This window comes from Syzygium oleosum, unplaced genomic scaffold (genome assembly GCF_021117445.2).
Source record: "Syzygium oleosum isolate NSW1041296 unplaced genomic scaffold, Sole_v2.1 Sole_v2.15, whole genome shotgun sequence".
Classification (NCBI taxonomy): Eukaryota; Viridiplantae; Streptophyta; class Magnoliopsida; order Myrtales; family Myrtaceae; genus Syzygium; species Syzygium oleosum.
The window spans coordinates 3,511,435-3,652,630 of NW_026607499.1; the positions used below are offsets into that span (position 1 = coordinate 3,511,435).

General features: G+C 40.8%; 13 protein-coding genes, 2 long non-coding RNA genes, 1 other non-coding gene and 2 pseudogenes across 20 annotated transcripts; 5 read left to right on the forward strand and 13 right to left on the reverse strand.

Moving 5' to 3' along the window:
• Positions 1–3,972: 3,972 nt before the first annotated feature.
• On the forward strand, positions 3,973–5,504 carry LOC115678172 (AT-hook motif nuclear-localized protein 23). The gene has a single exon (XM_030601500.2). It carries the CDS (start codon positions 4,350–4,352, stop codon positions 5,220–5,222), a length of 873 nt encoding a protein of 290 aa, XP_030457360.1. The 5' UTR covers positions 3,973–4,349; the 3' UTR covers positions 5,223–5,504.
• An 8,009-nt stretch (positions 5,505–13,513) lies between these two features.
• LOC115678111 (auxin-responsive protein SAUR77-like) lies at positions 13,514–14,180 on the reverse strand. Its single transcript, XM_030601417.2, has one exon. It carries the CDS (start codon positions 14,112–14,114, stop codon positions 13,743–13,745), a length of 372 nt encoding a protein of 123 aa, XP_030457277.1. The 5' UTR covers positions 14,115–14,180; the 3' UTR covers positions 13,514–13,742.
• Positions 14,181–19,570: 5,390 nt separating this feature from the next.
• On the reverse strand, positions 19,571–21,472 carry LOC115678110 (protein LOL1). The gene is made up of 5 exons (XM_056318464.1): positions 21,406–21,472; positions 20,693–20,806; positions 20,448–20,561; positions 20,177–20,286; positions 19,571–19,958 (listed from the first exon to the last, which is right to left on the reverse strand). Exons 1-5 carry the CDS (start codon positions 21,470–21,472, stop codon positions 19,920–19,922), a joined length of 444 nt encoding a protein of 147 aa, XP_056174439.1. The 3' UTR covers positions 19,571–19,919.
• Positions 21,473–29,442: 7,970 nt separating this feature from the next.
• On the reverse strand, positions 29,443–31,817 carry LOC115678108 (plant intracellular Ras-group-related LRR protein 5-like). Of its 2 annotated transcripts, none has more exons than XM_030601414.2 (3): positions 31,186–31,817; positions 29,960–30,876; positions 29,443–29,867 (listed from the first exon to the last, which is right to left on the reverse strand). In XM_030601414.2, the coding sequence occupies exons 1-3, from the start codon at positions 31,724–31,726 to the stop codon at positions 29,715–29,717; spliced, it is 1,611 nt and encodes a 536-aa protein (XP_030457274.1). In that variant the 5' UTR covers positions 31,727–31,817; the 3' UTR covers positions 29,443–29,714. The 2 variants fall into 2 exon arrangements, with proteins under 2 accessions (XP_030457274.1, XP_030457275.1); XM_030601415.2 differs by having other exon boundaries at positions 31,192–31,812.
• Positions 31,818–36,507: 4,690 nt separating this feature from the next.
• LOC130140027 (MND1-interacting protein 1) lies at positions 36,508–41,591 on the forward strand. Its single transcript, XM_056318226.1, has 2 exons — positions 36,508–38,350; positions 40,801–41,591. Exons 1-2 carry the CDS (start codon positions 36,605–36,607, stop codon positions 41,314–41,316), a joined length of 2,262 nt encoding a protein of 753 aa, XP_056174201.1. The 5' UTR covers positions 36,508–36,604; the 3' UTR covers positions 41,317–41,591.
• Positions 41,592–42,522: 931 nt separating this feature from the next.
• LOC130140029 (uncharacterized) lies at positions 42,523–43,799 on the forward strand. 3 transcript variants are annotated; one of them, XR_008818025.1, is made up of 3 exons: positions 42,523–42,908; positions 42,988–43,577; positions 43,741–43,799. XR_008818025.1 is itself a non-coding variant. In XM_056318228.1 (2 exons), the coding sequence occupies exons 1-2, from the start codon at positions 42,734–42,736 to the stop codon at positions 43,509–43,511; spliced, it is 699 nt and encodes a 232-aa protein (XP_056174203.1). In that variant the 5' UTR covers positions 42,538–42,733; the 3' UTR covers positions 43,512–43,799. The 3 variants fall into 3 exon arrangements, 2 of the variants coding, with proteins under 2 accessions (XP_056174203.1, XP_056174204.1); XM_056318228.1 differs by having other exon boundaries at positions 42,538–42,908; positions 42,988–43,799; XM_056318229.1 differs by having other exon boundaries at positions 42,590–42,908; positions 42,991–43,799.
• Positions 43,800–44,869: 1,070 nt separating this feature from the next.
• LOC130140028 (NAC domain-containing protein 71-like) lies at positions 44,870–47,904 on the reverse strand. Its single transcript, XM_056318227.1, has 6 exons — positions 47,750–47,904; positions 47,141–47,314; positions 46,291–46,568; positions 45,843–46,127; positions 45,452–45,689; positions 44,870–45,368 (listed from the first exon to the last, which is right to left on the reverse strand). The coding sequence occupies exons 2-6, from the start codon at positions 47,295–47,297 to the stop codon at positions 45,256–45,258; spliced, it is 1,071 nt and encodes a 356-aa protein (XP_056174202.1). The 5' UTR covers positions 47,298–47,314; positions 47,750–47,904; the 3' UTR covers positions 44,870–45,255.
• Positions 47,905–54,958: 7,054 nt separating this feature from the next.
• LOC130140108 (U6atac minor spliceosomal RNA) lies at positions 54,959–55,088 on the forward strand. Its single transcript, XR_008818107.1, has one exon. It is a non-coding gene; the product is annotated as a U6atac minor spliceosomal RNA (small nuclear RNA).
• Positions 55,089–55,655: 567 nt separating this feature from the next.
• LOC130140053 (protein phosphatase 2C 29) lies at positions 55,656–61,416 on the reverse strand. The gene is made up of 4 exons (XM_056318402.1): positions 59,494–61,416; positions 57,263–57,376; positions 56,517–56,781; positions 55,656–56,092 (listed from the first exon to the last, which is right to left on the reverse strand). The coding sequence occupies exons 1-4, from the start codon at positions 61,360–61,362 to the stop codon at positions 55,968–55,970; spliced, it is 2,373 nt and encodes a 790-aa protein (XP_056174377.1). The 5' UTR covers positions 61,363–61,416; the 3' UTR covers positions 55,656–55,967.
• An 8,792-nt stretch (positions 61,417–70,208) lies between these two features.
• Positions 70,209–73,736, reverse strand: LOC130140007 (uncharacterized). Of its 2 annotated transcripts, none has more exons than XM_056318173.1 (7): positions 73,390–73,736; positions 72,226–72,358; positions 71,933–72,018; positions 71,748–71,823; positions 71,561–71,670; positions 71,105–71,169; positions 70,209–70,649 (listed from the first exon to the last, which is right to left on the reverse strand). In XM_056318173.1, the coding sequence occupies exons 1-7, from the start codon at positions 73,492–73,494 to the stop codon at positions 70,556–70,558; spliced, it is 669 nt and encodes a 222-aa protein (XP_056174148.1). In that variant the 5' UTR covers positions 73,495–73,736; the 3' UTR covers positions 70,209–70,555. The 2 variants fall into 2 exon arrangements, with proteins under 2 accessions (XP_056174148.1, XP_056174147.1); XM_056318172.1 differs by having other exon boundaries at positions 71,748–71,826; positions 73,390–73,717.
• A 715-nt stretch (positions 73,737–74,451) lies between these two features.
• Positions 74,452–76,341, forward strand: LOC130140009 (glycine cleavage system H protein, mitochondrial-like). The gene is made up of 4 exons (XM_056318179.1): positions 74,452–74,631; positions 74,810–74,898; positions 75,710–75,880; positions 76,079–76,341. Exons 1-4 carry the CDS (start codon positions 74,529–74,531, stop codon positions 76,205–76,207), a joined length of 492 nt encoding a protein of 163 aa, XP_056174154.1. The 5' UTR covers positions 74,452–74,528; the 3' UTR covers positions 76,208–76,341.
• Positions 76,342–76,625: 284 nt separating this feature from the next.
• LOC130140011 (uncharacterized) lies at positions 76,626–77,384 on the reverse strand. The gene is made up of 2 exons (XR_008818012.1): positions 77,285–77,384; positions 76,626–77,053 (listed from the first exon to the last, which is right to left on the reverse strand). It is a non-coding gene; the product is annotated as an uncharacterized LOC130140011 (long non-coding RNA).
• Positions 77,385–83,804: 6,420 nt separating this feature from the next.
• LOC130140010 (uncharacterized) lies at positions 83,805–84,637 on the reverse strand. The gene is made up of 4 exons (XR_008818011.1): positions 84,390–84,637; positions 84,147–84,225; positions 83,965–84,071; positions 83,805–83,826 (listed from the first exon to the last, which is right to left on the reverse strand). It is a non-coding gene; the product is annotated as an uncharacterized LOC130140010 (long non-coding RNA).
• Positions 84,638–84,709: 72 nt separating this feature from the next.
• LOC115667200 (ent-kaurenoic acid oxidase 2-like) lies at positions 84,710–86,779 on the reverse strand. Its single transcript, XM_056318433.1, has 5 exons — positions 86,697–86,779; positions 86,021–86,179; positions 85,370–85,712; positions 84,811–85,074; positions 84,710–84,724 (listed from the first exon to the last, which is right to left on the reverse strand). Exons 1-5 carry the CDS (start codon positions 86,777–86,779, stop codon positions 84,710–84,712), a joined length of 864 nt encoding a protein of 287 aa, XP_056174408.1.
• A 1,478-nt stretch (positions 86,780–88,257) lies between these two features.
• LOC130140069 (ent-kaurenoic acid oxidase 2-like) lies at positions 88,258–88,864 on the reverse strand (annotated as a pseudogene).
• A 7,820-nt stretch (positions 88,865–96,684) lies between these two features.
• Positions 96,685–97,806, reverse strand: LOC115665146 (ent-kaurenoic acid oxidase-like). Its single transcript, XM_056318434.1, has 3 exons — positions 97,568–97,806; positions 96,787–97,137; positions 96,685–96,721 (listed from the first exon to the last, which is right to left on the reverse strand). The coding sequence occupies exons 1-3, from the start codon at positions 97,804–97,806 to the stop codon at positions 96,685–96,687; spliced, it is 627 nt and encodes a 208-aa protein (XP_056174409.1).
• A 16,852-nt stretch (positions 97,807–114,658) lies between these two features.
• LOC115689237 (ent-kaurenoic acid oxidase 2-like) lies at positions 114,659–118,421 on the reverse strand. The gene is made up of 8 exons (XM_030615231.2): positions 118,245–118,421; positions 117,572–118,052; positions 117,212–117,478; positions 116,779–116,868; positions 116,336–116,417; positions 116,129–116,235; positions 115,540–115,664; positions 114,659–115,412 (listed from the first exon to the last, which is right to left on the reverse strand). Exons 1-8 carry the CDS (start codon positions 118,334–118,336, stop codon positions 115,319–115,321), a joined length of 1,338 nt encoding a protein of 445 aa, XP_030471091.2. The 5' UTR covers positions 118,337–118,421; the 3' UTR covers positions 114,659–115,318.
• A 4,297-nt stretch (positions 118,422–122,718) lies between these two features.
• Positions 122,719–127,722, reverse strand: LOC115689280 (ent-kaurenoic acid oxidase 2-like; annotated as a pseudogene).
• Between the last annotated feature and the right edge of the window lie 13,474 nt (positions 127,723–141,196).

Here is a 141,196-nt window from a genome sequence, read left to right on the forward strand (position 1 = left end):
GTATTAAAGAAATCTTGGTTCCCATTAATTACTTAAGTAACCGGCCGCAATACGAGGGGGAGAAAATAGTAAAATTTGTCAAAAAAAAATTATTTGAAGAATCTAAAATGTGGTCAGGCCAAGAACGGAATATATTAATAAAGTAAACTAATGAATCATTAATAAAGTACAATTTCAGTTAGACTGCCCCGTGTTATATAGTTTCGCTATAAAGATTGCTTTCTTCTATTCGAAGGCGCTATTAATCCACAAAATACGATCTTACGCACTCGAGATGGTGACATCATAAACAACGTAAAATAGTATTTATTAACCTTGTAGTCATCTTTAATTATTTTTTTTTCTTTGCAGCATCGTTATGTATAACACGAATCTGTCTAGATATAAAAGAACATCTGTGTCGACCTCGAAAAAAAATGTCACAAAAAAAAATTAAGACAAACCCTAATCCAATGAGAAAGATGCATCAATCTAGGATTCTTCGGAGCACGTGGTTGCTGGAAAGAAGTTCCCTATTAATGCCTAATTTATAGGCTTTTATGGGAGTGCTATTATAATTAAAGACCGGACCCTAAGTCATATCTTACTTTAAGATTCATAGATAGAAGCAACGACCATTATATAAAAAGGTCTTTCTATGCAATCTCCCACTGGGATAAATTATCAATCCATTGGTCGACTCTCAAAAGGCAGGTTTAAATAAACTTATATGAGTTATTCATTTAATCTTTAATGTGAAAAAAAAATGATCACGATAGTTACATATAATATCATTCGGCCAATTCAAATATCATTATATATATATATATATATATATATATATATATATATATATATAGACACACACACACACATACACACACAAAGCTCAGCCACGAGCCACGGAGGCTCGTTACCTACTAAAAGCAAGATTAATTTAACCCATTGGACAATTTGATTTGGTCAATGTGGGCTAGCACTGATACGAAAATAAACATTACATCACACCTTATTTTATACGTTGCCCATCAAATGAAAAACTAAGATTTGATTAAACAAAGGGCAAGTTGATCAAGCTAAGTAGCAGATGGCCGTCCAGGGTGGAGGAGAAATACAAGGGCGACGGTGGCGTGGATCCCACCCGCCTCACCACCTTCTTCCCACCTGCCAACTCAGACTTTCTTCTTCTTTTTTTCTTTTTTTTTCATAATTTTTTTTGGTCGTCGGAGAAAACAGATTGGCCTACGTGAATCACGATGAAGATGATCCGACGAGCAAGATCACGCTAATTATATCATTAAGGATCCGTTTATTTCACAAAAAATGAATGATTTGGAAATCATTTTTCTTAAAAACAATCGCTTGAATAATCACTTTCATTAACTGAAGCTACACAAGAAATCATTTTTTTAAATTATTTTTTAAATTATTTATTTCTCACGAAATAAATCTATACAACACTAGCAGCACGTAACTTATGTGCGTACAATGATCGAAAAGAAAAAGGGAAAACAAATCGACATGAATAAAGAAAGAAAGAGAATTCGAAGATTAAAAATAATTCTTGGCAAGTCTCACCAAAACCCAGAACCGGTCAACCTCGCTAAAGCACATCTTAAAGTCCACACAAAACCTTTGAAGGGGGCATCAATCATGCAACCCCATCCACACATATGTTCCCCCCTCCCTTTATCCAAGGGTTTATTTACTCCCGAGGCCAATATTATATGATTCGATTCTATATATATAGTCTCGAAAGAATATATAAAACGAAAAAAGGTCTCATGTCATGAGCTCCCCAAGCTTTGCTGAGGGCACGCGCACTCTTCAGGTTGGAGAAAAGGAAAGAAGAAGAAGAATTGAAAGTCCATTCCAAAACTTCTCGTTTGTCTTTCGAAAACGAGCGGAGGAGAAGATTGAAATTCTTGGTCTACACCTAGAGGTGCCGATCCTCTTCCTAGATAGGGAACAGAAAATATTGCACGACTGTGAAGATGTGTGTGTGGAATGTGGCATGAGGGAGTGGCGATGGGATCGGTTTTCGTTTGTGTGGGGTAAAGTGACATCTTCAATTTATTCGATAGAGGACACTCGAGGAGACAAGTAATTGAAGGTCTAGATTCAATTACAATATTGGGGAAAAAAACCCTCAATTATCGAAGGACCTAATATACTTTTTCAGAGAATTCTCATCCAATGCAATCGAATTTGGAGAAAACTCTCTCTCTCTCTCTCTCTCTCTCTCTCTCTCTCTCATCTATGATGGCCGATCTCATCACTTTTGCGACTCCAACTGATGTCACTTGTCCTAAGGGTTTATATTATATTTATATACATGTGATCTCCCTCCATCGGAATGGGCTTCCAAAAATGATATCAAGGCTTGATTTTGTCCCGCTTGGACCACCCAAAACCAGACCGAACCGGCCTAGAACTAGCAATTCCTGTGAGGACTGGTTTGGTTCCCGGTTCCAAGTGCGGAATTGCTCACCCAAACCGGACCGGTACAGACACACACACACACACACACACACACACACACACATATATATATATATATATATATTTTCAATTTCAGCCCATGCCCTTTACTCATAGTCGCCAGTCCTTTAAAAAGAAAGACCCTATTCAGGCTTCACACGGCTGTTGCACACTCTACCTCCTCACGTAGGCTCTCTACTCTAACCCTCTCGCCTTATTTCGCTCTTGGTCCATTGATCACCGCAAAGGCCTTCTTCTTCTTCTTCTTCTTCTTGTCTTCGATCTCAATTCCTGGAGTCAATTTGCACCATCAAGATGGCATCAACCGTGATGTCTCTCAGTCCCGACTCTCCTGCTTCTGCACAATCAATCACAAGTTCTTTGCTTTGACCTTCCGAAACCATCGATCGAAGGTACCGGCCGTGGAATTGTATCAATTGAGTTTTGGTTGGCATTGCCGCATTGCGTTGTCGCTTGTTTACTCGAGAGATGCGTCAAAAGTTAATAAGCAAATACGGGTCATGATGTTCTTAACATTCTAATGTACGGCTGTGATTATAGTGAGTAGGGTTTTTTTTGTCTCTTAGCAAATAGAGAGTAGATCCGGGATACTCACCCGGGAACCGGACTGGACCGGCGATCCGGTTTTTGGGTGGGTCCACAGAACTAGTGGGCAGTTCTTGGTTATTATTTGTAAAACCGGTCTTTAGTGAGCGATTCCTGGTTTTACCCTGGAAACAATTATCCTTAATATGAAGAAATGAATTTAGAAGATTTCTTACTCTAATTTACAGTCAATCATTTTTAAACTTTAAGCTAGTAAAATTTTCAATACCACACAATTAAAAAGAATTAGCATATAACTAATTTTAATTTGCGTATGGTAACTCACAACGAGCTTGTCATATAAATTTTTAGCTGCAAAAGTATTCTCAACTTTAGTAATAAACATGAAAATTTGACCTGTCCCGGAACTAGAAAACGCAGACACAACACAATAAAGCACATATGAACGTGCGGCAGTCAAATTTGGCATTTGGAAGGAGGCATAGTTTGACCAATCTGTGAGTGCAAATCGAAAATATGTTTGTCTACACATCAACTTTTTCATCTAACTTCCAATTAAAACACATTTTATTCAAGGCTAATAGTATATCTTTAGTTCCACGATGGTTTGACTCGGTAACAAATGATTTTTACATGTAAACGCTACTCTTTCTTTCCATCCACCTTTAAAGTCTTCATCTTTAGTCATGATTTTATTCACCCCGAAATAAAATGTCAAGATTTATTTTCTTCTTTTTTAATCTCTCACGCGCTACCAACGAGAGTGTGTTCGTCATCTAGTGCATGCTCTTCTTCTCTTAAAATAATATTACGAAAGCTAACGCCACTTGTAATTTTTTTATTGTGTATATCTCAACTTTTGGGCAGTGTATGAGAAATGACTCTTTCTTGAAGAACCTCTCTCTCTCTCTCTCTCTCTCTCTCTCTCTCTCTCTCTCTCTCTCTCTCTCTCTCTCTCTCTCTCTCCATCGTCTCTCTCACCTCTTCTACCCTTTTCCTTCATCTGCACTCTATCCTCCTCCTCCATCTTCTTCTTCTTCTTCATCTTAACTCTCCTTCCTGTCCTCTTCTTTCTTTTGACATAGCTGTTTCATATCTGTTCTGGCTTTTATATACTCAATCTGTGTTGCAGTACTCAAATCAGTCTCTCTTTCTCTCCTCAGTCACTTTCCTTTTCTCTTTACTTTATGTAATTATATCCCACTTCCCTCACAATAAAATACCCAGAAGTGATTTTTTAAGGGAAAATTTTCTTATATTAAAAGTTTTTAATAGTCTTTCTTGCTCCTTGTTTTCTGTTGTTTTTCCCTGTTGATGTGGGCATGGCCGGTTTGGATTTAGGCACTGCTTCTCGATTCAACATCCACCAGCAGCTTCAGAGACCCGATTTACACCTCCATAGCCAACAATCTGAATCAGACGATCACGAGGCGATCAGCAACAACCACAACCATCAATTCTCCGGCGGCGACCATCATGACGAGGTGGGGCACCAAACCCTAGAGCTTGGTGGGGTCAGCACCGGCCATGGCGTCGGCGACATCGTGGCCCGGCGGCCCCGTGGCCGCCCCCCTGGATCCAAGAACAAGCCGAAGCCGCCCGTGATCATAACCCGGGAGAGTGCCAACAGCCTCAGGGCCCACATTCTCGAGGTTGGGAACGGGTGCGACGTCTTTGACTGCATCGCTACCTACGCGCGGCGGAGGCAGCGAGGAATCTGCGTGCTGAGCGGGACTGGCACGGTCACCAACGTGAGCCTGCGGCAGCCAGCGGCAGCCGGATCCGTTGTGACGCTCCATGGGCGGTTCGAGATTCTGTCACTGTCTGGCTCCTTCTTGCCCCCACCAGCTCCACCCGGGGCCACAAGCTTGACAATCTTTCTGGCGGGGGGGCAAGGCCAAGTCGTGGGGGGGAGCGTCGTCGGCGAGCTCATCGCTGCCGGGCCAGTCATCGTGATCGCAGCATCCTTTACCAATGTTGCCTACGAGAGATTACCGCTAGAAGAGGAGGAGCAGATCCAGATGCAGGCGGCAGCAGCGGCCGCAAGTGGTGGACACAACCCGTTCCCGGATCCATCTTCAGGCCTTCCGTTCTTCAATTTGCCACTCGGTAACATGGCCAACAATAATAGCAACACTGTTCAGCTCCCAGTTGACGGGTGGAGTGGAAATTCAGGTCCTCGTCCTCCATTTTGAGAAAAATAGAAGAAAGAAAGATGCGGTGGATTGAAGCCGCAGTGTGATCATCGATTGGGAAAGAGCCACTGTAATATCCAAGGTCAGAAAAAAAGTTTATAGATTTGTTAGTGCCATAATCATGGTTTGACGTTCTGATTCTGTTGATCTTTCTAGCTTCTCCTGTTTGTAACTTCTTGAATTTGGTTCCTTTTGGGTTCTGAAAATAGTCTTTCTTCTCGATTACTATGTCGAAGTGCAAACTCCTTCCCGAGAAATGGTTTGAGAATTAATTCAACTCTACTAATGATGTGTTTTGGTAGTTTTATTGACTGTATTTGGAAACTTTTTAGTTGCATAAAAATGTCAACCTTTGTTTCTATACTAAACAATAAACGTCTAGCTAGGTCAATCTCCTGCTCATGTATCAAATGCCCTTAATTATTGTCCGAATCTAGTTAACTCATTGAATTTTCATTTTCGGGGCATGTCACTATTCTGGCTGTGCATTGATTTCAGCAACACAATAAATACAACACAGAAAAACATAATCTAGAGGGAGGAGGCTCGCTCAAAGGATTAAAGAACTGCTAGCATCTGGTTAAACTGTCATTTTAACTGTCTCGATGATTTTCGATGAGATGTGAAATAAAAACTATTAGCCCCACACAAGATTTGTGAATAAGTGACTGTATGATAATGAGCAAGAAACGTCCGTCTTTCTGCTAAACAGAATGTGTTGAACTCATAATTTATTAGATACTTTTTATGAATGTCAGCCAAGTATCATAAGTAAATTGCTCTCTGTTATTCAATCATTTGATAACCAGAGTCATATTTTGATAAATGGCGATGATAGAACTGGGTATGTGATTTTTCGAGATTGAGCAATAATAATCTTGTTCTCCATCTGAAACTGCCAACTTGGTCAGCTTATTAATCATTTGGCAGTGCTAGAAGATATCTAAAAGGTAATTATATATTTCATTTTACCTCTAACTTAGAAAAGTGCAAGAGTTAACATTACTGAATTCTCTAGGTAATATTAACTGAGTTTCGTGGTATTATTCTTGGGATTATCTGTACATTCATGTGATCTCTTGGAAAAGAGACAGCTCGGGTGCTTAATTACCTTGCCTTTCATCTTTTTCTCGTGGCTTCAAAACCAGGCTCGACATGGCTTAGATAGCATAGGAACATGATATGATTTTCCTTGGGTGATCTTCGGATTGGATAGTTGTACAAATCTCGGTTTCAATCATTGCTGAAGGATGTTTTCTGAAACCCGGATATTTTTTGATGATTTGTTTTGAATAAGAATTTCATTCCTTTGGAATTCACCTACAAAAACATACGACCCCCACCTTTTCTTTGTTAAAAAACAGCTTATTGTCTCCTTCATTGATCTTCTTTAATGGAAAATCCATAAACAACGTTGTATGCATATTGAGTTATTTGGACAAATGTCTCGTGGGTATAGGCGCACAAAGCACAGCACGATTCGCCATTCGTCTTCCTTAATTTTTGGCTTTTTTTATTAGGTCCATTACAGGTGTAAAAGAAACAACTTATACATTCGCTGTCGGATTATTTATACATGAAAGAACTCGGCTACAAAACTAACTCCAAGCGCGCATCTCACCCATCCAACTGTAAATTATAAGTTTTTCGGTACACTAACGGTTGATCTAACAATAATCGCTGCCTTTTATGTGAAAATAAGCAATATTATTTAGTCTCTCTAGGTTATTGGTTTGATCTCTTTTGCCTTCTTTGGTGGTGATTGTAGCAGAAATTCAGGACAAAATGAATGACCCAGAGTTAGTTAATTATGTCTCAACTCACTCTACTAAACCATTTATTTCGTGCAGTGTGATTGGTTTTATCCATCCTTTACTGACTTTTCTCCTTCAAACAAAATAAAAAAACGCGGCTTCGCCGGCAAATTCATGTGTATTTTGTAATTGGTAAGCTTTTAAACTCTACGCAAACTCCTCCAGGTTCAGTAGTTCAAAGAAAAGGGCATGTACCCCATTCTTTAACAAAAGAAATCAATGAAAGAGATCAGTCTTAACTGCTTTCTTTACCTTTAGATAATCACATTAGTTTAGTTAGTGCAGCAAATTGTCCAAAAGGCAGCTAATTCCCACCATATCCATCATATCCTATTCACGATCCACCTTCTCTATCCTTTTGTGAATGAGGTCATTAGGTTCATTAATTTTTTTAGGGTTTCTACATACATTTTCCACAGGAAGTGCACTTAAATATTGTTAGCACTTGTGTAGTGTACTCAAAAGTCTTTATTCTCCACTTCTTGGATTGCTGCTGAGTTGCTTAATATATGGTCGATTGTACATCAAATGTTCGCTTCAAATTACAGATTAATGAAAGGATAATTAGTGCTTATCTCATAAGGAATGAGTTTGATTCCTTAATGATCTGCAGAAGATGCTCCCCCACAAATAATTCTCCCTCAAGTGATTTTCAACCTAGACACCTTTTTTTGTCGAAAAAAAATTGTATTCATTGCTCAAAAAGATACATGAGAACTTCCATAGCAAAGCATATCGAAATAGAGCAAAGCTCGGAATACTACAAAACAAAGTCAAATCCAAAAACAAGGAGGATCAACAGAACTTCAGCAGGGTTAAGCATACACTCATTCCATAAGAACGAATCCGTCAAGCAAAATAGTCGGCGGCCGATTACTGGATCTCATATTATCGTCGGTGATGAACACATGCCGGAAGTTCCTTCTCTAATGACTACGTCATTGCTAGTTGGAGGTGCTCGCCTAGGTTTGACTTCCTCTACACCATTGCCGTATTGAGATAACCAAAACAGGTTAAGCAAATACAGATCTAACATTTGGAAGAGTAAATCTTCGTAGTTCAACGAGACGCTACAGCTCCTGCAATTACCATTGATACTGGAGGCAAAGGACCTGTAGACAAACAAAGCATAGGGGTATCGAATCACAGAAAACATTATTAAACTCCCAGATTGAAATCGGGAGAGGATAGCTCATAGATCTAAAATTAGATCGGGAGAGCTCAAACTCTCAAATCAAGAACTAGACCGGGAGAAGAGAGCTCTCGGATTTAGATCGGGAGAGAAAAAAAATAAGAAAAGAACAAGAAAACTCAAACAAAATCAACAAGAGAGGGAGAGAAGGGTAAGACTAGCTCAAACCCTCCCCCATGACTAAAGATTGAAAAAGATGATGGAGAGAGAAGAGAGAAGGATAGAAAAGACTTTTCGGCTACTAAGCTATGAACCCTAGACACCTTTAACTTTACATTTTTGGACACAATCCATTTACATGATCAATATGAAGGGTTGCAAGAGTTATTAATCGCCATGAATGAATTAAGCCGGTCATATGTGTCCCTAAATAGACTTCGTGTAGACACAAACGTTTCATGTGTTTAAGCGTTAATGTTGATTAGGCTTGGTGTAACTGCAAGACTATATTCTTAGAGGGTGAATCGATTAGCATCATCGCCAATCAGCTGCTAAACAAAAGATTTAGATTTGCTTCGGTAATTACCATTTCTTATTGATACTAGACCTTCATGAAATTCTTCAAAAGCTGAAGCTAGGTCAAAGAAGAGAACCTGTACATCAGTACTTTAACTAGACCTTTCTGGTTATATTATACTTTCGATGTTAATTTTAATTTCGGCTAGATCAAGGATAACGGGTTGTAACATGGGAGGAAGCAAACAAAATGTTCTTGGAACCCTAGAGAGGTTGATAGCTGCCCCGGCCTAGATGAAATAGAGCATGCTGCACAATATAAAAGTCTGATTTACATATGAGATGACCGGCTAGTCTCACGAGAATAAACATGTTTGGCCTTTTGCTATGGAAGATAATCAACGAGTGATAACTCTCGAGTTTTACTAAGAGCTTCTTTAATTAGAATAGTATTTGTATATATGCAATTTGCGGTAATCAAATCAATAGCTTGAATCTTCGAGGATTTGTTTATGGTAATGTGGACAGTGCGGCAGTGATTGTGGTCAAGGCAACTACAATGATAACGGCAACATATATGGGGTATGGGGTTAATTAATTATTATTAACTTTCTTCTTTAAGCAGATCTTTTCTCCCCCTAATCTTAGCAAATCCTTATTAGTTTAATGAAGCTAACAGCTTTACCATAAACCGGACATTCATAGCCAACATTACCTGTAAGAAAAATATTTAAAAGTAATCTAGTTGTTGCCTAAATGAAATTTTTTTGTCCGGTTAAACTGGTTTACATGATAACAATAATCACATTATGATCTCTTTAATCTTGTGTGGTCTGACAGGGAATTATATAGAAAACCTAAGTATCATTAAAGTAACTTGGTGAAGTAAATATTGACAATGCTATCATCGTAATAGTTTTTGAAGAATAAAAAGTATATTTTACACCACTATGAATTCAAGTTAATAAGGAAAAGGACATTAAAAGTGTCATAACTTTCGTACGATACTCATTTTTGTGCCAAAACTTTTCCCAAAGGATCACTTGAGTGTCAAATAAAAAAAAAACGATCACTTAAGTGTTTCCGTCAACAAATTCAAGCCAAAAGTCCCACATGACTATTTTATTTAATTTTTTAGTATGGCGTGGCTTATTAAAAAAAAATTAAAATTCAACATGGACAAAAGACAAGACCAATTGGCACTTTGACTAATTTGAGTTCATTTGAGGTGAACTACAGAAGTTGAGCAAGGATTGACGCCTCTCTCTTTCTAATCGACATGGCCGACACCATCGATTCCTCTTCCCAGGACAATGAAGCTCTCCCACCTTCCGTTGATTCGCTTTCTCCAGCCTCTTGCAGGCTACACGTCTTTCTTCTTCCATCGAACAATTTCATGGCATTTTGGGTTCTCCTTCTCCTGACGAATGTGGGTGTGATTAAGAATGATCGATTTCAAGATGAATAGGTTGCAGACCTGGAACCTACCCTATTAGAAACTGTTGGGAGCGAGCAGCAGAAGCCCGATACATTCACCTGGGGAAATTGCCAAGAGAGAGCTCAAGTACGAACCGGTCAACATATCCAGTTGGACCTACATTCACTCAAAAGTTTAAGTCAATGAGTTATGGGCCAACTAGAATATATTAACTGCTCAACATCACATCAATTATCCGATGTAGGACTTCTCTAACACAACTCACACGTGTATCTTAACAATCTCCCCCTCACGTATGAGCTCAGTGTTAGATTTGCTCAACATCACATCAATTATCCGATGTGGGACTTCTCTAACACAACTCACACGTGTATCTCAACAATCTCCCCCTTATGTATGGGCTCAGTGTTAGATTTGTTCCCCCTTAATTTAGGTATTATTCTACATCAATTTATCTAAAGCTGAATCTCCAAGTCATTGCAATGCACCCGCAATTATGCACAACAACCATCATCAACTGCTAACTTGGGATTGCATCGCCCATGGTCTCTATCGCGTCACCAGACCAACTGTCCATAGTCATTTCTCGCCAAACCAACTGTGATGGCAATTTCCACCCGAAACAAGCGTTGATAATGAGATTTCTTTCTTGAAATATTCACCAAACACCAAACAAGCGTTGATAATGAGATTTCTTTCTTGAAATATTCACCAAATACTAGAACAGATTGGAGGCCCACCAATCAACCATTGGCTCTGATATCATTTGTTGGTAGCGCGCAGCAGAAATCCAATACCTTCACCTAGGGAGATCGCCAAGAGGGAGCTCAAGTACGAGCATGTCAACATATCCAGTTGGACCCACATTCACTCAAAAGCTTAAATCAATGAGTTATGGGCTAACTAAGATATATTAACTGCTCAACACCACATCAATTATTCGATGTGGGACTTCTCTAACACAACTCACACGTGTATCTCAACATAAACGGTTCCCAGTTTTTGGAACTTGGAATCTATTATGTTTACCATGGAACCTACCTTGTTTTTTCAGTCTGATTCCAAGGCCCACTCGAGAACCTTTTTTTTTTATTCCTTTTTGTTTTTCTTTTATGTAAGTCCAAACTACCATGCCAATAATATCTAAAAAAAATTAATGGGCAATTAATACGAAAAATTATATATTAACAAAATATTAAAAATTTTGTAAAAGGAAATGATTCCTCAACTCATAAGAGGAAATCTCTAACCGAAATCGTAGGTGATATTTTTGAATTTTGTATTGATCAACCATTTTTAAAATTTAATTAACCATTTAAATTTACATAAATGAGTATCTAATTTTTGTAATTTTTCATTCTTGCTAATGAGCCCTACTTATTTTTGTTTATTTTTATTAGTTCTATTAATATATTCATTAAATTTAAGAAATTTTATTTTTAATGTAATTACGGATATTTTTGCTTGATTTTAATATTTTGGTTAATTTATTTATTTCCGTTTTCCTTCTTTTTTCATATTTACAGAAATCAAAGGTACAAAATAGAATTTCTTAAAAAAATGGAATGAAAACAACACCATTGCCGTATAGGTAGATCTCATTGTGAAAGACCTATTACTAGATAATTCATGGGTAGAGCACTTTTGCCCCCTTAACTATCATGTGCATTGTACATGCTCCAGAAAATATGACGGATGATTAACTATTATAACATAATGAAAGTTTAAGTAGATAATGTATAACATTTGAATTCGACCCAAAAAATGTATAACATTTGAAATTTTATGGGCAAACATATATTACCCCCAAAGTAGAGGGAGTTTTGTATAATTTTCCCTAATTATCATCAACTCTTTGAACGTTGTGGTTTGTGGGAAAAACGAAGAAAAAGTAAGACACCATTTGGCACATCTCCACAAGCACCTACCAAAATTTGTTTCTCTGTTAACACCCGAACATGAGTTTTGATTTGTCCAAATGTAGAGAAAACTTTGTTCATATCCATAAAATTCGGATTGATTTGACCTTTGAGTGGATCACCAAAAATTTGTGAACAAGTGGTTGATCAGACTGAATATGTACCCCCTTCATTAACCGCAACCGTCAATTCTCCAGCCTCGACCCCGACCACAGGCTGCCCCACCAAACCCTAGAGATCGGCACGATCAATCCCAGCCGATGGCACAGGCCTACAGCTCCGAAAACAAGCCGAAGCCGCTGGTGATCGTGACCTGGAGAGCGCCAACAGCCTCAATACCCCAACTCTCAAGGTCGGGAATGGGAGCGCATCTTTGACTGCTTCGCAAATACGCGCGGGGCGCGTGCTTAGCATGACCGGTACTATCACTGACGTGAGCCTGCTGCAGCCAGCAGCAGCTAGATCTATGGTCGGTTCTTGAGATTCCGCCGCTGCCCGTTGCATTCTTGCCGCTTCCGGCTCCACGGCGGGCAAGGCCAAGTCGTGGGAGGGAGCTTGGTTGGTGAGCTACCCGCAGCTGGGCCAGCCATCGTGATCTCAAGGTCTTCAACCAATGTTGCTTACAAAAGATGCGCAACACGTTTCCGAATGTGTCTCCGGGGCTTCCGTGCAATTGTAACGTGGCCAGCACTAACGATGTCCAGCTTTCCAGTTGATGGATGGAACTCGTCCTCCATTTTTGAATATCTTGTGGGTGATTGAAGCCGAATCGCAATCCTTTTTTATAGACGGATTTTGGAATCTCAAAGGTTAGAAAGAAGTTCATAGATTTGTTAGCACCACCTGATCTCGGTTTGACTTTCTGATCAATCTGTTGATCTCTTTTAGCTTCTCCTTTGTTTGTTTGCTTCTTGGACTCGGTTCCTTTCATGGGGCTGTGATGTGGAAGTGCCAACTCCTTAAAGAGAAAATGGTTTGAGAACGAAACATGCAACTCCATTTCTTGATCCTGATTTGGTGTTTTCTTGATCACATTAGACAACCTAGCCTGTCATTCCATCACATAAAACTTACCCTTTTGGGTTCCAAGCACAAAAAATTCATAGATTATTTACATATTTTGGTGACAAATCTTCAGCCCCTTTTATTCTTTCTTTTGTGAGACCCCATTCTTTCGGTTCTCGGCCCAGCCTATGTTTCTTCAAAACCTCAATCCAGGTGGGTTTTCATTATCTTGGGCCGGAAATAAAGCCCATCGCATGACAAAACAGAGGCCCAGGACATAAAACCCGGAAAAAAAAATTAAGGAATAAATGCATTAAAAATCTTAAAACTTGTCACCAAAGTACAATTGAATCATAAAACTTTCAAAAACTACAATCAAGTTTTAAAACTTGTTAAATTGATCCAATCAAATCCTTCCATTGATTATATTTTTTAAAATTAATTAAAAGATGGAAAAGGAAAATGAATGGATGGAAGAACATGAAGTAAAATTCAAGCATAAACAGTTAAAAGAGAAAGGAGACCAGAAATCCTGTAGCTCCCAAAGAACACGATGCTATTGTATTCGATGTTTAGGTATGGAGCGCGCAGAACGCATTTATCAAAAGAAAATCTACAACCTTCAAACCTATATGTATATTTCTCCCCTCTTCTTCTTCTTCTTCTTTTTTAATTTTTTTTTATGGATGTGTCTCTCTAAAAATCTTGAGCATAGAAGTCAAGGATGTCCTTGAGATTCAGCTGGAACAAACAAGTGGAATCATTGTGCATCAACCACAACATGTGCTCGAACAAGATGGAGTCCACATCCACCAGAACCACCCTCTTCTCCTTCCTCGTCCCCCTCTTCCTCGCCGAATTGATCAAGACCTGAAAAGGGTTCTCTTCCAGCACGAAAGGGTCCACCAAGAACTCCCTCCTCTCCTTCCCCACCACCACCGTCACCGCTGCCGGCCGCTCCGCCGGCTCGCCGTCGCCGAGCGCCTCCTCCGAGAGCGGTCGGTAGCCCAACCTCGAACCCGCGGACCGCCTCCTCAGCATCGAGACCGGCAAGACCAAGCAATCCATGGGGAGAGAGCAGCTCCAGGATATTAGGAGATTATGCTTAGAGTCACAAGATGTTTGGGAGAGAGAGAGAGAAAGAGAAGTTGAGAGAGAGAGATGAAATGGGCAGCAAAACGGCTAGTGAGAGAGAGCATATATGTAAAGGCGAGGAAGAAGAAGAGGGGGAGAAGAGCGTTGCTGGGTTTCCATTAATGATTTGGGTCGCTTTCACGAGAGTGCGCGCAGGCCATAAAGAGCCGTTGGGAGTGTGGAATTTAGCACGAATTGAATTGCCGACTTTAGCTTAGGACATGAAGGCGCTTTCAATATTCAATTACTATTAAAGTATAAGTGACATCGAATGCTCAACCTAAATATAGAACTTGTGATCGGCCATGTTCACGATGCTATTGATGATCCCAAACTCCACGCGATTATAAAAGAGGATTTTGTTGAACTCCCTCTTCATTGTCATGTTCTCAAAACCCGTCGTGTTAGCGGCTTTCGTCAATTTTTCACCCCAACACATGCACGCACGCACGCACGCAATGCTTTTTTCATGGGGTGCAATACTAACATAAAGAGGGATGATTACCAAAAACAAGTCATAAATTTATTGTAACGACGTTAATTTAGTGCTAAAATTTTCAATTTGATCAATTTAGTGCTCTACATTTTCATAATTTGTTAAAGTAGTTCTTCTAGCCAATTTTGACAGATAATTGCTGATGTGGACGCTAGCCGTTCTACACGGCATCGCCGGAGCTAACGTAGATAATTTTTGCAAATTTTTTTTTTTTCAATTTTTTCTTTTCATTTTTTCTTTCTTTAAAATTTTGAAACAAATGCAAAAAATTGTTCACGTTAGTACCGGTTATGCCACATAAGATGGCCAGCATCCATGTCAGCGGTTGCATGCCAAAATTGGCCGAAACGACTACATTGACAAATCGTCAAAAAAGCAAATTAAAAAGTTTAAGACCGAATTGGCATACATACAATAGTTTTAGAAATTTTTTTTTTTTTGTAATTTTCTCAATGTGAAGATTACATGAAAGCTCTCTCGTGGTCCACCATCCGCTGCATCCTATCATCCCAGGCTTTTGACGATTAATAAACGTGGGTTGGCACGTACATATAACACAGCTCAACATCATATGATGGACAACGAACCACCAAAAAACGATATTAGGTAATCAAAACAATGGCTGCGCTTGACCTAACCACACGTCTTCTCTTCGTCCTCTCCTCAACCCTCAAGACGCGGTTTGGCGCAAGTTGTAATGGTTAGGTGCCTCGTCGGCGTTGCATTGACAAATTCACATTCACCATGCAAATCAACTGAACCCCCAATTCGCATGCGCACTCTTCAAAGCTCTCTTGAGGCTTTAGCGACACGATCCGATCTGAGGAGGGCAAGGAATGGTCGTTGGGGCCTAAGGGCCCGGACAAGAAGCGGCTACTCATAGGTGTGTGTGTGTGTGTGTGTGAAAACTAGAATTAAAATAGGGAGGCACTTTTGTTAGTGGTCTGCCCTAAGAATCAATCAAGGTTGATACTCTAATATTAGTTGTGGATTAGGTTGTATCGGAAAACCGATCTTCACTATACTTAGGTAGTCATAATGTCTTGCTAGAGACCGCTTATGACTTGTGGGCCAAAAGGGTTTTGAGCACACTGCTAACGTTTAGTGAACTTACAGGGTCGCACACAATCGCGAACGGACTTCATATTTTCTGTGCGCTTTGATCTACTTAAGAAGTAGATATTTATTCTCCTATTTATCTATGCGGTCGTGCGCGTTATGAGATAACGTTACATGTACGATTGGAAGTGGATAGTTTGGGCGGGCCCAAATAGCCCGGCCCATTAGGGTTTCCTATAAGGTTATATATATATAGTGAGAGAGTCTTACGTATCTATGCCTCCGTGCCTCCAAGGAATGGGAAAACCCTAGAGAGAGTGTCTCCAAGAGAAACCCTAAGATAGAGAATCGTTCTCGATTCGGCATTCGAGAAAAAGGAACTTCAAGATCTTTCGCTAGTCGTTGGAGAATTCCGTTCTTGTGTGTGGATACCGATAGAGGCGCAACACTTGGGGCGCTAATCCCGACACAATCGGTTGCCGATTTATCTTTGATATGCAAAAGGTACGCTTCGAAATTCCCTTTCGATTTCAATATACACATGGATCCTGTCTAGGGTTCTATATTCCACTGCGTTGTTTTTCGTTGATGAACCCTACAACTTTTTGACGTAATGGCAATTGTTTAGCTTTGGATATCCAAAGTCAAGCATGCTCAGATAAGAGCACTCCTAGAATGGATAACCTGTTAGGAACCAATGAACAAATCGTGAGACTCGATATGGAACAAGTTAAAAAAGACAATACCCCAATGAGTTAATCTAGGCGTCACAATATGGTATTAGAGCAGGATCCCCTCCAGTAGGTATGTGATTTGGGGACGAACCACGCTAAAGCTAGTGGGCCTATAACGACTGTGTGTGTGTGTGTGTGAAAATTGGAGTAACCTGTACGCTAAAGGACAAAATCGTGGGACTGGATAGGGAATGGGTCAAAGCGGACAATACCTCAGTGAGTTAATCCAGGGCGTCACATTTAAGGTTTCAAAACCTTGTCAAATCACCTCATGATCTTTCCCTTTGTTTAATTAGCTTGAAGAGCACTTGGCGAGCCCTTATTATCGGACACATGTGGCGATCATGCTAATTAGCTCAACGTTAATGACTCTAGTCGGTGCCCTGGTTAGTGGGCACGAAAGAGAAAAAGCAAAGACGCCATTGGGCACATCTTCAGGAAACACCCACCCAGCTTTGTCTGTGAAAACACGCCGAGTCAGATAGGGTCCCTTGCGTAGAGGAAATCTTGTTCGTGTTCACAAAGTGGAGATTGATCATTTGATCTTTAATCAGACTGAAAATTACCGCTAGCAAACCCATTTTTGGAACAAGACTGAACGTGACTACTTGTGCAAGGCAGACTTCTCCTAACTCAATCTTGACTATCTGCACATGAACCTTAATTTCCGCTCATCGTTTTACGTTCTGCGATTGATCTGTTTACGTTTTTTGGTCTCTTTTTTCTTCTGTTTTTTTGGTTCTCGAGTTTGGTTGCGCGATTTGCGTGCATGTGGACTGGACTTTATGGACAAGAAAAGGATTATACTAGAGTTATTCGCATCTAACTGTTGCTTATTAACTTGAAATGATGTTGGGTTGGTAGCAATTCAACATCATATCAAGAAAGGCCCAATACGTTGGAACTGTCAAGGGTTGGGCCTAGAAACATTCTCATGAAGCCGCTTGCGTGTCCCGGTCACCATCATCCACTACGACAAACCTGTTAACGACAATGCGAACGAAATTGGCGGCAGACGAAAGGACAGAGAACGAGCCGAGTCAAGCATGCCTTGAGCTTTCGACGGAAGAAATGACGATGCATCTCCTCGGCCATGATGCACCTGGCCCTCTGCAGCTTCTTCTTGAGCCTGTCAGCAAGCTTCACATCTAGCAGCTCGTTGCTCGCCTAGGCACCAATGGAGGCCCCAAAGGCGGCGAATGGATGAGTCGAGCACGAGTGTGCACTACGGTAACGACTGCTTCTCGCTCGATGTGCGCGCGACGTGCGTGGCAACAACGTCCTGTAGCTCCTTCACCTGCTCCACTGCCCGCCGCACCTTGCTCCTCCATCCGCCTCTCAGCCTCCTCCGCCCCCTTCGGCGGCGGCATCCCGTGTCTCCTCGACGAGAGAGAGAGACGGAGAGATTCAAAGGATGAACAAGTTCAACAACAAAAACAGAAGACAAGCGTGCAACTTCGTTCTTGGGAATGAGAGTCGTGCGATGTCGTTTTTTCGAAGGCCAGCCATGTCGACTCGTTGTTCAAGATATCCATGTGGACTGATTTTTAATAATAAAAAATGCCAACTCATATTAAAGTTTTTATTATAAAAGTCATGTAATATTTTTTTACCAGAATTTCTCGCCGGATACATTTAAGTGATTGTTTTTTCTCCAATTTGGCACTTACATGAACCAGGGAAAACTTTTTACACTAAAGTGAGCGCCGTACGAAACTTTAGCACTTTCAGTCTCCTTATACCCATTTTAGTCTTGAAGAAACCAGTGGCGATTTTTAGCCGTATGAGTAAATTTGAAATTAGAATGAAAGTTATGAAAAAATTCACAGCAGAATTGGGTACGGGCCTAAATTTGAGGATTTTTCCAGGGGAATTAGCCCATGAAAAGTGAGGAAACAGAAAGCACCTCACTTTAGGTATTATTTATGATCAAAACTACATTAAGCTAATTAGTGGCGGATGATAAATTTTTTCTTCTTTTTTTTTTGTTTGGAAAATCAATTCTTTTCCGTGGGGGGTCTTATGTCAACCGGATCAGTGGACATATAAAGAAAGCCCGATTGTAATTATCCACATCAAACGCTTTTAAAGACGACGAACGAAGATGAAACATCATGAGGAGCAAGAGATGATCGATAGAGCAATGTTTGTATTGAATTCAGCCGATCATCTATACAAATCTTCCGATTTCTCGAGCCGTATGAGAAGAAAAGCTTCGTGTGCATTTCTAGGGAGGTTTTAATCTATCTACGTCTATCCCGACAAGCCGTTTATCGAGCCGTAACAATTGACGTTCGACTCCAAAGAGAATTGCGTTTTTTTAAAATCAGATTGTATTCGTATCTCTTCAAAAAACTGAATTAATGGTCGGCAATCATGGCAGACGAAGTGTGTGTAGAGTACCTTATCCAAGGCATCACCTCCACGTATAAGTAAACATCTTTCCATCACAAATCATATTGTTACTAAACACAAGGGAAAATAACACAAATGATCTCAACTTTTATCCTATGTGCAACCCAATGTGCAATATCGTCTCTAAACTTTTAATTTGTTCAATATGATCCATGAAAATATTTAATTAAGTCCCTGAACTAGATAATTAGGGACTAAGATTAAATCCAGGAATATAATTATTCATTTCTAATCGTACGAAATAGATGGGAAAGTCGACATCATTTTGGTCTTCCAAGACCCCCAAAAGTTGCTCACCTGGTAACATATGCTTTTAAGTTTTCTGCATCCAGCCATATAGTTCAAACATCAAATTAATCAATGTCGTTGACATTAACCATGCTTTGTCAAGTGGGTTTAAGGCCGTGATCCTCGCTCAAACACGTTACCATCTAAGAAAGAGAGGCTCTGGCGTAATCACTATCCGATGAGACTCGGTTCCAAATCCACAAATTGAGCCGATAAAAAGTGCTTTTTGCTCTTTTCTGCTGTTGGGAATGCGGATCCATTAATTCAGACAGGTTTTATCATGTTAACTTCGTCTTTTCATTTTGAAAATGAGCACCTAATCTTGTCCTGGTTGGTAGTTGAATATCTGCTGAATTTCAAAAGGATAATACTGGGTGAGGATAAGGTTGTATCCCGTGTGCATGAAGACATGTTTAATGCCATGTTAAAGTAAATAGATTGGAAAATGAAGTTTTTCTCCTTTTTTCCTCTCCTTATCCAAATGCATTGACAGCTGAAGAGAAGAGTCTCTGTCATTACAAGTACTAGTACTCATACGGCCAAACCTGTCGGTAGCCGAAAAACTGCTTATTCATTGAAAGGTCACGCGACGGGGAAAAAAGATTTAAAGTCTATACAAGTTAAACTAGTAGGGATTTTCTCTGCTTGCGTTGATGGTGACGATGTGTGGTCGCAGCGGCAGTAGAATAATAGAAGTGTTCTAACCATGAGTTGTGAGGCCTGTGACTGGTAGGTTTATTGCTAATTCTAGCTGTTGAACTTCTGTTCCGGTGTGCTTGTCGAAGCCTGCAACAACCAAGAAAAAACCCGAGTTTACCTTTGTGCAACAGAGGATATCCAGTGCTTGACTCGTAGATATTTCTCGCCTCATATACATCTAAAAACTAGGAATTGACAAGGTACAGCAAAGTCCAATGGGAAATGCAGAAATGGGGGCTGATAATTACTGGGTATCTTGAAGGATAGACACCAAAGAAATGAGGAGAAGAAAATGAGAGACTCACACCAACTGATGTGACAAAATTGCAGACAGCGCATTTGACCGACCGTGCTCCGTATTGATACATCAGGAGCATCCTGCAGTTCCCGCAGTTGACGTGTGCCACCTGGTTTGCTGTTGCAATACCCATTTGATGTAAGATCAGACCCTCAATGAGCGTTACGGATCAAATGAGCATTTTGAACATTCCGTTTCAACAGATTGGACAATCAAAGTGCAACAACAAGGGGAACTTAACATGCGACGACATTTAAAATTCATAGATGATCCAATACCCTCCAAGGCAAGGTTGACGGTGTGACAACAGGAGCACTGTACGCTTGTCGCTCCTCGGATGTACATGAGTAAGGTGTGGCAGCCTCCGCATACCAACTGGGCCATTTCGGTGCCTATCATGACTCGCACATGAACAGACTTTGTTATGCCAGACTTCCAATTGCTTCGCATAGTTGAGAGGATTAATTAATTTGACCAAAGTATATAATTTGTGAACTTTAGAGCAGCTAGCCGAGAAAGGTACCTGGAGGAGGAACTGCAGTGACCGCATTGCAAACTGCACAGCAAATGGAGGTCGCTCCTGCCGGATAAAGCAAGAGATTCCTACACCCAGAACAGACAAGCTGGCTTTGTGTACCTGACCACCAACAAAGTGCATTTTAGATTTTAGAAATTCGGATCGGCATTAATATGTCATTGAAAGAGTAAGTGCCTCCAGAAACAAACAGTGCCTGTAACGATATATGGTTAAGCAAAAAGGTAGACTTTTCGGATGATCAGAAAGAGACTAGCGAGTGATCAGTCCTGAATTTTTGAAAGTGAAGCTGGAGGTTTCTTGCAGCAGTTTACAGATTTTCTATTGAAAAACAAAATGAAATTTCGACAATCTTCCTCAGCTAATTGCTTATCCTCAACCTCTGTCTTGTTCTCCCAAACTCTGCAAATCTAGTTATCCTGCATTTAGCAATAGATTCATTGTCCTTCCAATGCCAAGACAAAATCATCTGCTTAGTTTTGGACCATTATCATAGAATCTTCAATAATTCATGCGACAAGCGAAGTGAACAGGACAAGAACATACACAGACTGCTTCAGTGCCACTCTAATTGGCCTTTTAGCAATTTTAACTCTTCTATATTAAGAGGCCATCGTCTAAACTCCATTTCTTAAAAACCATTGAAGGGCATACTTAGAGTCTACCCGAGATCGAAAAAGGAGCTAAGAATCAGAAGGTACCATTCACAGGCGGAGGAGTATATGGTGTCGTTGGAGGAGTTGGATACGGAGCGAGAGGAACCGGCATTGTATCAACCCTGCAGAGTAGGGATTGCCTTCTTCGAAGCTCTCAAAATTCTGCAATCTCAAACTCAGAGTATGCTTCTCTCTCTCCCATCACACCTGTATCTGGCAGACAATATATATATAGCAAGTCACGATGCATTAGTAGAGACACGGTTTTCACCAAGGAAAAATGGAAAGAAACTTGTAGAAAGCAAAGGAAACAGAGCGACAGAAACTCAAGAAGATATCAGATCACTTGACAGAGAACAGATTTTTTTACTACCAACTGAAATAGTAAGCTTCGATTACTGCCCAAACTTGTGGGCCATTTTCTAGAGGGATGGATTCGATTGCATTTAAGTGTGTCGCGCACCTCAGATTAATAGATGCTTCAAAAAGCCAAAGCCAAGGAAAATTCAGTGACCATCATGAAGTGGGGGCAGGGACATACCTCTCCAGGTTGCTGGTGAAGTGGAGAGAGAGAGAGAGGAGGAGGGAGAGGGAAGGGGTGGGGTCAATGAATGGAAGATGAGAGTGAGAAAATTGGTGTTAAAAAAGAGCCAATTTTGACTCTCTTGTATGGCCTCGGGTTGTCCAAACATCCTCAAACACCCGACTAATCTTATTAGCTAACATTCTTTGATCCCGCCCCGACCGTGTTATTATCAAGGCACGAGGACCCCGAGAAAGGCCTTAAGAACCTGTGGCCGCCACGCTTCGTAAGGCGCCGCTATTCTACGTGGGTCTTTTAAAACTTAACTGCCTTCCCTTATCAGGTTCTTTTCTTTTCTTTTCCAATGTGCAACCAAGCTTTTTGAACTCCTAGCTCCTCTGCTCTGGTAGAAGTGGTAAATTAACTCACCCATCTCCCTCTGTTGGTGGAATATCAAGATCAACCCCTTTCCAAGAACCTCTGGGCCCCCGCAAACAACCCCCACCCCTCCCTCTCGCTGTTATGGCTCCCTTTGGCTTCCTACAGTTGATGCATGTGAGCGATGCCATTGGCCACACGCTCCTCTCCCCTCGGACGTCGAAGGGTCCCGACCCAGCCCACGTCGCGCGACGGACCGATCTCGCCCGTCCGTAGTATCCATCTCCGTGCTGTCTGCAACTGGATTGAGATGGCCAGTAGCTTTTTAGTTGGCGGTGGTCCTGCGTTATTCTCCTTATCTATTGTCAAATTTCGCGTTTTGCCTTAAAGATGATTGCGAACCGAGATATTCTCCGGGTGTCACGCGTCGCCGAAAGAACCGAGGCGAAAATCGGAAAGTTTAGTATGAGGATTCTTCTTGGGACAATGATTGCTTCGCCGTAAGTTTCATGCGTTAACAAGGGGTCGCAGCGACAAGACCCGCAAAATATGTACATGGTAAGAGAACATGTTCAGAATATTAGAAGATGGAAAGTTTTAAGCTTTGCTAGCTTCCAGTTCAATTGATTCCTCGACTCTTTGTGCTTTGGCAGCTACCTTAAAAGAAAAATGCCAGGCTCAAACGCAGTACATGGTTCCCTCAGTAAAGACTAGTACATCCATGTTTTTCACGATTGACATTTCCTTGCCCTGAGGTGACTGCTCCAGAGAGTCCTTTCCACAGTGGCAATGGGTGACAATGGGTGAAATTTAAGAGTGAATGGCTTTCCAATGCTCGTCCCGCTCTAACGACATACTTGGACTCACCCGACACGATCTTTTGACGGAATAGTCGGAGCCAAATTGCACACTTTCATTCGACCTTAGTTGCCTTCTGCAAATGCAACACTTGATTATAAAGGTTTACGGTAATAAGGCGGACACTGGTCGAGATTAGCAGCGACAATTCGCTCTTCCGCATATCCAAAGGATAAGGTGAATCCATAGACCATTAGATTAAACAGTTGTGGCAGAGGGCAGTCCATTGCTATGTATCACTCTCAAGGATCCTGAAAGGATCTTCACTGTCTTCGGTCATGCTTTTTGCATTACCAATTCGGTTGCCATATTCGACACCGAATAAAATATTCGTACGCGCGTGGAGAACAGTACCAGCATAATTTAAACTGTTCCTCGCGAAATTCTCAGATGCCGTGCAATTAAAAAAACAGCAATATAAATGTGTGTTCAAATATTCGCGCACGCAGGCAGGCATGAGATGAGCAATATTTGTATGAATGTATCTGTGAAGAGTGCGTTTGAACATAAGGCTAGAATGCAGGGAGAAATTTAAATATGAGGAAAAAAACATAAATGAAATGAATGAAGAGACAGAAAGAAAAAGGAAAAAAAGAGGCTAGAAAATAAGCAGAGAGGGACAAGAGGGATCTAATAATGAAAAAAGTCCAAGGATGGGCAGTGCGGCCTTTATGAGTTAAAGAAACACTACAGAAACCTCCATTAACAGGTCCATAGATAAGGATGCAAAGGGACCACAGGTCCTTTACTTTTCTTGGCTGTTTTTCCGCGTTCTAACTTTGATCCCAACCGGATATTCCACCTATTGTTCTAGAAATGTCCAAGCATTCCTCCCCCCATATTGAGTTATAGGGAGACGCGTGCCATGACTGTGATTACCAGATTCAAGCACCCTTTAACCAATCCAAATGCATTCCCATAACATCCGTGCCGAAAAATGTCTCGTAATGGTAACTGAGGAGTGCGTTTCCATGAAAAAACACTAGGAAAAGAGCATTCTGGGTCAGGCATCCGAGATGCCGGCTATACTTACCTTGAGTCCGCATTTCGGCATTTTTTGCACCACTGATACAAAATTGCCTTTCCAGACAAAACAAACTGTTTCTGTGGCTCTTAGCAATGACTACCCGGTTGTTAACAGGCATTAATCAGTGGTATAGACAAGAGGATACGAAAGTCAAGTGGATAAGTTTAGGTTTAGATGGGAAGCCTAACCTTACCAGTCGGGCGGCACTTATGATTCGAGCAGCATCAGCATTTGTAACGTGTGACTTTCCAACCCATCTAATCTGGTTATCCAAACGCACCTCCTCTTGGATACACGTTACACACCACTTCTCTTGCTGACACTGGAATGATATCAGCAGGTGTTTTGGAGGAAGATCACCATCATGCACTTAAAAGGGTCTATTAATGCAACCTTATCAATCAACCAACTTGGCTTGTTACGCAAAATATAAGACAAGATTATGGTTTTGGAGTGTACCTTAAACCAGATGCCGGTTTGAGAAACAACCAAAATCTGCACATCATTTTAAAAGATGACAAGGACCTGCATCTCCTAGTCAAACATTAGCTTTTATCTCCGTAGACTCAATGCAAAGAAAACCCATATATCCTCAGCACCAACTCGAGGTGATTCAACATTAGGCATATTCCCAAATTGAAAATAACATCTCAGTAGCAGCATAAACCAGTATCCGTTTGCTTGAACAATAATGAAGGAACGCCTCTTTCAACAGACAAATTAAAACGATTTCGGAAATCACTTCCTCTTGTCCAGATATGCAGTGCCATTCCATCAGATGCAGACATATCATATTGTGGGAATCCCTAGATACCTTGCAAATCCAAAAGTAGCAACTCAATTTCCAGCCACAATTTGCTAGGTTCATAATAACAAAGTAACGTGGAGAAGAAACTCATGGTCAGAGCCAACTATCACGCCCACTTTTTAAGCATTTCCGAGCAGTCGCAAAGAGTGCATCTCTAGATGGTTTTCACCACCAAATGAAATTCAAAATAAAAAAATTTACCGATCAATTCTTTTCGCCTTTAATTAACATGGTGTTCGGGTCGAAAGGAACTTAAGGCCAGCATTTCAAAATCCGAAATATTTGCTCCTTAAGAACTCTAATGACATTAGAAAATGCTTAAGTTGTGTGCAGAGAGAAGTATTGCAACGGCTGAGAACTCAAGCTGCGACCCGCAATTGTTAACACTAGTTCAAATATTGGGAGAGTGGAAACTTTTCCATCCATACTGACAACATGTGCAGGGGAAGATAGTGCATAGTGCCTCAATTTTTTCCGCTCAGTTATCACCATGTTGAAATTGAATTATGTCAGTACACGCGGTTTCTGGCTCCATCATAAACCACGGATATTAGCAGTCTTTCTCGCTAGAGAGAATGTTACCACTCGGATACTTGCAAAAACATTCTGCTTCCTCCATGAATCTCCGATTCCATTTGCATTCAGATACCATTCTTATGCTATCACGTTCAATCAAAGAATTCGGCGCCAACAGCTTAGGATTGATATTTTTCAACGCCCCGACCTCCTTAAGCACCAACATTGTCCCTGGGAGAGCCTCCTCAATGTAGTCAGAAGGCCAATGCATATTTGTCTCCGATGTTACTCTTTCCTTCATTCTTCACCTCCAGCTAGGACATTGTCTCTACATTTTCAATCTCCATATCAACACGTTTCAAGCATTCGAAAATTCCATGTGAGGTACAGGCTTCATCATCTGCATTGGCTGAGTCATTCCTGCCTTTTCGTACAGTTTCCGAATTCATGCATTTAATAGACTTCTATCATGCTCTTTACCTGTCAAAAGATCAGTCTAAGCCATTTCTAACTTCTCTTGTTTTGTTCCCATTCACTCGTCTAAAATGATGCCTTCAGATCTAACATGAATTAGAATGCCGCGATGGTTTGTGAAGTTCTCACTGCACAAAATCGGAACTTACCATAATTTCAATTGATATCACAAGAAAACCACGGAAACAAATTCTGACCAAGGCATGGTTTATCTCAGACAGCAGGACAAAAAACCACTCCAAATAAAGGTAGCTGCCATTATTTGTGAAACTCTATGTCTCTCATCTGCAAAATGATATCTACATGAATTGTTCCAACTCCACTGGCTTACTCAAGTCGCCATTACATAGCCATGCAGCTCGGTAGTCAAAGCTCAAGCACTGTTTCCATGAATAACAAATCCTAGCGGTTGCTCAAGAAAAACAAGAAAATAAGACGATAACGTGTCTCATTGTCAAGGAATCATTGCTTCACTCATTGCAAAAAATGCTACAAAGCTGCATATAACAAAAGATGGATCACTCAAATTACTTCTTTAGGCAGATTCTTGTCATGTTCAGTGACACCCAAGAGGCTATGCCTCCAACTCGGCGGCCTATGGCATAGTTCTTCGTGGCTCTGCATCATGATATTCATCAAAAGATGGCCGCACTGCATTCTCCAATTGCAAGAAAAGTTCGACCCGTAATTCTCACACGCAAACCCAGATCGAAACTGACTGCAGTTCCCACCAAAAACTTCAAACCCGAAAATCGCTTTGAAAAGAAAGAGGGAAAACTGAAGCTTTAGAAGACGATCCAATTCAAGTCACGGAATAACCCAACCTACGTTAGCATAGATGAATAGTACTTTGTCCAAGATTTCTATGGATCGTTTGGAAGAGCTATTTGATCTAAATTAATGAAAATGACACCGACATCGATCTTCAACAGCTAGGTGATCCTACTGACAGACATCAACCAGCAGCTCATTGCACCTGGGCCAACCAAAAAAGACCCTGCAACTAAGTTTGTACGATGAAACAGCAATCGTACGAGGAGCAAAATTCAGAGCTTCAGAGCTTCAGAGCTTCTAAACGTCGCGGAGAGGTTGTGCTTGGGCTGGGCTTTTGCTTGTAATCCATCCACTGCGGTCTTGATTTTTTCATTCTTTTTGTTTTCGGATTAAAAAACGTGACACAAATAATCTCTGAACTTTCAATTTGTTCAACGTTATCCATGCACTTTTGGGGTATATGTTCAACCTAATCATTGAACGATATAAAATGTTCAATATTGTCCATAATCCATGGGCTAAGCTGAACATACATCAAAAGTCCAAAGACCACATTGAACAAATTGAAAGTTCAGTAACTACATTACAAATTATTCTAAAGTTCAGAGACCACATTAAATAAATTAAAAGTTCATGGATCATATCGCATATTGGCCACAATTCGAAGACCATTTGTGTCATTATCCCTTTCGGATTTGCCAAATGATATGTGAATTGTCTTAATTTCATCACCCACTTTCATTGAATATCTCGATTAGGTAAATAAATTTAAAAAAATTTATTCATAAATGCATTGCTTATTATTATTCAGGCACGGAAATCGTAAATGTCGATCTCTTGGGTACATCGAGTCGTCAATGACCATGTTAACACCTACTATCTTGCGATAATATTACCGTTTGATTCTCATTCCAACGAAATTATCTTTCATCATATCGGTCGGATTCATATTTCTGGACGATTTAAGTCCCCATCTGTACTTCTTATTCGAAGATATAGGTGGACACAAGACATACAATACTAGTAGACACAAGACATACAATACTTCCAAGGGTTAATACCACAAAAAAATCTCAACCGGTACACCTGCGATAAATTTACCCCAAACTAAATTATTTGATCACCAAAAGCAACTCAAATTGGTACACCTGTGATAAATTTACCCTACATTTTTTTTGGTCAAATTACCCTCCAATAGTTTCCGTTAAATTTTATTGTCAAATTACTAAGTTGGATGACACGTGGCAATTGACGGATGTATTAGTTTAGGATTTTATCATTCTTTTATCACAGGTGCACCAGTTTGTGATCTTTTGTGGTATTAATCCAATTTAACGGAAACTAACGGAGGGTAAATTTGTCATAGATGTGCGAGTTTGGGGTTTTTAGTTGTCAAAAAATTAGTTTTGAATAAATTTTTCACAGGTTTACCAATTTGAGATTTTTTATGGTCAAAAAATTAGTTTAGAGTAAATTTATTATAAGTGTATTAAATTGGAGTTTTTCGTGGTATTAATCCTACTTCCAATTATCATCCACACTTTTCGTTCACAAATACTAATATTCATATTAATACTATCGGCATTGTCCATCTCCATTACAAGAATGCTATAAAACGGGTTTTTCGTTCTTTGCGATTCAAGGTCAAACGATAAATTTTTCTTGTGATAAATTTTTCACATGTAATAGATTTTTCTTCTTGCGCACGCATCGCGTCTTCATAAATACTAATACCATCATAAAGATAACAAGCATTTTACATGTCCATTCAAAAAAAACTACTAAACAAGGATGTTCTAAACGGTTTTCCCTTCTTCGTGGCTCCACCCTAAATAGTTTATCTTTCCTAGTCATTAAAATTAGTAAATTAATCTTCGAGACGTCGTTCTCTTCTTTAAATTAGTGTTTGATTACTAAGGTGCTCGCATCTAGTGGAGACTAATTACGAAGAATTAGGAACACGTCCTAACCAATGTTCCGAGATGCGCACGAAGCGTGTGCTTGTCCCGAATATCCCAACGTAGGTCCACTCCATATCCAAAGCTAGAAACCATCAACGAATTTGAGCCCATTGGTTTGGGGAATTCAATAGCTGGATTTTAGGAGATTATCAGCAAGAAAAATCTAGTCAGCCCGTCTTTAAATAATCCCGCAAATGTCGCTGCCCAAAACCATATATTATAATGGAAATGCCGAGTCTTCTTCTCATGAAGATTATGCTAAGAGTTTTCTTGCTTTGCTCTCATCTGGGTTCGGTTCGGTTCAGCAGATAGCACTTCCCCAGTTGAAGCTGGAGAGTAGCCCTTGTTGAGGGGAAAGCTGGTGATCCCATGAATATACAATTACATGCAAGACAAGCGGAGTTGGAACATAATCCAACATTAGGTGTTGGAAGAATCGCGATGCCGAGATATTATATTAATATCTCGGCGACTACGACTCTCCTAGGGAGTAAAGGAGTAAAGAGCGGCAAAGAATCACTTGCATATCGTATACCTTGTAACGGAGACATCGTCTACCGAGCTAATGCTTATCGGTTGGATTAGGATAAGGATTTATGTGCTAATGGACGGTGGACACTGTTGTTTTGCAGCTTAGGAAAAGAGCTGCGTGGGTGATTTTTTATGCATCTGTCGACTCCGAGCTACATCTAGTTGAAGTGATTTGTGGGCTGATTGATACATACCGTTTGCATCTGTCAAAGGCATATAAAGATCAAAGGAATCAACATCAAGCCGTTAAAATTGACTATGTTCGAGAAGAAAATTCTTCCCTTTACACGAGCCCAAATGCGTAAGAACAGCACACGCATTGTTCATGTTCATGAGCATAAGTTACACATTGAACTGTGATATGTACAGAATTTCGATATCAGAAACTGATATCGACCAAAAATTTACACACAACAGAATGCTTGAATGAATAGACAGAGAGACAAGGATCATATATGTGTTCGTTCCGACATACACACGGGACAGGTTGTGAAACAGTTGAGCTCAGGCTAGGTCCTTCTCTGTGGAAGTCTGACTAGGCGAAGCACCCGAGCAGAACCAGAACCGGAACCAGAACCACTTTCTCTTCTTCTTCTTTGTCGGTTCGGACTTGGAATCTCTCTTAGCCACGTGATCAGCCATGTATTGCACGACCGCCTGATGAACAGGATTGAGAAAGACGAGAATTAACCAAATGCCCATCTAATAAAGAACCTAAAGAGTTGCACTATGTAGTAATGAAGCAGTACCTGAGCACCGAGTCTGGCTATTTCTCTTGGAGGCAATTCAAGAGGAGTCTCGGCGGCTCTTAGAACTCTCAGCCTTGACAAGAACCTGAAAGAATCCGGCAGTTCTCTTATCTGATTGTTGCTTATGTCAAGTTCTTCAAGCATCTCCAGATTTCCGATCGATCTCGGTAGGGATCTCAGATCGGCAAAGTTGTTCCCGACATTTAACTTCTCAAGGCTCACGGCAAAAGACAAGGTCTCAGGCACGGACTCGAGTTCATTGAAGCTGACATCCAGTTCTCTTAAGTTGGAAAGATTGCTCGTAGTTGTAGGCAACCCTTTGATTCGATTGTAATGCAAAGTGAGAACCTCCAAGGATTCGATCTTCCCGATTGCCTCTGGCAGGGCCTTGAGCTGGTTGAAGTCTAGCCTTAGCTCGATGAGAGACGAACAAGAGCCGATTGTGTAAGGAAGCTCCTCAAGCTCATTGGTTTCCACATTTAGTTTCTGTAAAGAAACCAGATTACCTAAGGAATCGGGCAATCGGGTCAGCTCATTCGAGCTCAGATTGAGATTGACAAGACTAGACAAATTTCCAAAGGAAGCGGGCAAGGATCGCAATCTGTTGGCTTGGAGATCAAGATCTTGGATATTGATTAGCTCGCCAAATGATTCAGGAAGATTGATGAGCTGGTTGGAGTGAATGGATAGCTTTGTCAAGGCCCTCAGGTCGCCGATGGAGGACGGAAGAGCCATGATTCGGTTTTCTGATATGTCCAACTCGGTGACTTCAGATAATTTCCCGAGTGACATGGGAAGCCACTCGATTTGATCCATCAACTTCCCCTTGAGATCGAGGGCTTTGGCTCCCTTTTTTGCAGAGTTTTCAATGAGGGCAGCAACCTTCATTAGGCTCAATTTCTCAGAATCTCCCTCAGCTGTAAGATGCAAGTTTAGATGTTTCAGTCTTCAAACATCGATGCTAAACAACATATGAACGGAAAAATATGATCTTTCACAAATGACAAATTACAATCGAGATTCAATAATTATTCACTGCTGCAAGATCCTAGGTATTGATGAAAGTGTGAAAATTGGGACTCAAGTTAGAATTTCTGCTTTTCCTGCTTTTTCCCCTGAAGTTCAGTCGCTTTTGCCAGAAATCACATCAAGAACACTCAAAACCAGCATGAACTGAAAAGAAAAGGCAAAACCCAGATGAGTAAAGCTAAGGGAGACGGACTGACTCGAACCTTTAGAGATCGTTGCTTTTGTGGAAGCGCTCTTCACCAACTGCCTCAAACTCTCCTTCTCTGTCGCATCATCAACCTCGCTGCACACAAAATTCTGCTCCACAGCCTCGCTCTCTCTCACAATTCTCTCAACTGGATCCTCAAACCTCACGTTTCTACGGTCACCGTCATCCCCAGAGACCAGCTCAGACGCTCTCTGGATAAGCTCGTCAAACTTCTGAAACATCCTGTCCGCGTCAATCAGGTACAGAGCCTCCTTCTTCTGCTCATGGCCCTGGAACAAGAGCATGGCCCTTTTCACCTCCTTCAAGACGGAGCAGACCTCCGCGGGGACGTCCTTGGGAGGCTCTTGCCTCGAGATCTCCTCCAGCTTCGCCTTCTCTTCGGAGTCCACGGCCGCGAGCACGGACGAGGCCGCTTCAACTTCCTCGACGGTGGGTCTAGGAGGGAGCGATCTGTAGATTCTGGTGATCTCATCGATGGAGGCCACGAGAGCAGGCGGTGGTGGAGGGTCTTGCTTCGTCAAGACAGCCATTGGAGAAGCAAGGGACCTGGTTTTGATGGGAGCTTTTCCAGGTTATGGCATTTGAGAGACTCAGGAAATGTGCCTTCTTATAGAAGTGATTTGGCAGAGACTCTTTTGTTGCCAACCTCTCCCTCCTTTTTTTCTATTTCATTTGTTTCATTTATCCCTAATTTTATATAAATTTGGAAAAGGAGAAAAGAAGAAAGCAAAATCAAGGGTGTTTAGTCAAGGGAGACGATTATGCCGATGCACATGATTACCAACACGTTGATAAGGTTAGGGATAATGATACGAATAATTTTTTTTAACTTTGGTTCAATGTGCAATGTCGTCTATGAACTTTTAATTTGTTCAATATGATCCATGAACTTTTGGTATATATTCAATGTATTCCCTGAACTAAGTGAAAATATTCAAGGTAGTCCCTGAAAACGAATTAATGGAATGACTACATTTAACTTTTTCAAATTGTTCAGGGACTAAATTGAGCATGTATCAAAATTTAAGGATGACATTGAACAAATTAAAAGTTGAGAGACTGCATTGCACATTGGGTCAAAGTTCATTAACAACATTGAACAAATTAAAAAAAACAGCTTATTACTGTAGTTCCATTGGCATACATCATCGTGTGCAAGTCAAGAAATGTGAAGGAAAATGCTTGCTTTGCATCCTATAATTTCTTTTCCAAAAGCCAAAAAATGAAGAACATCAAGGTTAAATGAAACTCCATGTAACATTTGCTTAATTAAAAAGACTGGCATGTTTGTTGAATGAATATACCTACACATTACGAATAGGGTGAGCAATCGGACCAACTTTTAGAATTATAAATGTAGCAGAAGACTGAAGATCCTGATTATTTATGGATAAACAAAATTATATATAATCAAAATTGAGGGTGAAAACATGAAAAAATCTATACTAATCTCCAGCCATTGATGAAATCAAAAACCTGGTACACAGAGCTTTGACAATAGTCAATAGGTACCAATTCAACTCGGAAATTGAACCGTCTCATCTAACAGGTTCCAAGTCGGTTTCCGGTAACAGCTGGCCGGATTGTCGATTAGAAACTATTTGGGAACCCGCCAAACAGGCCGGTTCCATGATTGAATTAGTTTAGAATCTGTCTCATACACCTTTTTTTATCAAAATTAAAAATCTATAGACTCATAGGAATAAGATAATATACCAATTATGTGATTTTTACAAACCAAACCCGATTCTCGGGTGGAATCGGAAACCGACTAGTCCAAGTTCAAGCTAGTTTCGAATATAATCGGTTCAATCCCCTTTCCAACTTTTCGAAACCAGGACTAATAGGATAAGATTTAAGTTTTTCACTGTGGAACCGATCACCCATTCATCAATCAAAAGATATAGATTTGGAATGATTTAGCTTTGTGGATTCTTTAAAGGATCATATACTATTATTATTTGTTAGAGAAAAACGCAAGTGATTTTGGTGAGAAGAGGATTGGTCTTCAAAATTGCATAGGGTTGTCTTCAGTTTGTTCATGCATTCTCAAATTTTTATTTTTTATTTTTTGAAATGGTCAATAATACGAAAAGTCACTTATTCCGCTAAAATCAAGACTCTAGAAGGAAGGATAAGATAAGATTCATAAAATATTTCACAGGCAGATGTTATATTTGTGACAATAACACATTTTTTCCTTTACCCTTTTGGAGAAAAAGGAAAATTCCAAGAAAACGTTATTTTCCGCATGCAAACAATTGAGATAAAATCACTTCACATCACGTCATGGCGATATCGAAAATTAGGACGAATATTCAGTAGTCAATCAAAACAGTGGAAAGGGACACAGAGATTGTTAGTATCATAATAAGGAAAAGAAAGTTCAAATTTTTAACTTGTAAGCTTGGAGCTCAGAATTATGACGTCACTGATGAGAGTAGCATAACTGCCGGTTCTCAGCAGTGACGTCAGAAGAAAGGATGATAGAAAGAAGGATGAATTTTTGGCACTCTTCCAATGACGACCAAAAGGGGTCAATGTTTGATTAAATAATGAATTGATTAATCCTATACATATGCTTATTGGTCTCTTGTCCCATGAGGGAATTGTTCTAGGAAGTGTCCTTAGTCATTTTCGACCTTGGTAGAGGAGTCATAAAAGCTTGATTTTTTTTTTTTTCATAATTTGGTATTTGCCAAGAGATTTCTGTTGAATACTTACCCGGAATCAACAAGAGAGAGATCACCCGAAAACAAAGATACCCGAGCAATGAGATATCGTCTCCCGAAGTTTTGCCCTCTTACCAATTCACGGATCAAGTGAGACCCTAGCTGAAGTTAGTTGAGAGCACCCGAACAAAAATTGTTCACGGTTGATGTTATGTTGAATTGAGCCTGCACCAAAAGTATAGTACAATTATAGATTTGTTCTATAACACGAATAAGAACGATGTGGAAAATAGATTTGATAAACTTATTGTATATTTTGATGTGTATGGAAGAAGAATACATGAGCCTATTCATTGGTTTTATTAGATGACTATCTAAGATAACATACCAATTAAGATATACACAATCAAAGGGAGATATACACGCATTCTTGAGAAATACGGAAAATCAGCCGAAATATCATAATTATCTCTAGCTCTAACATACAAAATATTTTACAAAAAATTTCAACTATTTATAACAAAAAAGATTGAGACGAGATCAAGGGTTAATTGCAAAGTTATTACTATTATTACTATATACCCGCCTCGGGGAAGTGATGCCGGAGGGTGGAAGCCGAGGGCTCTTGAGCAAATGCAAAGGCCGGCTTCCCCTTGTTTGATGGCGGGGTGAGTGGTGCCACCATCGTCACCACCAAGTAAGGGGCAATCGATCCTCGTGTGATGATTGCAAGCATCGTTCGGCTCTCACTCGATGACAGCGCGTGACGACACTAACAATATTATTGAAATGAGAGTCTCTGCACTCATTCAGATATACATAAAAAGAAGAAGAAGAAGATAAATTTGGCCTCACTCATGCTCACTACGAAGATTGCTTTCCCTCATCTGACGGTGGGGTAGACGGTGCCACCATCGTCGCCGCCAACTGGGAGGCGACCGGCCCTCGTGCACCAGTTGCAACTGTCATTTAGCTCTCATTTAGCGGCAACAAGTAGTGATGCAAGCAATATCATTGAAACGAGGGCTGTTTACCTCGTTCAAGAGACTTGATTGTACTTTAAAAAAAAAAACAAAAAACAGTTTTTGGACTCTTCAATTTTGACAATTTTACTAGGGTTGGGGATTGAAAGCATACTTAACCACGCATTAATTAAGACAATGTTAAAAAAATCACCTACTTAATCTATCAAACTGTAACAATGACAATAATCTAAGTTATTAATGTATATGCCATTCTTTTTATCCTCGTGATTTATTGACAAAATGAGAAACTACTGATTTTTGGTAAGCCAGAAAGATCTGCTTATATTTTTATGACGAATAAATGCACAGCATATATATATATTTTTATTTATTTCATTGTATATGGTAACATAATCGAGCCCCCTTTGATTATATCCATTTTTTTCATGCCACTTCTTCTCTTAAGCAAATTTTATTGTCAACCATCTTCCTTTATAGTTTTGGGGGAAAATTCCATATAAAAGCGTGAAATACCTCACGTTCTCAAATAAAGGTCTGAGGTGAATATTATCTCAAATAAAGGTTATGAGTGACATTATTTTCTCAAATAAGCGCTTGAAGTGGCCATATCAATCATTAAGAAGAACTTGACCTTGCAAGCTGAATGACATTTTCATCCTTTAATTTTTTGAATTTTTTTTCCTTTTCTTCTTTTTTTTTTCTTATTATGCTTTTTTCCTTTTTTTATTTTTCTTTTTTCTCTTTTTTCCTCTCCCCTCCGCAAGCCATCGCCAAGCCTCGTCGATAGTTGATGAAGTTCGCTAGACTTAGGTGAGGGTCGCCCTGGGCTGAGCCGACAAGGATCGCCCTCACCTAGGCTAGCGAGAGCAACCCTCACCCTCGCTTGGCCTCACCGGTGCAACCCTCGCCTGGGCTGGTGAGGATCGCCCTCGCTAGATAGGGGGAGGGTCGCCCTCACCCGTCCAATTGAGGGTGGTCCTCACCAGAGGCCGACGGAGAGAATAGGAAATAAAAAAGAAAAGAAAAGAAAAATAAAAATTTTAAAAGAATATATAATTTTTTGACTAAAATACCCCTTATCAGAATAGTCACATGTTGGTCGGCCAGCCAAAAGCCCTTGTTTGAGATAATTCGGCCACTTCAGACCCTTATTGAAGACGATTTGGCCATTTCATACCCTTATTTGGAATTTTCCCTAATTTTGGTATGCTATAGGAAAAATTTTACTAGGCTCATTCCTAAAGTTAATAAATGATTTAATTTTCACCTACCGTCCTCAAATTTTAGCCCAATGTGTAATGTGATATTTAAACTCTTAATTTATCCAATGTGACCCCTAAAATTTACTCAAATGTGCAACGTGGTTACTGAACTTTTAATTTGTTCAATGCGGTCCATGAATTTTTGGTACATATTTAAGTTAGCCCCCAAACCAATATGAAAATGTTCACAAATCGGGCCAAAGTTTAGGGACGATTGTGTCATTTTCCCTTTCGAAAAAAGGATATTTGAAAAAAACGAAGTACAATTTTTTTCCCTAATTTATTTTCTCATGAAAATAAGAAGGTCGAAATTCTTTTGTCGAGGAAAAAGAAAATCGAAATAAAAGATTTCGTTTCCCTTTTCTACTTTCTAATCTCCTTCTCCTCCTCCTCCTCCTCCTCCTCCAGCCTACATAAAAAGCTCATCGTCGCCTTCATCGCAGAGAAGGAAGGAAGCACGCCCGCACGCCGCCGCAGCTCCGCCACACATGACCGGCACTGCGAGGGAGAAGCACATCCGAGCGAATCGGCGATCGCATTCCCGATCGTCGAAGCCGGACATGGACCACTCCGGCCGCCCCCACCCCCCGCCGCCGTTGCCGCCGCCGCCGACGACGATGACGATCGTCCCCGATCCCGCCCCCGAATCGGGCCCCGGCGCCTCCGATCCGCCGCGATCCCCCGCCCCGAGCCCGGCCCCGCCGCCCCCGGAGCGAAGCCCCATCCCCGGCCCCGATTGCTGCGGCCCCGTCCCCGACGACAGCAGCGCCTGGGGCTACTGCACCGAGGAGCAGCTGGAGGAGCTGCTGCGGAAGCACGTGCAGTTCTACTACAACGAGGCCCTCGCCAAGCTCTGCGCGCTCGGCTACGGCGAGGACGTGGCCCTCGGCGCGGTGCTCCGGAACGGGCATTGCTACGGCGGCATGGACATGCTGACCAACATCCTGCACAACACGCTGGCTTATCTGAACAGCGGCGGCTCCGAGAACGGGGGCGCTGCTGGTGGTGGCGGGGACGGTGCTGGCTCGGGCGAATCCGAGCTGGGTTTCTCGGATTTGAAGCAGCTGGAGGAGTACTCGCTCGCGGGGATGGTGTGCTTGCTGCAGCAGGTGAGGTCGAATTTGAGCAGGGGAGATGCTATGTGGTGTCTCCTCATGAGCGACCTCCACGTGGGTCGCGCCAGTACCATCGAAATCCCGGTGGTTCAATCGCCGAGTGAGGGATTGGGTCCGGTTGGTGATAAGAGCAATGCTGAGAGCGGCGCTAATGACACCGCTGCTTGCGTTCCGGCTCCCGTGTTGGGTAGGTTTCTTGGTGGTTTAGGATTTAGTAATGGCGGAAACGATTACGTGGAGGCTGTGAATGGCTTGGGAGATATAGGAGGAATGACAATGCAAAAGGATATCGAGTGTCCGAAAAGGTTTAACCTTTCGCCATCGATGAAATCTTTGCTGAAGAGGAACGTTGCAATGTTTGCAGCAGGTTTCAGGGCAAATGCGAAGAATTTGAGGGAACAAACTCCTTTCTCGCAAAATGGATCGCCTAGTGGAGTTGCCTCGGTTGCGTCACGGGAGAAAGCTGCGGTAGAGAAGAATGCGGAGTCGAGGAACACGAAGAACCAAGATGATCTCCATGCCATGATGCACAAATTCCTTGACATGGATATTGGCGCAAACGTTGATGAGAATCCAGAGGTTGCCGAAGAAGAGCGGAAGGACGAGATAATTTTGTCTATGCTTCGTGATATCAAGGATCTCGAGAAGCAAGTGAAGGAGAGGAAGGAGTGGGCACAGCAGAAGGCAATGCAAGCAGCTAGAAAGCTTAGTAGTGACATGACAGAGCTCAAATTGCTGAGGATGGAAATGGATGAGACTCAAAGATTGAAGAAAGGGAAACAGACTCTAGAAGAAACTACTATGAAGAGACTATCAGATATGGAGAATGCTTTAAGGAACGCAAGTGGTCAAGTGGACCGAGCTAATGCGGCTGTGAGGCGGCTCGAGACTGAAAATGCTGAAATCAGAGCTGAAATGGAGGCTTCCAAGTTGAGTGCATCGGAGTCAGTGTCATCCTGTCTTGAGGTGGCTAAGAGAGAAAAGAGGTCCTTGAAGAAGCTTTTGGCTTGGGAGAAGCAGAAGACGAAGATGCAGGAGGACATCACCGAGGAGAAACGGAAAATCTCGGACCTGCAACAGCAGTTGGTTCAAATTAATCAGGCTTCAGAAGAAGCAGAGGTGAGTTAAATGCTCGAGTTTACTTCCGACATTCCTGCAAGTGCAGGTCCTGGATGGTAAAGACCGGTAATCTACTTTGGCCCGTGTTTCATTGCCCAGTTTGCTATGCATTCCATATGTTTGCCAAGGTTGTTAGGTCACTATAAGTTTTCCCTATTCGGGACTCAACATTTCCAGATGTGGCCTGAGATGTTTAAATTGGTCCTGTATATTAAACTCCTAGTTACAAGTAAAAGCTAATTATCTATGATATCGCGGTTTGAAATGTTCATTACCAATTAGGGACAGCTTCAATGCATATGGTTTAATTAACGTTAAAAATGTTTCGGCAACAAACCAGTTTTGATCGTTGCTCATATGTGTGTGCACGTGCATGGCAATCATTGCATTGCATTCCCTATAAATTCGTATAGCTAATCATTCATAATCAGGATGCATTCATCTTCTTTTGGCAAGTGGCATAATACTTCATGGATGCATCTTGGATACTGTAGTGCTCTGGTTCTGTTTAGCATTATAGTCAGCTTGTTCTGGTTAGTGTTTGAAAAAAATATATCTACTTCCAAGTGAGCAATCTGAATACATACCCTAGCTAAAAAGTTACTTAACTCGCAGGGCGATACTGTTTTGCCTTAAAGGCTTTTTTATGATACATAGAGCTTCACAAACGGAAAAATGTCAATAGTAGTACAGATTAGCATGAGCCATGAGGAAGAGAGTATAAAAGTCCGGCAGATAAGTCGTATGCCGTGGAAGGAGGGAGGGGGGGGGGGGGTGTTGGGGTTGTCGGGGAGGAAGGTAAAATGGGTTTCCAAACAGACAATCTTGAAGAGACATTCTTGTTCTGGAAATTATAGACGACCTTGTTTGATGCAATTAGGTTTACTTCAGTATGAATTTCTTGTTTGGCATCTGAAATTCCTGAAGAGGCAATTGCTTATTGTGTTTCATTTATTTGGCAACTCAATTTTTTCTGATTATTGGAAATTTATTATGTTTTGCAATTGATGATTGATTGTTACTTCTTTTGTTGCTGATGCTGGTTTTTTATGCCCTTTTACATTTAGTAGATGCTTAATTTGCTTTTATTCGTTATATTTATTACTAAATACCACGCTTTTTTATTGCATCTAGAGACTTTAATTTATTATTTTGTGGCTCTTCTCATTTGGCTGTCTTCATTTGTTTGCTCCTGTAGTTATAACTTGATTTTGTCGGTGAATATCTATTACTTATCTTGACAAGAATCTTTTGAAAACTATCGAAAGGTTATGCTTGCATTGCCCTTATCTATGTATGGGCAAGACCTTAGACTTGTCCGCTCAAAGATCTGAATCAATTATGAGGGTGACATAACATTGCTGTTAAAACTGGACTGGAACAGTTTGTTCGACCAGCTGGACTGGAAGGTGGTTGTTAGTCTGGCACCCTTGAACCCCTTGAACTGGATTAACCAAAGACTGCGTCATGCCAGTTTGACCCTGGCAAATTGGAGTGGGTTGACTATTGTTGTAGAGTGGTGATATATGTACTGGTTTGGAGCAAAGGTGTGTTAATAGTTTTAGGATCGGAAGCTGGGAAAGTGGAGTCCAGCCCATTTTGTGTCCATTGGAGCTCTATTGAAATGCTGAGGTGATTAAGGGGCATGCCCGCCAAATTGAAGCCTGGATAATGAGAGGCTGGCTGGTGTCCGTGCTGGACTAATTATATGTGCTATGTCAGATAAAGATATAGGTCTAAGAAGCCACCGCAAGTTGACTCACTAGCAGTTGAAGCAATTGAGCAGTGGAACTCCATCCGGCCACTTCACGCATCCTTTCATGAGACTGGTTCTGAAACATTCTCGTAAACATTTTCCATGTCATGAATAACATCATGGCTGATATAAACCTTCAGAATGTTCGATACATCTGCCATTGCTGCACATTCATCATGAGAGTGCTGTCTTAAATTTGATTATCTTCATTGACATCCAGGCATATTGATGGTGAGTTGCGGTTGATTGTACGTCTAGTTTTGCAGAATGTGCTTTTGGTATATTTGGTTTTATCAAAACGAGCATTCACTCTCAGAGGTGTTATAGAAAATCTCTGAGCTAATTATACGTGGATTTTTTACGCATTTACGTTAGCTATCTTGTTGCTAGCTTAATGTGTTATACTTCTTGATTATATTGGCAGAGAATATTACACTTCAAAAAGCCCTTTCTATCAAGTTAGTTCTCGTACGCAGGAGGGTCGATATTCACATAACTTTGCTTTTCATAAAGTGACTAGAATTATTTTTTCACTTTGTTTTTGTTTTTATTTTGCTTTTTGCAAGTGCAGATTATTTACCCATAAGGTCCTTTAACTGTTGATTTGTTGCTTGCAATTCCAGTCAGTATTATTTATCTTGAATTTCTGTACAATCTCTGACTGCAAAAGCTAAGAACTCCAATGTTGTTGCAGGTTAAGTGGAAGCAGGCAAAGAAAGAGAAAGAGCTTGCCCAGGCACAAGTGGAGGAGGAGCAGCGATTGAAAGAAGCAGCTGAGGCAAGCAGCAAAAGGAGGCTTGAATCTTTGCGCTTGAAGATAGAGATAGACTTCCAACGTCAAAAGGATGATATTAAAAGACTTGAACAGGAGCTTTCGCGCCTGAAAATGTCTGCATCCGCCCAATCCGCAGATGCACATCATGGATCGCATGCTTCCCCTGCGGCGAAGTCTGAGGGGGGGAAACCAGAAGGAGAAGCAATCGCCAGGCTGCTTCATCAATTGGAACTGGAAGACTCGCCTGAGGTCAATAGAGATAGACAATGCATACTGTGCATGAAGGACGAGGTCTCAGTTGTTTTCTTGCCATGTGCCCACCAAGTTATCTGTGCCAATTGCAGTGATAGTTACTGGGGGAAGGGCAAAACCACTTGCCCTTGCTGCCGTGTCCCGATTGAGCAGAAAATCCATGTCTTTGGGGCAAGTTCATAGTTCAAAAAGAGAAGTCAGCTTGAATTGCTCTATTTATTATTGGACAGCCGGTTTCTTCTTACTATTTTTATTGAATTCTGGTTTAGGTGATGCTGCAAGTGCATCCCATTAGAAGGATGTAGATAAATAAAAAGGACATTTGTCTGAGCTTCCGACTCGGACTCGATAACAAATGCTTGCGACTTTGAAAGGCATGGCATTCTGGCTGCTATGAGAGATGCCAGCTAGGCAGTACATCCTATCTGCATGATATCATACGCAATGTTCGTCTGCTATTTTATGTGTCACTTTCAATAACAAATACATGCCAGATGGGTTTTGTGTAAGATGGAAGTATTGAACTGTTACTGACTTAAGCTTGACATGAGCATTGTTTTAATGTCATTTCCAATAGAAGTTTGTGCAGGTCATCCTGCCTTGCCTGTGTACCGGAAATTCCCGAAAGGGATTTCTTTCGTCAGTATTCCCTTTTGACTTTTAGTTTTTGTTGAAAAAGCTCCAGGTGAAGGAGCTTCTTGTTTTATACTTTAGGAGATTTTGGATTACACAGTGGTTAATGCAATCCAATTTTGCAAAAGAGGTCCCCCCCGGAACTGTTATTCTATTTTGAATGCTTGAAGCCAACTTTCCTTATAAATAATTGTCGTGTCTTAAGCACAATGCTATATGTGCTGTGCATGTTTTTTTGGCACGTATGCGTACCTTATCCCTTCTAGTCCTGAGCAAAGCGAGGACAAATTGTATAGTTGAACTAACCTCTACTTCCAACCATTCTCATTCTGATGTGCCTATGCATGTTGTTTTATTCTTCTAGAAAAGAATTTGATTGATCAGGGACACAATTCTTAAGGAAATCACTGGGCACTTAAAAGTGTAAAAGATCTTTCCATCTGGGAGATAATGACAAAAGTTAAGAAACTATCATATCAAGTGAGTAGTCCAGAACCGCAGGATACAAAATGTCGTGCGCGCCAAAGTGGGTTTCCGTACGCTTTGTTTGATTCTTAGATTGATGGAGCAGATCAATCTGAAATCAAAGTCGAGCTCCCTGCAGCTTTTGAATCAAGAGGAAGCAGTCCGAAGACCGTGGTGATGGCTCCAGAAATTAATGGCAAATCCATAAATTTCTACTAAATCGTCTGTACTACTAGAATCATTGGCCATTTACCATTTTCATGTTACTGACGTACATAAAATTAGTTCGCGATTAGTTTGAAATTAGTTATGCGTGAGCTCATGGGAATTTAAAGAACCATTCTTTCTAGCAGCAGCCAATAGGAAAGCGGCAGGTGTCTTCGGATATGTAGAGAGAAAGGTCAAAAAGGAGATAAGGCAGGTGTGGCTTGAGTGATTCCAGGGAGCATGCTAGTGAACCAGCTCGGTGGGTAATGTAGTAGCAGACAATCATCGTCAGCAGATGGCTTGCTGTTTCACCAATTCTTCTTTTCTAGCGTGGAATAATGGAAGCACGAGGTGCTTCTTTGATTGGAATATAGGAAGAAACAACAAAGAGAATAAGCCTCAGCCCAAGTACCATGATGATGTTGATCTTCCTTTTTCATCATCACTTGTAAAGAAAACATTCTTGAAAGGTACTCTCTCTCTCTCTCTCTCGATCGACAGTATTTGACAAGAAACGATAAGTGGCTGATCTTCTCAGATGAAATTTAGCAGGGAGGGAGCTCAAGTGCTGTTACAAGGCCACAGTGGATGGGTTCAGTGCCACGGATTTCCACAACTGCTGTGACTTCAAGGGACCATGTGTCATCATTGGCTACACAAACAAGGCCTTCAAGTTTGGTGCATTCAACCCTGAAGGCTACAGGAGCACGGATGATTACTACGATACGTTCGACGCGTTCCTCTTCTACTGGACAGAAGACAAGAAGATTGATCCTGTTATTTTGCCCAAAGTTGGGGGTAGCGGTGCAGCTCTCTTTGATTATGCTCGGGGTGGTCCCCAGTTCGGGGCCGACGGGCTCCTCATCGGGCCACCACTGGCACCAGTTATGGGTGGATTCGCGGGCCCAGATACTAACTCGGGCGTGGGTGACCTGAGACAAGCTAAGTCCAGGTTGGGACTTTCATACGCAAAAAGGGAAGACGGAAAAGAGTCTATTTTCGGCGATGAGTCCCGGGCTACTGTAGCGGAAGTGCAAGTGTTTTGCAGTCCTCAAATTGCAAGCTTGTACTAAATTGAACGGACAGATAGACAACAGCAAAAGATTCTACCAAACAAAAGGCCGTGATGCCAAGACCAGGTATTCTTTCTTTATGTGACACAAATACATGTAGAGACGTAATCAATTTGAGAGACCTAACTAGGAGAATCTGGAATTATTATTTGTCCATTACTTGATGCTCCACTTTGCTTCTCTTCTTAAAGTAACTTATTGTATCATCTTTACATGAATGTTAAATAAGGCATGAGGCGGTGGGGAATACTCCGAAAGCTTCGGCCGAAGGATGGATCATAGTTTAAATGTGTTTTTCTGAGTATCTGGTAATATTCGGTGACTCCATTGTCTGCCCTTCCCACCGGCCACAAGGACATGCAAGTTGGAGTATAAAGTTATTCTTACTTTGTGATCTTTAGCATCAGAAAAGGAGAGGGTGCCTAGCTGCTTGTAAAAAAGACCCTACTTGAATTTCTCATTTACTTGGGTGTCTGAGCAAGAAGCACGGCTCAAAATAGAAGATATATTGATAGCAACTTTCTCATGTGCTATTCAATATAGGCAGGCTTGAAGCCTCAAGCATGCCTTGCCACACAGAGTTGAAAAAAATTTCCAGATTGACATGTTTTATGGCAAATAGTCCCAATTACAGGACAAACTACTCTGCTTCTATAACTAAACCGGGATAGTGCAAGCCCTTCATGGAACGCATGCTTCAGAAATCTCGTGTTCTTACTCTTGCTCAGCGGTTAACATTACACGGTGTTCGTCTCGTTGCAGTTTGGCATTCTAATGGAGCTGATTCATGTTATGGAAGGTTTTGTCAATTCCACCTGATTAACCTATTCAAAGCAAAAAAGTTTTTATTCATACCATGCGTCTGCAAGTAGCTTTAGTCTGCATAAAGACAAAAACGGAAAAAAGAAAAGGCTTTAGTCTATTGTATCTAGAGTTCCCAACTGAGAACTTGCCTTGGTACTGTTGGGGTCATGAAGTATCTCGTTTTGAGATTTTACAAGCATTCTGACTGGTAAGAGTATGGTCTGTATTAGGGAACTGAAGTTCAGATGTGAACAAATCAAGTGTCAACGGGATTTTGATTATTCAAGCAAAATCTAAATATGACTAATTGGAGATAAATCATAAGAAGCTAGGGGAAATGAGAATTGCACAAGTATGCTTCCCCTGCTGCACCAGTAAAGCGCTAAAGGCTGTGCAACCATAAACCTAATGAATGCCATAACATATTATGGCTTGCCAGACGTTAAAGACTTCCTTGTTCACTTCCTAAGCAATCCACAGCTCTCACACAAATGTCATAGTATTCCAGTACCAAAGAAACAGCATACAGAAAAGTTTCCCCCACTTGAAGCACCTTCGCCTCAATGCACAGTACGAGCTTCAATATCACAACGGTGAGAAGCTTTCATGGGATAAGCTTACACGAGAGCGAAATAATCAAGATGGGAAGTCCTACTTGTAGCTAAACCATCTCCCGGTGTAACTGATAAAAGTCATTATCACCAGGGGGTGTATTACATTACTTAACTCTTAAGATAAAAAAGGACAACTAAACCATTTGGTATACCAAACCGACTCCAAGCTGCCTACGGACCATAAAACCTTCCGTCACATATGCAAAGAACGCCCCGTCCTTTGTCGCGCTCCAAGAACCAACATTAAAAGGCGTCTTCTTGGATACCACACTTCAGATACTACTAGAAAGTAATAATAACGTAACTAGTTGCTGCAAAGCAAATGACTACATCACGATCGTCATGTTGTCTTCCTGCATCCACAGATTCCCAAAGTCTCCTGAGCCGCCATCGCCACTTGCTTGCCTGCAAATTGGAGATTGTTCCCAAGTTCCATATCCTGCAATAAAAAATAATAATAATCATCAATCGATTTTTTCTATCCAAGATGTTCTGATATCTGGGTGGATGTATGGTTATGACCTTCATATGAGATCTCTTCATATTGGCAAAACCTGGCATAGTTCTCGTGCCCCGAGTAAGGCGACATGCAGCTAATTTGGCCGAGTTCCTCTGCAAGTTCGACTTCCCCAATAAAATCCGAGTATGCCAAATAGGACGCGGTCTCTTTGTTATTGGTCAAATGCCAGGAAGCCACAGAACTAGGAACCTCATGCTGAGGGAAGTACTGAAACTCCAATCCTTGTCCTTGAGGGTATTGCTGGAAGACAATTAAATGTAATGTATAAAACAACTGTCATTTTTGTGAAACCGTCGAAGTTATCATTTGTGAAGAAAGTTCTATTGAAGGATTGTATGTCATTTTTAATCTAGTTTAATTCTTTTGATGAATTAAACTCAGATCAGGCCATACCCAGATGCTAGCAAGATTGTTCTCCATTAAAGCTGGCTCGGAATCTGCTATTTCTATGATTTCAGGTGGTATAGGGCTTGAATTACGACTTTCATCATAAAGTCCACTGTTTTGAGGTGAGACGTCATTCGAGGTGCTTGGAAGCTCACTTGATGTGTCAATTGAGGTGATGTCCACTGGGCTCAAGTACCTTCCCACCCTCTTGCCTTTCAGCTCTCCATTGGAATCGCTTGTCTTTGAACTTTGCTCGTTCTTCTTAATTACCCGGCACAACACAAAAGCTCCCTGGTATAAAAATAACAACCCACAAAACTTGAATTCTTCTTCACAAACATGAAAATGACCAACTTTTCTGCACAAAATTTCTGGATGATCGCAAAATAAGTGCAAGTCCCTAAAGTTATCAATATAAGTCTACTCAACTACAGCATGAATTCATTTGGCAAACCTGAAGACCAAGTGATCCTTGGGGAAGCTCATCGGAGAGCCGATACTCATGCATGACCCAATCTGTTCTATCCCCTAAGGGGGCCCGTCCGCGATAGAAGACTAATGTCTTTCGATATCCAGTCACCGAAGATTGGCAGACAACCTTACGGTCTTTTCCAGTGGCTTTCCAGTAGCCAGCTTTTGTTGCTCTATTTGATCGTGAGCCGTTCGGGTACTTTCTGTCCCGTGGACAAAAGAAGAACCATTCCATGTCTCGGTTCGGGAGGAATGATTTCTCTGCAAACAGCAGATTACAAATTCAGTCTCTTCAATCTACCGGAGAGTGATCAAGCAAGGAAAGATGCAGATGCAGTGACTTTTTGAAGACAAAGGTGACTCTTTGTTATTTTCAGTCTCTCTCTCTCTCTATTTACTTTGTCTATGAGAACAGAATAAAGCCAATTGAACCGGCTTTTGAAAGCCAAATCACAAGAGATAAGAGCACTTGACTGACTTGGTTATGCAGAAAATATACATTTTATAGGAACCCTTCTAATCTAGTCCAGCATTATCTCTGTCATATTAATAAAGACTTCCATTGAGATTACTAAACAAATCTCATCTCTATTTCAGTGAATACTATGACATTCGTGGGTCCATCAGATGTGAAGCATATTCTAGCAACTTATAAGCATCCTCAGTTCATCTTAGCAGACATAATCTCAAATTGCACAGATTTCATGTAATTTGATTACTGCTAAAAATTGAGTAGGTTGCTTTAGCACATCAAAGTTCAATTCTGTAATCACGAATGACCTGGAAATTACATGACTATTCATTTTAAAGTCAGCCACTATCTTCTGTAGTACCTGGAAGCTCCCATGGATCAAACTTGTATAAATCAATTACAGGAATCACTTCAAGCTCGAACCCACGTCCCTCGGTTTTTCTTTTCAGGTAATACCCCACCAATTCCTCATCGGTAGGATGGAATCGGAAACCCGGCGGCAGAGATGCCCCTCCCATTTTTTTCTCTCCACAATCTACCAAAACTTAATACTCAAAAAGAAATAAAGAGAAAGGATACGAAGTGCAATAGAAAACAAAGAATGTCAAGAGACAATGCTCAGTTCTTCCTAAGTACCTAAACTGTACCTATTAAAGATCTGGAAAATCCAAAAATAAAAGTTTTTATCAACTATTGACTTGTTGTTGAGCACCGAGTAGCACTTCCACAGTACGCACCCGTTGTACAGCAGGATCATTGTCTCGAAATAAAAAGTCGAGATTTTTTCTTATGGCAGAAGATATTTTCCCACCAACCCCCCTTTCCCCTTAAAATTTTGGTCCTAAAGAAAAGATGAGAATGAGCAAAGAAAACTCTCAAGCAACACCAAAATTGCAGTGAATTTTACAAACACCCAATAAAAGGACTCTTTTTCCCTTAAAACCAGTCGAGACCCCAAAAAAAACCGAACCTTTTGTAATGCCCAGAAGCAAAAGATACAAACTTTATGCTGAAGAAGCAAAATTATGAGATCGATATGGGTTCTTTCGGTGCTTCTGGATAGAGAAGAGCAGTGTATGGCGAAGGAGATGTTGCAGAGAGCAGTGAAGGTGAAGAGTGTAGAGTAGGATCACAGAAGGAAGAGATGGCCTATATATATAGAGGGCAGGAGAAGCCAAGCGGTCCAAAATGCACACCGAAAGGTTGAAGATTGCTTAGTTGGAGCACCATCACAAATTCCACAATTGTGGCCCCACCTACAAACCAGTTCACACTTCACCACCTCACCAAAAACAGTCGTTCCCGCCATTTCATTTCTGACCGTTGCTTGAATAGTGGTGATTGTTTGACAGGTTCTATCTCCTCAAAGAGGCAATTTTCATACTACAGTTACCTTGCTTTTGTGATAACGAATGAATCACGTTTTTAGTAGCAGATCATCTTGATGTTTAAAAAAGTCAGAAAATTTGCTCATTTGTCATCGACCTGTCACGTAGCATTTGCTTGAAAAGTTCTCCTAATTCGAATCGATAAGATAAGGCTTTACGATTCAGAGAAGTGTCTCCATAATCTCTGACTAAGCACGTTTAAAGTTCCCATACCACCTAAACACAGGATAACATATAAGAAAAGAAAATTTGGCGAGAAAATGCAAGTGGGATAGCTCAGGATGAAGACGGTGGATGGATTTCTAATCCGAAGTATAGGAAACTAGAATTAAATTATGGTTCTCTGGGTCTCTGTCATCGCAGTTGCACTCTAAACTTCCACATCATCCTGAGTAGGACAAACACTTTTTCCCCATTTTTATTTGTCTGATAATGTTATCAAACCGGTGGTGTCACCGTCATTTAGGGACCCAAATGCCCAAAAGAAGGTCCAAAAACTAAAAAGTGCTAACTCGGAGTTTTAGACCCTTTGAAATGACCCCATGAAGAAAAAAAACTTAGTGGTGGGAGCTTTAAGACTTATGTGTTCACACTAGCGGTTCAAGTTGATTGCTGGGAGGTGTTGGTCCTACTAATTCTTAGATGTAGAGATTAGGAGCTTTTATGGAATTGGGTGCTAGGACTCGCCACTTCTACATTAGGTAGCTAGAAAAGTACGGTCCGGTCTTGCATGTCCAACGAACATGAATAGATACTTGCTTGAAACCGGGGTCAAGGACCAGAAGAAATCGTAGCCGTTGAATTTTGGGACTCCCATAGATCCGTCATGGACCTGACTTAACAGAGTATTTGCCAATGTAGATGAACTTTCATTCTTGAATGAACTGTTAAAACTGGGAAAGAGATACATACGTGTATGTATAGAGACTTTGTGGCTTGTGGGTCTCCTTTTCATACTTCAAAAAGGGAAAAAACAGGCACCTGAAAAGAATTGCCTTGTTAGGATTTCTAGGATTCTAATTGGGAAAGACCTCCATTAGTCCCTCTGGCGTTCGGTGTTGCTCTTTAGGACAGTAGGCAATCCCCTTTTTTATCTTTCCTCGCAATGAAAAAAGAAAAAAAGCAAATTTCAGATCTCAGGCCATTGAGAAAGCTAGCTTTTAAATCCCTCCTGAATCGAATTTCATTATTCTTGTTCTCACTACTGCTTTTACGTTGCTATTGGGATTCAAATCCTCCTAAATTTTTGGTGGGAGATGAAAGAGGAAGTACCCAAGAAAAAGAAGAACATTCCTTTTACAGTTGCCAAGGAAAATGCAGCTACACAACAGGACTTCCTGCTCTTCACATTTGAATATATAGGAAAAGGATCCTTATTAGGGAAAAAGGGAAAAGCAAAAGGGTCATTAGGGTTCATCTTTTAGGCCTCTATTTAACTCTTTAACAAAACGGGCTTCTTTAACAAGGCAAACATTATGACCAAAAAAAAAAACACAGGGGCAAGCACACATAATAGATGATATTTTGAATTTCTTGCATTGGAAAGTGACAAAAATGTTGACTCAAAACATCTTTTTTGCCCCTAAGGCGCATTGATCTAGCCTGCTATATTCAAAAACCAGGGAAAACTGCAGGTTTTGCTGACTTAGTTTTCCTGAAGTATAAATTGTACGTGGTCTATTTTGAGTGAAGATTTTGTGGGGAATTGGAGGATGGTAAGACCACCTTATCTTTGACTCTGTCTGCTGCTTTCGGCTCCTTTTGTCTCTTGGTGCAACATGTTGCCAAGCAAATTAATTCCACTCCCATCAAGAAGGCGTTTACACACACTTGCTCTGGCTGATGAAAAACATGGTCGACAAATTATTTCAACCTCTTCAGAGAATTAAGTACAAATTCATTATTATTCTGGAAGAAACCTTGGGAAAGTTACAGAGGATGATGCTGACTGGAGATTACACTGCAATGGTTCAAAATGTTTTTGCATTGATGGTGTTAAAATAGCATACCCTTTTTCGGTTTCTTCAAATAATCTCAACATTATTGCAAATCAAATAGAAAAACCTGCAAGTCAACGTTTTTTTAAATTAAATTTCCAAGCAATTGCTGAACTGAAACCTTTAAAAAGAATGGGCTAATACTACTAAAAACTCCAAATTGATACACTCGTGCCACATTTACCCCAAACTAATTTGTGTCATGAAAATCCCCAAACTGGTATATATTGCCGCATTTACCCCAAACTAATTTTTATGTCATGAAAATCCCTAATATGGTACATATATGCCATATTTACCTCAAATTGTGGTAAATTTGGGATTTTTTTGGAGTAAATGTGGCACGAGTGTACCGGTTTGGGGTAAATATGGCACGGATTTACTAGTCTGGAAATTGTTATAACACAAAAATTAGTTTAGAGTAAATATGACGCAGGTTTACCAGTTTATAGCTTTTGGTGGTATTAACCCTAAAAAGAATGAAAAAGAATTTAAGGGTGCATTTAATTTTTGTCTTCTTGGAAGTTTTCTAATACTTTCTTTCTTAGAGTATTTTTCAAGAATCAATATTTTTTTGTCAAAAGTAAATATTTCATTTATATATTAAAATTTCAAGATGATACATAAGAGGTTCAAAACAAAGCAAATTCTAAACAACAAAATAGAACAATAAAGTACAAACTGAATATCTGTTTTTGTATCAAAGCAGAACGAATAACAGCCGATCACCGATCACCGAATCTTGCATCATCATAAGTGATGAGCACACACCATGATCTCCTTCTTCAATAGTTACAGCTTGCCTAGTGGGCGGTACACGCTTAGATTCAGTGTCCTCAATACCATCATTATACGAAGATACCAAAAACAGGTTGAACAGACTCTCAAATCTAGATTGTGAGAGATTGAACAAGCACATAAACACCTTTAAGGAACTCCTAGATCCAAATTTAGATCGGGAGAAAAGAGCTCCTAAATCTAGATCTAAATCGGGAGATGAAAGCTTCCAAAACTCGGGAATATTGTATAACTATTTCCAATGTAGTATGAAAGATACACCTAGCTAGCAGAGAAAAGCATACTCTCAAATTAGATTGGGAGAGAAAATCTCAATTCGAGTTGAGAAAATGGAGCCTACTGAGAATTATTTCCCAGTCGAGGGAGCTTGGTTTGGAAGAGAAAAAAGGAACCAAAGAGAAGTGGGTGAGAGGAGAAAGTGGCTAGGATTTTTGAGGGAGGTATTAATTTTTCTCTATTTCATTGTTGCACAATTCTAAAGTATATAAGCATGAAAAAGTCTTGCACATAGAAGAGGTGCGTTCCGATTGAAAACATTGAACATGAAGTGTTCTTAATTAAGCTGCAGTTGTCTTCTACTTTCAATCAAATTCCTAGTTTTTTATAGTTCCCTAGAAACTGGAAAAACAAAACTAAAATTAAATGCTTTGTCGTTCAAGCACTTTTCTGTTTACACAGAAAGTGAAAATTGAAATTCGATCCCTTTTCTAAAAAAAAAACTAAGCATGCCTAGAGATATTATTGACAACTGTCTTCACAACACTAAAGTCCATCTACTTCAGAAAGCCACTGCTCATGTCATGGTCAATCTACAATAATTTCCTCCTAGCGCCCACCAGGAATTGACCAATGTTTGGCAATGTCACCCTGGTGTGATTTGATGTGTTGCTTTTCAACATCAGTGGGTGACGATTATCTATTGATTGAGTGAAGTGAAGGGCTAGAGAGAGAGAGAGAGAGGATTTTAGCTGATCATCTTACAGTTCAGTCCACCATCATGATGACAGAGAGGCAATTATTAGGTCATTAGGACCAATTTGACAGACCAGATGTGTCCTCCAAACCACAGTGGTCACCGCATTTGCTGCAAAAAAAAAAAAAGGCACTGAAAGAGACAAAATTTCTGCACACTTTGATAGTACTTCTTCTTCCTCAAAGATTTCCCAAACCCATTATTGTGACGTGCTCATGCTTCTTTTTAGTTTTTTAATGGAGTCATGAAACACAAAAAGTGCGAAAGTGCACCGGACATGCCCCCGACAATGCCACGGTGGCACCGCCACCATCTGGAGTGGATCCGCCGTGTAGGGAGTGTTACTGTCCGGCGGCTGCTGCTTGTCTGGACTTGACTCTCCGCATGAGCGTGGACTTTGCGTTTTTTATGGGAAAAATGACACAAACAGTCCCTAAATTTTGGCTCAATGTGCAATTTGGTCCATGAACTTTTAATCTGTTCAATGTCATTCATGAACTTTAACCCACTGTGTAATGTGATCCCTGAAATTTAGGCTAATGTTCAATGTAATCCCTGAACTTTTAATTTGTTCAATGTCATCTTGAACTTTCAGTACATGTTCAATTCAGTCCCTGAACTATATGAAAATATTCAATACAGTCCTTTCCATTAATTCAAGTTCATGAACTATGTTGAACATTTTCATATAGTTCAAGAACTAAATTGAACATGTATCGAAAGTTTAGAGATGACATTGAACAAATTAAAAGTTCATTGACCACATTGAACATTAGTCTAAAGTTCAGGGACTACATTGAACAAATTAAAAGTTCATAGATCAAATTGCATATTGAGTCAAAGTTCAGGGACTATTTGTGTCATTATCCCTTTTTGCTGAGATAATCAGTGGACTAAAACAAGATTTGGTTGGACTATGTGAAGATTAGCACCCAACATTGTGTCCACTGGACCAGACATCCATTCCCACGCTTAGCATAGATTATTGTATTTGTCAACTTAGAACAGTGAAAGGAAAATTATGTCGTCCATAGAAAAATTGCCAACAGACATTTAATGCGTAGACTACTATTAGTAAGGATAATTACAAGCACCTAAGTAAAGTTATGATTCAAATAGGTAATTTACTTCTAGTAAGAGAAAAAAAATTACTATTGACTTAGGTTAATTAGTACTTTGTGTAGACTATTATGAACCACAAGAATCACGCAATTTATGATGACAAAATGTAAATTATTACTTTGTGTAGACTATTATGAACCACAAGAATCACGGAATTTATGATGACAAAACGTAAATTATTGCTTTGTGTAGACTATTATGAACCACAAGAATCACGGAATTTATGATGACAAAAGGTAAATAACGTCCTCTGAAGAAAAGTTACAAAATTGTAAATAATAGATAAATTACTATTGGCGAGGATAATTATGAACGCGAAAGGAAAGTTACAACCAATTAGGAGTTTGGTTATAATAGGAGAAGGAAATTTATAACTAACTTAGGTAGATTGCTATATTTTGGAATATTGCGGACCATAGGATTTACGTAACTTACAACGACAAAAGCAAAATTACATCCCCTAAAGAAACTAAATTACTCTTAGTGAAGAAATTACGGCATTATGGGATTGAGATTGTGAGGAGATATGATTTGGGGCCGCAATCTGCGATTCTTACGAGGCATGGTCTAAGTCAGAATAAACAAATTTAATCTTTTGTCTGCAATGCAAGCTGTGATTGTCCAAGGGTATTAAATTAAGTCTCAGCGCGTGTTTGTTTCACCGAAAATGAACGACTTTAAAATTATTTTCCTAAAAAATGATTTCTTTTATTTTCCAAAAAGAACATCTCAACACGTGCATGGCATCTCTTTTTGCCATCCAATTACTGGTGAAATCGCAAAGAAGATCCTATGCAATATTTCTGCAGTGAAAAGCACAAGTTGCTGTCAACAGCATATTTATAAAAGGACTATGAACATTGTTGAATGAGGGCTAACGCTGTCGGTATTTGATAACAGGGCCGGTGCTTGCTCGGATATGAACTTCGTGAGTCGATTCTTTTAACGTATGTGTTCACGGGTTTAAGGAGAAATTCAATCTTTTGTCTACAATATGTACACAAGCAAAGCTTTGTAACCAGTCCTGTAATCAAATACCGGCGCTCGCCCTCGCCAGCCATTGCCGGTGCCGGCACAGGCCACGGTAGAAAAAGAAAGAATAAAAAAAGATAAAAATTCAAAAAAATTATTAAAAAATTCTATTTAAAAAAATGTCCACATCAGCACCAGTCATGCTATGTAGATTTAGGAATTTTTTGGTCCAATTGAAAAATTTAAGACTAATTTGATCTAATTGAAAGGTTTAGAACTAGTATCAATGCAATAGATTTAGGGGTTTTTCGGTACTTTTCCCAACTTGCAATGAGGGCATTCACGCTGCTATTGCTTATAATATGTCTCTAGCTAGTCCAATTGTTCAACCTTTGAACTGTTGATGGTGTGTGTCTTGATTTACACTATGTCATTGTCTTCGGTCTGGATGTCATCCACATCGACATGGTTCTGATACATTTCAAATACGCTGTTAGCGATGGGGAGTTTCTTTGCCACTGTGATTTCTAAATAAGCTCGTTTGCTCGAGATTTGGAAGCGTAGAGAGAGGTTAAGGCATTGGGATCATGGGCGATGGATCCAGGATCAAATCCCTTAAAGCATCCATCCCTGTCGTGCTCGGCTAGCAGGGTTTGCTGCCGAAATGAAATTGCTTCTTGAGGCTTCAGCCGTGTTGTTTTGTGCTATCAGATGCGACGCAGGGCTAAAAAGCGCGGATCATAAGATTTACAGGGTGAAATCTAATTTGTTAAATTTTTATTTATGCCCAATTCGACATCTATACACATATTGGATTCAATCTTTATGTGGGACAAAAGAGCTAGCTTAATAAAGAAAAGAGAGTCCCACATCGGCTGCTAGCAAAGCTTTGCTTGTGTACATAGCGTTTGCCATTGGAGGGAATGGTCGTGTTCGTAGAAAGGAGAGATGGTTGGCATCTCCCCTGACAGGGACGGGAACGGCCTTCGGGCCTTACCTGTTACCACACATCCGGTTAAGGCTACCCACCTCATGGTGGATCTATAACCCAATTTTTTTTAAAGACCTTTCAATCCTCAAGCCCAAAAATTAAAGAAGTTTCGCCATTCAAATTGCTACCCAATTTTTTTTTCCTCCATTTTTATTTTTTAGACCTTTGAATCCTCAAGCCCAGAAATTAAAGAAGTTTCGCCATTCAAATAGCTTGTAATACGAGAGAACTCACAATTGTTTCTTTTCTTTCAATATGAAGAAAAGGGGAGAGAAATTGTGAATAAGCGAAAGCCAAGCGAGATGAGGTGAACAGGACAGAAATCCCTGTTCTTTGCGATCCGCAATCGGTGCAAAAACACCATTTGAAAAGAATTACAGATTTCTCTCTCGAATATGTCAAAAGGGATTCTCTCATCTCTTTTCTGTAAGCAACTCTATACCCCCCGCCCCAACCCAAAGCTTTCTCTTTTTGGCTACAGCAGCTCTTTTTGGCCTCTAAATATGGAGAAACAAAGAAGAAATAAGAAGGCGCGAATGGGAAGAGACTTCTTCACCATCATTGCCCTACAAAATATTTCTACCCAAAGAACCTAAAATCAGAACGAAATGAAAAGAGCAAACAAGAGAAGAAAAGAAGAAGAAACATTTTGCCCCCAGTAGGCATTTCGCAATTCGCAGCCAGACCCTCCTAGGTTCTAGTTATACCCATCTCGGGACCATATTTCTACATAACCTACTCGATCCTCAGTGTTGGTTTTTTTACTCATAATCGGCTGGGGTCACGCCTTTGTTAACGCAGCTTACGCTTTGAGGCCGCCGATCCTAACAGTACCCGTTTGTAAAAAGGGTGGGCAAACTCAATTCTCCAGTCGCTCGCAGATGAACTGACTGCAACATGCGTTTGTACGAGCATTGCTGATTTGAAGATCTTTCCTTATATCGAGGTCAAAAATATTTTCCAGAAGATTTCCATATTCTTCCCTCAAGCGATATCACCATAACCGTGACATCATCATGGTACTTTCTTCGATCGCCTTGAGGAATGTCTAGCAATTCATGGAAGTCCATGCCTACAAAGAATACAGAAGATGCAGTTGGGTTATAAATCAGAGCAGTTAATCCAGATAACCCTGCAACGATCCATGTCTCGAAGTCCTTCATACCCAAGGGAAGTGTGAAAATGGTTTTTGCATCCACTTTTAGCAAACTTTTCTAAACAAAAACAAAGGGACTACTTGGCCTTCTAAGTAAACCCATTAACATACTACGGATTCTAATAACTGCACTGACAACAAACCAGAGGGAATCTTGAGACGAACAATTGAGAGCCAAGATGCAAGAATACTTCGTATCATAATAAAATGAATACTACGGTAAGAACTTAGTATAATCACAATGTCAGCGGCCTACTTTTGCCTCTACCCCTTAGAGGCCCTTTACCACATTCTAAGAAACAATTTTCTTCTTAAATGCAAAATGCCATAAGAGTCATACCAGCTTTCTTGGCTGCACGAGATAGAAGTTCCTCAATCAAGTGTTGAGCTGGATCTCCATCTGGAAACTTCTCCATAAAACTTTCTACATAAGCAACAACTTCCTGATTGCTCAGGTACTGATATAAACCATCAGATGACAGGATTAAAAATTGATCCCTTGGGTGAAGCTTATGGTGGCGAAGAGAAGGCGAGCAGGAGAGATAAGGTGCTGTTCCAATATATACATTACGAAACACTTCCAATACGGCGTTGTTCCATCTAGGCTGTACAAAACATACACATCGGGTTACAATCGCGTTCCTTTTACCAACTCAACTGCATAAAAGTTGGGGTATGCGGTGCTTTTACCAATTCAGCAACATAAAGGTCGGATCGCGTAAATCTAAGCCCACAACATATTAGCAAACCTATTCTGAAGAAGATGCTTCTATAACATGCAGCAATCTTGCAACATGAAGACACTTCCTTTCTTAGAATTAACATAAGCATAGGAATATTCACTCTTTTTCTTTATTTTTATGCCTAATGGTAATACAAATATGATCAGATTGATAAAGCATGAGACAGTTGTTGGAATTTGGGACGTTCATGATATAAATTAGCAATACTTCAAATATCCCATTCATAATTAAACTTTGATTTCAACAATGTAATGTTTTCAGTTTTTCAAGAAGAAGCTCATATAATTTTGGTACAAGGCAAAGTTCACAAAACGGATTTCACAATAGAGTGTGTGAAAGTAACCTGTTTCAGGAATCCTGCTCCAAATGCTCTTGTGACCTTAAGACGACCTTTCAATCTATCATTGACAATACACTGGTTGTCATCAGGGTGTTCATTTTTTATTCTAATTATTTCCTGCATATAAGAAAAGACATTGGTAAAATTCTGATGCTGATGCAATGACTTATAGAGGTTATGTCATACAACTCCTAGAAAATACATACTAGGCATAAATTATTAAAAAATAAAAAGATACAATAAAGCATGGGCTTGTCATACATGGTATTGTTAGATGCAAAATCCAAGGTTCTAGGGAGTTGCGCCATAAAAGAGAGTGCAACCAAAAGAAAATGTGCATTACAAAGCGGAAAAGGTTGCAATAAATTGGAGTCTGAGGTCAACATTTGCATTACATAAACCTAACTAAAATGATCAAAGCAAGAAACAAAACCAACTAGCTAAAGCCCAACAGATCCAATCCTAGAAAACAAGTCTAAAGCTCCATAAAAGGGCCAGACTTCTGATAACGAGTGATGTTATCTTATATAACGGCAAAACAATAAGTTGAAACAAAACCTTCACATTCTTGATTTCTAAGTAAGACCATGCATTGATAAACCGCTGACAACAAATGAGCGAGATCTCAATAGACAGTATTGAAGAGACGCAGAAACGAAGATTCTCGACTACATCACAAGGCATGTGTTGCTACGACTCTTTCACAATTTCAACATACCCACCACAATAAGGAGAAGGTATTTAATGTGATGTCCCACCACGTGGCAGCTATGTGTTGTAACAAGCCAATAAAAGTTAAGTATTTTCAACATTTAAGCACCAAGTATGATGAGATACACAACATGATTGTTCAGTCACACCATCAGCTGTGTGAGCGACAACACATAAAATACTTTCCCCACAAAAAGATACAACTCATTGTACTTTAGCAGGGACACTTCACCTCAAAGAGCATGCCATGCTGACATTTTATGGTAAATCTACTATTGCAAGTAATCATGATACTAAAAGTTAGAAATGAAGTGGATTTTGCTAACAAGTGCCTCAACAATCAATTAAGGAAACTTCACAGTTTTCACATGCATTGATTGTTCTCATGTTGTATTGATTGTTCTCATGTTATGCACAATTGGTGTATTGATAACTTATATCATTCCATACGAAGTATACATAACAAGTGCCCCCGGGCACTCACTAACAGGACGTTAGCGATATATCCTAGAAAACAACACCCTTATACACATGCTTCATTCAAAGAAATAAAAATAAAAGTTTTATAGGTTTTAGCGAACATAGTCATATTCCAGTTATTCGTTTGCTAAGCCCGACTGTCTGAATCCTAATAACATAGACTATCAGAAGCAAAGAACAAACTTCAGTATATTCCATCTTCTAGATCCAAATGGACAAGAAACAAAGTTCTACTGAAGCAACTTAGTCTTATCCAGCAAAAAAGGGGTTTTGTGAGTTCAAGTCCCTGAATTCAAATCCAAGAGAGACATTTAAAGTTAAATCAAATGACATTATACATACAAAAGCCTGAGCTGCACTGTTGCCCGTTTCCTGACATCTTGAATGACATTTTGAAGCTTAAAGCACAATTGAAAAACTCCCTCTCCACTACTATCGACACACAGGATTTAATATACACCATTTCCCAGATAGGACAGTTCAATGGGACTTTAGCCTGAATTTTGCCTCTGGCATCTGATATTGATATGATAAGGTATTTGAAATTTAAAACAAACAGTAGGTAAAAGCCAGAAGCAGAAGATGGTCATCTACAGATTTTGGCCAGTACTTTGGTCTTATGAATGCAAATACTAGCAATGTGCACGATATTGTAACCATGACTGATGGGATTATGTTTGCTAAAAAAGTAACGCAATTTAATGAGGAAACAATAGCTAGCGAATCAATTCAATGTCATCCTAGAGTTACGTTCTTAACTTATAAGGCGCATATCCCAGAGTCCGCTTAGGCTAGAGCTTCTTGTCATCCTTACCAATAATCTGCAATTATGTCAATTGCATGACTTCTTGAGTCTACCCAATTTACTCTCACAATCAACCAACTTACATATTTTGAACAGATATAGCACTATCAAGCCACAGACGACCGAGATGGATCAAAGAGAGGTGGACTATGGATAAACATCAAGTATCAGAACTTATGCATGACATCCACTAGAATAAATGCAACGACTAAATTATCCTTGGAATTGAAAAACTTACTTCTTCGATGCTGGTACTGTGATCAGTGGAGAGCTGCAACGCCGTCAATCTCACAGACTGAGCAGGGCCTTCTTTTTCCACCTTCTTATTCCTTTCACTATCCAAGGATTCCTCAACTATCCCCTCCATCGAGGGCTCTTTACCACTCTGCACTCCTGAGCCAATACTAGAGCCAACCTCTTCGGCCTCACTCTGCGCAACAATGGCCCGACTATCGCCCACATTCATCACATACACATCCTCGTCCCTCATCAACACCACCAACAAACACGAGCCCATTAATGCAAGCTCGGGATTTGTGTCAAGCACCTTATCAGTCATGTCCAAATAAGCGAGCTCCGTCACTTCAAGGGCCCTTGACATAGCTCTCAATACCAACTCATGCTCCACCGGACCCTCTTTACGCCTTCTACCACTTTTATTTGGCCTCTCCTCCACTCTGTTTTCCACCTCAACCTTTTCCTTCAAGCCAAACCGCCAAGGGAACAATTTTCTCACCTGTCCGTCCTTCGACAACCCATGTCTCAATTTCGACAAAAGCAACCACCTCCTATTCACGGCAGACCCTGCATTGCTCACGCTGATCGCATCATCCACAGAGAAAGCGAACCTCTGTGACCCCGAGAGATCCAACCCATCTTCAGTATCATCCTCAGCAAGAAACTCCCAAAGCCTCCTCCTCCTTATCTCAATTCCCTCAGATTGGAATGTCACTCTTTTCGCTGAACCCCTATCCGAACTATCCTGGTTTGAGTCAGTTTTAATCTCATCGATAGGCTTTTCTATTGATGGGTTGATCTCCTCTAATGTTGCTACATTTTCATTTACCACGTTCATTAAATTACCACCTTCCTCACCTTCTTCAATAGCCTCCCAAAACAAGCCCTGAAGCTCAAGATAAACCGCTCGATATAGATTATCCATCAAGAACTCGGGTGCATCGGGGCCATTGAACCCGTCGTATATCCCTACGAACAGCCAACCCTGCTCTTCCGAAACAACCACGTGCACCCGATCCTCGCCTGCCTTCCCCAACGCCCATTGCACATTCTCTCCCTCACTCCTCGCCACAATCGCAGCCTCGGCCTCGTCCTTCTCTGCGGCCTCCTTCTTCCCCACGAAATTCAGCACCGGCACGACCCAAGGCCCCTGCTTCTCTGCAAAATTCCCGTACAACGCCTTCTTAATCGACGAAATCCCCTTCCTCCTCCTCTTCTTCCTCACGTAAACCCCACCTAGCGGAGCTGAAAATGGGACCCGCCCGCTCCCGTCGGCTCCGGAACCAGCCTCCAGCGGCCCAGAGAGCGCCCCACGCTCGATCGGCCCAGACAGGAACAAGCCTCCGCCCCGTTCCATCAGGCCAGAGGCGGGCTGCTCCCCTCCACCGCGAGGCGCGGGCTGGAGCGGCAGCGCGCAGAACGACGACGTGCTCTCGAAGATATTCAGCGGACCTCCCTTCAAGCTTCCGACGCCGCCGCCGCCGCCGCCGTGCGCGCCCTCGGCGGCGGCGGCATCGTCGAAGACACCGTCCACCTGGACGACGGTCCTCGGCGCCGGCGCGTTCGCGCTGACGGAGGCGCCGGAGATGGCCCGGAAGCCGGTCTCCGGCCCGGCCCGGGCCCTGGCGGGCCCCGCGTCGTCGAACCGGAGGGAGTGGGTGGGGGAGACGAACCGGTCGCTCGGGGTCGGGGACAGGAAGCGGGCGGAGGATCGGACGTAGCAGAAGGAGTGGCCTAGGGTTTCGTCCAGGGGCTCGGCGGCGGCGGCGGCGAAGATCAGGTCCGCCTGGTGGCCGCCCTGGTCAGCCTGGTGCTGCCTCCGGTCCGTCCGGTGGTGGACCGGCCTGAAGCAAGAGGACCCGCTTCCCATCACATTTGAAAACCTCGCCTCGCTCCTCCTCCTCCTCCAACTCCTCCTCTCTTCCTTCCTTCCTCCCTCCCTCCCTTCTTCCCTTTTCCCTTCCCCACCCGCCGAGAAAATTTCAATCGGCTCGGGAGGAAAACTTAAAAAATTTTCCGGCAAAGTTGAAGAAAACGAGAGAAAGAAGAGAGAGAGAGAGAGAGAGAAGGAGAGTGAAGTGGGAGAAAGTAAAACAGAGTGCGAGGAGGAGAGAGAAAGAGGCTGTTCGGTATTTATACTAATTTTTACTCGACGGAGACTTTCGTGTCCTTACCTTATTTTTGTGCACCCTGTTTACCATTTCAATTAGAGGCGATAGGATAAAGAAATAAATGGACTTTTTTTTTCAAAAAAAAAGTGGGAAAAACGGTCTTTTTCTCTCTTTTTGTATACTTATGTATTTTGGGTCCCTTTGAAAATGATCGTGTTCGGGTTATTTTATTTCTTCCGATGGGTTCGCTACTGACGATATTATAAAACAAAATCCCGCCAAAATCAAACCCGATGCTTCGAGACTTTCGAGGGGAAATTCATATTTTAGGAACCGGTCGTTTTTCTTAATGGAAAGCTTCGGCAGATGGGTCAGTGTGTATAGCTTGCTTTTTTATCCCAAATGCGAAGAGAAAAAAAGGAAAATTAAAAAAAGGCTCCCCTGCTCGGATTTCTTTACAAATCTTGGTTCTGGTAATTTTATCCATTTACTTTGACAAAAAAAAAATTATCCATTTTCCTATGAAATATAATTGTGAATTATAGGGAGTTGTTGTTGTTGGTGGGGGCGGGGGGCGGTCATAGGTTGACCGTTACACCTGGGGGGGCGCTTCCCCGGGCGGAGCCCGTCCACGTCAGACGCCACGCGGTCGCCACCAGCGGTGGCCCACGGCGAGGCGGCGAGGAGGGGAGGGGGGGGGTGGGGCTGGCCACTTTTCCTTTTCCGGGAAACGCGAAAGGACGAAAACGGGCCTGGACTTCGGGGGGGGGTTGAAATGACGCATGAGTCCCGGGGAGGTGGTTTGGAGCGAGCGGCGGGGGCGGAGGGCAGGGGAGGGGCGCTTTTGTCCTTTCGCGCGCTCGGGTGCTTTGACCCCCTTTCTTTTTTTCTTCTTCTTTTTTTTTTTCCTTCCCCCGCCCCTTCTTCGGGCGCTGAGCTGGAGGCCCGAATTTGCCCGCGGCAACGTTTTTTGAAATTTTGACGCGGCTTGACTGTTTTGCCCTTTAGGTTGAATTCCCCGTTACTTTCTTCTCCCTGTTTTTTCCCTCTGCCTTATTCAACCCTTTCCTTTCCTTTTCCTTTTTTGTCAAAGCTCTATCGAGCTCAACGTCTCCATGCTTTCGAGAAAGATGCGTGCGGTGAATATTCCTTTCCCCTGCTGCGATTGGGTTGGCATCCTCTTTTGAAACTACCGTATCTTGCCGGATTTACCGCGACTCAAACCCGGCAAAGCCATAATTGATCGCGGCGAACAAGGACGAACCGGCTAAGTATGTTTTTTTCTTTTTTTTTTCTTGCCGAGCGTCCTCGGTGCAACGGTCGCTGGCTACGAGCCGTAGATGCACGACGCGTGTGCGGTTGCATGAGAGTCGGACGAAACGCATTTACTCTGGCTGACTCTGCAATTGGGTATTACTGTGTATTGCCAGATTTATCACGACTTAAACTCGGCAAAGTCATAATTGATCGAAGCGAAAAAGGACGGACCATATAAGTTTTTACTGGACGTCCTAGGTGCAACGGTCACTGGCTACGAGCCGTAGATGAACGACGCGTGTGTAGCCGCATGAGAGTCGGACAAAATGCATTTACTTCGACTGACTCTGCAACTGGGTTGGTATCCTTTTTTGAAATTACTTTGTATTGCCAGATTTATCGCAACTTAAACTCGGCAAAGTCATAATTGATCGCGGCAAAAAAGGACGAACCAGATGAGTTTTTACTGGACGTCCTCGGTGCAACGGTCGGTGGCTACGAGCCATAGAAGTACGACGCTTGTGTAGCCGCATGAGAGTCGGACAAAATGCATTTACTTCGGCTGACTATGCGTTACGGTTGTTTGTTTCAAAGGATCTTCTTCGGCTGACTCTACCTTATTTGAAATTACTATGCATTGCCACATTTACTGCGATTTAAATTCGGCAAAGTCATAATTGATCACGACAAAAAAGGATGAACCAGATAAGTTTTTCCCGGGCGACCTCAGTACAACGGTCGCTGGCTACGAGCCATGGAAGTACGACGCGTGCGTTGCTGCATGAGAGTCGGACAAAATGCATTTACTTCGGCTAACTCTACGTTACGATGGTCTGTTTCAAACGATCTACTTACGGAACGGTGCATCACATATCTCGTGACGATAAAAGTCTCATACGGTAACGATATTTTCTTTTTCAAACTCTTGTAATTTCAGCGACAAATAGGCTTGTTGCAATTACCGTAACGTCTCCATTTAGTCGTGTTATTTAACCAGATACATCGCAATCTAAATTCGGCGAAATCAATTTTAATTTGCAAAGAAAGACGACAAACGGGACAGCTTTGCGCGGGCATTCGCAATTCAACGGAACGTGACGCATGTCTATTTGCACGACAGAGTCCCACGTTACGGAGTTGTCATACCACTTTTACGTTTGAATTGTTCGTTTCGAACAATCTTCTTGATGAAGACCGTGCAGGGTATCTCGTGAATTGACCGTGTAAAGCCAATAAATCAGATCTTTTCTCTCTGATTTTTGGGTCCGATTTGTTATAGATAGATTCTCGTTAATGCCGCGACATTTTCTCCATGATAGTCCGATAAAATCGCAACCTAAAATCGACAAAACTCATCAGCAGGTGCCACGAGAAACCGCAAATTGAATCGCTCTGTTCGACAGTCCGCAATCCGACGATCACCGACTACGACTCTCCTAGTAAATTCACTGTCGAGAAAAGAAATAAGGAAGGAAAAAAAATGACTACTACAAATTTTACAAGCCACAAGAGCCCCCCCAAGCACAACTAAAATTCACGGGCTCGAGACCGTGGGCGCTATGGTCATTTCAAAATAATGAAACCGATTTTTCTTTTTTGGTCAGATAAAATAATAAAACTAATTTACTCGCCGTGAATCCCAAGACTTTTTTTGCCCTTTTTCTCTATCCCTCTCTTTTTTTTTTACAGTTTTTTCTCCTTTTCTTTTTTTTTTGTGCATGGTCTCGTTTGACCTTGAAAAGCCCAAAAAGCCCAGACGGAATCCACACATCTCCATCACTGCCCCTCACTGATCCCGGTCCGGGGGGGCCGGGATATCTTTCGCCTCGACGATGCGCCCCGCCCCGCCCCGCCCCGCCGCCGCTAGATCGGTGCCCCCCCGCCCAAAAATCCGACGGCCCAGATCGGCCCCATGGGCGGTAGCGTCCCTCGTGCACGACCGGTTTCTAGTCAAAGGGGGGCGCGAGTTCCCTCTCCGCGCTCGTCTCGTTTGTCGTGGCCCTTAGACTTTCCGCTCCCGCGTGATAGAACAATCCCGAAAATTATTAATAATCAATATAAAAAAAAAAACAACTAACAATCAAAAATTAATCCGTCGTCCCTCGCGCGTCGCGAATATATCGGGGCATGTCAATTTTCCCCCCGCATTAAAATAATTCCCAAGGGGCTAGGGAGGGGGGGGGGGCTCGATTTCTTTATTGAGATATTTTGTCAGCCGAGGGGAGGTATTCGATAAGTCCTACTGGGGATTTTTATAATTATAAAGTACGACGCGACGCGAAAAGTAAAAATTGGTAATGCTTATTAAATTCATTTATGGGACATATATATATAATTAATAAAAATATTTTATTCAATTAATTGTGTGGGAGTGTAGTAGTACTTAGGAAAAGAAAAAGGAAGGAGAGAGAGCGAGAGAGAGAGGAATTTATTTTGCATGTGAAGGCGGGAAGTTGGGGTTTCCCTGCAAGTCAAAGAGTTTGTTGGTGGCACCGATTCCTGTCGTTTAAAGCAAAACGACAAAGAGGCGGGGAGGCGTTCCGTCACGCGCCGGCCCACGCGCGTGCACGCCACTTCTTTCCGATATCAAAAACGAGTTTGGTTCTCCTTTTGTTTTTTTTTTTGGGGGACAAAGTGTATCGGTAAGGGAAATGATATGTTTAGTTCATCGAGCAAATAAGATATTCGATATTTGACAAGACCTTCCCGTGTGCTCGCCATTTCATGGTCGAGAGAAGAAATTGAGACGATTCGTAACTCGATCCTCGCGTATTTATCGAAGGTCCTAGTAGGGTTTGAGGATGAAAGGAAGGGCAGGAATGAATCGAATTGCACGCCAAATCAGGCGAGGGCGTCCTTGAATTTTGTAAATGAAACTAAAATTAACTTATAAGAAATGTAATTTGACACAAAAACTTCTCTTAGCATCGAGATTCAAATGTGAAACATGTTCTGGTGAGTGCACTGCTAGGATGGACGAACTCAATGGTTAAGTTCGGTAACAGGTTAAGGCATGCAATATCTCGACTGAGCGAATCCATAAGTTTCACAGATTGCGCACTTATGCACTCAAAATATCCCGAACCAACATAACGTTACAACCTTACACGCCACAAAATTTGAGAAAAAAACGACTCATTAAATTTTAGTAACTATGCTATAGTCCAACAAGTATTCATTAGGACAATAATATCATTTTCATTTAAAATGTTAGTCATTCCAATTATTTTTGCCATACGGATGCTTTTTTCTCATTTAAAACTTCTTTCATTTCATCCGCTTATAATGCAGTCAAGAAGTACTCATATCGACTTATCAAAACTCTAACTTAATTAACCTAATGCTCCCTAGTGAATAAAAATGAAGGAGATTTTCTCCAAAACCTCTACCATCTTTCGTTATCTATCATATATCCTAGTTTATTCGAACTTTGTGTTTCTGCAGAGCACAAAGCAATAGCAGAAAATTCGTTCAAAAAGATAATTTCACGGGTCACTTCTCACTCGTCATGCCTTTTCAACTCTTTAAAAAAATTTCGACAAAAAAAAAACTCTTTAAAAGTTCTGCTATACGCAAAAACAAAAGGAGAAAAAGAAAGAAAAGAAAAAAAAAAAAAAAGGCCGTTGGGTGGACCGTGGACGCACGCGCCGGCCTCCGTGTCCGCGGGGTCGCGTGGGGGATCAAAAGCGGGCTCGGGTGCGAGTCAAAAAGAAGTTCCCAAAAAATTGTGTTTTCTAGGGGAGGGCGGGAGGCGATCCGGTGCGGCCGACCCCAGCGTTGCCGCTTCTGTGGGCCCCACGATGGATCGGCCGGTCAACGACCTCGGTGGACAGGAAAGGATTTTCGCGTGGGGCCCGCTTTTCTGGGGCCCACAAACGCGAAGTCATCCTTGTCGGATTTCTTTTCTGTTTTTTTTTTCCGTGCATTTAAACGTCAAAAGTAGTAAAAAAGAAAAAAGAAAAAAAAAAAAAGAAAGCCCTTGCACTCGAACATACACTAGTCTGTTTCTTTTTCGTGGGAAAATATGATAATTTTTTATTGATTTTTTTTAATTCTAGATGGAATTACCAACAACTAAAATAGAGCCATTTTATTTTTATTTTTTTTGGTCAAAAGAGCCATTTTAATTTTGCATAAATAGAGATTTAAGGTTGGTAGTGCTTTCACCTTGAAGACACTTTTCCACATGATGGTGTTTTTTTTTTTAATATTGCTTATCCTCATAGATTTAATTTTATAACGTTTAATCTCATCATCATAGATGCTAACTTCAGGTGTTCGAGTATCCATGTTGAAACCACCGGCTGGTAATAATGCAACACGCCCACTCACATATTCCTTAAGCTTACGAAATATATCAGCGATCGAAAGTACTAGCGACATCTGCACACCTCATTATCATTTTTGCACGAAAAAAAAAACCAAAAGATCAAAGTCCTGTGAAAAATCGTTCTCACAGAAAATGCACAGAGAATCAAAAGCTCAACCGCGTTCCGCAACGATAACTCGTCCTCGTTGTTACTCTCGGCGAAGAGAATTCTTTTTCTCAAGAAAAAGACTTTTTTTTTTATCGAAAATTACACTTGAAAGATACTCAAAACTCTGAAATTTTTCACATCAAATTGTATAGAGACCATCATTGAATTTGTCGAAATAAAAAAAAAAGTACAATAAAAAAACGATGGTTGCTATTTTACGCAAGGGGAAGGACACATTCGAAAATAATTTGAAGTGGGTAAAACTTGAGGTGAGTGAGAGTTGGTGAACAATGAACATAGGATAAGGCGACGCATTGACCGCAGCGCGGTTGACTTTTTGCTTTGAGGTTACGTGCCGTTGAGGATTAGCAGTGCAACTACCACTAATAATAATTAATTAGTCACCAAATTTTCTTTTCCAAGTATGGAAATTTATCGGTATGATCTCCTTTTCCATTCGTAATAAGTGTCGTGCATTGACAAAGAAAGAAATTCTTTCTTAGGCTAATATCATGAAGAAACTCCGAAATGGTACACCTGTAACATATTTTTTCCAAATTAATTTCTTGGCCACAAAAAAATCCAAAACCGGTACATCCATGACAATTTTACCAAAACTAAATTTTCGGCCATCGAAAACCCCAAAAAGGTACATATGTGACAAATTTACCCTCCGTTAAATTGGATTAATACCACGAAAAATCACAAACTGGTACATTTGTGACAAACAGAGATAATACCCTAAATTGGTACGCCCGTCAACTGTCATGCGTTATCCAACTCAGGAATTTGACTGTAAAATTTAACGGAAACTAGCAGATGGTAAACTTATCACAGGTGTACTGGTTTAGAATTTTTTATAGTAAAAAAATTAGTTTTGGGTAAATTTGTTACGGATGTACCAGCTTGAGATTTTTCGTGATATTAACCCTTCTTTTTTTTTTTTTTCATCTTCACAGTGCGTAAATAATTTTTTGTAGATTTTCGAGTGTAGGAAACGATGGGGAAAAAAAAAGAAGAATCAGATAAAATACTATAGGATTCATTTTCCTGGAGGCGAAAATTAAGAATTATTGCGTAATTTTCTTTTTTCTTTTTTCCTACCCCTCTTAGGCCGGTGTGGTTTCGAGTGTACATTGATTAGTACCATGATTACTCGGAAAAATTGAAGGTACGTTTGGTTCTAACCTTGCGACCTAAGTCAAGTCGTTCGATATGAACATTAAAATAACACTCTCTTTGAGTCGTGACCAACTTTCAAATCCTCCTATGGAAATAAAGATATGTGCTTTTAGACTCGAAAGCACCTACTAAACTGAGGAAAGAGAATGAGATTAGTGGGGGGTGGAAAAGAAAATTTTGTTTAGCAGCATTTGGACTTTGTGTTTCATCATTTGTCAATAACAACTCAGCATGGCGAATCTTATATTTTGAAATCTTGTGGGGAAGCCCAAAAATAATAAATGAATAAATAGATAAATAAATTAGTTAAAAATAATAATAAAAAAAATGAATTGCTTGATCCCCACAAGATGTCAATGTCTTCCCGAGTTCAAAACGTTGTTTACTTGTTTTTCTGTCTTGTGCGAAAAGTCTCCCACCTAACGCACCTTCCGTTCACATTGCCCATGGTTTGTCTTTGTGCTTGACCCAGATGAGATTTTGTCAATTGACCCAATTTCATCACTCTTCAGATAAGAACAAGTCCTTCTATGGATATACATTTGATATGTTACCAACCCTTTAAAGTTAAGGGGCCGCGGACCATTCAAGTTGTGTCTCTATGTTCGCGTCGAGAAAATTTGTATCTCATCAACAACCGGTGCCGTTTTTCTTGCGGTAAGTCGTGTCGATTTGGAGACCGGTCTATTTGTGACGCGTCATAAACTAGGGTCGTAAGAGATCTCTTTTCTTGCATGGCGTCGCGTTTGAGACGACGGGCCCGGAAATTTACTGCCGCCTCCGGCTTGTAAGTTATGCAATAGCAGAGCAGATGTGCGATCCCGGGTTTTTTGGCCAGGTATGCCTATGAGAAGAGCGTGTTGCATGCTGGAGAGGGAACCTATCTGATCAAAGGGGAGGGGCTGAGTCAATAGTGACAACACAGGAAAAGGGGGGCACAGTTTCTATCCCGATTGCCCGGTTCTGATATTGACCACACACAAGATACATTTGCCCTCTGCCATATGCTACAATCCATCTGTGACCGGCCAAGAACACATGCCTTCACGACAATGCTCTTTTTAGAGCAACAAGCTGTACATCTTAATTCTACGCCTTTTGGCCCGACATCGATAACGTCGACAACAACCAAAATCTGGGTTCGCATGCATAAGTGGCAAGACATTTGCTAAATGCGGGAGTAGCTATAATCTCTTCCAACGATACTCAGAGAGTAACATACTCGCTATCCATGGGACATGATAATGGCTTCAATATACAGGTCCTCGGCACTATGGATATGAAATGGAGTGAATGGTATAGGCCAGTACTAAAGCGACAAACTAACCACACCAGGAACAGATACTATAATCAGATCGTCTTGAGCACTAAAGAAATGCTTTTAAGACGAAACGTCTTACAAGAGAAATTTTCTTAGTTGATCGGGGTGCATGCGGGCCCAATGCATCTTAGCCCTTGATTTTGGTGGGTCCCACGTGATCTAAGGGCCGGAATGCACTAGGCCGACATGCATCGGATGCACCCAAGAGCGTCTCCTACAAAATGGCAAGCGCCCGTAAAACAAAGGAAGAAGCCACGACCGAAAATCCAAATGAGGAGGATTGCTGCCAAAGGATGGTCCATCAGCAGCACATATAGTCAGCATTCTATAATGTCATGGGATGGGCTTTTGCTGTCGTTTTGAGATCTGTCCACAAGAAAATTTTAAGGTTTTGGATAAAGTATATACCAAGAGGTTCTCATTCCCTTGGTTACACCAAGGTCCTGTTGCACGCTCCAACCCTTCATGATTTACGGTAGTCACAGTTCCACAAAAAGTAGAAATATGGCTTTTTGGAAAGACAAAGTCTTAAAGTGCAAATGACATTGCTTTGGTCAATGGTTTGTCATGCTCGGTTTACTGTATCTGCGCAACAATTGAAACGGGACACACTTGGCTGTTATCTGACATCTTCACAAAACTGAGCTGCAACGGCGTGCAATCTTCAAGTCAAGATTTGAGCAGGATTACATATAGGAGCTCCGCATGACAGGCTCAGATTTGCCCCGTCCGTATGCCTCTATCAAGACGGTCCGCATTGAGAGTTCCAGGAAGCTCTCTGAAACCTTCATTGAAGATGGAGTATGCGCTGCATTCCACATTGGACAATATAACAGTGTTATTTAAGAGAGGCTTATCTTACTAGTACAATTCACAGAATAAAATCCAGAGGGGAGAGGACATGGTTGAAAATTCGTGCAGACTAATCGGACTATTAGGTATCATTAGAAGGGGATGATAGGCTGTGAATAGCCTCGACAATCTTCAGCAATAACATAATGTTATACTACCATGCATGCTGAGGAGACGTCTCCTGTATCAGAAGATACATAAAATGATAGATGAATGGCAGGGATAGACATTATCATCAAACTATTCTACCTTAAACAAAAGCGAGTCACATTTTATTCAATTTTTATCTCATAATGAATTGCAAGTTCTTGGAAACTGGCAAAGAGTTGCACGGAGCTTAAACTAAGCCAGGAGCGTTGTCAGCCAAGAGAATGACATATATTAGCAAAGCAATACAAAGGCAGCATGTACCTGAGGTCACCGGATTGCCGTTTCCCAAGATTCAAAAGAATTATCGCAAATCCAGTGGCAAGTATCTGGTACAACATTGTATCAAAAGCAATGAGTCGTGTCATAAATCTTAATCTAAGTAATATATAAATAAGGTAGAGACAGGCCAATCCAGATCATATATTCTCAAAATGCTCCAGCATGATTGTTCATTTCCCTTAATACAATCACAGCTGCATAGCCTTGTGGAATGAAATCAACAGAGGCAATTTGCTACCACTCAATTCAATTTCTTGATTTAACCAAGCCAAATGTGATAACCAGAAGTATGAAATTAAGAGAACGGGATATTTCACTTTAATACTTTCCTGTAGAATTTTCACAACTTCTTTATCACAAGTAAAGCATAGGAGAGTAAGAAACGGATGTCATTAGTCACAATCCAGGATCGACAAAAACCAGACAAAGTGAACTTACATATAAAGGTCCGAGGTCCCATCTATAAGCAACAGGTGCCAAGATAAACCACAAGATCATAAAGGCCCACGTCTTCAGACTCAAAGTAAAAATTGCCATCAAAAGAATGTCTGAAGTGGAAAAAGATAAAACAGTGAATTAGCAGACTGCCGCTTCAAAATTCATAATCGCTTGAGAATATGCTTACCAGGTAGCTTCAACTTGTCATGTAAAAGGTTGAACATTTTCCTCTTCCACCAACTAGATGATTGAGGAAGATGAAACTTCTAGAGAACAAAAAGAATAGTTAGCAAAAAAATTATAAATTCTGCACTATTATGCCAAATGAAGCTCAACTCAACGACGGTATCACTGTGAGCATAATTGACATACCAAATCATCTTCATCATCATCAGTATCTACTCCGTCATGAGAATGTTTAACCGGTGCCTTTGGTTTCACAGCAGCGATTAAAGAATCTGGAGACGAAATACAGAACAATTACTGTAGAACAGCTGAAAATAGAATGCTTACACATTCCATACTATGAAAACCCATGTCAGGAAGATTCAAGAAGATATTTTTTAAACTTTAGATATTAAGAATCACCGACATGTTCACATTTAGAAGTTTGTCTGATATATAGTAAATTATAAGAATGATAGCCTCAAAGGAAAGATCTATACCACCGTCTACGAGTTCCACACACATATCATCTCCATCCTTTGTGCCATCCAGTACTTTCCCTCGCAAAATAAGCCTCAAATCTCCAATTGGTAAATGACTCTTTTCAGCAATCAGTTTCCTTAGATCATGCACCTAAAAAAAATGGAAGCACGCATGAACATTTTTTAAGGTACGGCCTTGAAACCAAAGATTGCAGCCCAGGAATGAAGGTCAAAAAATTATTATCAGTGAAACAAACAACAGAACAAAACATCAATACTTTTCATGCAACACAAGCACCGTCAATTCAAGGATGTCCATAAAGCTAGAAGCAATGACACTACACAACTCGTGTAATAGGTGAATAATTCTAAATACCCAAAGCTTCGAGAGAGAGAGATCAAGAAATTTACAAGAGGCAACCACCTCTATAACATGGTTGACGGCACCTAAAAGTGCAAAAAATTGATAAATCCAAAATTTTCATTACCATAATCAACCTACTCAAAGAAAATTCTACGATACTGTCCATCCATTTTTCAACCATAACCTCCTTATCCTGACGGTTGCTCCCTGCTCTTACGGCAGTTCGCTGCACTCCATCAAATTCAGCTGAAAAGGAATGGAGTAACTTGAGGCATGCACCCCGAGTGATTTCTGAGATGGGTGATTCAACTTTAGAGCAATCGACACCGAGTTTACCCTCGATTAGCTTGTTAAGCATTGTTGGCACAGTTAAAAACTGTAGTAGATTTCCGAAGCTAACAATTAGCTCAGCTAGCCAAAGTACTGAACACCCCGATAATCAATCCGACCGCATTCGCGGGGGGATCGCACGATATGAGAAAAGAGAGGCATGCCATATCACAAATAGACCAATAAAAACACCAAAAGGAAAAACCTATCTATCTCACTGAAATTCTACTCTACAACCCACAAACAAGAAGGACTTTCCACAGTTTTCTACATAAACAGCATCACAAATAGGATTATCCTGGACAATTCACAAGCTAAATTCGACACCCAATAGGCAGAAACTCTAATTCCTAAGACAGGAAGCTCCGACAGATAAATCCATGCGAACACAAACAGATCATCAACTCACGAAAACACATGTTGAGCTCAAGTCAACTCAAAGAATCGAGACACAGAGAGGCAAAACTGCAAAACTCAAAATGGCGTACTTTAACAGGTGAAGGGACGGGGAGGCGAGATGGGCGAGCGGGGCCGATCGTTCGAAGGATTATCACGACCTCCTTCTGCTTCAGCTCGTCGATTTCCTCTCCCATGACTCCAAGACACGCGATTCTGCGACTCTCCGGCAGATCCCAGCTCGAACGAATCGTGCGATCGTTTCACCAGTTCGAGGAATGCGTTTCGACGTTTCGCCTGGCAAATCAATCCCAAAGGAAACGCCATGGACCAATTTTTGAGGACGGGGCGTATATCATGAGAAAATTGGTTTAAAGTTGACGCCTTTCTTGGTCTGAGCTGCTGATTTTGGATGGCCCAGAGCACCTGCAAAGTACCAATCTTGAAAATGGTGGTGGGCTTGGAGAGGAGAGTTGAGCTTGGCAAGGCGAAACCTTTTTGCTCACGACCCGCAAAGCCCAATTATGAATGGTGCACTGGTAGAGGTCTTATCCATCAAAAGTTCAGCTTTTTCGTTCTCAGTTGATGCTCACCTGCCGGCGTCCGGCGTCCGGCCGCTGTTCTTGAAATGTCGACACAGTGGTAACGTAGATGGGGCCTCTCGAACACAGGCCAAATGTCCTTCGGAGTTAGCAATTTACCGAAAATTGACCGGATTTCACTGGAGAATATTAATGGCGGTCCACTATATTAAGTGATTTCAAAAACAAAATTCAGTGACTTGGTTATAAATTCCCCTAAAATTTGAGCCATCGTGCTACATGATTTGAGATGATCCATAACTGGTTTTGGACTACTTCACAGATTTAAATTTGGATTCAAATGTCTAATATTAGAAAAAAGGAGGAGTTGAATCACTTTGATCAGAATGTGGTGGCTTCAGAGACAGCACGAGCGGTGACATAAGGGATGTACTGGATAAAATAAATGGTGAGGAAAAAGCATAAACCATGAAATTAAAAAAGGAAAGCCGTTGTACTTATCAAGATAAAAAAGGACTAGTGCAGAAACATGTCATCTTGTGTTCAGAGGTCTTAGGATGAGGCATTCCATGCCCACCATTCATCCAAGATAAAATGACACAGAACGAATATAAGGCCATCTCTTTCTCTGAAACTTGGGCACTGCACACAAAACAAAGGAAGCACCATTGGGAGGGAGCAGATAAGCCATGGCACTGAGGATGTGGGCTTCTTCCACCGCCAATGCACTCAGGCTCTCTTCCAAGGCCTCTCTCTCCCCAGCATTCTCTCTCCACAGATGCTTCTCCTCTGGTGACTTCTCTCTCTCTCTCTCTCTCTCTCTCAACTTCTGGTGTTTTTTTTTTTTTGGTAAGGTATCTCAACTTCTGGTGTTTGTGTTTGAAGTTCTTGAGAATGTTCTTTCTTGTCTGTGTTCATGTTGTGTCTCCTGTTTTGCCAATGTTTTGAGCGAAAAGGTTGCCTTTTGCAGTTTTGGATGGACTAAAGTATGCAACTTCACACGAGTGGGTGAAGCATGAAGGCCCAGTGGCCTCCGTTGGCATCACTGACCATGCTCAGGTCTGTCCTCTGTGTTTGGCTTGATCTAACACCACCCAATTTTTCCTTCAGAACTAAGATTGCCAAGTCAAGTCCTTTCTTGATGGTTGATGGATGAAGCAATAGATTTATGGTTGAGTCTGGTCATTGAGAATTTGAGCCGAGACTATCTGTTAGTCACCAATTGCGCTCTCATTGTATATCGGAGTTATACGTTGTCAGAAGATGAAGAATTGGAATATTTGCCGTTTTACTGGCGAATACCAGTTCTACTTTGTTTACCATTGCATTTATTTCAACATGACGAGATGCACACCTTAAACTTTCCGGGTGTGAAGACAGACAAAGGCAATCAGAGCTCAAAGCCTCAATTATATCATTCGTCTGCAGGACAGACTCTGTCGTCCTCAGCTACGAAAACGTTCATCCATGTGTTATTGCTATCCAGAAGGTGGTCTCATGATTATGCTTCGCAAAATCAAGGATAAAGTATCTTTAGTAATCTCGAGTGAAATACTTTCGTTACCTCCTTGTTGACCAACTTCTATTTAGATTCTAGTCCCTGCAATACAGATGCTTGAGTTTCAGCTATTTAGCTGTTACTGACCTGATTTTGCCAGATGCCCCTGCAGAATTTTGTGTATCAACATGGATATATTTACGATTCTCGTTGCCATCAATAAATGGAACATTTTGTTTCTACTTGTGTCCTTAAACGAGCATTCAGGTCGCCAAATTCTTCTGTCTCATCTGGCATTACATCAGCTCTTCTTTTCTTTATCTTAATACATAACTGGTGTTCTTATTAGATAGTAAAATCTGCAATTCTTAGGACCACCTTGGAGAAGTAGTGTTCGTGGACCTGCCCGAACCCGGCGGTTCAGTTTCCAAAGGAGGCAGCTTTGGAGCAGTGGAAAGTGTAAAAGCAACCAGTGACATTAACTCTCCTATCTCTGGTGAGATCGTTGAAGTGAACACAAAGCTCACTGAAACGCCTGGCTTGGTAAGTTCTTGCTTAACTTAAAGAAATTTTCTCTTTCATTTCCTGCTCAACGTATTTCTCTCTATAGTTGTCTTAGGCCTAGTCCTGTTTAAATTAATTTCCTGGAAGTGTGCTTCTTTTGTCAACTCACCATGCAACCTTTTCATGATAATAAAGATGATCATTTCGATATTTACATTGAGAGCTTCTTTAATGAAGGTCAACTCAAGCCCTTATGAAGATGGATGGATGATTAAAGTGAAGCCCAGCGATCCATCGGAACTAGGTTCCTTGATGGGTCCAAAAGAGTACACGAAATTCTGCGAGGAAGAAGCTGCCGCTCATTAGGATGTGAATGTGCATCAAACTGACGTCTCTGAAGCTGCATAATAACGATATTGTCAATTTCTTTGTTGAATTAATCAAGACAGAACTTCAAACTTCAGAAATGTCAAATTGGCTGCTTTATATGCCCTTTCTGAGTCTCTGCCTATTCCTTCTTCCCATGCTGTATTCTGCATCTTCTTGTAATTAAGTCACATTGCTATTTCACTTCCATCTCTCCTCATTTTCCTCTCGTACATCTGTGTTTACTCATGGAATCTTGACTTAGATCAACTAAGATGATGTCATTAGAATAAGTCCATTTTTGGGAAGTCAGATTGTTCACAGACAACTGGGACAAGTCACTTAAGAGAGTTAAAGTTTACTTCACATTAATACAACGGATATATGTGCAGTATCGATTCAACAAGTGCTACCTTGATTTAAAAGATTATGAAGACAAACCAAAAGAAAAGGCTGAAGGATTCCAAAATACAGCTGATTGCATGAACTTGTGATGTTGATATTGAATGACCAAAAGATAAAACATGCTTTAGCAGTTCTGGCTATTCAATCTTTGCAAGATTCGACCTGATGCATCTGAAGCAATTCACATCCCTAGAATGATCTATGTAACAGAAACTCTTAGCTGCACCTGTGATGACGCAGCATATGCACTGTCCATATGGATCATGAAGGAAGATGATGATTAGCTTCCAGTAAAACCACATTTAAGGAAAAACCTGAAAGCCATATTTTCATACATCCCTAGAATCTGAACCGAGTCTTTTGAACTTTGCCATGAAATTATCTGAAGGTTTCGGTGAAGGGAGGTAATTGATAGGGCACTTAGGATTAGTTTGCTCTACCCTGCAAAATGAAATCATTTATCTGATATTAAAATGATTGATTGCATAAGCACCTGCTAATCTCATTCCACCAGAACTTTAATCTGGTAAAACTTCTTTCCTTTTGTAAGAGTTATTATACGATATTTGTTTAATGAAAAATGACATTACTTCTCGTGACCTGATATTTGAAAACTTAGCAAGAAAGAACTCTAGTTAATAAGGAAAAAAACAAAAGAGAAAAAGTACTTACTCATAGTTAAGGAGAGAATAGTGTAGAAAGATGGACATCTCAAGCTTGGCCAAGTCGCTTCCTGGGCAAGACCTGCTTCCTGCTCCAAATGGAATGAAAGTGTTAGCCGGACCGTATGGCTCGGCCGAGCGCCCTAGGATCACCATAGCGAGATATTAACGGTACGGTAAAAGGATGGATAGAATTTGTGCACCTCATTTGGATTCCATTGGCCTGGATGCGGAAATGACGATGAACCGGTGCCGTAGGTCTTCCCCTGTCACCCCCGAAGTCCCGATGCTATGAGACCGCCTCAGCCAACTCACGGAAGCCTTAGGTGAGTTTGAAAGCGTTTGAGAGAGATTGGAAAGAGTTAGGTGCAGAGGAGGGACCTGCAGCTCTATTTATAGAGTTTCCAGCCAGGCCCTCTCATAACGGGCCGGGCCGAACTCGGCCCACACAAGCCGGGCCCATATCTGACCAATTAAGAAACCTTATATCCAAACTTATTAGACCAGACCCGTAAGCGGGTAATAACAATCTCAATTAATGTAACCCACATTAGGAAAACGTTACATTCTCCCACTTGGGCTATATTAATTGAAATCGTACCTTATGTGCACCTTTATTTGGTCTACGGATAATTCTTAATAGTCAATCCGATCCCATAAAGTTTCAAACACCGAATCATGGCGGTAACTGCATGTAATCACGCAGAGCCTTCCATGGTCACAAGTGTCTTAGACTTTACTGATATGGATTCGATATGGTTGCGTGGCAAACGGATGACACCTCATAAAGAGTGATACCTCATGTGTCATCCCCTTTGTCAGTCCTCATTCTTTTTCCTTAAGTGTCACAAAAACCTGATGTGTCACTAAAGAATATCTTTATGGTTCTAATGAACCTACATATGTCTTATCCTTATTGTTAACATTACTTTATGTGTAATACGACATATCCTTAAGGCCAATAACTGAATGCCCATAGCCTTTACTCAAAGTTTACACAGCACCTTAAGATTTTCACCTAATATGTGTATTTAACATGACAATAATGCATTCAGAAACATCTTATTGAATGCAAATGAGTTGATACACATCCAAAATGTTACAAAGAGTAACAGAACACAGATGTAAACTTTATTAGAGCATAAATTAAAAAACAGCTCCCACTAAACAACAGTATCCCATGATACTCCTAAGCCCATGCTAACAACATGTCGTTCAAAAATACAAGGGCGAAGGCCTTTAGTTAGTGGATCTGCTACCATATCATCTGTGGAAATGTGCTCTACTGTAATGTCACCATCCCTGACTTTTTCCTTTATGGTCAAGTACTTGACCTCCATATGCTTAGGCCCCTTGAGACCTCTGTTGTTGTTAACAAATAACACTGCAGAGTTATTGTCACAATACAACTGTATGAGCCGATCTACAAAATCAAATACGATCAACTCCCTAATGAGGTTCCGGAGCCAAATTGCCTGAGTAGCGGCCGAAAAGCATGCTACAAACTCCACTTGCATGGTAGAGGATGTCATTGATTTCTGTTTCTCATTTTTCCATGATACTGCACCTCCTGCTAACTTAAAGATGTAACCCGTTGTCGACTTCCTTTCATCCTGACAGCCAGTAAAGTCTGAATCCGAATACCCTACTAGCTGTAGGTCTTGAACATGTCTGTAGATCAGCATATAGTCTTTTATCCTCTTTAAGTACCTCAAAACCTTCTTGGCAGCAACCCAGTGATCGTGTCTTGGATTTGATTGATATCTGCCTAGAAGTTCTGTTGCAAAAGCAATGTCTGGCCTAGTGCAAACTTGAGCATACATGATACTTCCAAGTGCACTAGCATAAGGTACATCCTTCATTTGGGTTTTCTCAACATCCGTATGAGAACACTGTGACAGACTCAGTTTATCACCCTTTATGACAGGAGCAATTCCTGGCTTGCAGTCCTGCATACTCAATCTTTCCAGAATACGATTAACATATGTTCTCTGAGACAAACCCAATACTCGGCGAGAACGATCCCTATGAATCTCAATGCCTAGGACAAAAGACGCCTTATCAAGGTTCTTCATGTCAAAATCCTTCGACAACATTCGCTTTGTCTCATGTAGTAATCTAATATCACTACTCGCAAGCAAGATGTCATCTACATAGAGTATGAGACAAATAAATTTCCTCCCACTGACCTTGCTGTATATACATTGATCCAACTTGTTCTCAACAAAACCTAATGAAGTGACAACACTATGAAACTTCAAATATCATTGTCTAGAAGCTTGCTTAAGGCCATAAATAGATTTCTTCAATCTACACACAAGCTCACCTGAATCATCAGCTGCAAAACCTTCGGGTTGCACCATATAGACTTCCTCATCAAGGTCTCCATTTAAAAAGGCAGTCTTAACATCCATCTGGTGTAATTCCATATCAAAATGAGCTACCAATGCCATGATCACTCTGAAAGAATCCTTAGAAGATACTGGTGAAAAAGTCGCCTCATAGTCTACTCCTTCTCTTTGAGTGAAACCCTTAGCTACCAGTCTGGCTTTGAATTTCTCAATCTTTCATCTGGAGTCTTTTTTAGTCCTGTATACCCATTTGCAACCAATGGGCTTGTAACCTTTAGGTAATTCAACAAGCTCCCAAACACCATTATATCTCATAGACTGAATCTCGTCTTTCATTACATCCACCCACATATCTGATTGAGGACAAGAAATTGCATCTGAATGAGTTACTGGATCAATCACGCAGTCTATATCGTAGTCATGCTCACCCAGATAGATCATATAATCCGGTGGTATAGCCGATCGTCTCTGCCTGATAGATCTCCTGAGTGGAGCTACTACTTCCTCATCCTGCACCTGAGGGTTTTGAAGTACTTCATCAAGAGCTGTTTCAATAACAGGATCCTGGACCACAACAGGCTCAGTCTGTGGTGTAGGGGTCTCCATTATCGTTTGTACAGGTAGAGAAATCGACACTGTAGTACCTACCATATTATTATCCTCAATGGTTTGTGAGCAACTACCCTTATCGGCTACATCAAATTCCAGAAATTTCGCTGTCTGTGATTCGACAATTCTTGTGCCTCCATGGGAACTGTAAAACCGATACCCCTTCGAATGATCTGGGTAAGATACGAAGTAACATCGAGTGGTTCTGGATTCCAACTTGCTCAATGTTGGATTGTATAACCTTACTTCTACAGGACACCCCCAAACTTTAAGATGATTTAAGCTAGGTTTACGTCTAGTCCATAATTCAAAATGAGTCTTTTGAACAACCTTGGTAGGAACACGATTTAGAATGTAGAGAGCTGTTCTCAAGGCTTCACCCCATAGAAAATCAGGTAAGTTCGTCTTGCTAATCGTACTCCTCATCATGTCCATAAGGGTGCGATTCCGTCTTTCGACCACACCGTTTTGTTCAGGACTCCCGGGCATAGTAAATTGAGCCACTATTCCAGAATCTTTCAAGTATTTGGCAAATGGCCCTTTCAGCTGTCCAGCATCGCCATGCCTGCCATAATACTCACCACCTCGGTCAGACCTGACAACCTTCATGACTTTTCCCAGCTGTTTCTCGACTTCAGTCCGAAAAATCTTGAACTTGTCAAGAGACTCAGACTTCTCCTTAATCAAGAACAGATAACCATATCGGGAATAGTCGTCTGTAAATGTGATGAAATAGAAATTTCTACACAATGTTGCCGTATAGGGTCCACTGATGTCAGTGTGAATGACTTCCAACAGGTCAGAACTACGGACTGCGGTTTTCTTTTTTATCTTAGTCATCTTACCCCTACAACAGTCTATGCAAGTATCTAGGTCACTTTCAAGAGTAGGCAGGATGTTTGTCTTTATCAGCCTTTCCACTTTTTCTTTAGAAATGTGACCAAGTCGTTTATGCCACAATGCATAAGACTGTTCCTTAGGTAGAGGTTTTTTGGAAACAACCCTTTCATCTGTATAAGCGACGTATATATCATTGGGAGATAAACACAATCTGTACAATCCATTCGATATGTTGCAGCACCCAACCTTATTTGAATCAAAGAACATAGAAACCACATTGTTCTTTATTTCAAAAGAGTAGCCACAAACATTCAAACTTGATACGGAAACTAAGTTCCGTCTGAAGGAAGGCACATAAAAGGTATTTCTTAATATCATATTAAAACCAGAATCCAAAATTAATATGACATCTCCCACGAACTCGACGTCGACTCTCTTGTTGTTTCCTACAGTGAGCTTTAATTCATCCTAATTTGGCTTCCTTCTGTTTGTGAATCCCTGTATGGTATAGGCAACATGATTAGTTGCACCGCTATCTAGCCACCAAGAACTGGATGGAGTTTCTAATAGGTTGGATTCACAAACAAGTGCCAAAGAATTAATACCTGACTGCTCACGCTTGGACAACCAAGTTTTATATCTATTGCAGTCTTTCTTCATGTGACCCTTCCTCCTACAAAAGTAGCAGTGAACACCATTCTTCTTCAAGGGTGTTTTCTCAGGACCCAGATGGTCTAAATGACCGGTGGTTTCAGGAGTTCCTTTCTGAGTACGATTCTTGAACTTACTACTCTTCCTGCTACTGGAACTAGAGGCATAGAAAGCAAGATTCCCTTTATCTTTCTTCAGTTTCTCTTCATCTGCCACAACCCTAACTATCAGGTCATTGACCGACCACTTTTCATCTTGGGAATTATAGTTGGTCTTTATAATTCCAAACTCAGTAGGAAGGGTGTTCAGGGCTTGATGCACAATGTAAGCATCAGAAAGGATAATCTCATGAACCTTTAGTTTTGTCTGGAGGTCTACCATCCTAAGGACATAATCCCTAACCCCACTTGAACCATCATACCTCATATTATTGAGTAACTGCATGTATGTCCCAGCCTCAGCATTAGACGAGTCACGGTTCCTTGCTTGCAAGGTTTCCATCATTTCTTTAGCAGTGCAGTCAGCTGGCAAACTACTCTTCAAGTGGTCGTTAATGGATCGCTTCATCAGTAACAAGCAAATCCTATTGCTCTTTGCCCAGACGGCACTCAGTGTCTTTTCCATATCCGTACTATCAGCAGTGACATCTGCTGGCTTATCCTCAGTAAGAGCAATATGAATATCTGCCAGCTCCATACCAAACAGAAAATCCTCTTTCCATTTCTTAAAGTTTGAACCAGTAAGAATCTCAATACTTATGGAGTTGCCGTTCAGGGAGAACGTGACTGTTAAAAAACAAGCAATGTCTATAATCAGCATCATGTGAGTACTTTCCTGAGAGTTACACACATCATCATGTAATCACCTTTGGGCAGAATACATGACATGTAATTGTATACCCTCTACATGACAACGGTCATGAGAATGTATTCCAATCTTTTATGAATTCACCACCTTGGGGTATATGAACCACGAGGATCAGTCATTCCTCACGCATGCTGTACATGCATCCATCCATGAACCAATACATAATCACCTCCTCTGGGAGTATGACAACACATTAGAACAGGAGACATCCTAACAATACGAGACTGATATTTCTCAAACTCAATTAAGTGTACCACTTTGGCGGTCACTACCAAATTGAATCATTAAAACTCTCTCATACTAAGGCATAAACTTTATGTCTCACATATACTATATAGATGTAATTCTAGACTGGAAGACATGGGCAATGTCTCTAAAATTACATACCATGCTAATTACATTGCTCTATACATTGATATATGTCGAACCTTATACATACTATCAATGAAACATGATCTACACGTCCTTATGTCATCATATACATGTAAGCTTTAATCTGTATCTCTTAAACCATAGAGAAATACAGGAAAATACGAAAATATACCCTAAAAATACGCGTATATAGGGTTCTGTATGTATTTTCACATCCTTAAAAGTATGAAACATGTAAAATAAATATATCACAGTGTAGAAAATATTTATACGAGCACGCCGGTACCTGGCACGCTCCAATCGGAGGCCGGACGTGCCCTCACGCGCCTTTTGAAGGTGCGGCGTGTGAGCTTCACGTGCCGGCGCTTAAGCCGGCCAAAAAGGCCGGTCCGACCGGTCTGACTGCCGACTAGTCCAACCGGTCTGACCGCCGACCGGTCTGACCGCTTACCGGTCTGACCGGTTGACCTGTTTGGTCAACGGGTCGGGTCAATCCCCGGGTCGGGTCAACGGGTCAGACCCCTGGGTCGGGTCAACGGGTCGAGTCGGGTCAGTCGGATAGACCCGGCTTGCGGAAACCCTAGCCGGGCCTTAGGTGAGTTCGAGAGCGTTTGAGAGAGATTGGAGAGAGTTAGGTGCAGAGGAGGGACCTGCAGCTCTATTTATAGAGTTTCCAGCCAGGCCCTCTCATAACGGGCCAGGCCGAATTCGGCCCACACAAGCCGGGCCCATATCTGACAAATTAAGAAACCTTATATCCAAACTTATTATACCAAACCCGTAAGCGGGTAATAACAATCTCAATTAATATAACCCACATTAGGAAAACGTTACAGAAAGCACCTCCCTTCTTTCTATAATTCTGCTTGCAAAAAATGAGCAAATGAAATATCAAACCCAAATATGTGTTTGAAAAAGCAGAGTTGAAAACATCGCGAACGAGTGTGAAAAGATTTCTAAGCACAGATATAGCAGACACAATGCAAGATGGTTCTCTTACATCCCATCTTGAAGGATTGAACTCTTCTGGTTCCGAGTAGTTTGTTGGATCCATATGAACACCTCTGAGGCAAATTAGGACATTCCACCCTTTTGGTATGAGATATCCTGAGAAGAAAAATTTCTTTCGAATGAGGAATGATCAGTAAACGGAAGGAAAATAAAGGAAATTGTGCAGCCAACCATTGATTGTGGTGTCTTCTCTCGCCTCTCGAAACAACGAGAATCCAATATTAACTCTGCGGAGCATCTCATCGATCGCCTACACCCACGAAGCACATCAATAAATTGCACGATACCTACTTGCAAGGACAATGATCATTTCACTGAACAGAAACAACTTTTTAATTCTCTATCTGGTCCGAATGTTTCTTTTCTTCGTTACATTTTGTATCATAGGTTGAAGGGGAAAAAATGGAGACATACCTTAGCCAGATACTCCATTTGTTTGATCTCCTGGTAAGTTAATCCTTTCTGCGTCGGTTCTCTCCTTTTAAGGATCTGAATTTGCTCCTCCTGGAAATTGAATTCAACTCAAAACCAATTTTCAGAATTTTAAATGAATTTTGGCAATATTCTACGCAACCGATGTAGAATAGCACATGGTGTTTTTCTGATCGAGTGCTGTAGCTGTTATGCGAGAATAAGCAGCTCTGGATTAATATCATGTTATATGCATAGCGACACCAAGAAACTCGGTAATCAAATCTTTGTGGCCATCCTTAAATGTTATGTTACTTGTACAATCATTTAGCAAATTCCTACAGGGTAAGTCAACTAGAAGGTTTATCTTCCTGCTTTACCATGAGAAAACTTGGTGATTGGGTTATTATCGTGCGGACCGTACCTTCGCTTTCTGCAAGGTATCTGGATTCTCGTAAAAGTACTGGACCATCCACATCGTAGCTAATGTGACGCTGTCAAAACCGGCTAAAAGGTACATGTGTAGAATGTCAATGATCCCATCTTTGCTTAATGCTTGACCGTCCTCATCTTCTGCCTCCATGAGTAAATCTAGCATACTTTTGCTCGCTGTGTATGCATCGTTCTTCTTCATTGACTTCCTCGTATCCACGACTTCCTTAAAGATCTTTTCCAGTTCTCTCTTAGCCTAATGAGCAGTAAGTCATTACCATGTCATACGAGTGGCTCATACACGATGAACCAATGTTATTTCCAATGATACTTTGAGAAATATTAATGAACCCCGGTAGTTGATTTCTTATGCGAGACTGACTGAGGTAATCTAGGTTCTTGCTCTTACCTTGATTGCCCAATGAAATTGGAAACCGGGAAGATTTATGGCCAAGGAATTGAACCCCTTGATGATTTTCACCCAACAGATTCATGGTGCTTGAAATGAAGGAATCATTGGTCACCGAACCGAAGAAGATGGGAAGAACCACCTCGAAAGTGGCCTTCTTCATTTCCTCATAGAACTCGATTGGACAGTCCATTTTTGCACATTCCTCCAGTGAACCAATCATTATCTTTTCGATGTGCTTGATGTACATTGACGGTGACTCGTTGCCGTTGATTTTAGCTGCCGTCAAGCGGCGGAAATGTTTATGTGCAGAATTCGACATATTGTGGAATGATTTCTTCCCTACCAGTTCTTGGGTTGTTTTAGGGTAACTAAGTTTGAAATTCTCTTCATCTGCCAATACTCGTCTGCAAGCCTCAGGCCTGGAAACGATGATGCTTGGCTTTCCAAACATTACGGTCCGGTACATCCCCATCCCACCATATCTGTACAACAAAATGCAGGTTTATGTCAAAATCATTCTGTTACTATGAATTCTTCAAGCTGAAATAGACTTTGTTAGTGAAAATTGATAGGCTGATCAAAGCATATCGTCCCTTGTTAAACATTCTCCCAGCTGGGAGTCACAAAGTTCAATAACCTGGCACGTCTGTGTTGCTTTATAAATCAAGATAACATCAAACTTACGTGCTTTAACAAAAACGTAACTGTTCCATCAGATTCAGGCAAATGATTCCATTTTCTTCTAGTTTGCTGAGCTCATGAGTATCGAATTATGTGAAGGGAGAGAGACCTGGTGATGAAGCTTGAGATGAACGAATCGGGATCTCTGAACTTGAAAGCTCTCAAGAATGACAACATTTTCCCAAGAAAAGGCCATCCCATGTCACCTGGAGGAAGAGAATATTGCTTCTGTCCTAATTTTCTCACATACAACCACTCATTGATCTTCCTAAGAAACCCAAAGACAAAAGCATAACCCACCACAAAGCATGTGAAGATCAAGTGCAGCAAGTTCACTTCAATCTCCAATCTCTATTTGGCATTCATCCTCAGGAGTCTACCTCTGTATATATAGCTACTTTGCTGCCGCGCAATGCACAATCTTCAGCTCACTAAATTACAAATTTCTTGTCTAATTGGATAGGATTATTTAGGCTATGTCAACTTCAATGTTAAAAGGATCGAAAGGTACTCGCGTGATACATATAAATGAAAACTTATGAAGATACACGATTAGTCTTTGACGAGGTAAGCATTATTGTTGAATTTGCTAGTATGTGAGAGTGAGAGTAACAGATGGAGATGGACAGAGCTCGGCAAAAACAATAAGCCATGATTATGAGCGGACATTCAGAATAAACGAATACAAGAACACAGATGGCCGCCTCCATTAGGATGCCAGATCACAAGTTAAGCTCAAAGTTGTTGCACATTTGCCGTCACTGAGATGCTTAATGAGCACTGACCTTTCCTTGGCCTTGTACTTACATGTTCCTGTTCTATCTTCCTTGTTTGATCCGATGCCCCCTCCTCTTTGTTTAGATAGCATCGACTTGTATTGGTTACATGTGTGAAACAATGCTAAGCTTCTTCCTTATGTGGATTAACTAAGCTAATACTCTCGAAAATATATGTCAAGTTTGAACCCGTGAAGAAAATCCGATCCAAGCAAGAAATTATGTAAATATTTGCCATGTTGGAGTTGTATCCAGAGTTTGAGTATTTCTTAGTTTGAATCTGTTAAAATGAGTTTCTTATTTTAGATCCAAATATAACATATATAAGAGGTGGGCCAAGTTGGGAATTGCACTCAAATTGCCCATATTTACAAAATGAACTTGAATTTAGAAGAGAGAGAGATCCCTTAACTTATTTGAATTTGCAGGACCCCAACCCACTCATTTCCCTTGCTTGGTCGAATTCTTCTTGTGCAACAACATGTGATGTTCTAAATTAGAAAGTAAATACCTGAGCCAAAGAATTTCAGCAAAATAGAAAATAAGAAAGTGATTTTAGACCAAACTTGGGGAGTAGATCTTTTGGCTGTAACAATCAACTGTACGGCGTGCTGGTGAATTATATCCCAAGTGTTTGAAACCATAAAAATTTTATGCTAAACATTTTGTTGTAATCCCTTAGTGAGATTTTTTTTTGGTTAGAATCCCTTTGTGAGATTGAATAATAGTTTTGCAAGTAACTTTGAGGGCTGAAAAATGTGTGATTTATTGAGTACAATTGGGGGCTATGAAACACTTACAGTGTTCGAGTGACTTAAGTGTGATTATAATTTTCATTGTATCGCTTAATCTATAGTGGAATATTGTGCTGCTCACCCCATGGACTAGGTCCCATCGACCGAACACGTAAATCGGGTGTCCGATTTATTTCATTGTATTGTTTATTTAATTGTTCGATCACTTGTTTTTTGCAACAATTAGTATCAAAGCCAAACTTGATTGACTTGAAGCGGATCGATAGAGACAGAAGAAGGAATAGTGAAGATCGAAATTTTGATAGGAATAATTTTGGTTTTTGGAAAATGCAGATTGAGGATTATTTGTATAAGAGGAATCTCTATAATTACCGCTATTTGGAGAGAAGCTAGAGTCGATAAAGCAAGCTGATTGAGATTTGCTGAATAGACAGATGTTGGTTGTTATTAGGTGAATGTTGGCTCATAGTGTTGCGTTTAATATCGTAAAAGAGAAGACTATTGTGGGACTGATAGATGCACTGTTGAACATGTACCAGAAACCCTCATATTAATAAATTCAAGTTTGCTATTAGTCAGTTGAGTTCGGTTGAGATTAACTTTGATGATGAGGTGAGTGTTTTAATTCTATTGTACTCATTGCCTTATAGTTCGAATACTTTTGTTACTACTGTTAGTAATTCTTTGTATACACATGATCATTATCTTTGATGGGCGAAAAACAGAAGGACAATAAAAGGTTCAGTTTGAAAGAGAGATAACAAGGCACCGGATAATAACATCTTAAGTGACACATGATGCATCATGTGAATTATTTAATGGCTTTTTTGAATCGGACAAAGGCAATGGTCCACAGGCTTCGGTCCTGGCAGGTACACCACTGGGCTATCTGGGTTAAGCCTTTCCATGCTGCACCAAAAAATTAAAGATATAATTGTCATCAATATATCAAACGACACTGAAGGGAATTCTATTTTTTTTTTTTTGGTGATCTAAGTATTAGAATATAGGGAAAAAGAGAAGGTTTTTTAGAGAATAAGGGAAGAACTCACTCGTAGTGAAGGACATAGTGATGGAGAAAAATGGACATTTCAAGCTTTGCCAACTCCATTCCAGGGCACAATTTGCTTCCCGCTCCAAATGGTAGGAAAGTTCCTGCTTTTGCTTTTCCTACCAACACAAACCACAAACCACAAATAACATATATCGTTTCATATATACCTACATGTATATATATACACATACCTAAGCTCAAGTGCAAGCGCGCAGAGAAAGAGTACTTACTTCCCATCTTGACGGGTCGAATTCTTCCGGTTTTGCGTAGTTCTCGGGATCTAAATGAAGTCCCCTTAGATAAGCTATTACTTTCCAACCTTTGGGTACGAGTTAGCCTGTAAATAACCCACGAATTTTGTCATGCATGCCTCTCGAGCGAGTTCCCCTAATCAATTTGAGCATCGGCGTACTGACCATTGAGTTTCACCTCAGTTGTGTCCTCTCAAAAGAGCGCGACCGCGAGATTACTTCTTCGAAGCGTTTCATTAACCACCTGACTAATAGCATTGAGTGCTTCATATGTGTAAGCTCAGTGTAGAAAAGTGCATGTCTGATCGTGTACTTGTAAGAATTTCCTAGAATTTCCTAATGTGGGCTTCATTAATTGAAATTAACTGAATTAGTTTGGTCTAATAAAGGTAAGATATATGGGTTCTTAATAAGTCTAATATGGGACTGGCTGGTGTGGGCCGAGTACGGCCCGGCCCGTAATGAGAGAGCCCGTGGTCGAAGACTCTATAAATAGCGCTCAAGTCCCTCCCCTAACCTGATGATGCACAATTTGACTCACATACGGATTTAGAGAGAACTTTCTTCTCGTGAGTGGCAATCTCATTAGGCCAGTGTTCTAACGAAGGGATAGGGGAGAAGCATTTGAGTTCGTGTTCGGAAACCGTCGCAAATTCCGCGTCAAGTTCGATGGATTCCAAACCAGGTACACGAATCTACAATTTCTCCATTATCGTGTTCCGGTTTCTAATTATGGTGATCCTGGGCGTGCCATTTTCGTGGCCAACATTTGGTATCAGAGCCTGCCATAGATTAGAACTGAAACATACGGATTAGGACCATTTTAGTTTTGTCCGAGAGATTTTTGCCCAGTTTCGAAATTTTTTTTTGTCGGATAAAAGTTAAATTTTATTATATATTTGGAATCTACTCGTCGAGAAGAGAAAAATGTTGGGCGGAACGTCGCCGGAAGATGCCGGACGCGCCGTCACGCGCCTTCACGCGCCCTGGGCGCGGCGGCGCGTGAAGGCCACGCGCGTCGTGCCAACCGGCGCGTCTTTCCGCCGTAAACCGCATGCTGACGTCACATGAAGTCAGCGAGGCGCGGATCCGGCTTGACCCGGGTCCCGACCCGGATCCTGACCCGACCCGCCCGTTGACCCCGATCCGGATCCCGACCCGACCCGACCGTTGACCCGACCGGTCAACCGGTCGGACCGGGACGTTGACCTTTGACCGGTTGGACCGGTCACCCGGTCGGACCGGCTTTACTGACCGGTTTGACCGGTTTCTCACGCGCGCACGCGCCGCGTCTTCCGGCGGCGCGTGAGGGCGCGTCCAATGTCCGTTTTGGACGTTCTTGGTACCGACACGCTCGTATCGAGATTCTCTACACTGTGGTGTATTTATTTTGCATGTTTGAGGTTTTTACAGATGTGAAAATACGTATAGAACCCTATATATGCGTATTTTTAGGGTATTTTTGCATATTTTTTTTGTATTTCTCTATGGTTTCGGAAATACATATGGTAGCTCACATGTATATCACCACATAAGGACTGTGTAGAGTGTAATTCATTGTCTATCAATGAATGGAACAGTATAATTAGCATGGCATGTAATTTCAAAGACATACGCCCCTGTCTTTACGTCTAGCATTACATGCATATAGTAAATGTGATACATAAAGCTCATATCCCTGGTATGAGAGATTTTCAAGGTTTCAGTTGGGTTGTGACCGCCAAAGTGGCACACTTGATTGGGTTTGAGAAATATCGGTCTCATATTGTGGTGGGATGTCTCCTGTTCTATTGCGTGATTATACTCCCAAAGGAGGTGATCTTGTATTGGTTCATGGAGGGGTACATGTATAGCATGTGCTTGAGAAATGACTAATCTTAGTGGTTCACACACCCAAAGGTGGTGATTTCACGAAAAATTAGAATATGTTCTCATGGCCGCTGTCATGTGAAGAGTATACAACTGCATGTCATATTTTCTGCCCAAAGGTGATTATGTGATGATGTATGTAACTCTTTGGATAAGTACTCACATGATGCTGATTGTATTGTTTGTTTGTTTTCCAGTCACCTTTTCTGTAAACGGCAATTCCATTTCCATTGAGGTCCTTACTGGTTTGAACTTTAAGAAATGGAAAGAGGATTTTCTATTTGGAATGGAGCTGGCGGATGTTCACATTGCTCTTACAAAGGATAAGCCGGCAGATATCATGGCCACCAGTACTGAAGCTGAGAAAACGGACTATGCTGCCTGGGAAAAGAGCAATCGGATTTGCTTATTGACAATGAAAAAATCCATTCAAGAACACTTGAAAAGTGGTTTGCCAGCTGACTGTACTGCTAAGGAAATGATGACAGCCTTAGAGGCTAGAAACCGCATTTCATCTAATGCTGAGGTTGGTACACTTCTTCAAAAGCTCTTCAATATGAAGTATGATGGTACTGCTGGGGTTAGAGATTATGTCCTTAGGATGGTAGACCTAAAGACGAAGCTTCAAGCTCTTAATGTTTCCATTCCTGATGCTTGTATTGTGCATCAAGCCTTGAACACCCTTCCATCTGATTTTGGGATTATAAAGACAAATTATAATTCCCAAGATGAGACTTGGTCAGTGAATGACTTGATAGCAAGGGTGGTGGCAGAGGAAGAGAAACTTAAGAAGGAAAAAGGGCATCTAGCCTTATATGTTTCTGGTTTCCACAAAAAGAAGGATAAGAAGTTCAGAAATCGTACTCATAAAGGTACTCATGAAACTACCGGTCAATCTGACAATATGGGTCCAAAGAAAACATCCTTCAAAAGGGATGGTGGCCACTGCTTCTTTTGTAAGAAGAAAGGTCACATAAAGAAGAACTGTGGAAAGTTTAAAGCTTGGTTGTCCAAACGTGAGCCTACAGGTAATGATTCTTTTGCACTTGTTTGTGAATCCAACCTATCAGAAGCACCATCCAGTTCTTGGTGGCTCGATAGCGGTGCAACTAATCATGTTGCGTTTACCATACAGGGATTCATAAACCGGAGAAAGCCAAATCAGGATGAGTCAAGACTCACTGTGGGAAATAACGAGAAAGCTGATGTTGTGTTTGTGGGAGATGTAATCTTGATTCTAGACTCTGGTTTTAGATTAATGTTGAAAGACACTTTTTATGTACCTTCTTTTAGACGGAACTTAGTTTCCGTATCGTGTTTGGACATGTATGGCTACTCTTTTGAAATCAAGAACAATGTTATTTCTTTGTTTCTTAATTCAAATAAGGTTGGGTGCTGTTATATGTCCAACGGATTGTACAGATTGTGTTTGTCTCCCAATGACATATACGTCGCTTATACGGCTGAAAAGGTTGTTTCCAAAAGACCACTACCTAAGGAACAGTCTTATGCATTGTGGCATAAAAGGCTTGGTCATATCTCTAAGGATAGAGTAGAAAGGCTGATAAAGACTAACATCCTGCCTGCTCTTAAAGATGACCTAGAGATATGCGTAGACTGTTGTAGAGGTAAAATGACCAAGATAAGGAAGAAAACTGCAGTCCGAAGTTCTGACCTGTTGGAGGTCATTCACACTGATATAAGTGGACCCTATACGGCAACCTTATGTAGAAATTTTTATTTCATTACATTTATTGATGACTATTCTCGATATGGCTATCTGTACTTGATTAAAGAAAAGTCTGAGTCTCTTGACAAGTTCAAGATTTTTCGGACTGAAGTCGAGAAACAGTTGGGAAAGGTCATAAAGGTTGTTAGATCTGACCGAGGTGGAGAGTATTATGGCAAACATGGCGATGCCGGACAGCTTAAGGGGCCATTTGCCAAATACTTAGAGGATTCTGGGATAGTGGCTCAGTTTACTATGCCTGGAAGTCCTGAGCAAAATGGTGTAGCCGAAAGGCGCAATCGCACCCTTATGGAAATGGTGAGGAGTATGATAAGTAGGACAAATTTACCTGTTTTTCTGTGGGGTGAAGCTTTGAAAACAGCTTTGTACATTCTGAATCGTGTACCTACTAAAGCTGTTCCATTGACTCCTTTTGAGTTATGGACTGGACGTAAGCCTAGCTTAAACCATCTTAAGGTTTGGGGATGTCCTGCAGAAGTGAAGTTATACAATCCAACATTAAGTAAGTTGGACTCGTAACCACTCGGTGTTACTTTGTATCTTACCCGATCATTCGAAGGGATATCGGTTCTATAATCCCAATGGAGGCACAAGAATTGTGGAATCACAGACAGCCAAGTTTCTGGAGTTTGATGTGGCCGAAGAAAGTAGCTGCTCACAGACTATTGAGGATAATAGTATGGTGGGTAATGTTGTATCTTTATCTCCTCCCATACAGATAATTGTGGAGACTCCCACACCACAGACTGAACCTGTTGAGGCTCAGGATCCTGTTGTCGAGACAGCTCCTAATGAAGTTCCTCAAGGCTCTCAGGTACAGGATGAGGCTGTTGTTGTTCCAGTAAGGAGATCCATTAGGGAGAGACGATCAGCTATACCACCAGACTATTTAGTATATATAGGAGAGCAAGACTACGATATTGGTTCTGTAGCTGATCCAGTGACTTATACGGAAGCTGTTTCTTGTCCTCAGTCGGAACTGTGGTTGGATGCAATGAGAGATGAAATGCAGTCTATGAAGCATAATGGAGTTTGGGAACTTGTTGAATTACCTGAAGGTCATAGACCCATTGGCTGCAAATGGGTGTATAAGACTAAAAGGGACTCCAAAGGAAAGATTGAGAAGTTTAAAGCCAGACTAGTAGCCAAGGGTTTCACTCAGAGAGAAGGAGTAGACTATGAAGCAACTTTTTCTCCAGTCTCTTCGAAAGATTCTTTGAGAGTGATCATGGCATTGGTAGCTCATTTCGATATGGAGTTACACCAGATGGATGTTAAAACTGCCTTTCTCAATGGAGACCTTAATGAAGAAGTCTATATGATGCAGCCCGAAGGTTTTGCGGCAGATGATTCAGGTACACTTGTATGTAGACTGAAAAAGTCTATTTATGGTCTCAAGCAAGCTTCTAGACAATGGTACTTGAAGTTTCATAGTGTTGTCGCTTCATTTGGTTTTGTTGAGAACAAAGTAGATCAGTGTATATACTCCAAGGTCAGTGGGAGGAAATTCATTTTCCTTATACTCTATGTTGATGATATTCTGCTTGCAAGCAGTGACCTTGGTTTACTGCATGAGACAAAGCGGATGTTGTCAAAGAACTTTGATATGAAAGACCTTGGTGAGGCGTCTTTTGTCCTTGGCATTGAGATTCGTAGGAATCGTTCTCGCCGACTATTGGGTTTATCTCAGAGGGCATATGTTGATCGTATCTTAGAAAGATTCAACATGCAGCAATGCAAGCCAGGAATTGCTCCTGTCAGTAAGGGTGATAAGTTGAGTCTGTCACAATGTCCTCATTCAGATTTTGAGAAAGCCCAAATGAAGAATGTACCTTATGCTAGTGCACTTGGGAGTATTATGTATGCTCAAGTATGTACTAGACCAGATATTGCTTTTGCAACAGGACTTCTAGGCAGATATCAGTCAAATCCAGGATACGATCATTGGGTTGCTGCCAAGAAGGTTTTGAGGTACTTAAAGAGGACAAAAGACTATATGCTGATTTACAAACATGTTCAGGACCTACAGCTAGTTGGGTATTCGGATTCAGACTTTGCTGGCTGTCAAGATGAAAAGAAGTCGACAACAGGTTACATCTTTAAGTTAGCAGGAGGTGCAGTATCATGGAAAAGTGAGAAACAGAAATCAATGACATCCTCTACCATGCAAGCGGAGTTTGTAGCATGCTTTTCGGCCGCTACTCAGGCAATTTGGCTCCGGAACCTCATTAAGGAGTTGATCGTATTTGATTTTGTGGATAGGCCCATACAGCTGTATTGTGACAATAACTCTGCAGTGTTGTTCATTAACAACAACAGAGGTCTCAAGGGGTCTAAGCATATGGAGGTCAAGTACTTGACTATAAAGGAAAAAGTTCAGGATGGTGACATTGCAGTAGAGCACATTTCAACAGATGATATGATTGCAGATCCGCTAACTAAAGGCCTTCGCCCTTGTGTATTTGATCGACATGTCATTAACATGGGCTTAGGAGTATCATGGGATACTGTTGATTAGTGGGAGCTGTTTAGTTTTATGTTGCTCTTATGAAGTTTGTATCTGATTTTGTTACATTTTGTAATATTTGAATATGTATCAACTCTTTTGCATTCAATGAGGTATTTGTGAATGTAGATTTATCAAGTTGAGTATACATATTTGATGAAAATCTCGAGGCATTGTGTAAACCTTGAGTACAGGCTATGGGGCATTCTTAGTATTAGCCTTAACGATATGTCTTGTTACACATAAAGTACAGTTAACTATCAATGTAAGACATATGAAGGTTCGTTGGAACCATGAAGGATATTCTCTGGTGACATATTAGGTTTTGTGACACTTAAGGAGAGAGAATTTGGACTAACAAAGTGGACAACACATAAAGTATCACTCATTATGAGGTATTGTCCATTTGACACACTACCATATTGAATCCATATCAGTAAAGTTGAAAGCACTCGTGACCATGGAAGGCTCTGCGTGAGTACATGCAGTTACCGCCATGATTCGGTGTTCGAGACTTTATGGGATCGGATTGACTATTAAGAATAATCTCTAGACCAATATAAGGGTGCGCACACAGTTCTGTTTCAATTAATATCGCCCAAGTGGGAGAATGTAAGAATTTCCTAGAATTTCCTAATGTGGGCTTCATTAATTGAAATTAACTGAATTAGTTTGGTCTAATAAAGGTAAGATATATGGGTTCTTAATAAGTCTAATATGGGACTGGCTGGTGTGGGCCGAGTACGGCCCGGCCCGTAATGAGAGGGCCCGTGGTCGAAGACTCTATAAATAGCGCTCAAGTCCCTCCCCTAACCTGATGATGCACAATTTGACTCACATACGGATTTAGAGAGAACTTTCTTCTCGTGAGTGGCAATCTCATTAGGCCAGTGTTCTAACGAAGGGATAGGGGAGAAGCATTTGAGTTCGTGTTCGGAAACCGTCGCAAATTCCGCGTCAAGTTCGATGGATTCCAAACCAGGTACACAAATCTACAATTTCTCCATTATCGTGTTCCGGTTTCTAATTATGGTGATCCTGGGCGTGCCATTTTCGTGGCCAACAGTACTGATTCAAAGTAGCCAATAAGCTATTTTCCTTGAGAAAAGTTCATATTTGATCGGGTACTGATTACTTAGTGACAGCATCCAGTGCTTCATACCTTGGAAAGATATTCCATTTGTTTAATCTCCTGGAGAGTCAATCCCTTCAGGGTAGGTGGTCTCCTCGTAATGGTTTCCTCTTGCTCTTCCTGAAAAAATCTCGCTACTTTAAAAAGCAAACTCCGACGCGACTTTCAACCCCAAAAAATTCACAGTGAAAATGTGAATAGTCATGTATAAGTCAAACTGATGTTCGACACAATTGGTATAATTATAAGAAAAATATTTAGTAAGACATATGGAAATGTCTCCCTCCAAATTACTTTGAAATTATCTAACCTTTAGTTTTCGCAATATCTCAGGATGTTCTTTGAGGTAGATAGCAGCCCACATAGAGCCATGAGCTGTGGTTTCGAGGCCATTAAGCAGGAACATGACAGATACGAATGGCCTCCTCATCCAATTTCACCCCATTCTCATCTTCCACCATCAATAAATCCGACATCACATCCTTTCGCTCCATTGCCTGGTCTTTCTTGTTTCTGTCCATCCTCTTCTTTTCCACACTGTCTTTAAAGATCTTCACCAATTTTCTTCTTGCCTAAGACAACATAAGATGAGTTCTGTGACCTCACGATGTAAAGCGATACAATGAGATTTCAAGTCATTGCTAACATGTAATCCTATTACCCTGAGTGCTCCATGAAAATTAAATCCAGGGAGGTTGATGGGTATGGCCAGAAACCCTTCACCCAAGTCACAAAATAAGCTTTCCATCTCGTCTAAGTCGTAGTCGACGCTCGTGCCGAACAAGATGACCTTGTAAGTCACCTTGTTCATCTCGTTCATGAGCGGAATTGGCCGCCCCAGCTCAGCCCATCTCGCCATGGTGGTGACCAGGATGTCCTCGATCTTGCCGACGAACAGAGAGAGCACCTCCATGCCGTTGATCGGGGCGACCGTCAAATGACGGAGCCGCTTGTGCTCCGGGAGTGAGATGCCGTGGAACGATCTGTTGCCAAATATCTTTTTGGTTGCTTTCCGGTAGCCAGGCACGGAGTGTTGGTCATTTGTCAACACACGCTTGCACATCTCAGGATTGCTTACAATGATGCTTGGACATCCATATAGGAAGGTCCTGTATATGCATGTACGCCCAAATCTGCAGCGAAGCAACTATACAATGGTTAAATTATCATGTTTGTCAAGATTAGACTTAGGTATATGTAATCCTAGTACTGCATTCACCAATTTAAATATTATTGTCTAACATATCTTCTGTCACATCCTATCTCTATGCAAATACCCATTGGTTGGAGTGCTTCCAAAGGATATATTATCTGTTTATATTGTGCTAAACAAGGATGCTTGTATGGCGCATTACGCATGTATCATAGATTCTCATACTGGGTTCCACAAAAAATAAGAATTTCTCATGCAGTTTGCGCATCGTTTATGATTTTTTCTATCTTATCATTCACAAAACAAAACTACGTGCACAGTATCTTTTTCTTTTGAGTTGCTGAAACTAAAACAAACCAAGATAGACCGTGAACAAAGCAATTAAACATGAAAGGCTCATTAGGAGAGACCTGGAGATGAAGCTATCCAAGAAGGAATCAGGACGGCCGTTATTGAAAGCCCTAAAGAAGGTCCACATTCGGTCGATCAAGGGCCAGCCCATGTGACCGGGAGGCAGCAGAGAAGCTCTCTGCCGCCCCAAACTGCTCCCGTACACCCACTCATTCACTCTCTTGAGAAGCGCGAATACGAGGCCGCAGCCGCACACCAAAGCTGCAACCACCACACTCGCTACGTGAATCACCTCCATCGATTTCGACCTCGCTCTGTATGCTTTGAGCCTTGACTCTATAAAGAGACGTATGGTCTCCTATATATAGTGTTTTTTGTTCTTCACTTCATGTCACGATGCATCGTGTGTGCATCAGCTGATCCAAGACTCTCATTTTTTGGGATATTTAGTCAATTAAGCCTCATTTTGTGAGGGTTCGGCAATAATATTTTCAGTCAACGATAGTTTATTGATGACCAATAATATTTTGCAAGGGCTCATCTTAAATTTTATACCCACCACAGCAAAACACTATAATACAACGGCAAAAGAAAAGAAATACCTGATGTCGAATCTCTTCAACGGTGCCGGCGACTTCCCTAATCGTGGTTTCCTGCACATAGGACGACCATAACGAACGCAATTGTCAACTGCCAGTAAAATTGTATTGGGCCACATGAATTCACAGGGAAAATTGTCTAAAAAGTCATAAATTTATTGCATTTTTGCCAATTCAGTTCTAAACCTTTCAATTTTACCAATTGAATCATAAAATTTTTTACTTCTTGCTAATTGAGTCCATTTAGCTAATTTTGGTTTGAAATCGCTGACGTGGACGCCGGCTGGCCTATGTGGATAATTTTTAATAATTTTTTAATATTTTTCAATTTTTTATTTTTCTTTTCTATTCTTTTTCTTTTTTCTCTTTTTCTTTTTTTTCCTCCTCCCCTCCTTCCTCCTCCAGCCGGTCACCAGGCATGAACAACCGGCCAAAGGGGAGGGCCAGCGAGGTCGACCTCGGGCGAGCTTCGCCGTCACTAGGCAAGGCTCCAGCCATGGCGAGGTCGAGCCTTGCACCTCGTCGGCCTCGGGCAAGCCTCGCCATCGCTAGATGAGGCTCTAGCCATGGCGAGGTCGACCTCGCCGTCAGTGGGAGAGGCTCGACCTTGTCGGATCGAGTGAGGCTGAGCCTCACCGTTGCTGGGGCGGGTGAGCCTCGCCATGGCTAGGCAAGGCTCGACCTCGCCGGATTTGGTGAGGCTGATCTTGCCCAGCCATGGCGAGGCCAAGCCTCACCAGGGGCTGGCGGGGCCGAGCCTCGCCCAACCTTGTCGGCCCTCCCCCCTCTAGCCGGTTGTTGATGCCCTGCGATTGGTTGGAGGAGGAAGAAGGGGAGGAGAAAAAAAGGAAAAAAATAAAAAATAAAAAAATTCGAAAAATATTAAAATATTATTAAATATGTCAACGTAAGTATCACACACACGTAGGCTGGCTAGCATCTACGTCAGCACTTTCCGATCAAAATTAGCTAGATAGACTCAATTGGCCAGAAGTGAAAATGTTTATGATTGAATTGGCAAAATTGAAAGGTTTTGGACTAAATTGGCAAAAGTGCAATATGTTTAGGACTTTTTAGACAATTTTCCCAAATTCATATGATGTCTCGATATGCATGAATCTTTCCATGCATGTTCTGAGGGCAAAGGACCAATGTAGCTTGGACATGTTCAGGAGGCCAATGTGTCGATGTCCGACACGCTCCGACATGTTCTGACATGCGGTCATAGGTGTCGGAAATCCGACACGCGATCAACGTGTCGGACACACTGTCGACACGTGATTCTTGACATGCACGGGTCAATTTTATAAATTTTCAAAAAATTAGGTGTCAAAATGTAAATTTATAAAAAAAAATTTAAAAAAAGAAAGAAAAGGGTGAAAGAAAACCCCAATCTTCTGTTCTCATCTTCACAGTGCCTTCACTTGCGCTTTGTACTCGCTCCCCTCTCAATTCACGATTTCTCTTCTTCGCTTGAACCAACGACGTCCGCCGAGGAGGCCTTGAAGAGGAACAATGATTGCGTCTTATTTCCTCACCATTTCTCATCTTCTTCCTTCGAATCTTCCAAGTTCCAAACCCCCAAATCCCCACTCTCAGACCCTAAACCCACCACCACCCTCCTCCGTTTCGTGGACCAAGAACCACTCTAGCAGACGGCTTCTCCTCCTCTCCCTCTCGATGTCCGCCATTATTTTTATTATTATTAATTTTTCCAAGACACGGAGTAAATTCTAGGCTTTTTATTATTATTTTTTATTTATGGATTTAAATCAAATTTAAAAATAATAATTTATCATGTATATATATATATACACACAACATGTCCCAACATGTCGGAATTCTCTATTTTTTGAGAAATGACGTGTCACGTGTCGTGTGTTGATGTCGATGCTACATAGCAGAGGACGAATCAAACAACCATGAAATTGTCAACATGCCTATTAGAGATATTTTGGATTATTTATGATGTTCTAGATATTTATGATATTCTGGATTTTTTTGATTGATTAAAATTAATATTGTAATATTCTGACACCGTAGATAGTTATTCTGTAAAGCCTATAAATAAGCTAATATACTATTTATTAAAGGGTTAATACCACGAAAAACCCCAACTGGTACACCTGTGATAATTTTACCAAAAAATAATTTTTTGATTATTAAAAACCCCAAACTGGTACACCTGTGATAAATTTACCCCAAACTAATTTTTTGACCACCAAAAATCCCGAACTGGTACATTTGTGACAAATTTACTCTCCGTTAATTTTCATTAAATTGAATTAATACCGCAAAAAATCATAAACTGGTACGCCTGTGACAAATGGAGAGCAAAATATAAAATTGGTACATCCTCCATATAATTTGTGTCATTTAACAAAGCAATTTAACAGTAAAATTTAACAGAATAAATCGAGGGTAAATTTGTCACAGGTGAACTAGTTTGGGGTTTTTGGTGGTCAAAAAATTAGGTTTGGATAAAATTATCACAGGTGTACTAGTTTGGGATTTTTCGCAGTAAATGATTGGACAAGCTACACTTTACGGTTATTTCCTAGCTACAACCTTTATACATTGAAAGGTAAAATATCCTCTACAGAAAAAAAGATAAAATAAATTTGTTAGCTTTGGAAACTCTCGCTACATTTGCCAAGAGTACAAGAATTGCTTGATTGGTCTTGATTTGATTGAGAACAATTTTTGTATAAAGAATTCATGATAATGTAGATCCTCTAGATCCCTTAGTGAGAATTTATCTCTCACAAACTTTTGCAAAAAAATTGTATCACTTCCTGTTAGGATCAGGTCATCTACATAAATCAAGAAATAAGTAATGACACCATTATGTCTCTACAAATAGAGCGAGGAATCTCATTTGGATTGGAGGTGAATCCAAACGAGATGACAAAGGAACTAAGTGCTTAGTACCATGCTCGAGGGGCTTGCTTAAGACTGTAACTAGCCTTCTTCAATCGACATATGTGATTCGGATGTGAATGATAGACAAAACCCCATGGTTGATGCATATAGACTTCCTCCATAAGAGTGCCATGCTAGAAGGTATTACTAACATCCAATTATAGAAGGAGCCAACCGTTTGATAAGGCTACACAGAGAACGATCCGTCTTGTGGCGGGTGTAACAACTGGACTAAACGTACGATCATAGTCAAGTCCTGGCCGTTGGTGGAATCCCTTGGCGACAAGTCATGCCTTGTACCGAGCTATGCTACCATCTGGATTTCACTTGACTCGAAATATCCACTAGCAGCCAATAATATTATGATGAGGCTTAGGTGGTACAAGTTGCCATGTACCGTTTCCAAAATTTGTATTAAATTCCTCCAACATAGCAGCGCGCCACTTTGTATCTTTTAAGGCCCGGGAGACACACGTTAGTTCAAGTAAGGGAGGTAAAGGATAATTGGTGGCTGAATGTATATGTTTAGGTTTGTAAATGTATTCTGGGACCGAATGGTTACTGGATGAGAATGTGTGGGCATTGATGGAATTGTGGTGGAGGGGCCGAATGAAGTGTTTGAGTCTGTGGGAGGCATAGATGGAGCTTCAGTGGGTGATGATGGATCCATTGAAAATTAAACGATATGCTTGTGAGCAAAAGGCTATGATACAATAAAGAATTGGACAAGATACACTTTACTATTATTTCTTACATATATGTAAAGTACATTGTAGTTGATGATTTATAGAAATACATCAGCCAGAATAACTGTAATATAATAACTTTCCTAGCTACGACCTTTATACATGGAAAGATAAAATCCTCTATATAGAGAAAGATAAAATGAATTTGTCAGCTTTAGAAATTGCTTGACTGGTGTTGATGTGATTGAGAGCAATTTTTGTTAGTCTTGCAAAACTTTGAAACATATATCAAATTTTCACTAATATCAGGAACACACAAAACATCCGACAATGAATAGGATACAGTGGGCGAGAAAAATTTAGTTGAACTCATGTGCATTATTTGCAAACCCGAGCCATCACCATTAACGATGTTATCTGTACCTTCATAATTATAATGCAGAGAGAGATTTTCCATACTTGAAGTGACATGATGAGACTCTTCAGAGTCCATGAGCCATCCTTTCTCAACTTGGCGAAATAACACTGTGCTATTTGTAGTAGGAGGAAAGGAAAAATATTGGTTGGCCTGATAGCATTGCTTGGCTGAGTGACCTACCCCTTCACATAGAAATATTCTTGCAAAAGTTTGTGAGAACTCTGCGAGTAAATTCTCACTAAAGGATCTGGAGGATCTACACGAAAACACCACACCAGTAAAATACAACTTTATAGATGACGGAACTAGTCAACTGAGCCTGCCAGCAAAGGAAAGCTTACAACACAATTCACCTCACTACAAAAAAACAAGGGATTAGCGACGAATTTTGCGACGAAAAATTTGGCAAAATCCGTCGCAAATCGAATTTGCAACGAATTTAGCGACGGAAAAAATTCCGTCGCTAATAGGTCGTCGCAAAATTTTGCGACGGAAAATTTCAATTTCCGTCGCAAAATTGCGACGGAAAAAAATTCATCGCAAAATTCGTCGCAAATAATTCGTCGCAAATTAGCCACGAACACTATCCGTCGCAAAATTCGTCGTAAATAATTCGTCGCAAAATTCATCGTAAATTAGCCATGAACACTATCCGTCGCAAAATTCGTCGCAAATAATTCGTCGCAAAATTAGCCATGAACTTTATTCGTCGCAAAATTCGTCGGAAATTTCGTCGCAAAATTCGGCGCAAAATTCGTTGCAAATTTCGTCGCAAATTTCGTCGCAAAGTTCTTCGCAAATTTCGTCACAAAATTCGTCGCAAATTTCGTCGCGAAATTCGTCGCAAATAATTCGTCACAAAATTCATCGCAAATTAGCCACGAACTTTATTCGTCGCAAAATTTGTCACAAAATTCGTCGCAAAATTTGTCGCAAAATTAGCTCCGAACTTTATTCGTCGCAAAATTTATCACAAAATTCGTCGCAAAATTAGCCACGAACTTTGTTCGTCGCAAAATGTATTCGTCGCAAATTAGCCATGAACTTGATTAGTCGCTACTTATTCGTCGCAAATTAGCCACGAACTGTAATGGTCGCAAAATTCATCTCTAAATATTTGTCGCAAATTTTACACCATTTCGGTCATCAAATCTTGTCCATATCAATAGCTACGCATTAATGAACATCATGTAATACATTCAAAACAATCAAAGGACACGAGACAACCATAGATTCCGCTTCAGAAACAGAAAACGAACAAACCAGACACAATGCCATATAATTGAAAAATATAACTGAAGGAAAGATGCTAGTCCGCAAAAAATAATGATATATGCAAAGTTGCAAAGTCTGACACGATGCTATTTGATATCCAATCTTATAATACATTCAAAACATTCATAGGAGGCGGGACAACCATAGATTCTGCTTAAAAAACGAAAAATCGACAAACCAGACATAAGATTGGGCAGCTTTGGTACTCGGCAGGACACCAAAAGCAGTCACTTTTGTCGATACCTGATGAAATGTGGATACATAAATAAAGATATTCAATCAGTCTAGAATATAAAAGAAGTGTTTATGCATGGATGTGAAACTAGGTGTAAAAAAAAAAGTAAGAGGGTTAACAAAAAAACGTTTCAGGACGAACATCAATGTTCTTACATATGAATATGAGTTAACTTTGACATCCACTGTAGTTTTTTCACCATTGTAAACCGTATTTCTGTCACCTAGGAAAAATTAGATCCTTGTCCAAACAGCATTCAACAGTTTAATGACTTAGAGAGGTGAATTACCAACACCAATTCCCAGGAAGAGAGGACTCAAAGTCAATTAAGGCATGTATTTCTACAATGTTCAAATATCATGATTTTTTTTAACAAGCATGTCATCCTGGGATCTCTAAATTTTCAGTTTTTCGCAAGCAAAGAACCTAGTTGTAAGAAAGTTGTGCACAAAAAGTAATTGTAGGGCAGGAACATATTGGGTGAAACTGCACTTATGTCATAAAAGATTGTGAAGCAAGCTTACCCCCGATTTTGGAAATTTTAACTAGAAAGGACCGAGAAAATCATCATCATCAGCAGCAATCTCAGCATCATTGTGTCGCTCATCATTGTGTCCATCACCTATTGGATTGGCGGGAGGTACAGGAGGAACCTCATCGCGATTGAGGTTGAGGTGTCGCATAACGATTTACATTTGTTGTTTCAAGTCATTTATTTTTTTGTCCCTCTCTACAATTATATTTTTCAATTGGATCACTTCTTGGGTCAATTGCTCGTCATGTCGTGTCCTCCTTCGACCAGTCGCATTGGATGATGAAGTTCCAGCATGATTCGGCATGTACATTCTTGACAAGGATCCCATCCCAAATATTTTTCCTTTTTTCATCCCACCCGTTGCCTCCATCCATAATGCCATACTGTCAACTGATGGCTCAGACGCAGCACAACCATCACTACCACTAGCATTGCTCATTAAAAGTTCATCATATTTTTCCTACATTAACAATATAGATAAAAATAAAATAACTTCATATATATATCTACCATAAATATTAAAAGCATTCACGGTTTTCATTCTAGTTTCCATAAAGCCCAAAGTATAACCTTACATACCTTAATAGCTTTTGCTCGATCGCCAGTCCATGTCTTATCTTTCTTTTGAAATGTGCGTTCAAATGTAGCTGCAAATGTCGGTTCCGTCCCCAATTCGTGTGCCTACAAAATGTAAACATGAGTAATTGAATTAAATTAACTTATAACTTATTTAACAGACTTACCAGTCGTTTGCAATGCTCCCCAATGCTGATAGAGCCCCCAGCATATGTGGCAGACCCTTTACTAGAACTAGAAGATCGATTCTTTTTATTCTGCTCACTGATTTGCTGACTCTTTTCAGTTTCTCAAATTCTGTTAATTTCCGTCTAATTGTCAGCTGTAATGAAAGCCGGCTTCACTTTCTTGATCTTCGCTCTATTCATCACATTTCGTATGTGATCACTGACTTTCTTCTGAAAAATTCTTCTCACTTCATTCTCTTCCTCTTCATCCCACCTGAACTTCCGCTGCAATCAATACAAGAAAAACTGAAAGTTATTATGATGGTCACATATCCATTACCATGCACCAGACAATTCGGCGATAGATTTTGTTAAGTTCATCTCGGGGAAACTAGTCCCTTTAGTACCGAAAATTAAAGAGTTGTTCTGGTCCCTTTACATCATTCTTGACCATCAATATACTACACCGAACTTAGTTGGTGAGAAAATAGAATATCTAAAACGTACCTTGAACTCATTCCACCACAAATCTTTCACTTCTTGTGGAACACTTCTGTAATTAATATACTGCCCCATCCAATAGTTTTTGACTATTTTATTCAGTTCCCTCACAACAAACGGAGCATTCGTGAATCTGCAAACATACGGATATTGTGCAACATCGACAATTCAGTTGACATCCATATCTAAAGCCATAAATATTATATATACTAAAAAAAATGAAGTACTTACGAATCTCCAAATGGGCATATCATGAATCGGTTATCTTCTTCACCTGTGTTTCCGTCATTATTCGATTGTTGTGCTGAATAATAAGGTGGAACGGAAGGAGATGGATCTAAAGGAGATGGAACTGGAGGAGATTCGGGGGAAGAACAGCAGAAGTGCCAAAAGTTGTGTACGGAGCTTACTTTGATGCCAAAAGTTTCAAACGGATCACTTAAGTGCTAAAAGTTTACGCCGGCGATCACTTAAATGCCAAATCAGAGAAAAAACGATCACTTAAGTGCCAACGGCGAGAAATTCCGACCAAATTTAATACGTGACTTTTATATTTAAATTTTAATGACACGTGACATTTCCACGTGTATAATTCAATTTTTTAAATATTTTTTTATAATATTTTTTTCTTTCTTTTCTTTTCTTTCTTCTTCTTCTACCATGGCCGGTGGTTGGAGGCCAGCCACCGGCCAAGGTTGGCGTCGCCTTCCACCGAGCGAGGCCCGGCGAGGCAGTCGTGGCCTCGGCGAGGGCCGGCCTCGCCGGATCTGGCGAGGTGAGCCCTCGCCAAGGCCACGGCGGCCTCGCCGAGGCGTCGCCTTCCTCCGGGCGAGGCCCGGCAAGGCTGCCATGGCCTCGGCGAGGGCCGGCCTCAACGGATCTGTCGAGGCGAGCCCTCGCCAAGGCCACGGTGGCCTCGCCGAGGCGTCACCTTCCTCCAGGTGAGGCTCGGCGAGGCAGTCGTGGCCTCGCCGAATTTGGCGAGGCGAGCCCTCGCCAAGGCGTCGCCTTCCTCCGGGTAAGGCCCGGCGAGGCAGCCGTGGCCTCGTCGAATTTGGCGAGGCGAGCCCTCGCCAAGGCGTCGCCTTCCTCCGGGCGAGGCCAGGCGAGGGCCGGCCTCGCCGGATCTGGCGAGGCGAGCCCTCGCCAAGGCCATGGCAGCCTCGCCCAGGCGTCGCCTTCCTCCGGGCGAGGCCCGGTGAAGCCGGCCCTCGCCGAGGCCACGGCGGCCTCGTCGGGCCTCGTCCGGAGGAAGGCGACGCCGGCCATGGCCGGTGGCCGGACGCCGGCCATCGGAAATAAGAAGAAAGAAAAGAAAAGAAAGGAAAAAAGAAAGAAAAGGAAAAAAAAAAAGAAAAGAAATGCCACATCAGCCTCTGGCGAGCCACATCAGCTTGAGAAATTAATAAAAAAATGCCACGTCGGATTTCCTGCGATGTGGCACTTAAGTGATCGTTTTTCACAACTTTTGGCACTTAAGTGATCCGTTTGAAACTTTTGGCACCAAAGTGAACTCCGTACACAACTTTTGGCACTTCTGCTGTTCTTTCCCCGAGGAGATTCAGTTCGCATGTGGCCAAGTTCCCTAACATGTTCTTGAGTGTTGGAGGAAGGGCCAACGTGTCCATATTGTCCATCAGCATATAGTGGTTGAGGGTTAGATGAAAGGACAAGGGAAGAGGAAAGGGATGGGGATCGGGACGAGGACGAGGACGAGGAAGGGGCTGGTCTTCTATGCATGTGACCTCCACGTTTATACTGACAAGTAGGAAGGTTAGACAAATATGTAAAAAAATATGAACATGTATTACAGACACATAATGACGTACATGACGAAGCTTACCATTTTGGTTCAGAAGCACAAAATGTTCCCTCTTAATTAGCCAATGCCGAGTGTTTATAACGTGCAATTTCCTACGAACAAATATACTATGAATCGCACTCATTTTGATATCAAACATCAATATATGAGCACGATATGCCATGCTAAGCCGACAATAGCCATAATTAACCACACGATCCACTTTCAAACCACACGATAATTCATCAAGTACAAGAACAACCATAAAACATCAATTTCAGCCACATGATCTTCGTTCTCGGCCACATGATCATCAATCAAGTGGGTGGCCACAGGCATTTTAAGCCATTCTGTGAAGTTTTGAAATTTTTGATTTTTTTAATTTTTTTTGGGCACCTAAAAAATTTCAAATTTCATTCAAAATGGGTGGCCACAGGTATTCCAAGCCATTCTGTAAAGTTTTGAAATTTTTTATTATTTATTATTTATTAATTTTTTTGGGCACCTAAAAAAATTTAAATTTCACTCAAAGTGGGTGGCCACAGGTATTCTAAGCCATTCTGTGAAGTTTTGAAATTTTTTATTTTATTTTTTATTTTTTAATTTTTTTGGGCACCTACAAAAATTTAAATTTCACTCAAAGTGGGTGGCCACAGGTATTCTAAGCCATTCTGTAAAGTTTTGAAATTTTTTTATTTTTTTATTTTGTAATTTTTTTGGGCACCTAAAAAGATTAAAATTTAACTCAAAGTGGGTGGCCACAGGTATTTTAAGCCATTTTCTAAAGTTTTGAAATTTTTTATTGTATTATTATTTTTTAATTTTTTTGGGCACCTAAAAAAATTAAAATTTCATTCAAAGTGGGTGGCCACAGTTATTTTAAGCCATTTTGTGATATTTTGAAATTTTGATTTTTTTTTTTTCAAAAAAAAATTCACCAAATTTAATATTTTCCCAAAATCTGACTTTTTTTAATTTTCTGGAAATTTTTATGAATTTATCTAGAATTTTTCAGTTTTAATGCATTTTCTGAAAAAACGCTTAATCAACCACACGATCGTCATTGAACGCTTAATCGGCTGAATAATCGACAAATTAACTAGGCGAACATCGATCAAAGGCACATGCAATCCTGAAATCGGCCCCTAACTTAGCAAACCAATCCGAAACTAAATAATCCCTAAACAAGTCCGATTAATACTCAATATACTAGGTAGGGTTTAGGGAGTCGCTTACTTGGTTCAAGGCCAAGAAAAACCAAACAATAATAATATTTTGGCTGGTCGGCCAATGGCGGGCTCGGCGCGGGCGAGGGCCCAAGTAGTGGCTAGTCGGCTAGGCGCTCGGCCACGGCCGGGCGAACGACGGTGGAGCTGGGCGGCGACGGCGTCGGGTGGTGGTTGGGCGGCGGCCGGGCGGCGACGGCGTCCGGCGGCGGCTGGGCGGCGACGGCTACGAGCTCGGGCGAGGCTGGGCAAATTTGTGTTTGCGACGGAAAAAAAATCCGTCACAAATCTGCGACGGCTTTTGTGACGGAAAAATTAATCCGTTGCAAATTTGCAATGGAAAAATAAATCCGTCGCAAATTTACGATGGATTTAAAAAAAAAAGGATCCGTCGCAAATTTGCGACGGAATTGTTGTCCGTCGCAAGGACAACATTTTTCCGTCGCAAATTTAGGACAGAATTGCCGTCCCAAATTTGCGACGGACGATATTGATCCGTCGCAAATTTGCGACGGACAGACATCGTCCGTCGCAAATTTGTAATGGACAATATCTGTCCGTCGCAAATTTGCGACGGACAATCTTTGTCCGTCGCAAATTTGCGACGGACAACATTTTTCCGTTGCAAATTTGGGATGGAATTTTTTTTCGTCCCAAATTTGCGATGGACGATGTTTGTCCGTCGCAAATTTGTGACGGACCTTCCCTGTCTGTCGCAAATTGGGGACCGATGGGACGGAATTTTTTTCCGTTTCAAATTTCCGACAGATTTTTTTTTTCTGTCGCAAACTTGCGACGGATTTTTTTGTTCGTCGCAAATTTGGTACGGAATTTTTTGCTGTCCCAAATTTGCGACGGACGATATTTGTCCGTCGCAAATTTGAGACGGGTTTTTTTTGTTCCGTCGCAAATTTACGACTGAATTATTTTTCTGTGGCAAATTTCCGACGGATTTATTTCGGATTCCAAAAATAAAGGACATTTTCGAATCCGTCTCAAATTTGCGACAAATTTTAATCTTCGTCTTCGTCTTCGTTTTCGTCTTCGTCCTCGTCTTGATCTTGATCTTGATCTTCATCTTCTTCATGAGCATCATCTTCATCATTTGTCTCAAAATCAGATTCTGAACTATCTTGTACATTTAATTCGCAAATTTCAGTTGGATCCACATCTATCATTGCTTTACATGAATCTCGTAAAGTTGGAATGTTATATTCCTCAGTTTCAACCGTGTTACAAACTTCCTCTTGTTGATAGGCTCTATCCTTCCGGTGTTCCTCGATTTTTCTCCGTGCTTTGATTTTACATACAGCCCACCAATCAGTTTTGTCACGTTTTAAACTAAGATATGATGCATAACATACTTGAATTGCTTGTTGTGCCAAGACAAATGGTTCATGTTTCATATACCTTTTCTTGTGATTTATTTCAACAAAATTAAACTTCGTATGTACCTTCATTCCTTTGACAGGGTCGAACCACTTGCACTTAAATAACACAACCCGCATCATTAAAGGTCCAGGGTACTCTATCTCTATGATTTCATCCAACAAGCAATAAAAATCATCTTTTGAACTGCCACCATTGGATGCCGAACACACACACCACTATTCATTGTGGCTTTTTCCATTCCATATTCTTGAGTGTGAAAATTATATCCATTTATGAAATATGCTGGCCAACTTCGTACTCTTAACTGTGGACCCCATGACAGATAATATAGCAATCCTTGCTCTCCAAGTTCATCATGATTACTGTGAACCTAAGGTTACACATGCAAGGTCAATAATATATATTTTAATAAATGATGTATAAAATTTAAATAACTTGATTTTGGTCCATAGGCAACTTACATATGTTTTGAACCATGTTGCAAATTGTTCATCGCACAAATGGTCAAACTCATTTGGTGATAGTCCATACATTGAAGTTTGGAAAATCCTAGTAATAAATACCATTTATATATTAGCAAATATTTGACACACAATATATATATTTGCAAATTTACACTTACTTGAAGTATGGCTCGACTTCTGGGCAGTTCAGTAAAATATATGTATGGGCTGCATGCAATTCTTCGCCTGTTAAGTAACGAAACTGACATGCGCCGCTTGGTCGACCCAGATAATTGAAAATAGAGAATGCTTTGCAATTGTGATCACTGGGGCCCTCATCATTTCTGCCTGCTCTCCGCCTCTTGCACTGCACGTGCGGCTCAAAATAGTATGACACAAATGTTGTCACTTCTTTCACAATATATGCATTACAAATTGAAGCTTCAACATATGCCTTATTCTTCACTTTTTTCTTCAAATGATATAAGAATCTAGTTGCAATAGAAAGAAGCTTATCGGAACATAATATATAATAAAGTAATTTGAACTTTATTTTAAAAAAGAAATTACCTCTCAAATGGATACATCCATCGAAATTGGACGGGACCCGTAACTTTGGCCTCATAAGGCAAGTGAACTAAGAGATGCTCCATCGAATCAAAAAACGATGGAGGAAATATCCTTTCTAAGTTGCAAAGAATAATTGGAATACCTCTCTCCAGTTTCTCCATGTGTGATGCTTTTAACACTGTCGAGCAAATATCATGCAGGAAATTGTTTAACTCTGTAATGGCGCCCCATACAAAGTTCGGTAGAACTTTCTTGAAAGCTATTGGAATTAGTCTTTCCATCAATATGTGACAATCATGACTCTTCAAACCTGTCAACTTACATTCATTCAAATCAACACATCTTCCGAGGTTCGAAGCATATCCATCAGAAAACCGCACAGATTTCAACCATTGACAAACAACTCGCCTCTGCTCCTTATCCAATGTATAAACTGCTTTTGGTTTTGGTCCCCTGCTACTTGCATCCACATCTAGTGTTGGCCGATCACAAATATCTCTCATATCTTTTCTTGCGTTCAAGTTGTCTTTTGTTTTTCCGGTAACATCCATCACAGTATTTATGACATTGTCGAAAACATTCTTTTCTATGTGCATGACGTCAAGATTATGATGAATAAGATGGGCCTTCCAATACGGTAGATCCCAAAATATACTGCGTATTTGTCCACTTATGTGTACTTCCGTACGCAAAAGTCGTACTGTGAGGGTTCTGAACAACAGTTGGAAAGTCTTGCACCCGCTCCCAAATTTGATCGCCGGTTAACCTCAATGGTGGACGTGTTCTTTCAGTCCTATTCTTGATGAACTCTTTTTTATTCCTTCTGAATGTATGATTTATCGGTAAAAATTATCAGTGACAGTCAAAATAGCTGGGCTTCTTTCCATGTTTTAATCTAAATGACTTTGATCTCTCCAAACATATCGGACATCCTAAGATCCCAGCTGTACTCCATCCAGATAACATTCCGTAAGCTGGAAAGTCATTTATCGTCTAAAGAAGAGCAGCCTTCATTACAAATGTTTGATCGGTAGAAACATCATATGTAAGGACACCTTCCTCCCATAGCCGTTGTAACTCTTCAATCAATGGTTGCATATAAACATCTATTAACTTTTTTGGATTTTGCGAGCCAGTCACGATCAATGTCAAAAACATATAAGATGTTTTCATGCACATACCAGGTGGAAGATTGTACGGCGTTAAGATAACTGGCCAACATGAATAACTTTTTCCTGATTTCCCAAATGGGGCAGATCCATCAGCACAAAGACCTAACCTGATGTTTCGAGGCTCTATTGCAAACTCAGGGTACGTTCTATCAAAATGTTTCCATGCCTCTGCATCTGAAGGATGACACATTAGACCCTCTTCTGTTTCATGATTTGCATGCCAAGTCATGTGTTCAGCAGTGGCTTGAGACGCATAAAGCCTTTGCAATCTGGGGATTAAGGGCAGATAAAATATTTGCTTGTATGGTCTACGCTTCTGATTACGACCCCGCCTCTTGCTAATCTTGTACCTAGGTTGGCTACAGAATTTGCAAGATTCTGCATTTTCATCATCTCTCCAATATAACATACAACCCCTACTACATACATCAATCCTTACAACCGGAAGACCTAAGTTATCCACTAGCTTTTTCATATTGTAAAAATCACTTGGCATGATGTTATCACGAGGCATTGTTTCCCGCATTACTTCAACAAAAGAGTTGAAGCAATCTTGCGACACATTATGCTCTGCCTTGATATTTAACAGTCTTGCTGTCACTGATAACTTAGTGTGGTTGTCACAACCTGCCCATAAAGGTTCATCTGCTGCTTTCAACACTTCCCAAAACTGATTAGATGAAAAAGTTCCATTACACATATTCTCATCAAAATCCGTTACTCCTATCTCTTCCAATTGTGATGCATGACTAGTACCCACTTGTTCAAGTGTAGGAGTAAAACTAGTACTTGCATGGTTCGATTCTGAAACAAAATTCTGACCAGCTGCATCAATCACCATCCTCTCGTATGGGTTCAATTGATCATAATAGCTACATTCTTCCCTAACTAAAAATTGGTCACTTCTTCGATATCCTTCATCAGATATAAATGGTTCACCATGGCAAGTCCAATTATAATAATTCGAAGTAAACCCAAATCTACAAAGATGTTCTCTAACTTTATCACACACATTAAATTTACCATTACTACACTTTTTACACGGACACCTTAACTTATTTCCATCCATGAACTCATATTTACTACTAGGAAAGTCTAAAAATAGTTCCAACCTAGTACGAAACTCATCGGTCAATCCTCGACGTCCAGGTAAGTTCTTATTATACAACCAAGCCCTGTCTCTTTGCATTGTGTCTGTATTAAAATAAAAAAATCTCGTAAAATATTTAAAATATCATATCTACTGATCTTAATTAAAACCATAAAATTATGAAAATTAAAATTTTGTTTTTCACGCAACAATTACTTTGAAATTGAAAAAATTGAAAAAATTACCATGTAAAGAAGACTCACCCAAATATTTGACTGAAATCTTGGTAGCAGAAAGTGGTCAATTTGATGAGAATTGTAACGTTCACTTGGATTGCGAGACCTTCAATTGGACACGTACCTAAATAAAAGAAAAATCACTTAACATTTATTTTTTATTAATTTTTTATTTTTTCCTAATTTTTTTCATTTTTTTTTTTCCCCTTACATTTTTCTCCGGTCGTCGGTTCGGCGACCGGCCGACTCCGGCGAGGCCGCGCGGCCTCGCCATGGCCGCCGGTCGACCTCGCCCAGATCCGGGCGACGGCGAGGTCGACCGGGCGGCTATGGCGAGGCCGCTCGGCCTCCCCAAATCTGGCCGAGGCCGAGCGGCCTCACCCCAGCCGCCGGTCGACCTCGCCGTAGCCCAAATTTGGGCGAGGCCGCCGGTCGACCTCGCCGGCCATGGGGCGAGGCCGCTCGGCCTCGCCCAGATATGGGGGAGGTCGAGTGGCCTCGCCATGGCCGCCGGTCGACCTCGTCGTCGCCCAGATCTGGGCGACGGCGAGGTCGATCGCCAACGGGGGGAGGCCGAGTGGCCTCGGCCCATGGCCGGCGAGGCCTCTCAGCCTCCCCCCATGGCCGGCGAGGTCTCGCCGGTGGCCGGTCGCCAGACCGGCGATCGGCCAAGAACTTACAAACAAATAGCCAATAAAAAAAAATTCCAATACAGCGATGAATAGTTTTGCAACGAACCGTATTCGTCGCCAATTAGTCACGAAATTAGCTACGATACTTACCGGTAGAAAAGCTTTACCGAAATTGATTTCTGCGCGTACGGATTATTGAGAGAAATGAAAGAGGGAGAAGGGGGGAGAAAAGCGGGGGATGTTAGGAATCAGTACAGAGAGAGAGAAATCAATCAGCCGGGTGTATATGACGAAAGTTTTTTTCCGTCATAAATTACAAATTAGCGACGAATCCGTTTTCATCGCAAAATCCGTCGCAAATTACCAACGAATTTTTTTTTCCGTCGCAAATTAGCGACGGTAAAAAAATCCGTCGCTACTTTCGTCGCAAAATGGTAAATATCGTTGCATAAATTAGCGACGGAAAATAAATTCGCCAAAAAATTCGTCGCAAATTTGCGACGGAAAATTGGTCGTCGCTAATTTGCGACGGAATTAGCGACTACCATTGCGACGGAAAATAAATCCGTCGCAAATTTGCAACGGAAAAATAATTCCATCGCAAAGTTTGTCGCAAATTAGTGACGAAAAATTCCCCGTCGCAAATTTCATGTTTTTTTGTAGTGCCTGTAGAACTATCATCAGCATCTCCACAGAGATATATTGTCATCTATTCTCCGATGAAGTATGTTGTCTTGAGCTTGTTCTTAGAATATACGCATATGGTTGCGTATATATATAGGTTGTACTGTATCCTCTCATACCATCAGCATATTCAAGACTGCAGTCCATCAATGGAATACAAATTTGGAAGAAAGAGAACCAAGAAAATCAATGGACTAACAGTACTTACAACTATCATCAACCCCTAGAATTGTTAGAACTTACTCCTCTCTCGTTGCTAATTTAATAAAATCTATTGAACCATCTTAATCTGTTTGTAGGACAGTTCTTCGATTTTCATAGTTTCTTTTTGTAGGCTGTTGATCCTCCTCGTTTGACGGGCTAGTACAAGAAGATTAAATCTACCGGAAAGATCGATTAAGATCGAAGCATGGCGATTTTTCTGATAACTTAAAAGAGGTGAAAAAGAAGCTCATTTCATGAAGATGATGAAAGAAGTTTCTCCAATCAACATCACATGCAAATGACCATAATCTATTTTTCTTCGAGCTCAAATAAACACGATCTTTCGTGGAATCCCAAATTGGCCAACAAGCTGGAGTACAAAATGAAAGGTGTTCAGTTTGAGGAGAGAATGACAGACTATATAATAATAACATCATGCAAATCGTCTAATGTTTCTTTGTGAATTTTACAAGGCAATGGTCAGAAGGCCTTGGTCCTGGTAGGTACACCATTGGGCTATTTGGGTTGAGCCTTTCCATACTGCACCAAAAAAAAATCATTATAATAAAAACAATATATCATAAATTCATTCAAATTTTAACTTTGTGCTCTAAGTTTTGGTATTTAGAAGGGAAAAGGAAAGCGTGAAGTGTAAGGAAGAACTCACTCGTAGTGAAGTACAAAACGATGGAGAAAAATGGACATTTCAAGCTTTGCCAAGTCCATTCCAGGGCACAATTTGTTTCCCCCTCCAAAGGGGAGGAAAGTTCCTCCTTTTGCCTTGACAGTTTGCTACCAACACACAAGCCACAAAACATATATTTAACATAAAAGTATATGTATATGCATATGCACGTGCATAAGCGCAAGCGTGCACTGTGTGCTCGCGCATAGGGAAAGATAGATTACGGGAGAGTTATCCAATCAGTTCTAAATCTATTGTATAGATGCCAATTCAATTCTAAACATTTCAATTTGTCATTTTAGTCGTAAACGTTTGCGCGAAATTCCATTGTAGTCCTTTGGCCAATTTTTGCCGAAAATCACCAACATGGCGGTGTGCCATGTAGGATGGCCGGCAATGATTGGACCGCCACGTCAGCGCTTTCTGGCGAAAATTGGCCGGACTGACAAAATTCGAATTTCATGTAGATGTTTATTACTAATTTGGTAAAATTGAAAATTTTAGAACTGAATTGGCATATGTACAATAGGTTTGGGACTGATTGGGTAAATTTTCCCGATAGATTACTTACTTCCCATCTTGAGGGGTCGAATTCTTCCAGTTTCGCATAGGTCTCGGGATCGACATGAATTTCCCTTAAATAAACTACTATTCTCCAACCTTTCGGTACAAGATAGCCTGTAATTGACAAATGAATGTCACGCCTAATCTCTCAAGCGAGTTCCTCTAATCAATACTAATGAAGAGATTCATTTTTTCAAAAATCCTTTTTACTGACCATTGATGTTCACATCAGCTGTTGTTGCCTCTCGAAACACTGCGAACGAGATATTGCCTCTTCGGAGCGTTTCATCAACCACCTAAGTCATGGCATAAAGTGAGTGCTTCATATGCAAGCTCGTTATACAGAAAGTCCAAAATGTGATTTGTGTACCGATTCAAAGTAATATGCTTTTCTGTCTATGTCATCTAATTTCCAAAGAACAATGAAAAATTATGTGCCAGAATTTTGCTACGTGACAACATTTATGTTTTGTGAATGTTGCGAGTGTTTCTGATTAAAAGAAGTTAAAAAAAAAATAGTGCGTGCACGACAAGATTTAGATCAAGCAAAAAGCAAAAATCAGGCGTCATAGATTTTAGATACACCGAACGAAAATGAGTAAAAAGAAAAGGAGAGAGAGAGATTGTATGATATTGTAAACAAAGATGCTTACATACCTTGGACAGATAATCCATTTGTCTAATCTCCTTGAGAGTCAGTCCTTTCTGTGTAGGTGGTCTCCTCCTAATAATCTCCTCTTGCTCTTTCTGATAATTGCAGTAGAATTCATTTCACTAATACTCTTAGACAGTCATGAAACTATAACGAGAATGTGAATAGTCAATATAATAGGTCAACCGTGGTTTGTCACAATTGCCACAACACCTTTCGTAATCTAAGCACTTCCCAGATTCAAAATCGGAACCGAAATGATCATTGTAATAGACCCCCGAAAAGAGAGATCTTTGCGCGATGTGATTAGCATTTATAAGTGTTGTTGAGTATAGCTGAGCCATCCAATTAGCTTTGAAGGGTAAATCAGACACTATCATTAAGGAAATCCGAGTAAGCTTTATTGAAATGTCCCTGCAAGAAGTGATGTTGTCTAACCTTCAGTTTTTGGAGGATTTCAGGATGTTCTTTGAGGAAGATGGCAGCCCACATCGTGGCATGAGCTGAGGTTTCATGGTCAGCAAGCAAGAACATGAGAGAAACGTCAATAATGACCTCCTCATCCAATCTCTCACCATCCTCATCTTCCACTTCCATTAATAAATCCAACACATCCTTTTCCTCAGTTGCCTGCTCTTTCTTATTTTTCAGCCTCCTCCTCTTATCCAAATTGGCTTGAAGGATCTTAACCAATTTTCTTCTTGCCTAAGACAACGATTTGGTGACTTCATACTGTAAAGCTGCTTCATCAATTCAAATCACATTACAAAAAGATTGACGTTGGGAATTCTATTTTACCTTGAGTGCTTTGTGAAAAGTACGTCCAGGGAGGTTGATGGGTATTGATATCAATCCTTGAGCCAAGTCGTAGAATAACCTCTCCATCATCTGTACGTCGTAATCGACGTTCACGCCGAACAAGATGTTTGTGATGACCGTGTATGTCACCTTGTTCATCTCCGTCATGAGCTCGACAGGCTGCCCGGACTCGGCCCATTTCTCCATGGAAGGGGCCAAAATATTCTCGATCTTGCCCACGAAGAGAGTGAGCGCCTCAAGGCCGTTGATCGGGGAGGCCGTCAACCGTCGCAGCCGCTTGTGCTCGGCAGGTGAGATGCCATGGAATGATCTGTTGCCCATTAGCTTTAAGGTAGCTTTTGGGTAGCCAGGAATGCATAGTTGGTCATCCGTTAGCACACGCTTGCATGTTTCTGGAGTGCACACAATGATGCTTGGACCACCAAAGATGAAGGTCTTGTATATGCCTGTACGCCCATACCTGTAGTGAAGCAACGCATGCTAATCAAATCATCAATTTTGTGGTTGGGTCTGTCCACCGCATCATCTATGCACTACGTCCCGCTAGCGTAATTTTCTCGAAGCTATTCAAGAGTTTGTTCAATTCCAACAGAAAAGAAAACGAACAAAAACGTAAGAAACAGCAGTTAGTGAAGGTCTAAGTAGGAGGGACCTGGAGATGAAGCTAGCCAAGAAGGAATCGGGACGGCCGAACTTGAAAGCCACGAAGAAGGCCCACATCTGGCCGACCAAAGGCCAACCCATGTCGCCCGGAGGCAGCAGAGAAGCTCTCTGCCGCCCCAAACTGCTCACGTATACCCACTCGTTCACCCTCGTGAAGACTCCAAAGATGAGGTGTCACGCCCCGAACCCCTACGAGCTCGCGACATCCCTTGCTCCGGTCGAAATGATGCGACATCCCAGGAACGTCGCCGACCCAATCCAAACATCAGAGCCACATGCGGAAGCGGATATAAAAACCCCGGACAAAAAGATGACGACAACGGGGTAGAACACCACAACAATCAAACAACAACATCTTCATACAGCACCAAACATACAAACATCATATTACAGACATAAATACAGACGAACATACTCCGCCACCGTTTTAACAAAAGATCAAGGTCTGGTTAACTTAACTTCCCCATGGGTCAACCCGATTTACACAACCCCTAAAATATCCTAGGGAAAGTCTACTGGTCGCCCTTCCGCTCTGCTTCTGATTCTTCGGGTTTGAGCCTCTGGACACTCACCTGCAATTCCACCAGGCACCAAAGGCGGTTCCTCGAACTTCCAAAAAGAGGAGGCAAACTTCCCGGGTCTAAGACTGGGGGTCTGAAAGTGGCGGTTATACAACCGTGAGACGAATCTCAATAAGTGTACAACCCCAAACCCCACGTAGGCACTCACGTACCGCCAGATGAAAACACACATAACACACAATGATCAGCCAAAATAACAATCACATGCGACCCTACCTGGAATTCCTCACGCACGTCCATGTACGTTAGTCAACCACACAGCCAGTATGCCACATAAATACATCATAGCGCGCGCGTGCCCCGATTATAGAGCAAAACCCACTTGGGCACGTCTCATACCATGCCTAGCGGTTTTTACCCCATAATCGAGCATCATACCACGCGATACGACCACACTCGCACACCAACTCACACCACGCGTCACTTTCTTAATTTCACTCGTCCCGCCAATTCTTGCTCATTCTCAACCTTTCCACCACTACCGCGCCCGCGTAAAACGCATCAGGCATCGTCACCCCGTCGAGCCGGGCATCGTCACCTCGTCAGGGACGGCATCGTCCCGCGTAAACGTACACGCTTCAGGACGGAATCCTACACACACTTTCCTTCTACCGCGCCCGCGTAAAACGCATCAGGCCAACGGTCTTCTGACCACGTCAGGCATCGACACCTCGTCAGGCCGGGCATCGTCACCTCGTCAGGGACGGCATCGTCCCGCGTAAACGTACACGCCTCAGGACGGACCTTTTTCCAATCAATCCTACACATCCGAACCTTCGTTCCACACTCTCTACATGTACCACGCCACCACACAAACACACTGCCAAACATACACACTTCACACACATTTCACATTTACACAACCTCGTCACGCGAACACCACACAAACACCCAAGCTTGGCACGCGAACTCAATGCGCAATCACGCCACCACACCTCACAGCCACACAATCACACATACGAGCTCATTCAAGCATCAAACTACCCATCAAAATGCCATGATAACACCGAATAATTCTCGAGAGAGAGAAAAACCGAGAATATATAAAATCGGGTCAAAACTGGGCAGTTTACACAGTGACCGAAATCCCAATAAAATAAATAGTAAACGAACTCCAAAAATTCTAAATTTTGGATATGTCATAAAAAACATCTTGATCAACATTTCTTATGAATAATACGAAATCTGGTTCAATCTGCAACCATGCCTTTTTGTCCCTCGAAGTCAGACCAAAATCAGTTCGCTCAAACAGATCGTTTTGTCCTCAAAATACATTTATTTCAACATCCAGATCACCTTGAAAAGCTTTGAAATTTTTATATATTATAGCCACAAATGTCCCCAACAACTTTTGTGAAGGAAGTATTTTGAAAATAGGCCTGGAAAAATTTATAAAAATTCGAACAGATCCGAAGGTCGGGTGAACAGTAAATCGGGCAGTTTTATTTCGGTCCAAAGATGGGCTTCCGAATGGCCCCAAATGATTTCCAAAAATTCCCAAATTAAAATATGTTATATTTCAAGATGTTGGGAACAACTTTCATGAATAACACTTCCTCAAATTCGGGCCACATAAGTCATAGTAAAAATAACAAAAACCAGCGACGCAGCAGCAACCTAACTGGAAATCAGCCAACACACACCACCGAGCAAACCAGCCACTAAATTCACCCTAAACCAAGCCCTAAACAAGCCTAACAATACCCGAGGTCCTAGGCGACATTTGGGGGGGTCACTTACCTAAGAAAGACGAGACGAACGGGCTGAATGGGTGGCTGAAATGGGCAGAACAGCAGCAGCAGCAGCCATGGTGATGGGAGGAGCAAGGATGAAGAGAATGAGAAAGAGGGAGAGAGAGGGGGGGAGGGGGGGAGGCTGATCGTGGGGGTTCTGGCCAGAATGGGGAGGAAGAGAGAGAGAGAGGAGGGTCAGCTGGTCAAAAATAGTGGCCTAGGGGCGCCAAGTGTCTCGATCCTACGCGATTTGATCAAAATACCCCTAATCTAACGGTTCTAAAGAGATAGGATCAAATAATTGAGGGGTAATATCGTCTTTGACCCCTAATAATGCAGCTGAAATTCTAATTTAATAATTTCCAATTCTCCAGTCCAAAATTCGGAATACCCAGTACCGAGTCCAAGGGCAAAACAGCATTTTTCCGATCCCGGGGCGAAATTCCAATTTTTGCACATACGTGTTCCATATGTGCGTGGCCAACATAATGTGGTGTCGGAATCGCGAAATTCATCGCGCAAGCCTTCGAAAATTGACCGCAAAGTTCCGGAAATAAAATAATATTATTTTTCACCTCCGAGCCAAAATTTCAATTTTTGACCGAAACAACTCTAAATGCGCGTGGCCACCCCAAAATGATACTAGCCTCGAAAAATAACCTCAAACGACGTCAAAATCCAACATCGGTGTCCACAGGGGCAAAACTGAAATTTTTCCGGCCCCCGAACCGAAATCCATTTTTTTGCAGAAATGGGTGGCCCCAAGGTTGGCCAAGCCAAAAACGTCATCGGCCGCTCAAAATTGTCACTTTCAAAATTCTCGATTCCCGGGCTCGAATTCTAAGAAATGACTAAAATTGAACAGTCGCGACTTTAGCTTATCTCTTGCTAACGGGTGGCTCATTAGGATTACGCGCTCTCGACCCATGACCGACACTAAGTCAAATCACGTTTATGTTTGCTCGAGCCAAGGTGACCTCGATCGTCATATAATTGCGAGGGTCTGTCGCTAGTTCCCTTCGGACACGATCAATCAAATAGATCGGTCTCGGTTGGCTCAAAGCATTCCCTCGTCAATCCATATGGTTGAAAATCGAACCAAGGTCGAGTTCTTTGGTCGTGCGAACTCAATCCCGTAATAGCCTTACCCCTAAGGTTAGCATCCCGAGAATGCGCGGGTCCCAGGTGAGATCTCACTATAGTGCATTGATCAAAATATTCATTTCTTAAATCCCGAGAAAAGGATCGAAAATTCAGACTGTTACATGAGGCCACCGGCAGACACCAATGCCGCCACCGCCACACTCACTGCTCGAATCGCCTCCATCGATTTCGACCTCACTCTCTACTATGAAGGTTGACTCTGAACGTGCGTAGTAGTACTGTGGTCTCTTTAATAAGTTCGTTTCTTTAGTTGAAGCGTCCCTGTCATGATGGATCGTTTATGTTTAACTATTCATTGTTTTCGGTATATGTCACTCTGGGGTACTTAATTTGTAGTTGATAAGGGGTCATCGACCACGTGTCAAGCTAACTTCCAAAACATGGCTTGTCTTAAGTCATTGGGATCAAAGATTGAAGATTCCTTTGTCTTTGTCTCCCTTCGTGTTAAACATTTGACACCTCGCGTAAAGCCAGAAGAAGCATCTCCTTCTTGCATGTCTTGATCTGTGAGGTAATAAGGGAATAGTCTAACCAAACACACAAAAGTCTACATGCCATTACAATATATATTGGACAATGATGCCCACTCTCCCATTTTGTAAGGGAAAATTTCAATTAATAGTATGAATCAAAGCCATTTTTTTTAAAGAGAGATCAAAGTGGCCCTTGTTTTAGATAAATGCCTAAAGTAGCCAACTTAGTCTCAAATAAAGGCCCAAACTTACCGGCCAGTCAAATTTTCACCACTGTGCTTATTCTAGTGGCTAGAGCGGGGGCAATTTTATGTTCCCACTTTATCGAAGGAAAAAAAAATGATTGGCACTTTGAATTGGTGAGCCGAAAGTAAGCCTAGCCCTATCATCTTTGGTCCAATGCCGCAATGTCGACAGTGAGAGCCCCTTTTCTTTAATCAATCTTAAGAAGAACGCGATCAACACAACTTAGCGCCACCGTGACATTGTATAATAGTTGGGCGAAAGAAAAATGGCACTTCATGTTGCTTCCATTCATGGACAAAGCTTTTAGAAAAATTAAGCACCACACTAGTATGCAATATAATTTTAAGCAGACACATTAGAAAGCAGCAACGAAATGATGCATCAGTTTATTCAACATCTGACAGAAGCGGGGAAACAGAAGGAAACATGCCGAATGCTGAGATGTTTCTGCACTTGTTTCAGGTATCTAATGGAGCTTCTCGAATCTGACAAGGCAATTGTCCGAAGGGTGTGGCAGTGGTAGATATGACACCGGGCTCTTCGGGTTCACCTTCTCCTGCCTGCACATACACATACAAGATTCGGTAGTGAGAATATTGTTAATGTTTTCCAACATATCTCCTTTTCATCAGAAGTTGAAAAGTAAAAGAAAATTAAAGGAAAAAGTAAGAAGTAAATACTGACTTGTAGTGAAGCAGAAACTGGTGGCAAAAGATGGAGATTTCGAGCTTAGCCAAATCACTTCCTGGGCAGAACCGGCTTCCAGCTCCAAATGGTAGGAAAGCTCCTGCTTTTGCTTTGATGTTCTAAATCCCAAACACGAACCAAATCATTATGGAAGTTTATCCCAACAAAGAGAGAATCCATAATTGGATTTTACTGTTTGAAATTACTTCTATTCTTCAAATTTTCTTACCTAAATCTTAGTTATCACTGTGCTGTTAGACTTCGAATTATGTTTTTCTCTAACTACCAAAAACTCTTAAGATATACAATCTTTTATTATGTTTTGAAATTTCTAATGATCTCATCAATTTCAAAATCGAGTCATGTTTTTCTCTAACTATTAAAAACTCTTGATATATATACAAATATTCACATGCAAAATGATATATAATCTTTTATTATGTTCTGAAACTTCAAAAAAAAAAATCAATTACAAAATTTGAAGAGAAAATCAGAACTAGAAGAGTAAGAAGTAGATCTTTTTTTTTTTTTTTGGTAAGGTAGAAGTAGATCTTTTTATGCTTAATTAATGTCAGAAAGAGTTCATTTCTTTTTTCATTTTTGTTGCCAGAGGAATTCTTAATAAGAAAAATGGGTGTGTGTGTGTGAGAGAGAGGACTTACTTCCCATCTTGATGGGTCAAATTTCTTGGGGTCCAAATAATTTTCTGGATCCATATGTACTGCCCTCGAACTGACCATGACTTTCCAACCTTTTGGTATGAGGTAGCCTGCAACCAATAGTCCCATACGCCCCGTTCATACACATCTCACATAGATAGTTATGTATGCATACATTTTTGCCACATCTACATGACGGATATGACTTAAGACCGTGAATAATGGTTAGCCGAAAAAGAAAAACCATGCTTAGTGAAATTCCTCTTTACTAACCATTGACGTTGACATCGGTTTTCGCCTCTCGAAAAACTGCAAATGAGAGACTGATTCTACGCAACGTTTCATCAACCACCTGTATATAAGATAAAAGCACATTAGTCTTAAAATGGTCATGTATCTCATCCATAGTGAGAGGATCTACAGAGTTATGACTTTAGGTACCTATTGACGAAAATTAATGATTTTGAATTGACAAAAGGCTTGCTTGTTGCAGATCATTTTCCGCTTACAAATTTTGGAATTTTGGGACTGTTATTACGTAAGCTCATAGACATATCTTTGCATGTCAAAGGTCGTGGGCCTCCAGGATACACAACACTTACCCTAGTAAGATACTGCGATTGCCTAATTTCCTTGAGGGTCAGTCCGGTCTGTGTAGCTGGTCTCTTGCTAATGATCTCCTCTTGCTCTTCCTGGAAAAAGAAAGAAGACCAATTAAAACTCTGGTCCCCTGCTAATGATCTCCTCTTTAGTTAGCTATGTGACTGAACCATAACCTTACCTTTGCTTTTTGGAAGATATCAGGATGTCCTTGGAGGTAAATAGCGGTCCACATAGTACCATGAGCTGAGGTTTCATGGCCAGCAAGCAAGTACATGAGCAATATGTCAATTATGTCCTCTTCCTCCAGTTTCCTCTTATCCTCATCTTCAACCTCCATCAGCATATCCAACATGTTCTTCTTCACGATCAACCCATTCTTCGCCCTCAAAGCCTTCCTCTCATCCACAATAGCTTGGAGGATCTTAACCAGCTCTTTCCTCGCCTAACATCGATCAACATGATGAGTTCTCTTAATGAGAACATTTTCGATGTCATTTTCGTTCACAATGCTAAGGAAACACTCTGATGAATCTCCCGTGTTTTCGAAAAATTACCAAGAGATCTCGTCTTTGGTAGAGAAAAGCTATATGTAATTTAAAAAGTGTATCAAATTTTCGTTTACTAATTAAATGGTGTGCTAATCGATTGTTGGTGAATGAAATGAGTCCACATAGCCTCCCTCTACTATAAGTAACTAATCCAAACATGCCTTATGTGATGCAATATCATGTACTAACTAGCGTCCCTCTGTTTGTTAACCTACCCTTTCTGCATATTCTTAAAGCATGTATTACTTTTCTTTTCTTTTTCATACTGCGGATCTAGAAAGCATGTATCGATGGTTTAAAAGTTTATAAATCTCAAGAAATATGCTATAAGTTTGTTGATAGACAGATTTATGAAAGCCTAAATTCTGGGTGAATAATTCAGCTAACAATGAGCTCGATCAATTAGTAAATCAGGAAAGGCCCGCAAGCAGTGCGTTTAGCGTTTTTGAGTAGAGGGCAAGAGCGAGACAACGTTTTCGGTGGATCAGGTGTTTGTATAATTTAAATAACTTCCACTTTTTGTGGAGACAGTAATTAATAGTGGTATAAAAAAGCAATAATTTTCACCTTGATGCCTTTGTGGAAAGTGAATCCGGGGAAGTTGATGGCCATGGACTTCATTCCACGAACCAAGTCACCGTACAAACTCTCCATGATCTTGAAGTTGAAATCAACCTGGTCCAAGCCAAAGAAGATGTTGTTAATGATCTTGAACGTGACGTTCTTCATCCCGGTCAAGAAATCAACCGGCCGGTCCGAACTCGACCACTCTTCCAAGGAAGCCACTATATTCTCTTCAATCCCCAGGACGTACATCGACAAGGCCTCGCTGCCAGTGATGGGAGCGGCCGTGAGCCGCCGGAGTCACTTGTGCTCGGCGTTGGAGATGCTGTGGAACAATCTCCTACCGGTTAGCACTTTAACCGCTTTAGGGTAACCGAGCTTGAAGTTTTGGTCGTCCGTCAATACTCGCCTACATGTCTCGGGTTTGCACACGATTATGCTTGGACTGCCAAACATGTAGGTTTTGTAGATACCTGTGGCTCCATACCTGATTTTTCCATTAGGATTGAAGCTTATGTGTTAAGCAATTGCCTAGTGTTAAGGTCCACACCAAATTAAAACACATGTGACGAGTAATCTTTGTCAAGAATTAATGGTAATTTCCTTCTTTGGGTAAAAAGGAAGGCCAAAGCCTTGATACCAACTTGTCTAAACACTCTTGAGTCCTACTTTTAACACCTAATCAATAACATATAATTAAGTCCTGTAGGAGGTGTTAAACAAGAATCTTTCATCCGCCCGAGAGGAGATTAATGTTAATCTAACTGTGCACCAAAGCTCAGTTTATCAACCTGAGTTCACCAGCACTGCCGCTACTGATGTGATCCCCTATAGTTTGGCAATCCTAGTTACCAATGGGTTCTTTTTTCTAGTCAAAGTTGGCTAAAATGTCTTTTGACAAGTATTAAGGCCTTTCCACTTCTAGCAAAAAATAGGCCTTTCCACAGTTTGGACCGGAGAATTTCTTCTTTTTTCCTTCCTTTTTCGGCAACTGGACCAAGGAAATTCAAGGGCTTGATCCAAGACAAGGTTTCCAGTCAAAAGGAAACAAGTACCGCGGAAAAATTTCCCTTACTTTTCAAAAGAAAACGTCACTTGTCAAATTCACTTTTTACTTTTCTTTAGCTGAAAACAACATATGAAGCGAGACGTAATTTTCGCGAGAAATATATGTGTAAGGACCTTAATTTAAAGTCACGTGATATGAGACTACGACTGCTATCACATGATTTGACAGAATCTGCATAAAATACAAAAATCAATTGAATGGTAATCAAGTACTTTTCACTGGGGTTCACATAGAAGTAATTCCAATCAAGTCTGCCATGCCATCATGACTAGACCAATGTATTCCATACATAGATAAATTGTAATTTTCCATTTTTCTCCCAGTAATAATACTCTTCAACTCTATTGAATCACTAACAATTGATCTAAAAGTTTAAGCTGTAAAATAAGCATGCTGATTATATCTTGTGGTTCTTCTCTCATTGATTATGCCGTGAAGGAAGTAGATTTAGCTTTGGAATTTGAATCAATGCAATCTGCAAATATCACCCCTTAACCCTTGGAAAAGTTCATTCCTCAAGTATATTTATTTTTTTAATCATGGTTTAGTATTACATGGAAAATTTGTGGACCACACGACAAGCCCCTGTGCATTATCCGGTTGCAAAAGAGAGAACTAATACCCAGGGGCACTGTTATGATGTTCATGTCAGTCAAATTAGCCAAGATAATCTAAAAGCAAAAGGGCATTGTATGTCCATATAACTCAGTAATGTAGTTTGCCGATGGTTCTCACAAGAAAAAGGGTATTAGATGTCCATATACGACATGTGCATGCTATTGATAGAAAGAAACGAAGAGAGGTGATTAAGAAGACCACCTTGAGATGAAGGCAGAGAGGAAAGAGTCAGGGTCATCAGATCTGAAGGCTTTCAGGAAGGACCACATCTTGCCCACCAAAGGCCAACCCATGTCACCAGGTGGGAGAGAGGCTCTCTTCTCTCCCAACCTGCTCACATACATCCACTCATTCACCCTCTTGAGAACCCCAAAAATGAACCCATATGCACCTATCAGCACTGCCAGAACCACACTCACAGCAACTTCAAGCTCCATCTCTCTCTCTCTCTCTCTCTCTCTCTCTCTCTCTCTCTCTCTCTCTCTCAGGTTCTGTGTGGCTATAGCTTTTTTTCCACACTTGCTTCCCGATACTTGTAAGAACAAGCTATATTTATAGTTGTTCGGGGCAGGGTTTTCTTTGGCATGCTGGAGGAAGAAAAATAATAAATAAATCACAAATGATTAAACTAAGTAATAGTAATTTGAAAGGAAAAAGAAGGGCGGCTTTGATTTCATTATGCATGCATGCACATGCGTGTCTATATTTTTTTCATTCATCAATCCTTTACACCCAAGCAGTGGGACTGTATCAATTTAAATGTTGCTGTCGACTAAGATAATATTAAAAATAAAACAATTGTTTTCCATTTAATTTTTAGTAGGGATTGGTGGATCCCACTCATTTGTCGTATATCTTCCATCTATTATATTAATTTTCCTTTGTAGTTATCTCATCCGTTGCGGTCCGGTTTGAAACTTATTCCCTCAACATCGAAATTCCATCAAATTGCGTTCTTAATTATTTTGTGCTGTTGTTTATATTCCTCTTCATTATTTTTTCGATTAGTTTCAATACAAATTAAATTACCTATATGATGCAGTGATCCTAGAGCATCTTAACAAATATTTGTACTCATTTTTTTTTCAAATGTGGATGTCTGCCTTTTCGATCAGATTACACCTATTCCACATGTTTGTTCTGGTTTTAACATCCAAAATTTCAAGTCACTTTGAATAAATGATTCTACTATTCCGTTTCCAAAAAGATGGATTTTCTTTTCCGGACCGTAGTCCTTGAAAGAATAAAAAGGGTCAATATCAACGAAAAGCAAAAATAAAAAATAAACAACGGGAGAAAAAGAAATCAAAGACGGGGAGTAAAATTACCAATATTTATCTAGTTTTTTTAAATTACCAACTTCTCATAACTCTGGCAAATAAGATTCTCCTGTTATCTTTTACCAGCTTTTGTCTGCCTTCCTCATCAACGTCTTAAATTTGGAAATTTGGAAATTTGCCAATTATTATTCAAATTTCCAATATTTATTTGAGTGATTTACCATCTTTTTTGTCGATCAAGTAGCCCAATAGTAAAGCTGTTAATTCTAGAAAGAACCAAATAAATATAGGTGCTTAACCTAAACAATACTTGGTAACCCAGAATAAATTGCAATTTCATAAAAGTGCCGGTTAGTTCTGGAAAAGAGGTTGCGGGTAATTTTCTTTTGAACAATTTTTTAACACTTATCAACACTTATTAAAATTTACCTGCAAGGAAAAAAAAAATCTTGTGTTTTTGGACACGGAGCAATACAATTCGACGCTTTGATTGAGTTAAGCTGATGGTTTAACAAGATTGACAAAGTTGTTGATGGGAATAAAAAAAGAAAAGGGCGCACATGGTTGCTTATAGAGGAAGGACAATAACCTACACGACTTTGATTAATTCGCAGTAATTTAGGAGCAGTTCGGCGTAAACTTTACTGGAAGAACAGGATAAAGAAGAAATCAAAGTCAAACTTTGATGTTCGAACGTGTTCGACAGTGTACTTTGGTTGGCGCAAGATCTTACACATGGGGGAAAATCACCGTAATTATCTATTATGATTATAGCCTGTGTAGCAAATATCGCTGTCGCTTGTAGATTTTCCAGAATCCTAGCTGCTGAACGAGGCAACGATCTGAAAATGAAGGATTTTGTTCGTCTCCCTTTTCTTTTTTAGGGTGAGAGAACTAAGGATTTTGTATATTATCCTTTTCGCCAACGAAAGATTAGTGTTGATCACGTTCTTGAACCGGAAGGAGTGGGACTAAATGAAGATATATACTAAATTTAAGAGCCATGTGCTTGTATCGAAGTCTTATAAGTATTCTTACTACCAGATGAGTCATCCCTTCATGATAATTTGAATTACTGCCCTCGTAGGTAGAAAATCCTTTTTTCTGCAGATACCGTTGATGTCGTGACACGTGTAGAGATTCAGCGTCGAGCATGCAAAGAGCAGTGGCGACGAGGAAGACCGGCAAAGAACGGGCATCCCCATCTCTTACGCTGAGCATCTATCTAGAAGAATTTGTACATAACTAGTACAGTGGACCATGAACATCCTGCGGTCCTCAAAAGATGTCTCCCTTCAAAATTTTCCAATTTACAGTGCATTATCAAACTGACAACCACCATAGTCAGTCGCTTTACTATTACATTTCAAAACAGACCACCTGAATTTCCTAGAAAGACATCCCCGCATGTAACCTTTTTCCATACACTTGTTTATTTTGGACTTGGTTTTACTGTTTTTTTTTTCTCTTCGGCAGTCACTTAAATCAAACGAAAAGTTATCGACCCGTGAAACTGAAGAATAAGGTTTAGCCACGATGAATAAGAACTGGTATATTGTTATATTGGAATATGAAATGGGGGTAGGAAGGCATTGAAACTTTGACTTACACACCATTAAATTCATATATAAAAAACTCTGAATAAAATAAAATTCTATTTAGGTTTTAATCGAAATCGAAGGGCCATGATGCATTCCGAGAGAATTTTGATGGGAAAATTGTCAAAAAAGTCATAAACCTATTGCATTTTTGCCAATTCAATTCTAAACCTTTTAATTTTGTCAATTCAGTCTTAAACATTTTCACTTCTTGCCAATTCAGTCCATCCGGTCAATTTTGGCCTGCCAGTGCTGACGTGGCCGCTAACCGTCCGGCCAACGCTGACATGGCAATTTTTAAATATTTTTTTTGAATTTTTTTTAAATTTTTTCTTCCGCACTTCTTCCTCTCTAGTGATTGGCCAGAGGCGCCGGCCGGCGAAGTTGGCCTTGCCAGCCTCTAGCGAAGCTCACCCCCGCCGGCCATTGGCGAGGGCAAGCTCGCTCGCAACTACCTGGACGAGATCGAGGCCGACCTCGCCCAAGGCGAGGCCGGCCAGTGTCGTCGCAGGTTGGCCTCGCCAGATCTGGGGGAGGTCGAGCCTCGCCCAGCCAAGGTAGTGGTGGGCAAGCTTTGCTAAAGGCCAGCAAGGCCACCTTTGGCCAGTCGCCGGACCGACAAGAGAGGAAGAAGTGACTAAGAAAAAAAAGAAAAAAATAAATTTTAAAATTGCCACGTCAGCGCCGGCTAGTCAAAATTGGCCGGATGGACTAAATTGACAAGAAGTGAAAAGGTTTAGGACTGAATTGGCAAAATTGAAGGTTTGGAACTAAATTGACAAAAGTGCAATAGGTTTAGGACTTTTTTGACAATTTTCCCGAGTTTTGACACTATGGCAGTGAAGGAAAGCAATGGCATATCTAATCAAGATTTTCTCACTAATTATTGTAAGTAGATACTGTTTTCTCATTGGATGCCGACTGGAAGATCTTTTTTCACGATGTGCAAACAAGTGGGAAAAGTATAAACAAAATTTTAAACTTATTGCATAGGTACCAATTCAGTCATAAACCTTTTAATTGGATCAATTTAGCCTTAATATTTTCACATTGGTACCAATTTAGTCCATTTGGTTAATTTAGGCAGGAAATCGCTGACGTTGATGCCGGCGGTCCTACATGATACAACTGACGCTGACGTGGACATATTTAAACAATTTTTCGTTTTACATTTCTTTTTTTATATCTTTTTTTCTTTCATTTTGGTCGCCAACCGTTGGTGAGGGCCAGCAAGCCCTCGCAGGCCCTCCTATTAAAAATGTCAATGTTAGCGCCAACCATGCCACGTAAGATGACTGGCGTCCACGTCAGTGATTTCCGGTCAAAATCAGCTAGTTGGACTCAGTTGGTACCAATATGAAATGGTTTAAAACTAAATTAGTCTAATTGAAAGCTTCAAGACAAAATCATTACCGATGCAATAGATTTAAGACTCTTTCGGTACTTTTCCCGCAAACAAGTATAGAGCGTACAATTAGAACCTATCTAAAGCAATATTTTCGCTAACATTGCACGATAATGTAAGTCGGGGGAGATAGTCAAACAAAGCTTCTTTTTTAAGGTGAAAGTCTCTGTAATCGTGTGGGAAAAATCAAAGGCGCTTTATTTTGACGTTATGTGGAAACTTGATCATTCGTTCGTCACATTCAAGTCCAAATCGCCAATTCGCCACAAGAAATCTTTTAAAAAGAAAATTGCTAAAAGGCTAATCGTTGAAAACACGTTTTAATACGACGCCAATAGAGGCTACTAAAGCAAATTTCTTGAGCTACCAAGCGTCTCTTAGGTACTAGCACAAATAGTAAACTGAGGGGCAATGTACAAGTACCAAAATGTCTACACGGTGCTCGGTTCAGTATCGCAACTTTTCGAGCGCTTATTTATGTTGCGTAACTTTCAAAATCATTCACTTAGGGCGTGTTTATTTTGCGGGAAATTCGATATTTGGAAGATCTTTCCTAGAAAATGATAGGTCAAATCTCTTGAAAAAATTAGTCAAGGGAAAATGTTTTCATTATCGACAACATATGATGCCTAAGTATTTTCATGGATGATGAAAATGTATTTCATTTATTCGTATTAGAGATACAAGTAATCGTTTGTTGGAAAATATTCTCCAAATTTTGAGTTTTTTCTATGAAATAAACACACTCTTAAGTTAAATCGGCCATATCAGTTGCCGGAAAATCTGACCTGGCATTATCTTATAGTTAAATTTTCTTCGTGGCTCGTCAAAGAAATCATCCCTTAATACATAAACCAAACTCCATTGTTTGATTAGACGAATTTTCCCCTAATTGAGAAATTAGGTTTGGATTTTCCCCCAAACCAAGCCCTAGCCCTTAAAATAAATTTCAATTCTCTAAATCACGTTGGGAAATCTCTAGTACGATGAAGTGGTAGTACTTGGAGTTTTTGGCGGGCATTTAGAGGAAGATGATATACGGTGTTTTTGGCATCCACATCAGCAATTTCCGATATAAATTGGCTCGGATGAACTTAATTGATATAAATGTGAAAATATTTAGGACTAAATCAGTACAATTGAAAGGTTTAGAATTGAATTGGTATCAAGACAATAAATTTTGGACTTTTTTGGTACTTTTCCTAGTGAGAGTTTGGTCATATTTTCCCTCCTAGTTTGCCATGTTGGATCTTTTGTTAGTCACAAAAGTACAAAAACAAGTTAAATAGTAAAAAAAAATGCCACATAGGATTCTCCGGGGCTTATATGATCGACTTTCCATAATTGAAGAAATTGAACGAGTGATCAAAATAGCTATGACACTAAACCGAGCGTTATATGAAAGTTTTGATACTTATAGTGTACTTTTCTAATAAGTTGAGAGATACAGCAGTAAAGGAGAAGTTATAACTCCGTCGTCATATTTACAATTAGAATAAAACCAACACAGCTCCGTTTGTTTTTCAGAAAAGCTGGCATGTTGATAATAAGAACATTTTAATCGACTCATTTTCCTGAATGATGCAAACACAGGAAAATATTTTTTTGGATTGTCGACTTTTCATTAAGCACCTGGCGTTCGCATTGGCACTCGATGTATGCAGCACTCCCCTCGAGTCGAGAGTGGAGGATGGGTCGAAGCCTAAAAGCATATTATATCGCTACTATATTCATAGTGTTCGGTATCGGGTCATGTAGTAACGGGATATCGTCCACTCGATCAAGAGTTGGAAAGACGATAAATGGGTTTCGAATCGAAGAGAGATGATTTGCACCGGATTCGTGGGTTTTGTAGACTTTCTTTCGTGCTCCTTTCATCTCGCGCCTTCACTCGAAACCCGAAGCTCTTCCATTCTTATCTTGCTTTTGGGAGTCAAAGCTGCAGAAATCTGTCTAATTTTTTTGAGTGATCTTTGTGATTGGCGGCTTCCAACAGTCTTTCTTTTCCTATAAAGTGTTCTGATTTCAAAGAACGAGAATCGCGACTTCCCGAGTCATGGATGCGGTTGTAATACGCCAATCGGCCGAGCAACTTCGTCGTCTTCTTCAGCACATCATTTTTGTCATACACCATATTCGTCTGGCCGATGATCATGGAGCAGGTTGATCTTGAGCAACTCCAATTTCCGCACGTTGTTGTCTTAGCTTGGAAATTAAGGCGAGCTAGAGACCGATTCGATTTAGACGAGGCATAACTTTAGGTGACTTATCGTCACACGTGTTGTCGATAATTTGGCCGACCAAGGGGCGAAAATGGCGAAGAAACTCATACTTTATCGGAAGCAGACTTAGTACGACCGTAATATTATTGCAGATGTATTGAATTTGCTTAAACTTTTTTATTATTCAGCAGTCTGGTCAGCATTAGCACTATCATCTGCAGACATCTCGAGGGTGAATTCATCAGGTTTGACCAACGTCTAAAGAACTAAATTAATAACAAATGGTCGGACTAATAGTTTCAAAAACATTTTAGAAATCAATTATTCCATCAACTAGCATTTGATATATATATATATATTTGTAATTTTGCACTGCAGTCATCGATGGATAGCAGCTTCTTCATAGTCTCCAGATCTGACTGAAGTTATCATGTGGGAAGGAATTTCGCGAACGCCCTCATCACCAAATAATACTTCTGTTCAACGAGGAGGAAGAGACCAAATCGGAGATATAAGAAAATGAAGAGCCGCCGGAACAGGGAAAGGAAAAAGGAGAAGGGGGGAAAATTCTCGAGCTTTGGCCTAACGTACAATGTGATCCATAAACTTTTAATTTATCCAACGTGGTCTCGAAACTTTAGCCCAATGTACAGTGTCGTCCTTGAATTTTTAATTTGTTCAATATGATCCCTGAAATTTTGATTCATGTTCAGTCTAGTCCATGGACTATAGGAAACTATTCGATGTCGTCCTTAGACTTGAATTAATAAACGAATAACATTGAACATTTTTATATAGCTTAGGGACCAACTTGAACATGTATCAAAAGTCTACGGACCACATTGCCACTTTACACATTGAGCCAAAGTTTAGAGATCACATTGAACAAATTAAAAGTTCAAAGATCACATTGAATATTGGGTCAAAGTTTATGGACTATTTATGTCATTATCCCTTTTTTTAAACTATGTCCATTGTGATACCGATACTTCAAACTTTTTTTTTGTTGCCAAAAACCCTAAAATATGTTCGTTGTGTCACTAATATCTTGAACTCAAAAAAGTCGCAAACTTGTACCAGTATGACAATATATCCTTTGTCACGGTTCCATCCAAGACGACCGTTAAAAATGCTACATGGCAACTTACGTGGACAAAGCTAGGCAAACGGAGTTGACGTGAATTCGGCGTGGTTTTATTGAAGCCAAAGCAAAGTCATTTCTAGAAGGGAGCAGTGTCGTTTTATGGCCGTGTCCAATCATTTCCCTCTTGAGATTGAAGTTGTTTTGGCTTCACTAAGACCACGTTGGATCCACATCGGCTCCATTTGCCCATTGTTGTCCACGGAAGTTGCCATGTGGGGTCTTTAAACGATCGTCTTGGACAAAATTGTGACGGAAGGTATATTCGTCGAGCACAAGTTTTACGGTTTTTTATGACACTTAAAAAAGCTTAGGGTATTAGTGTTAGAGTGGGCAGAGTTTACGTTCTTTATGACATTAAAAAAAAGTTTGGAGGTCTCGGTGTTGCAGTGGGTATAATATAGGGTTTTTAGTGATATTGTTTTCGCATATAGTGTCCTCCGGCATATCATATTATATCCTGTAAAATCATAGCACCGCATAGATTCGATTTTTCAAATCATTTAAGCATAAATGATCCCGTGCTTTGCTGACCAATTCGAAATTTGGGTCGTAGCTTTTTGGTTTAAGAGGGTTAGCGAAATTATTCATGACTTAACCTTAAAGGGCTCGGTTTATTCAAGCGAACATTTCGTTAGAGTTTGTACCAAGTTGGGGCAAAAACAGAAGATTAGGCCCGGCCCAAATGAAATCTTGTCGTCAGACCGGAAGCTTGGACCGGCGACCGGTTCGTCCACAAGTCTACTTACTATAATGCGGCACAAAATATTCGCACACGGTGCACACAACAGCACATCCACAATATTGTTTTTTAATTCGAGCATGTCCATGCCCGGAAATTGCAAAATAAAAAAAATCTATAACTAAAAAATTCGACTAATAAGAAATAATAATTTCGCTAGAATATGCAACATCAAACGAAGCTTACGAGAAAATCGTTTTTCTAGAACACAAATTATATAAAAAGGGCATTATCTTCATTAAACGTAGCTATTAGTCGATAAACCATTTGTGAAATTACTGTGATCAATGCGACATTATGTTCATCAGCCATACTTGAAGAAGAATCATAGAGACTATGCGTGTTTCAACACTTTGCAATTTAAACTCTCAGCAATCGACATGTCAATCACATATTCAGCAAATCCTCTAGAACTGGCACATATTCAGCAATTCATCTCATTCCACATTTGTTAAACTAAAGCAGATTTCTAGTGTCGAGTTGCGTTATTATTGAACTGGTTCTGCGATTTCGATCTTTTCGTTCATGATTCATCTCATTCCACATCGTGTGTTTGCTGGGTTTGCTCTCTACATTGTCCTCTGGCGTGAGTCAAAAGATGGTTCAATCAAGACTATGGAAAGAGTAATACCTAGGTATTGATTTGTATATTGCAGGAAAAGTGGTGACAGTACAGCTATAATGGAGGTCGGGTCGCGGCGCCAGGCCTGGATGTGTCTGAGGAGTTGGCTCAGGAGTCGCTTATAGGTATTTCGTGCTCTCTGCGGGATGAGCTTCCTCATTGAATTGCTTCCCCCTAGAGTTTAAACAATGCAAATGCCGGTGCAGCTCCAAATGGTGACAATGCCGACAAGTGGAGGCACGAGCTCATATCCATCTCGTATGCGCAATCCCAAGTTATTGATAGCTTTGAACTGGTTGCATCAGACTGCGAGACACAGTGAGGATTGGGTATCTGATCAATCCCCTGCCTGACGTTTTCTGTTTTCCAATGGTGGGGGGAAGTTCGTTTTCAGTTTTAGTCACGACTTACCCTTCACTTCTTGTTATCCTGGCATGAGTGAAAGAAGTATACTTCAATCACACCCTCTGGTTAGGAATCTTCCCTTTGCATAATGGATCGAATCATGTCGAATTCCCATGAATTTTCTTGCTTTATGTTGTCTTCTGATCAAATAATTAGATTTTCGCGAGTATGCTTCTATTCCATGTATTCTGGCATTGCATGAACTCATCAGGGGTAGGCAAATGCTGGCGTGGGTTCTGCCTTTCTGGTTGCAACATTCAAGAATGGTAATTGAACCATGAACTGTTATGTTATGAACCAAACTGAGCCTAAATATCCTACAAACACCCAAATCGACTTTGGCCATACCTTAGAGCCTTGCCACCGCCTCCGCTACCGCCACCATAGGCTAGTCATCTGAGCAGCGAATTGCTTTGGTATGCTACTGCTGATGACTACAGTGTCATAAGGGTATTCGAGATCCAAATCTTGGGTAGAGTGGGAGGCAATCTGTGAAAGACACTTTGTAATCAACCCAAGGGGTTTGCTTCAATGGTAATGTCGCACGGATTTAGGCCCCAAAAGACAGAAAGCCTAAGGTTCTAAATGCGAACTGCAATTTTGTCGGATCACCCTTAGGACTGATTTATGTGGGCCAACAAGCGGACTACATACACCAGGGATTAATCGGGTACTCGAGAGTCAAGACTCTCCGAAACCCACATTATGGCAAGAGTTAGGAATAGTCATTGGTAATGGATGGTTCGTTGATCCCCAATGATTTATTTTCATACTGCAAATTTTTCGCTTCGAACTTTGAGGAGTTCAAGGGTTTGCTTTCGAGCACCATTGCAGCCTTTCGTTTGAAATTCAGAAAAAGTATCACCAAGTGCATCTTTATTCTGTCCTTCAGTAAATAAACTTGTACATGCTAAATTGGAATTAACTGCAACTGTCTTTCCTAAGGTTTGCACTTTGATGGCAGAAACCTTTGCTTTGGTTTGCACTTCAATAGGACGACTTGCTCCTTATTATTAATTACCAATTTCCTTGATCTTAGCCTATCTAAAAAAGTTCAGACCATTTAAATTATAAGTCAATAATTGAGGAATTGTAGAGTTTTTAAGCTTAGCTCATGCAAAAGATGGTCCAGGGGAAGCAGAATTGCAAAACATAATTGGATTGTAACTTTTTATATGATATCTTTTGGAGTTATTAGGATGGTTGTGGTGGCGGCGGCGGCGGTGGTGGTGGCTGCTTTGCCCCCTGAAGGCCTGTTTGCACCTTTGTCTAGCAATTGTCCCATCAATTCTCTGGTCTCTCTGGTCATTCTCCACCAGATGACATATATAACACCTACTCAGATAAAACCTGTACCGAATGCGAAATCTTTTCTTCCCGGGGTGGTAGGAGACGAGTTAACTCCACCAGATAATACTCAGATAAAACCTGTACCGAATGCAAAATCTTTGCTTTATGGGGAAGTAGGAGATGAGTTTATTAACTTAAATTCGAGCACGTTTGGCTATATAAGTTTGGCTTTTTATCATCATGATCAGCTTTCGGGTATCCACTAAACCTCACGCTGATAAGTTTATTTGGGTGCAAAGAGAGCCACGAAAGAAGAAAAGGCAGAAAATTTACACCTGTTCATCATGATCAGCTTTCAGGGTATCCACTGAGCCCCACGGTGATAAGTTTATTTGGGTGCAGAGAGAGCCACAAAAAAAGAAAAAGCAGAGAATTTACATGTATTCATGTCATCGCACGATCCATATTCGAGAAAAGAATAAAGATTCAAGGACGACACGGGTGAAAATGGCTCCTTTCTTTTTCTTTTTAACCGTCAACTTTCGAGAACTTGACTCGTAGGAAGACTTTCCATCGCGAGAAGGCTTTTAACGTGGTTTTAATGGTTTCGGGGATTTCTTGTTGCATCATGTTTGTGTTGATCTGATTCTGTAGTGGCAACTTAGTCATCTGTCGTCCACATCCTGTAGCTCTTTTGTTCACTCCACAAGAAATTGGTATTTGCCAGAAAAAGACATGCACTTTTTCCAGCAGAAGCTTCATGGTGACATCCTCATCACCCATGATCCGGATCTTTCCTTTAGAATATTCACTGGCCTGCCAGTAGGCGCAAAGTTTAGCGGGAAAAAGCTAACGAACCACCAACAAGAGAAGTACCTGACGATTGCACCACCAAGTAGGAAGGAGAAAGTTGGGAAAACATTACCATCTTGTGCCATGAAACGAGTGGTCGTTGCAAATTATGGCACAGATCTTTGCCTTCTACTGCAACTGCTATGACTTGCCGAGCTTTAGGATTGTTCATACTTTGCCGTGCCCAAAAGACTCTTTTAACTCATATTCTCATTAACTTAGGTGTATTTCGCTGCCCTATATTGCCAGATGATTCTCTCTACATAGCCTCAGCAGATCGCAAATTGTGGGAAGGAAAGCCAATACAGAGTTCGTGTGGATCTATGCCGTTTGCTTTGTTTAGCATCGAATAGCTTACATGTTTTGGGAACTGTCACTAATTTCGTCGATGTGGCCAGACAGTGCTAAGATGCATACCAACACCGAGCTGATGTAGTTCCAACAAACTAAAGCTGATATGTGCATCACTTGGAAAGCACACAAATTCACCAACAAAGAACTTCAAATGGCAGACCCGACATTCCTTTATTCTTCTGTAGATAGATTGTGCTAGAAACCTTCTCATGTTCCGATTGCTTGTACTCTTGTCTGAGTTGTCGACACGTGGCCGATGCTTAACTCCAGAGCCCGTGAATGAACCGACAAAACACGATTTCGCTGAGAAGCACCATTTTTTCTCTCCAGAAATCAATCCTGCAAAATTTACCTAGAACAGAAACATTATCCATCATCTTTGTACCGGCTTTGCTTCCATATTTGAGTTGAATGACGAGCCCTCCAAATACAACTTATTATTAGCATAGAAAAGTTTAGAGAGAGAGAATATGCGAATAGACATTCCGTGAAGGTCAGGGTTTTTTAGTTTTTGGGGACAGTAACCAAAGCAAGCATCTGGCAACTTCAGAACAAAAACTTAGGTGGTCTATCTGTGGAGAATTTCAGTCGTCTGGGACATCAATCTTGCTTCAGGGTTTCACTTTCTTGGCAAAAAAAAGCAGTCGTGCGCGTCATAGGCAAACTTATACATAAATCCAAGAAGACGACGAGCTAGCGTTATGCAATTTGACAGCTAAATTCTCCATATCAAGCATTACATGACATGAGATACAGATACACCAACTAACCAAATCCAATAGCATGTCCAAATGTCTCGGCCACACTTTTCTCAACCCTTCCATTATATAATCACTTGCATCTAGCTCCAGAATCAGTCTTCCCAAAGAGACATAAGACCGAACTGAGCCTCGTTATTTTTCTGAATATAGTAACAAAAACTTGTGGGTGCTCTTCTATCCCGATGTAGATATAGATATGGGATTTACGAGGCGTTTTATGTGCTATTTCAACCCGTTAGTGTTGTTGTTATCTCTATATGGTGATGGCGATGCTGATGGTACTGCGGACGCCGAACCTAGATGTACACCGCCTTTTGACAAAGCCGTAGCTACTGGAGAAGGAAATCTTGTTGTGTTCTCATCACTAGTGATGATGCAGGATTCGGTAATTGATCACCGATTGTACTTTGATGCTATGACAAATTCGTTTTTGTAAAATGAGAAAGTTTCTGTAGGATGTACCAAGTTGATTCATTTTTCAGATCCACTTGCTTTGTGAGATTTGCATTTTTATCTTGAAATTATGTACCTCTCTTTTATGTGAAATGAAAATTTTCCTTCCTACAAAAACAAAAATCAATTCCCACGGTCACGATGGTGTGCTTTAAAGTGGGCCATTAAACAATTGGACCATATCGAAGTACCCGACAAGCTAGCTTTTGTACTTTAAACTTGTGAACCGGATTTTCCTAACTTATAGACCGGTTCTTGCCTGTCGTTTGCCTATAATGTCAACTTGGAAACCTTCCTAGTATCTTTGTACAACATGTTGCTAGGAAGCATACAAAACTTTAGGTCTCTCTTTTGCCCCGGACCTTTTTGGTATTTTGGGGCTTTTGTGGGGGTTGGGAGAGAGTTTTCAGATGTATATGGAATATCATGTCATCTATTCACACAATCAACCACGAATTATCAAGTAATATGTCAAATTTCGTATTATCCTTCAATGTAAATTATCTTGATAACTTACTGTAACTCATGATTCCGGGTTTGGATGGATAGATAATGAGATATTTTAGGAGCACTTAAGATTTTCGAGATGGTATGCGTCAAAAACTTTGGATTTCTTTTCCGTGTTGGTAAAGCATGTCCAGTGGATTTTTATTTTTCCAGATAAGGTGTTGGTAACTTACCAACACTATTATTAAATTACAATTCATATTTTGTAATTTGAAATTTAGCAATTTTTTGAACTAATTTACCTTATTTGCATAACTCACTGACATTTCGAGTTGATTCATTACATGAAATTACCAAACTAAATTAGAGTGTCTTATCAACTTTTGTCAAATTAAAATATTTTTGTCAATTCTTGCTTTAATTT

Coding starts and splice junctions, on each gene's coding strand:
- LOC115678172 (XM_030601500.2), top strand. CDS start 4,350: ATGGCCGGTTTGGATTTAGGCACTGCTTCTCGATTCAACATCCACCAG.
- LOC115678111 (XM_030601417.2), bottom strand. CDS start 14,114: ATGGATTGCTTGGTCTTGCCGGTCTCGATGCTGAGGAGGCGGTCCGCG.
- LOC115678110 (XM_056318464.1), bottom strand. CDS start 21,472: ATGCCGGTTCCTCTCGCTCCGTATCCAACTCCTCCAACGACACCATAT. Junction 20,807..21,405: donor TACTCCTCCGCCTGTGAATG/GTACCTTCTGAT, acceptor GTTGGTGGTCAG/GTACACAAAGCCAGCTTGTC. Junction 20,287..20,447: donor CGTCAACCTTGCCTTGGAGG/GTATTGGATCAT, acceptor GTATTGCAACAG/CAAACCAGGTGGCACACGTC.
- LOC115678108 (XM_030601414.2), bottom strand. CDS start 31,726: ATGGCTGTCTTGACGAAGCAAGACCCTCCACCACCGCCTGCTCTCGTG. Junction 30,877..31,185: donor AACGATCTCTAAAGGTTCGA/GTCAGTCCGTCT, acceptor TGCATCTTACAG/CTGAGGGAGATTCTGAGAAA. Junction 29,868..29,959: donor TAGCCAGACTCGGTGCTCAG/GTACTGCTTCAT, acceptor CCTGTTCATCAG/GCGGTCGTGCAATACATGGC.
- LOC130140027 (XM_056318226.1), top strand. CDS start 36,605: ATGACCGGCACTGCGAGGGAGAAGCACATCCGAGCGAATCGGCGATCG. Junction 38,351..40,800: donor AGGCTTCAGAAGAAGCAGAG/GTGAGTTAAATG, acceptor ATGTTGTTGCAG/GTTAAGTGGAAGCAGGCAAA.
- LOC130140029 (XM_056318228.1), top strand. CDS start 42,734: ATGGCTTGCTGTTTCACCAATTCTTCTTTTCTAGCGTGGAATAATGGA. Junction 42,909..42,987: donor AAAGAAAACATTCTTGAAAG/GTACTCTCTCTC, acceptor GATGAAATTTAG/CAGGGAGGGAGCTCAAGTGC.
- LOC130140028 (XM_056318227.1), bottom strand. CDS start 47,297: ATGGGAGGGGCATCTCTGCCGCCGGGTTTCCGATTCCATCCTACCGAT. Junction 45,690..45,842: donor ACAATCTTGCTAGCATCTGG/GTATGGCCTGAT, acceptor ATTGTCTTCCAG/CAATACCCTCAAGGACAAGG. Junction 45,369..45,451: donor TGAAGAGATCTCATATGAAG/GTCATAACCATA, acceptor TTTTTATTGCAG/GATATGGAACTTGGGAACAA.
- LOC130140053 (XM_056318402.1), bottom strand. CDS start 61,362: ATGGGAAGCGGGTCCTCTTGCTTCAGGCCGGTCCACCACCGGACGGAC. Junction 56,782..57,262: donor GAGCAGGATTCCTGAAACAG/GTTACTTTCACA, acceptor TGTTTTGTACAG/CCTAGATGGAACAACGCCGT. Junction 56,093..56,516: donor TCGTGCAGCCAAGAAAGCTG/GTATGACTCTTA, acceptor TATTCTTTGTAG/GCATGGACTTCCATGAATTG.
- LOC130140007 (XM_056318172.1), bottom strand. CDS start 73,494: ATGGGAGAGGAAATCGACGAGCTGAAGCAGAAGGAGGTCGTGATAATC. Junction 72,359..73,389: donor CCGTCCCTTCACCTGTTAAA/GTACGCCATTTT, acceptor CATTTTTTTTAG/GTGCATGATCTAAGGAAACT. Junction 72,019..72,225: donor TGTGGAACTCGTAGACGGTG/GTATAGATCTTT, acceptor TTTCGTCTCCAG/ATTCTTTAATCGCTGCTGTG.
- LOC130140009 (XM_056318179.1), top strand. CDS start 74,529: ATGGCACTGAGGATGTGGGCTTCTTCCACCGCCAATGCACTCAGGCTC. Junction 74,632..74,809: donor CCACAGATGCTTCTCCTCTG/GTGACTTCTCTC, acceptor TGCCTTTTGCAG/TTTTGGATGGACTAAAGTAT. Junction 75,881..76,078: donor TCACTGAAACGCCTGGCTTG/GTAAGTTCTTGC, acceptor TCTTTAATGAAG/GTCAACTCAAGCCCTTATGA.
- LOC115667200 (XM_056318433.1), bottom strand. CDS start 86,779: ATGCTATCTAAACAAAGAGGAGGGGGCATCGGATCAAACAAGGAAGAT. Junction 86,180..86,696: donor AAGTACAAGGCCAAGGAAAG/GTCAGTGCTCAT, acceptor TGGGTTTCTTAG/GAAGATCAATGAGTGGTTGT. Junction 85,075..85,369: donor TGAAGAAGGCCACTTTCGAG/GTGGTTCTTCCC, acceptor ACTGCTCATTAG/GCTAAGAGAGAACTGGAAAA.
- LOC115665146 (XM_056318434.1), bottom strand. CDS start 97,806: ATGGAGGTGATTCACGTAGCGAGTGTGGTGGTTGCAGCTTTGGTGTGC. Junction 97,138..97,567: donor TTGGATAGCTTCATCTCCAG/GTCTCTCCTAAT, acceptor GCTTCGCTGCAG/ATTTGGGCGTACATGCATAT. Junction 96,722..96,786: donor GTGACTTACAAGGTCATCTT/GTTCGGCACGAG, acceptor ACTTGGGTGAAG/GGTTTCTGGCCATACCCATC.
- LOC115689237 (XM_030615231.2), bottom strand. CDS start 118,336: ATGGGTTGGCCTTTGGTCGGCCAGATGTGGGCCTTCTTCGTGGCTTTC. Junction 115,665..116,128: donor TCGACCCCTCAAGATGGGAA/GTAAGTAATCTA, acceptor GTGTGTTGGTAG/CAAACTGTCAAGGCAAAAGG. Junction 115,413..115,539: donor CGTTTTGTACTTCACTACGA/GTGAGTTCTTCC, acceptor TTTTTGGTGCAG/TATGGAAAGGCTCAACCCAA.